At 39.5% G+C, this 144,179-nt stretch overlaps 3 protein-coding genes, 1 long non-coding RNA gene and 1 pseudogene across 18 annotated transcripts in view; 2 read left to right on the forward strand and 3 right to left on the reverse strand.

Annotated features, from left to right (window-relative positions):
* Positions 1-35,154: 35,154 nt before the first annotated feature.
* GPR63 (G protein-coupled receptor 63) lies at positions 35,155-64,915 on the reverse strand. 4 transcript variants are annotated; one of them, XM_064508804.1, is made up of 4 exons: positions 64,494-64,915; positions 46,455-46,543; positions 42,247-42,326; positions 35,155-40,064 (listed from the first exon to the last, which is right to left on the reverse strand). In XM_064508804.1, the coding sequence occupies exon 4, from the start codon at positions 39,918-39,920 to the stop codon at positions 38,661-38,663; it is 1,260 nt and encodes a 419-aa protein (XP_064364874.1). In that variant the 5' UTR covers positions 39,921-40,064; positions 42,247-42,326; positions 46,455-46,543; positions 64,494-64,915; the 3' UTR covers positions 35,155-38,660. The 4 variants fall into 4 exon arrangements, with proteins under 4 accessions (XP_064364874.1, XP_064364875.1, XP_025977913.1 ...); XM_064508805.1 differs by having other exon boundaries at positions 42,191-42,326; XM_026122128.2 differs by lacking the exon at positions 64,494-64,915 and adding an exon at positions 60,826-60,958.
* LOC112996558 (uncharacterized) lies at positions 64,904-88,886 on the forward strand. 8 transcript variants are annotated; one of them, XR_010388298.1, is made up of 6 exons: positions 64,904-65,095; positions 65,179-65,869; positions 65,972-66,991; positions 67,877-67,952; positions 84,343-84,473; positions 85,828-88,886. It is a non-coding gene; the product is annotated as an uncharacterized LOC112996558 (long non-coding RNA). The 8 variants fall into 8 exon arrangements; XR_010388297.1 differs by having other exon boundaries at positions 65,972-66,878; XR_010388293.1 differs by having other exon boundaries at positions 65,179-65,416; positions 65,740-65,869; positions 65,972-67,952.
* Positions 88,887-93,329: 4,443 nt separating this feature from the next.
* NDUFAF4 (NADH:ubiquinone oxidoreductase complex assembly factor 4) lies at positions 93,330-98,759 on the reverse strand. 2 transcript variants are annotated; one of them, XM_026122121.2, is made up of 3 exons: positions 98,569-98,759; positions 97,775-97,872; positions 93,330-95,530 (listed from the first exon to the last, which is right to left on the reverse strand). In XM_026122121.2, exons 1-3 carry the CDS (start codon positions 98,693-98,695, stop codon positions 95,234-95,236), a joined length of 522 nt encoding a protein of 173 aa, XP_025977906.2. In that variant the 5' UTR covers positions 98,696-98,759; the 3' UTR covers positions 93,330-95,233. The 2 variants fall into 2 exon arrangements, with proteins under 2 accessions (XP_025977906.2, XP_064364877.1); XM_064508807.1 differs by lacking the exon at positions 98,569-98,759 and adding an exon at positions 98,170-98,264.
* Positions 98,760-114,896: 16,137 nt separating this feature from the next.
* LOC112996570 (kinesin-like protein KIF11) lies at positions 114,897-116,421 on the reverse strand (annotated as a pseudogene).
* Positions 116,422-118,350: 1,929 nt separating this feature from the next.
* Positions 118,351-144,179, forward strand: part of KLHL32 (kelch like family member 32) — a 127,061-nt gene continuing 101,232 nt past the window's right edge. For all 4 annotated transcript variants that reach the window (XM_064508799.1, XM_064508801.1, XM_064508800.1 and 1 more), the window contains exon 1: positions 118,351-118,488. The gene's annotated coding sequence lies outside the window, so the exon portion shown is untranslated. The remainder of the gene's footprint in view (positions 118,489-144,179) is intronic.

Below are 144,179 nucleotides of genomic sequence, written 5' to 3' on the forward strand. Positions count from 1 at the left end.
AGCAGAGAAACAGAAGAGTTCTGGAAACATGAATTTGTCTCTCATCCTTGTCCAGCTTCTCACTAGCAGTAACCCCAGCTTGTCCATATGCATCTCTAATACACCCACTGGGAAAAAGAAATTAGTGACTATGACTCATCTGAAGCTGGGTCCATGTGGATAGGCCAACTTGTTATGTGGATGGCTTATAAACCAGGAGGTTGCTATGAAAGAGAACATATAATGACTGAGCTATGCCTGCCTCAGAGGGGTCATAAATTTCTCCTTTATCCTGCTACTTATTTCTATGAAATCAGTAGGAACATAAATATCCTTGAGTACTCTACCCCTTTTTCAAATCTCGTTAAAATTAGCCAGCATCAAAAATAACTGGGGGAAGGAACTTGGCAGAGGCATCAATGGGAAAATTATGTAACCATCTTTTTTTTTAGGAATCCAGGCCTAAATGAATTATACATTGAAGCATCCATATTCCTTTTCACTATTAAATGTTTTTTTATCCCATCCCAAATTTCGCAACATGAAACGTTCAGTAATTTCCAAAATGAACACACATTTCACAGCTCATAACTCGAGCCCTGCTCTTGCAAGGAGCTCTGAGTTTGCTGCAAGCCCCGTGGGATTCAGTGGGGCTGAAACTTCCTGTACAGGGATGTGGAGCTGCCTATCTAGGCTGTTTTAATGCCAACATTTCCTTAGCCAATATTACCCTGGTAGCTCAGCACCTCATAAACAGTAAGTTATTTATTCTCATCTCTCTGTGAAGTATGGAGGCCCCTAGTTTACACATAAGGTAACTCTTAAAGCTGCCTCCACCAAGGGAGGCAATTAAAAAAACATTCAGCACTGTGGCAGTAAATCTTCAGATGCCAGACTCCTAAGCAGAATACTTCTTTAGGTCCTTGACTTCCTTTATTATGCATAGAAGAGCAATTTAGGCACCCAAACATAGGCACCCTGTGCCATTTTAGATGCATTAAGGTACCTTATCTTGCCTCCTGCTGCTGCTCCAGGAGGACTCAGGTCTCCAAAGATACGGAGTCATATCTGCCTACCTGCTCCACGCTGACGACTTGGTAACCAAGGACCTCTCTAGTGGCACTGGATGCCGGTGCTTAGGTATCTAAATCCCACTGCAGATGACTTAGAAGGGGATTCACATTAACTGGCATTCTCAAGACTGCATGGGTGAAATTTATTTACCAAATGCAGATATCTCCATCTCAGGTAATGGAGAGAGATAGGTATTTTGAAGATATTATTTATCCTTGACATCTAAAAATAGGTCACAGAGGAATGTTGCCCTAAAAATTCCTTTTCTCTGTTGACTGTAAGGAGAATCTTGAACAACAGCTCTGATAAAAAATTGCAGACTAGACAATGAAAGTCAGATTAGACAAACCGGGATTTGTCTCTCCTCATATGGCTTAGATTTCACCTCTCATCAGGACCTACGGATATGATGTTGGTGGCGCTTCTGTCTACTTCGGATTCAGAAAGCCAGAGCCCTTTCCTTCACCCATGTGGAAGGAAAAGAGTGACTCTTTTCTAAAGACATGTCCATGCTCTTTTATTTTAGTTAACAACAAAGAGGTTGGTACACTTGACCAGAACCTTAAAGCTTTGTGTTCACATACCCCCAGACCAACAAGGGAGTTCAAGTCCAACTCTCCCAATACCCACTGAATGCTCTGACTATGTTACAGTGGAAAAAGGAGGAGAGAGGAAAAGAAATGCTTGTCAACCAATGCTTTGGAAGTTTTATGTATAATAATGCAGAATTTTGAAGTGGGTGAGACAGCACAACTCTGTAGAAACTGGAAGAAGTACAATGGTGAAGATGATCAGACAAGCTGGAGCCTATCATATCAAAAAATCACTGCACAACCTTGTCTTGAAAGTCTAGCAAAATTACTACTGAGAAAAGAGATGAGCATGATCCAAGAACAGAATGGGGTAAACACACAGGGACAAAAGCTAAATGTTCATAGAAGAGCATATATAAAAAATATAATTTGGGATAAATTTAGACTGGAAATGGGAGGGAAGTTTCCAGCCCCTAGAAAGTAAGTTTCTGATATCCTCTGACCCAAGGAGCAGATGGGGAGGAATTCACCTTTATCTAGGACCAGAAATGAAGGTGATCCCGGCCAGTCTTCTATTCTTAAGTTTTCTTAACTTAAGATTTAGAGCATTTAATAGATTACATTTGTTTATATATATTTAAACACATATATTAAAGCACCATCAGAGAAAAAAAGCTGAACAAGTCCAGAATAGGCAGGAGCATTGGACAAAATACTGAAGGTCCCTAAATTTGTAAAAATTTTGAGGGTTTAAGTATGAACTCATTGTGTTCTACTCAGCATTTACAAGCAAGATACTGCCAGCGCTGAGAGCTGTAGACATGTGAAAAGTTGTATAACATTTTACAGTCACTGCCAGGCATCTGATCTTCTAGATCTAAAGTTTGGAGCTGGCTGCTTAAATCCCAGATCTATAAGATATTTTAGGCACTAACTCCCTTTCCATACTTGGCCTGAAATGGTTTGAGAGAGCTGAAATGAAGGATAGGGAGAAATCGAACCCTTCTCCCATTACATAAAGCATTGGCCCATCCACCCTTACAACACATTGCCTTGCAAAGCAGTAACATAACAATTCCAACTCAGTCCCTATTACTTGATTCTTTATTTTATTTACATATTTAAAACAGGACTCATCTCTTCAATTGCAAGGTACCCCTAAAGAAAGGTCTTGTCTCCTTTAGTTCTGGTACCAGGACTGATGAGTGTTAAATGTACTGGCACTGCAGGATGGTTAGTGAAAAATTCGAAAAGCAAAGTAAAGGGCAGTCTTTACTCTCTCCAGTTAAAACAGATTAGTTACAGCAATTTACTGTCAGGATTAATGCAACATCATCCAGGCAGATGTGATCTATTCAAATAGGTCTGCTTTTGCCAAAAGAAATTCATTCAATACAACTGGATTTCATAAAATCTTCATTGCATCTAAACATCTGCATCTAAATATCTACATCTTTATGGCATTTTTTACATTCCCTTTTCTAAATGTTTTATTACTAGTGGGTATTATAGAATTTATCAGATCTATAAATATGCATTTATCTTTGTCCTCTACTGAGAACACAGACACAATATAAAGCTTTATATAGATTGCTGTGGCAATTTCAACTTCACTAACATGAAGAACCAGCAATGCTACCGTTTTCATGGCACTGGACCTCCATCTAGTGAGAAGACGAATAGTGCATGCTTCTGGAGCAAAAAATCTGGACAGTTCTTGTTTCCATGTTAAAAAACATTTTCATAAGAGTAATTGTGCATAGCTGCCACAGATGTGGATATATTTATGTAAAATAAATACAATTTTTTATATCTATATATTTTACGTTGTGAAGAACTTCATAATCTCAGTTCCAATTAAATGTCAGTGACTGTTCTGACCTCAGCAAAGGAAACAGACCTTGAGTCGATCCTGCAGTACTCAGGCAGGTCACAGATGATATTGTATTTCAACATCGTGCCCCATTGCTCATTTAGCTTAAAGCCTGAAAAGGCTTTGGGTCCTCTTCTGAGGTAGGGACATGTTATTATCCCTGTCACACACACAGGGAATGGAAATACACAGATCAAGTGCTGGATGTCAAAGGCTGAAAGATTTCCAAAGGTGCAGGAATAGGCACCTAGGCTTTTCAGATGCTCCTAAATCTTTTTTAAAGTCAAGAGCTGTTAATGCCTCAGTCCTCCTAACCATCACAACACATGCCCATCTGCAGCTATTGTCACCTGAATACATATAAAACTTGGTTTGGCATGCCAGGCTGACAGCTTATTGTTCTTCTCATCCTGACAGTCACGGACCTGCAGTGTTAGTGTTTGCTGCATTGGTACACTTGCAATAATGACAGTTTAGTATTCCCTCCAGGGCTTGTATCAAGGAAACCCTCAGAGCACATTTCATAAGATCACTGTAAACATTTCTGACCCCTTTTTGCATAGGGGCAAAGCCACCTTGGGCATCTGAATAACTAGTTTTCCCTGATGCCTTAACTTTAAAAAAATCAGGTTGAAATTTTTTTCAGTTGCAGCTTCCAGATCCAGGCATCTGAATTATTGCTGTGAGATGCTGTACTATAGATACACATTTTTCAAGGTAGAGAAATTCTTTGTAAAAGCCTTCCTCCTTGTTTGCTGCTCATAGAACACCAACACAAAAAGATTTGATATTTTTTAAGAGACATAGGTACTACCTATAAATATTAAGAGAGATAATGTCTTCAAAAAGCAATTTGCTTTAAAAGTAATTAATAAAACCATATGACATTTCGCAGAATCACAGAATGGTCAAGGTTGGAAGGGACCTCTGGAGATCATCTAGTCCAACCCCTCTGACCAAGCAGGATCATATAGAACACATTACAGAGGATCGCGTCCAGGTGGGTTTTGAATATCTCCAAGGATGGAGACTCCACAACCTCTCTGGGCAACCTGTTCCAGTGCTCTGTCACCCTCACAATAAAGAAGTTTTTCCTCATCTTCAGATGGAACTGCCTGTGTTTCTGTTTGTGCCCGTTGCCTCTCATCCTGTCGCTGGGCACCACTGAGAAGAGTCTGGATCCATCCTCTTTACACCCTCCCTTCAGATACTTAGACACATTGATCAGATCCCCCCTCAGTCTTCTCTTCTCCAGGCTGAACAGTCCCAGCTCTCTCAGCCTTTCCTCCATATGAGAGATGCTCCGGTCCCTTCATCATCTTAGTGACCCTCTGCTGGGCTCTCTCCAATAGCTTCGTATCTCTCTCACACTGGAGAGCCCAGAACTGGACACAGTACTCCAGATGTGGCCTCACCAGGGCTGAGTAGAGGGGGAGGATCACCTCCCTCGACCTGCTGGCAATGCTCTTCCTAATGCACCCCAGCATACCATTGGCCTTCTTGGCTACAAGGGCACATTGCTGCCTCATGGTCAACTTGTTGTCCACCAGGACTCCCAGGTCCTTCTTTGCAGAGCTGCTTTCCAGCAGGTCAGCCCCCAGCCTGTCGTGGTGCTTGGGGTCATTCCTCCCCGGGTGCAGGACTCTGCACTTGCCTTTGTTGAACTTCATGAATATCCTCTCTGCCCATCTCTGCAGCCTGTCGAGGTCCCTCTGAATGGCAGCACAGCCCTCATTTTCAAAGGAGATTTGCAAAGAGCATTAAAGCATTTGTGTTGAGATAAATCCACTCCTACTTTTCCAAGCCAAAATATGCACATATATGGTTTTGGTCACTTCGTCTTGAAAATAACTGGAAATGGTGCAGAAAACATCAAAGATGGTGGAAGATGGCAAATGGTTGCCTAACAGCTTTGGAAGAGATTCCTTACAAAGAAATACTAACTATACCAGGAGACTTCCATTAAAAAAGACACAACTGAGAAAGGATACAAAAGCGTATCCTTTAAAAGAGAGTGAGTGAATCAGAAACAATTATTCACCATATCCCATAATTCAGGACATGTGTGGTGCTCAGTGAAACTATTTAGCAAACCTTCTGAAAGAAGTGCTTGTTCACAAAGTGTATATATATATGTTTATATACATATATACATACACGCATGTATATATATATGTGTGTATATATATAGTACCATTGAGGACAGTGATTCAAATGTAGCCTCCAGTGTGGGCGGTCTTTAAATTGCCGGCACCAACAGCTAGGAGTCTATAAACATGAAGGATTACTTTATGGTTGCTCTTTGTTTTATACTTTTTCCTGAAGAAATGCTGCTTTACCACACGGGTGCTCAGGCTCTTAGTTTCAGCGGGGTCCCAGAGGAAGTGCACAGGCAATCTGAATGCAGCATTGCTGCATATGCAGAGCGACCTGCGTGCATGGAGACCACACTCTCCACCACCTGCGCTGTGCTTCTGGTCTCACTGCCTGCGCAAGAGTGAGCTGCACTATGTACATGAGCACAAGAGCTCCCTTACCTGTGAGACAATCTCATTTCTAAAAATCCTGTACTGTTGTGAAAGGATCGGGAATGTTCTGCTGTTCCCTTTACATCTTTTTAATATTCAGAAAAGACAGTTATAGCCACAAGGTTTTCCTGTCCATAGCTTTTTTTTTCCATGAACAGCTCTGCACTAGTAGCTACCCAGCTGAGATATGCAGGCCTAAAGGAGGAAAGCTGAGCAATCTGTACAAAGATATTTAAAACAGTTGCTTTGACAGACCAGAGGCTCAGTCCTCTGAGATTTCTGCAAGAGACAGTGGCCTCTGTTACCATGTGATACTGCTCCTGCTTGAGGAACTGAATGATTCCCACACACTGGTCTCTGGCACATCAGATGTTCTTTACCACAAATGGGAAACTGACCTGGAAGATCAGTCTAGTTGTAATTCAACATTAATAGCATTTCCCCATTTTTCAGACAGAGGAACTAATCCAGAGTTGGTGAATATCCTGTCAGTTTGGGGTTAGAGACATCTCATCTACTCTCTCACAACTTCAGAAAGGCTATTCATGCTTACAAGTTCAGTGATGTTTAACAGAGAGTTAGTTATCACCTCAACTTTCAAGTGAAGAAAATTCCTCCAAAAGGCATTACTTTAAAAATCAGTATGTACTGAGGTACTGAAAGTTCGCAGAGCAATATTTGCTTCTCTGAAAAAAGTTTCAGAGCTGTAACCTGAGGAGTGAGATAGCTCTGTGAACAATGCTCGTGGCTCTTTCCTCCAGCATTCTCTAAAACACTTCCCTCTGTGGATCATATACACCTATTGTATACTCCCTCTATGACTAAAAATAATACAATGAATAAAATTGCTGAAGTTGCATAAGATTCATCAAAACATTCTGTTTTCTCTCTCATTTTCCATGTGACATAGCTTACTTAAGCACTTTTCTCCGAGCTTAACAATCCTGTTGCTTTCCATTTTCAGATTAGAGATCCAGGCCTCCCTGTGCCTTTTCTTAGTAAGAACACTGCCCTTAAGAACTTCTGTTTTAGGTTCTAACTGAAAAGTCTTAAAATAAATCAGCTATACAATCTTCCATTTCTGAAGGAGACAGATATGGTTATCTGGGCTAGTGGAGAACTGGACTCAGTGACTCAGGAGATGTTTCCCAGTTTTGTGTTACCAATTTCTGTTCTAGTCATCCTGAAACAATTTGAGCCTAAAAGCATTAGCTCACACCATACACTTCTCCCCTTATGTTCCTGTTAGCAGCCAGGGTTGGCTTCTGTTGTGTGACATTTGGCCTTGCAGCAATGGCAGCTATGCTGTCCTTTAACCCCTAGCTTTACAGGGTAAAAGAGCTTTGTAGAGCAGATTGTTTAAAGTAAAAATGGGTGACAGAAGATTAAACTTTGGGGTCAGTGATATCTTTATTCTTGAACTGAGTGGGACTTCATTAACTGCTGGGTATCTTCTTGGCTCGGGATGAAGGAGGTGATCCCTCATGGTGGCTGGTAGGCAAGAGGATTGCAAAAACTGGTTCCTGTGTGAGGCACTGAGAACGAAAGAAAGCCCAGAGGCCTTCAAGATCAATATTATTGAATTTAGAACCGGGATCTGAAGACAGGCGCAAGCCCAACATAGCATCTACAGAAAATAGAAACTTCTTCAGGATCATCAAAGCTTGGCCCAGGCTTGACTCCTTCCTTTTCTTGTGCATTGTTGGAGCAGGTGAAATGGCTTCATGTGTCTACAGAGTCACACGTGCCTGGGAAGAGAACCCACCGAGTGGTTTTCCCTGTAAAGATCAATAGCAATACCTGTGACAAAAGTCTGCGCCCTTCACAGGAGGGATATTCAGCAAGAGCAAAATGCCAGGCTGTGCATCTTTGGGCAGGGCAGGATGGCCAAGCTTGCCAGCTCTCCCAAATGTAGCCAGATCTCTCCCACTATGCTCTCACCAAATCCTCATCTGGTTTATTCATTTTATAATCTCTGAAAGAGCTTTTTTAGGAGAATGGTATTCTGTCTGCCTTGCCCCTGTCTTCCCGATGTAGAAATAAAGTCCAGATGTAGATCCTTAGCTGCTCATTAGTGTCAATTTATGTTTTCACAGCCAGTACACAAAGAAAAACTATAAAAACTTAGTTTTGGGGAAAAGCAACCTGACATTCTTCTTTCTGACCCTCTAAGGTCTGTTCAATTATCCTGGGATTCAAGGGGTTTTTGCATCCTGTTGCAGCTCAGGTGCAAGACACACAGCATAAATAAAATGGTTCCATCTAGGTTTTTTGAATTTATTCAATAAAACATTTAAGAGAAATGTATAGGCTTTCTATATGTAAAATAAAAGTGTATGAGATGTATATTACATATATCATATTAAAATTGTCTCTTTAAGTAAATAGCGAAGACAAAGACAAATGAGTATTGAGCTTAGCTACATGCAGACTGTACAGAGGGATGCATAAACAAATGTCAAGTTTGTTATTAACGTCACAGTAAATTTTTCTCCTTCTCTGTTAACTCCCTGCATGCTATGAAGTCCACATAAGTGTTAAGAAACTTCCTATGTCGTTATCATTCACAGACTTGACAGTCTCACCCAAAATAAAAACTGCTATGCTTTTCTTAGTTGAAAAAGAAAAAGGATTCTCTATGGTAGCAGGACTTTCATAGTGCCAAAGTTGCACTACCAATTGTCGTTTATACCTTCCCTACTTCCCTACCTGAATTTAAAATATTACTTCTGAATGCTGCTCGGAGGTACTGGATTGACAGCAGCTTATTAATAGGCACAACACAAAAGAAATTCAAGGTTGGAAGTGGAAATCAGATGGAAATGCTGTAAGAATACAAAAATTTCATATATGAAACTCCAGTTTCCTATTGCTTTCCTGAGGCTCCTTGCACCTTGTTGTCATTCCATTATGTTCCTTGGCATGTTTGCAACCACCATCAGCACATAAAAAAACATTAGCGTAGAGTTAATGGAATAAAATCTGTTAAAGTCTGAGCACTTTACATACAAAAATGCATTCATACCTCATCCCAAATCTCAAAGGTCTGTGACTGCAAAGAACCACTTCTTATAGAAATGGTATCTGAAATACTAGCGCAAGAGTAAGAGGCTCTTCAGTCCATATGTATGATTATATCCTCCCTTCTTCTAGGTATGTTTTGCCATTCAAAGTTATCTCATAGCTTTGTTATGTTGTGTGGGAGTATGTAAAACTGTTTGTAAATTCACACAAATGTACCTACACACATACATACACTCCCATACACACTTGTCACATAAACATATATATATCCTTGTTATTCTCTGGTGATCACCCACTTCTAGTACAGCTACCAGACTTTATTACTTCTTAAATTCAAAATAAAATAAATTATTATACCCTTTCTCAGGTATGCATATTTATTTACTTATATATCTATTTTATGTGAATGTGTTATTCTGTGTTATTTATTATTATTTATTATTATATTTAAATGCATCAGTTATTATGCACTTATATATTTATCTAAAGCAGAAAAACAGGTATTTTTCTGCTGAATGTGCTGTTATCTTGTTCCCAGCGTATCCAGTAATTTCTTGTCACATGTTTCTAAACTTCTCACTAGATTTTCTTTGTTCAGTTAATAAAAGCCACTCTTACACACAGCAGACTCGGGTGTGGATAGCTCAAAACTATTTTGAGGATGCGCGTGCACTGAGATTTTTACTGTTCTCCAGAGGTAGCTCTCCTTCTACACTGATTAAATAGGCACGCTGTATGAATAAGATTCTAATTCAGGTATCTCAAGGCTGATTTTAGGCACAACAGGCAGTTCCCTAGGGTCCTGGCCATATCACCTGTATAGCTGCCTCAATTTTACAAACGCCAATTCTGTGCTTCCACCCACAGCTTGAATTCAGCTAGTAAGACTTTGTATATGTGATGAGTCTGCTCATACAGAGCCAAGACTCACTTTTAGACATTGTGAGTCAAGAGCATGTTATTGTTACCCCTGTCAGGAGATATTCTGTTTTTCTTCATTTCTTTTATCCCAGATCTTAATAGAAAAGCCATACATCATTTTTCCTGGTTTATTCCTTATATCTTTGAAATTATTGATGGATTTTCATTCTGTCTTATTTAGGTGACCGTTTAATATTGCAAAACCTTAGAACTTGGCTATGGGTGGCTAATTCTTTATTTTTTTCTGTTTCAAATATGAAAGGAAAAACACCTTGAATCTTATTGATAGATTCCTTCCACAACAGTGTACATTTAAAAAAACACAAGTTTACACTTTCAGAGGAAAAGCCTGAAATATTTTCCTTTATGTATTTTCCAGACTGTTATCTCTTCATATCACAAAAAAAGACAATAAAGTTAGCTGAAACACTGTTTTTAGTATCCCAACCACGAGGAAAACAAGGAATTCCAGAATCTTTGGTCCATAAGTGATATCTCTGTTGTGTTCTATGCTATTCAAACCATTATCCTGTACATGCTGTTGTAATATCTAAACGTCTGTCAGGGCCAATGTCTTCTCTGTTTTTCTTTTTATGGCTTGTTTGGCAGAGTCTGCAGATTCTAAGAAGAATATTGTTCTGGTCTGTAAAGCTTCTACTGAATGTATTTGAAAAAAAACATTTCCTTAGCTCTCTTTCCTTTTTAACCTATTGCTCAAGTTTCTTTTCACCTCTTTATTCACCTTCAAAAGAGCTATGTGAACAATAGTACAGCATTATAATCACTGTCTGTTACCCTGGTGTTGTTGGTCACTCATTACCTTAATGGCATGATGATCTCTTCAAACAGACAGAGGTTATCCTATATGTTGGGCAACCTGCATATTGGCTTCAAGTTCAGGTATGGGGAGGACAGTCAGAGGCAGGAAAAGGTTGGTGCTGTGGCACTCATGTACCTAAAAAAGCCTTTAGAAAATAATGAAGCTTGAGATTTTTGCCTCAGTTTGAGTGACCCAAGACATCAGTGACCTCTAGTATGAATTCAGTGGAGTTGAGTGTGTTACAACTGAAAACAAGGCAAATATTCGCTTCTGCTCTGATTCTGATCCTTAAGAGTATGAACTCATGGAGGGGGCAATATTCTCCTTCTAAGTGGCCCTCTCTCATTTCTTTGTGTTTTTTTTTTTGGAGGGGGGTGGGTGGAAGAGTTGCTATTAACTACTGCAGTGTAAGTAATCAGCAGAGATAGCTCAGATTAAAAGTCAGACCAACCTTGTCTGGTTCATTTCCATGTTAGAGGTCCACACAAATGAGAGTCTCAGGAAAAGTAAAGTAAATACGTGGATTTCTCTAATGCAAAGAACAGTTAAAAACTGTAACATATCTAACAGAAAAAAAAATGCCTTACATGGTGAATCTGAATGAATCACACATAGCACTATACGGACAGGGATCAGTGGCGCAGTCTAGTTGGAAGCCTGTAGCTAGTGGTGTCCCCCAGGGGTCAATACCGAGTCCAGTATTGTTCAACTTACTCATCAGTGACCTAGATGAAGGGACAGAGTACACCCTCGGCAAGTTTTCTGGTGACTGTGAGCCAGCAATGTGCCCTTGTGGCCAAGAAGGCCAATGGTCTCCTGGATTACATTAGGAAGAGCATTGCCAGCAGGTCGAGGGAGGTGATCCTCCCCCTCTCCTCAGCCCTGGTGAGGCCACATCTGGAGTACTGTGTCCAGTTCTGAGCTCCCCAGTACAGGAGAGACATGGAAGCACTGATATGAGCCCAGCAGAGGGTCACTAAGATGATGAAGGGACCGGAGCATCTCTCATATGGAGGAAAGGCTGAGAGAGCTGGGACTGTTCAGCCTGGAGAAGAGAAGACTGAGGGGGGATCTGATCAATGTGTCTAAGTATCTGAAGGGAGGGTGTAAAGAGGATGGATCCAGACTCTTCTCAGTGGTGCCCAGCGACAGGATGAGAGGCAACGGGCACAAACAGAAACACAGGCAGTTCCATCTGAAGATGAGGAAAAACTTCTTTCCTGTGAGGGTGACAGAACACTGGAACAGGTTGCCCAGAGAGGTTGTGGAGTCTCCTGCCTTGGGGATACTCAAAACCCGCCTGGACGCGATCCTGTGCAGCGTGCTCTGTGTGATCCTGCTTGAGCAGAGGGGACTAGATGATCTCCAGAGGTCCCTTCCAACTTCAACCATTTTGTGATTCTGCGACAGCATGTTCACAGCCATAAAAGGTATTTTTCTGAATACGGCCCCTTGCTGACTCCTTTAGACACTGTTATTATTTCTGCAACTCAAAACTACAAAAAAAAAAATAGTGCACTAGATATTGAAAACTGTGTATTTCCACCCAGAGCTTTCAGTTACCTACATTTGGATTATCTTTATGTTTACACTATGTTAGATTACACTATATTTTGAAAACTAAAACCTTAGGAGAAAACCAATGGCTGTGAAGGCTAAAAACCTTCAAATAATAAACCTAGCTCCTGCTGGAATACAGAGTTTCAGCACTGCAACTGTATGAAAGCAAGTCAAATAATCAATCTGTGCTGCCAGCAGACCAGGGCTTCCCAGTGACTGCCTTTTCAGTTTCTCAGTGGAGGCCGACAGATGGAAAAAGACTGAAGAGAAGAGGTTTGCTTTCTCTGCCTGCTGAATAATTTCCTTCACATGCCTTTTTGTCTGTCTGTAGCTTATAGCTCTATTTACCCTGAATGATCCTGTGAAACAGAAGCTCAGAAGAACAGCAGAAGGTCATGTATATTCTTGCTGATACAGCCAAGACAGTTGTCTTGCTACATATCCCTTTTATTTACTACTGACCCGCTCAGCCTCTCTCTCCAAGCCCAGGGAAGTCAAATGGGACCTAGATTCTTCTTTTCAATTTTATTGTAACAGATCAACAAAATGATGAAAGCTATCTGTCCAATCTTGTAACCTTTCTGGAGTTAAATCTGTCCTATTTTAAACGTTTCTAGGAGAAACCAAAAGACAAAACTTTGGTCTTAGTCTCTCCCATGCTGAATGTTTCCTTCCCTGACACCCAGGCAGAGTGTAATTCAGTCCACCTAATACACTCGTGTCAAGCCCCTGAGGTATTTTCATCCAGGGCTGCTCGGATAGGGGTGATGGGATAGGGGACACAGTTCTGGCCAGCTGTGCTGCTCTCAGGGCTGCCACAGTAGCAGTGCTCTGCACTCGCTCCCCAAGAGTCAAAAAACAGCAAGAAATTCCCAAGCAGCTTTTGCAGAAATGTCTGGGGCTTTGCTCAAACTCCAAGCAAAATGTTTTCACAATATGAATCCACCACTTAAGTAACCCTGAGGAAACAGTACATGTGTGGGGGCACAGCATGAAGCTGCAGAAGCAAAACAGGGAATCAGGGCTCATGAATCAGCTTTCCTCACTGTCCCACTACTTAGAAGACGCACCATATAGCATACCTATAGCTTACTAAACGTGGAAGATCATAGCACAGTACTTTTACCCTGGTTGTTCACGGGTTTGTCAGGCCTTGCCAAGCTGTGTGTGGCTGCAGCAAGCCTGCAACTTGTATCCCAAACAGATACTTCAAGTGAGGTCAGCTCTGTTACACTTCACTCTCAAAGTATGTTCCTATCAGCCCACAGCAGTCAACGAGTTGATCACATTTTCCTGTCTCAATCCATTCCTCTTTCACAGCTTCCCTCTCTCTGCTGCTGATCGTGTTTCCATTCCTATCTCGTACAGTCTCTAATATTTTCCCTTTCCTTCTCTATTTCTCTTCCTTTATTTTCCTCTCTAGTCTCTGCATACTGGCACTGTTTTCTTTCCTTCTGTACCTCTTTCTCTCCTTATCTCTTTGACTCAGCAGAGAATGCCCAGTGGCACCATTTTCCCAAGGAGACAGATGAGGTGCTGAATTTAATTTTAAATTTAAGCACCAAATTTAAATTTGCTTAAGTATTAGGAAACAGGTGGTACCATTTTCTCCAGATGGCAATCCTGGCTTAGTCATTAAAGCAACAACAAGGCACTGAAGCAGAGTGAACGAAGAAGGAATGATCCCCTTGGTCTGGCCTCCCACCACCCACCCACACTGTATAGGAGGCATGATGACAACATGGGTTTCCAAAGCAGGAAATCAGTTGGAGTCAGGTGCACAGACAGAAGGGTACAAGAGAGGGAGCAAGGCAGGTTATTTATGTTTGCTGAAGATGCTTCACCATGGCAAACCATTTAAGTCCCTGGTTTATTTTCTGAAGCAACTTGACTAGGCTAGAGATTCATTTTCTCTACAGGACTTTTGGCAAAGTTGTTAAAGCCTGCTGAGACACTGAGGCATCTGGACTCCAAGATTCACACTAGCAAGTATCTCCAATATACTGACATTTCTAGGTCAAGCTGATTCTGAGATAAAATTTTTCAGAAAATATCACAAGGTATTTCAAAAAATGAAACAGCTAGGTTTTTTTTTTTTTTTTTAAGAGTCCCTTGTCTGCAAAATAGACATTGTCCAATTAAGTTGAAACTTTTCCAGAAAAATGTACCTCTGGCTACAGCTCTGCTGTACCTGACAATTTCAGATGGAAAAGACTTTAGAAAAGAAGAAAAACAAGCAATCATTCATTGAGTGAATGGGGATGAAGCAGCCAGAATTAGACTTGCAACAGAAAGTGATTCACATTTTACCTTGGAGTTACTGTAGAGAATCGATAATTTCACTTACTCTCATTATGCAGGAAGGTCAGGAGTAGGAAAAAGAAGTTTGAAAGACAGGTTTAGAGTTAAGTTGAAGGTGGCCATGGGCATATGTCTTGCTTTCAGCAGAGCACAGATGAAGTGTAAATAACTAATTCTTGGCTTATATATGCCTTTTGCCACCATCACTGTCTCCTATTTTTCAGAGAGGTCAGATGAATTGAGACATGTATTCAAAGGATTTTTCCAATTGTTTTCAAACTCTAATTGTCTAGGTTTCTGGAAAGTTCATCTCTCTAGTGGACTTTCTAAGAAGAAACCATGTTTATTTTCATTTCCAATCACAAAAATGTTGTTTTAGTGTTTTCAAATGTTTCTGGCAAGATACAGTCTTTAAGTTATCAATCTTCCTTTGTTACTGCTATCTTTTGGTTTCTGCTTAAACCAGAGCCGGCAGGAAAGTATTATTTGCTTGGGGAAAACATTATTAATAGTATTTGCACTGGGAAAGATTAGGCTGGTTTTAGTCAGCTTTAGCCGGTTTCTTTCTGAAAGTCTGTTACATGGTCTGTCAAGTTATATTAATTATTTGAAGCTTTTCTAGAACTCTACATGCAAATAAGACACAAACATTACAAAGCATTGTGATATACTAGATTTATAGCTAGTACTATAAATCCAGAATATGATTAGAGCCAATGTGGTTGCAGAAAGAATGTAGCTTATTGCACATGCGATGAATGTGAGGGACATTGTACGCTATTGCTTTGTCCGTTGTTACAGACATGCTTCATCTACAGGATTACAGAATTAGAAGCCAGGAATGCTAGCTGAAATGTTCATTTCAACATATTCCCTCCCAGGGACAATAGCTGAGACTGTGAAGTGATCAAAGATGTAAAGGGATAGGTGGCCAAACAACAGGGCTGTATCATAGAGGCCTGCTCTACCACAGCTTGAGTTGGTATGAAGAACCAGTGCGAGACAATAATCCTGCTAATAAAAAACTACTGAGGTAGACAAGGACTGAGCTCAAGTTTGTTTAGAAAGAAAACAAAATCTACCTGATAGCGAGGCTATATAGACAATGGGAAAGATTCTCTGAAAAGAAACAGAGGCCTGACTAGGTCTCAAAAGCTCTTAAAAGAATGAAAATTGAGTCTGTTCTCTTCCTGTGAGATAAGCCCATGTAACCAACCTTTCTCAAATTTGAAAGAGAAGCAGGAGTCTCAAAAACAATGAAATGAATTTTTGAAATCTGCAGCTAGGGAGAGGAGAGAAACTCAGAATGAAACTCCACTGGAAAGAGGGCAGGGAGAGCTGAAATGTGGTACGTTTTACGTATTGGTAGATGCCAGCTGCCCAGTCAGCATATGCACGGCTCTAGATTAGCCAGGGTACACTCTGGCTGGCATTTAGACCCAACACTACAAATAAAGGGGGAGCTTTGGCTCTCAAATGCCTTGAGCTGGCTCCAGCAGGCTTCACGGTTTCACACACTTAGTTTCATGTTCATTCCACCATACTGACAAGCTACCCTACTCTTAGGTCTCTCTACTTGAGGAAAGCCACAGAGCAACACACATTTCCTTTCCAGCACTGTGCCAGTTGCCAACAGGGAACCCATCAAGAACACATTTTTTCTGCTCATAAAGTCTCTGAACAGTAACTAGTATGAGCTCAGGTCTGGGATAAGACCAGACATGGCACATGAGGACTGAGCAGAAAAGGGCATTTAAATTAAAAAAAGAAATGAATCCCTCATATCTCAAGGCCAAAGATTACATTTACCATTCTGAGGTTACACACCATATCTATTCTTATGAAATCCCTGCAAGAAATCTCAGACAGGTGATCTGCTTTTCCCAGTTATGTGATCCCTTTAAACCAGAGCACTCTTTCTAGAGCACCAAGTTTCAGTCACTGCTGCCACTCTGGACACCAGCCTGATCCCTCCTCCCAGTCAGACCTGAAATTTGTATAAGACATCCATCTAGGATACGATATATAGGAGCTTGATTCCATTAGCCCTCTTGCACAGACTTCTGCTGTGGTCCAGGACTACAGGTCCTGAAAGGACTTTGCTATTGCCATAGGAAAGCAGGGAACGAAAAATTAGAGACACTAGCTATGCCTAGGGGTACAGCTGTCTCTAATAACAGCCAGTCTTAACTCTCGCAGCAAGAGAGTAACTTAGCCTTTGAGTGATACAGACATATAGGATAACCATAGGATACCGGCCCTATAGGTGGCCTTTTGCCAGCGGGCTGGCGCTGTGGTAGTGAGAGCTCTGAATGCCCTGTTCCATTCATCCCGAGATGACCAGCCTCACAAAGGCAGTGTGCATGACATTCAAGACACTGGCATCCAGTGAAAATTCATGAAACTGCAGGTGAGTATCCAAATGCATCTCCCACACCTAGCCGCTGAGACCCAGCTGGACAGCCTGTGGAGGCTCTTTCCTATTCAAATAGGAAACAAGGAAAAAAGTACATGGGAAGTATGCAGCACTTGCCACATCACAAGCTGATAGCCCGGCGTTATCAGTGTTCCTTGTGGTGGTAGGAAGAGGTTGTTAGGCTGGCACTGAATTTGTGAAGATGTGGCTCATATGCTTGCCTAGGGAATATTAGTGCTCATATGCTAACCGACCCTGGTAATCCAGCACCTCCTGTGACAGCACTGTCACAGTAGCTCTTCCTGCTTGCCATCTGGGAAGGCAACAGATTGGTCTATAAATGGTATCTCTAGCCTCTGCTCAGCTACAGAAGCTTTGTTCAACAAAGCTATTACTGTTTCTGAGAATACCTATTTTGCTTACCATTGGGGGATAGATGCTCTGCTCCAGATCATGATGAAAGCTGAAATGGAAGTCCCAAAGCTGGTGACAGCTGCTTTGCCCTGTAGTGTGGGTACCAGCCCCTGACTGGTGTGCCAAAGGCAAGAGGATTTTGCAGCCCTTGCAGGTAAGAGTGGGCAGAGCTGATATAAAAGGTATTGGAAAGGTAATACAGACAAGCTGGGGAAGAAGTGTGGGTAGAAAGACCTACGTTGGTGAGATATGAAAAGCAAGTAAAACAGTTCACAAGGTGGAATTTACTTCTGCCAGGTTGTGCACAAAACCAGAGCAAGCTGGAGATGAATGATCGTGTCTAAAAAGAGTTCAGACAGGAGTGAAATCAGGCAACCCATAGTGCACCCTTCAATGAAAGAAGGCTTTTTAAGGTTTATATCTAATCCCACTGCTGAAATAGCAGAGCACTCAAGCTTCTCAGAAGCAAAGAAAAGGAAATTGAAGAATTCAAGCTCCAGTGTAATGAAATGCACTTTCCACCCACTTAGATTTAAGACTGTGATTCAGTTATGCAGTTTCTGGGATGGAAGGACATTGCAGTGCATCTAAATCAGATATCTGAGCCTCTGATAGCAGACAGACCTCAACAGAAAAAAAAAAAAAAAAAAAACGCAATCAGATAGCTAAAATAAGCAGTATGTTTCACTGCCTCTGTTTCAGTGATGGTGTCACCCTCTGCCAGTGCCAATTATAACAAGACCAGTAGCCTGTTTAAAAAACGTGGCACAGGGAAGATAAAAATATCAAGAGGAGAGGTTTGCTAATTGTGTAACTTCACAGTAATTTGCATCGTTTGTATCATCTATTGGATATTTTGATACACAGCATATACCCAGACTGTGCTGATAATCCAGGAAATCAACCATTAAAGGCTAGCTCATGAATGTAATCATAAAAGATTACATTAATAGAATTCCATTAAAAATTGATGGCAGCCATACTTAATGATTAATTCAATTTTTACAAAAATTATAACAGACTGAGAATTTGCATAGCTTTATTTTGTCAATCATTTCCTCTATTAAAGGCCAACTCTATAATAAAATAAGCAAATAAGGCATTGGAAAATCTTTCATGCATCACAGTCTTAAAAGAGAACAGTATCATCTGCTTTAAAAGTGGCTCAGCCTTCCTACAAATTTTGCTTCATGTTTCCCTAGCAAAGCAGCATTTGCTTTTCTCATGCCTGGTTTGGGAAGTTCTGCACTTTCACCTTCTATTAAAAAAAAAAAAAAAAAACCTTTCAGGACCATGTGACTGCTTCTTGGTTGACTGGGATGCTGGTGACAAATTAGTCTTCACCTAAAGTATGCAATTTAATCTAAGAGAAATAAATCACTCCAGTATAATGCCAAACACTTCTTGTGGTTTCAAGCAGAGGAATCATAAGCCCTTTCCAAATCTAGCCTAGGTACTAGCAACAAGTAAATTTAGAGTTGCATGTAAAGCAGGAAAGTTCAGTAACCAAGAGGCAAAGCAGTATAGCCGATATGTTCAGAAGAGACATGCACTGATTTAACCTTTTTGGTTTCACAGACTTCTAGTTACAGAAGTTGTCAGTCAGATACATCATTAACATTTTAGTCCATGCTTAAGATAAAATGTGGCGAAAAGGGTCCATCTGTTCATCCCTAACAACCACCCAGTCGGTAGCTACAGTGCCAATTTCTGCTCAGAATTACACCAAGGTAAACCAGTAATAACTATTTTGACAGTAAGGTATTGATTCCAGATTTAATATAGAACAAAATTTGTTTCCTAATGGGCAGTTCTCAGAAAGACTAGAAAATCTCCCTAGAGCCCTGCCTAATATTTCTTCTGAAAAAATAGTACCCACTATCTATAGTGGTGTTTAAGTCATTGTTTGGCACATAAGTGCCAAACTATTTAACTGCTGGGCAAAGTGCTTTAAGGAATCATGATTAAGAAAAGCATCATATAACAACACAGCCTATTGAACACTTAGAAAAAAATTTTAGGGACTTTCCTGAATATCTCAGTCTCTAATTAGAAATCACAGCATCTGTGGGATATTATGGGCAACTTTGATTTTTTTTCTCCAAACACCCAGCTTCATCTTGCATGAAGCAAAGCAATGCAGAGTCAAGGTTAAAAGTTAAGGTCTGTGGACTTACTTACTACCTGTGTCCTAAAGGACCTAGCTGATTGCATATTTTCTCTGAAGTGCAAACCCTGTAGATGTTCTAAAAGCCCTTCTTCTTCATTTGAAATTAATCCATCTTGTCTCTCAACCAGCTTCATAAGCACACAAAATCCCACATCAGACTTGCACTGCACAGCAGATTTTATCAAGAAGAAATGCTTAAAAAGCTTGTTCTCACTCATCTTCCAAGAAAATCTTGATCCTTCTCTTACATCCCTCCATACTGGCATGTAGTGCTTTGATTTGTACAGTTGCCAACAAGTGTTGACATTGGGATAAATTTCCTGGACATTAGAGGCCCAATAGAACATTTTGAAAGAACAGAGATCTTTTCCTGCACAAAGATTAAGGCCAAAATTTCACCTGCTCACATCCACTCTGTTTCAAAATTCTGTAAAGCCTCTTTACTCCCACCTCAAAGATGACCCAGCACATTCCTAGTAAGTTAACATAGATCATGCAGTTCTGTTCTTGATCGGAATAGATAATGTTAACTAAATAAAAGGAAACATATTACAATATAATTTAAGATAAATATTTTAGTCCAAATTCTTCCCTCTCATTTACATTTTTCCATATGTATCCTAAAAGGTAAGATGTTAAATGATGATGCGCTGCTTAAGCAGAAGTGTATAGAAACGTCTGCACTTCTTTTGATCAATGGAGACTGCAAATGCAGTCCCAGAATAATGTTGAGAGACATTAAAGTATAGTTAGAGAATCTGCGATCATCTGCATTCACCAGCCAAGACCTTTGATAAGTATGTTGTTTTAGTAGCAACATATTTAGGTGTGATCACAGCATGAGATGATTCTGTTACCCACATCGTGTTCTAAGAAGAACCCTAGTGGAACTCCACTTCTGGATTTTTCTGCTGAAGGAGTAGCCAGATCTTATGATGCAATTTCTGAGAACATTAGGGGTTACTGAGAGTCTTCGGAGTCTTGGATTTTTAGATCTCTAATTCAAATTACCAGTTTGGATTCACACGTGTAATTCAAATTAGTGCTTTGATTCAATTCTATAACTTTCAGGATTTTTCTCTACTCAAAATATTTTAAATATTAAAGACAAAACTACTCTATTTGTAGTAAATGAGTGTGTCTCCAGTAACTACTGTATTTTCTACTTAGAACCAAGTGAATTTCTGGAATGGATTAATGTTAGTGTTTGAAGAACCACCTGTTATTTGATAACTTCAAAAATCTACTTTGAAACCATGACAAATTTCCACTTCACTTCACTTAAAAAATAAATCCTTAAGTCTCAGTATTAGAAGCACACTAAATCACAGTCACCATTTTACTGATGAAACTATAATCAAGGAGAAATGTATGCTGTGATCCAGGTGATAAATGAGGTTAAAGTGGAAGTGGAATTGGAATTGGCTAACAGTGTTTTGGTTCCTCACACCTAGAAGCAAAATGAATGACCAGGTAAAATATTTCTTGGTGCCAGTTATTTAGATTAGCTAGAATAATGAGAGAAGTTTGCAAATAAGCTATTGGCACTACCTTAAGAAAAATAGGAGGATGAACATAAAAAGAAGTGGAATACATGGAAAGCGAGCTGAGATAGCTCAGGAAAGCTTTCTTTTGCTTTCTGTTTTGCTGCTTCTGGAGTGAGTTACCTGCCCAGATCATACTGCAGCAGCCAGCTTGGCTTCCAGGGCCTGCGATAGGCAACGACTGTTTTGGTCTCTCAGACGATCTGATGCCTCACTGCAGATTCCCTTTTTCTCCCTCTCTCTTTCTGTAGCACCATCCTGGATGAGGTAGGTTTTATTCAGATATATCACCTGAGGAATACAGCGAAACTTTCCTCTCTGCTTTACTGAAATGGGGGTAAGGATTTAGCTGTGTGACTTTGTTGGCTTTATTGAGAATTGTTCAGCAATATCCAAACACAATTGAGTTTAATTACATATTCCCATAGCTGACAGTCATTAATAGGATTGTGTCCACAGAAATCGAGTAACCCTTTCAATTGTGATTCTCCCATCTAATAGGATAACACAAAATGTGTTTGTACTTCTGTCCACTTTCATTTTTACCTTTTCTGAAACAGTGAAACTACTTCTTTGACAAATCAGAAACTGCCTCGTTCTCTATATGGGGTTTTCAAAAAAATCAGCTTTCTGCAACTTCAACAGTTTTCAAACAAATTTACGAGTTGTTGCAAAGCACTATTACAGGTTGAGTCCTTCAGCCTCCATGGCAAGGAAGTTTGCACATCCTTACTCCTGCCTAGTTAGAAAGCCTCGTTTTGCCTTGTATTCAAGGGACAAAGAAACGAGTTGGTGTCCCGGCCAGACCTTGCAGACACTCATTCTGATTACAGAAAAATGAGTGCCGATTAGTGCCAGGTATGATGCCAGCTTGTTAAAGCCTGGAAGGAGCTCTTAGAAATTCATCTCTCCTAGCCCACAGTAGGAACAGACTTGCTGGGAATATCACCATATGCTAAGACATTCAACAATTTCTTCTGCCTATTTAGCAGAGCACTAGGTAACCTGGACCATGTACCATTATCCCACAGTACGTTACAGTAACCATTGCAGTAACCATGTACCATAGTACATTATGAGTTGTGTTGTTCCTATATTTGGGTCCCAGACAGCGTCTAACTACAGAAGTCACAATCCTTTTTGGCTAGAAGGTGAGGACACTTCTCTGTGGGAGGAATTGAAAGGTTCATTTGCTGAAGATATTAAAAGCATCCTCAGAGAGGATGGATGAAAGAGAAATTCTGCTGGAGCTAATAGAAAAACCTACATACCAGCCTTTCTCTGTGCTGTCTTTTATATTATTATTTTAAAAATTAGCTAAAATATTGTCATATTCCAGTTACATAACAGAGCTGTATCAAACAGTCTGATAGTAACTAAACTGCACTAACAGCACAAACATTAGATTCACAATTTGATGGTCGTAGCATTAGTAATATTCACACCAGAATATCTGCCTTAACAAAACCTTTGACAATGATTTATTTTTAAAAAATTGAAAGTCAAAATCTCATGGTAAAGATGCAAACATTCAATAAGCTGGCTACTGGCAAAATTAATAGAGGAAATTGCTGGAAAAAAAGTAAAATGTGACAGTTCATGGAAAAACAGGGAGAGTCAGTACCTACAAACATTTTCATAACAATCATGATGGTAAATCTGAGAAGCGTTACCTAAAAAACTTAGATGTCATCTGTGAGCATTTAGTAACGTCATACAAGAAAGGAGCAAGATGCTCATTGATTCTATTGCTCATCCACTTAACCAGAGGCAAGAAAGAAGCAAAACGAGACAACATTGGCCAGGCGAAATTTGAACTAAAGCAGTATTCTGCCTCTTTATACTTCCAGGTAAACAGGTAAGTTGCAGATATTCAATACACGGGGGGAGTGCTATATGAGATACCTAATTTCCCTGCTCACATAGGATTTGATTCAGTACAGCTACATAGTAAGTGCCATGGAATAATCATGGTGTAAATCTGTGCTGCTCTCTTTTTAAAACAAATGTGACCATGGTAATAAATAAGTCACAGGGGAAAGGGAAGAAAAGAACTGAGCTTTATCTTACCAAACTTTAAGGAAACAAAAGTTAGGCCTCCAGTCTAGAGTCACTGGAAGGAGGTGGGCATTTCTGGAGAATGACTCAACCTCCTAAAATAAGTTTCTTGGATAGAAGGGATGATTCACCACCTGCAGGTACCTAGAGAGCATACGGGAGTAGCTTAGATTAGATGTCGAACTTATTGGTGCTGAAAGTTAGGTAAAATGAATCTCGTAACTGGCTGGTATTTCTCAGAATCTAGAAGACATTACAGCAGAAGATGTATGGTAGAAAAAACAGAAGTGGATTTGGCTCACTCTGCCAGAGTTACATTGCTTTTTAAAAGGTGACAATAGTTATGGTTTGTTCTTGATAGAATTCAAAGCAAATGCCATTAAAAGACACGTACCAAGCAGGTAAGCGCAGAAACAAAGTACCATTTTACCGTTGCTTTTGTTTCTCACATTACTGTTACAGCAAGGAAACACAAACTGATTTTGAAGTGTAGTTATGTTCAAGAGACTATAATGGGTCCTATTATTACATTTCAAATACAAATCCGTTAAAGCAATGTGCATTTCAGTATAAGACATAAGAAAACCCACACACAATCACGCTGATCCATGACAGTAACACTAAGAGCATTAAGAAACATCCAGCCTGTTGCCTTTATAACCTGCCAGCCTGTATTGACTGGAGACAAAGAGAACAAGCTCAGTTCACTGCCTTGTTAAATTAATGTTTCAGCATGGCAGACATGGAAATATCTCTCGAGGATTGCCACAACTGCGGGTGATGTTCCTCTGTTCCTAATACATACTGGAGCTAGAATGCCTTTTTTCTAAAATGTATCAGGGTTTAATATAAAGAAATTGGAAGAGATAGACCATTATTTTAAAAATGAAGCACCGTCTGTATTACCGTATTACTTATCCTGTGAGGATATTTCATAGCAATATATGTCTCCAGTTATTTCTTCAGCTGGAAGAGGCTTCAGTCTACATAGCTGTATAATGCTTTTGATAGGACAGGAATAAATGAACAGCCACTGAGTGACTACCACAGTCCTTGTACTATGCCAGTCCTGTTGCTAAGGGAAGAAAAGACAGGTAAAAAACCCCACACATTTGTTATTTCCAGTATTCCTCTGCATGAATGGAATGGGAATAATCCCAAATTCTGACAAATCCATTTAAACTAACTCCTCAAACACAGTTAGGGAACAGCATGACACTCTCAGTAACCACATGTTCTGCCAGGCATGTTTAGAAAATAGTTGCTTTTTTCAAAGGTTTAAGCATATTACTGCCTGAGCCCTAATAGCACTTCCTCTGCACTTGCAGTGATTGTGTTACCAGTATTTAATTAAAGGGTCAGAAAGGCAATGTAAAACCAGATTTTGTTATACACACACACACACACTAGTTTTAAATCAAGTAAAACAGTGTCTTCCATTGCACTATGAGCTCAGTAGGGTACCTTGCTGTTTGAGGCATGTATCATATGGAAGGTTATGATTAAATATTCTTGACTGGGAACAAGTCAAATTAAAATACCACTTGCTTGTCTTACTTCACTGGAAAAAAAATGTTGAAATTTCATTTCTCAGGACTAGCTCACTAAGCAGTATTACTCAAATCTAGAGAAGAAAAATGACACATAAGTCATCAATGCATTATAAATACAAGGACATGGGACTTGTTCATGTTGTAAGCATGCATGGCTTTCCTCAGTCTTATAAAATAATTTGGTAGGTCAGTCAAATATCAGCAGACTTTGGCTGTAGAGGCTCAATGAACAGCACCTGTAAAGTGATTAATATCAGGTATGATACAATATGATATGGTAATGGTTGATATGACATAATGATTAGGAGTGCTTCACCTTCCACTTCAGAATAACTCTGGCATGTTGCAAACCAGGTCATGCGAAAATGGTACCACCTTGTTTGGGACAACAACTCAAATGACAGCTTTCTTATTTGCCAAGAAGAACCATTCTGAAAGGCAGGAGGGGCCAGTACAAGAGGCTAATTCCATCCCATTAGCATTATTTTTACACATGCTAAATGCAGTAAAAAAATGTGTAGCACCACAGCCTTCCCTTTTCCACTCCGGCTGCATAAATTTTTGCAGACTATTACCAAATGATACCATTTGTTATATGGAGATATGTGGAGATAGGTCTATAAGTATTCACGGACAACAACGATGATGATCTAGATGTGCACATATATACCACATAAATCCCTCCAAAAGGTACACTCATCCAAATGGATCATTTAATTCTAGACCAGGGGAGAGTTTTGTATCTTAAATATCAGGGTCTCCAAAAGCCCAAACAAAATCTAAGCAGATTTTCAATAGAATATACAGTTTGTTTCTACAGCAGATTTTGAAACTAGAGCACTTAGAACAATGGGCAGAAACCATGTAATTTTAATTTGAAATAGCACTTTAATTTAATCTTTTTCTCCTTTAGAGATCTGTTCTGTACTGGTCTGATAGAGCCAAATAATGTAGGATTATATTGCAAAGTCTCTTGAGAGCAACGATATTGGAATGAATGGATTTGTTTCACGTTTACAATTGCTATAATAAGAGCAAAAATTGGTCCACTATAATGAAGATGGTCCAGCCTTTGAAGTCAAGATGTGTGAAAGGGAGTCTAATACATTTTAAATATCTAAAACATTTCTAAAATTTTTTTCATGTAACATCTGTAGCACACACAGATTGACTGAGGTACTATGGAATGACCTGGAATGGATACTTTGAATATATAAACATGTTGAGCATCTTTTCTAATCATACCCCTAAATCCCTAAATATATATAGTTCTGTATTTAAATACATGATCTTAGAGAAAAATTAGCTTTCAAATTCACTAGGATTTCTTATGGGAAATAAAAAATATTACACTATGTACATATTAAAAAAAACTTTTATATCATTCCATCAAATTTCAATGGGTAAGCTGCAAAAAGATCAATGAATAGAGTGGATGAAAAATTTCCCAGTGAAAATACTTCATCAAAAAGCATCAAAACTGTCATGTTTCCCTCTGTTTCAAGGGCTGGCAGGTAAGAACTCACCCTAGTCAGTGAGAACTGCTAGAAATTCCAAAATTTTTCATTACATCAGTACTAGCAAATGAAACAAGCCAGGGATTTATCTCCGAGACCAAATGGCATAGCTCAGCGCCTATTCATCCAGTGAAGCTCTCCTCTTAAAATACAATGCCTATATTTAAACTGCTAAACAGCATGGACCCTCTGAACCATGTCTGGGAGAATGCTAACTGACATGGGCAAAATTAACCATGTTAAGAATTTAACAGCAAGAATGGCACACCAGCATTCAACCCAGCTGTCTCAACCATGCCCTGGACCATTTGGCAGCACAGACACAATCTCAAAGTCTGCAGCTCCACAGCTGCTCCACCATACCCAGGACTCAACCTACAGGTCTGCAGCTCTCAGCTGGCCCTGATGTAAGCTGCTGTGAGGGCGAGGATGCCAGGTCTTTCAGGGTCCCTTATATAAAGGTAAATGCCTTCATATCTTTGGAGCCCCATCTTAACTTGGACTTGACTGCTTTGGCAGAAAAGCCTCTAAAAGCGTTAAGGGATTTTGAGGGTCAAGACTTTAAGCCTCCTAATTCCTCTTTTCAGAAGGAGAAGTGTCCCCAGTCTAGTCTGATTCTCTGGAGGTTGTCTGGGATCCTGGATAGTGCAGGAGTGGCTGCAACCGAGATACACAGGACCATTTTGCTGAAGAAATATCAAAACAGTAACCTTCTACTTTTCTAAAGGAATTGTCTCTTTGTCTTCTGTGGGGATTTTGAAACTCTTAACTTTCCTTCTGAATCAAAATTAACACATTCTCAAAATGTTGGAATTTCCCACAGAAAGGAAATCCAGGTTTTGACAAGCTCTGCCTCTCAACAGTTTCTGTCTAGCTCAACCCAACACAAGTTCCACATCTGCGCTCCCAGCTTTGCAACTCAGATTTTTCTTTAGACTTTTCCATCATCTTCACTCTGTCACACATTATTGTGGACTTCTGCCTGCTCAGACTTATTGCAGAAATATAACCTGAAATTTTCTATGCCAAATTGTACTTGAGAATAATAAGAATTATTCCACTAGTAGCAGAACTAAAGAATACTAGTTTCCCACAGTTTATGGACAATACATATTTACACACCTTCCACCCACAATAACCACACAATTGTCTCCTTAATGCATCTTGGCTCCTCATAGCCTGGGATGTAACAAAGTGGATTAAAGACAGATTATAACATATAGCAGTTATCATTTGTACTAACACAAAATGTTAAAGGAGCATTGGATACTAGATGTTACTTTGAAGACAAGAGACAACCAATAAATTAAGCGTAAAGAGTATAATTCTTAAAAACAGTGATTTCCTAGAAGTTTTTGACTCAAATCTCTGAAATAAAAGCATTTATATATATATAATTGACCTATGAAAATATCTTAAAATCTTAGCTGTTACAAGACAGAAAGTAGTAATTTTTGTAATCTAGTAAGAAGACTTCCTGCAATTTATTTATTCCAAATTCCAGTTTAAAAGGATCCAGAGCTTGCAACATAAAATGATGATACGATTTAAGAAGATAACTCCTGTTTCTAAATAGCATATTAATTTTTAAAAGCTGTGATAAACATAATACAAGCAGATCCAATAGAGACAGCAGGTGATGTTTAAACAGAGCTGCGAAGTTCACATACAGCTCTCGATGGGAGAGTTATGAGGAGTTCAGATTCCAAGGCATATTTTTCACTATTTTTACTCCATTTACCCCAGTTGGGAAGTCATAGGGGAGCTGATTCTAAAAAAAACCTGTGTCTTTGGCCTTTCTAAAAGTTAGATCCATTTAAATTGGCCAAGGTTGAACATTCAGAATCAGTTATCTGGCAAAAAAAAATCAAAAATACAAAATTCGTGTTCAAGATTCAGTGTGGATTGTAAGATGTCTGAGTCATCTCAGGTCTGAACTCAGTTTGGACCTGAAGTGTGAATATCATTTCTAACTGAGACTCCAGGTCAGTTCAATTCTACATTCAAGTTATTTAGTTTTTTGAGAGGAGACTTCAGAAGAAAATAGTTTTTCTATCTCACATGAAAGGAACATTTATACCTCTATGAGTAGTGAGGAGCTGCCTAAAGCCAGAACTTATGCTTTACCCAGTGTTCTGTGCATCAGTCTTACGATCTCAACTTTATATTTCAGGAGCAAAAGACAAGATACCTCTCCATGGTGGTATCATGTCTCACACAATCACGCACATCTCTCATATGGATTTCCCAACCACAAGCTGCAGAGTATTCCTGGAGCAGCACAAGACTCTAGTTCATTATATAGCGCTATGATACTCATTAGCCCGAAGACAAGTGTTTCACCACCAGGTGTGACGGCCTACTTGTAGGGGCATTTGTCTAGAAGAGGAGAGAGGTGGATTTCAGTCCTGATTTAATACATACATGTTTCATTAAGTTCATTGAGTTAACTCTGCAGGCAAAAGAGTTACACTAAACACCTGGACACTGACAGGGCTTAGGTGTGACTGTGACATCTACCAGCTCAGCAGTGTGAGGACACATCTGCTTCTGGACATGTCCAGAAATAGACATTGTGTGGCTTGGGAAATGCAGACATCTCATGATTCTCGGTATCTCCAGAGACAGATAAACATCTAACTGGAGATTCTATTTACTAATGTTCTTTAACTTAGATGACAATTCGCCATCTAATCCTATTTTTGTATTAATTTCTCTTGTGCCTTGTTTATCTCTTTACAAAAACTTGAATAATAGTACAACTTTTCTATGCAGTGCCAAAAGACATATGTATTTGAAAAAAATCTGTTAAGAAGAGAAAGCAGCTGTGACTGGCATGATCAGAGCAGCTCAAAACATTTTGAGTAGGGTGGGGAGAAATTTCTGTGCCAAGAATGATTTTGGACATTTTATCCTTACCTTTGGGAGTGCGTTTCTAATGTACTAAACAAAAATCTGATATAAGTATATCTGACCACATATCCTTATTATTTAACTCACATATTTAGAACATTTTACTTATTTCCAAATTGTACGTATGCTACAGACACCACGATTAGTGAGTTAATATGATATTGGTATTTTTACTACATTAAAGGAGTTTATAAAAACTATTGAACAAAAATTGAAATTTACTTCATGTAAGATTTATGTCAGAAAACTGGATCTCTTGAACACTTACTCAGATTGAACACAAAAAGGAAAGGGACAAGATCAAAGCAGCTTACTCACTCATACAAAAGATTATTGAAAGTAATTGTTTTTATTTTTTTTTCCTTCCTCCTTTATCATTTGCACATTGTATTTAGTAAAACCAGTGGATAAGGTCAAAGTAAGAATATAGATAGAATGAAATCTCTATCTTCAAAAAACTGAATATTCTTTTTACCCAGTTTTTTACCCAAGCAAGCTGTGAATAAAAATTTCTCCTCTCACACAAACCTGCATAGAATAGAACTAATACTGAAATATTACCTCATCTTTTGTGACATAAGAAAGCAGTCCTGTATTTCATTTCACTCTATCCTCACAACTAGAACAATCATTCTTCTTTTAATGACTAATGTGTATTATTTCTGATTGCTTTCCTCAGAAGAACTGAGTATGCTGAATTAATTTGGGGACTTTCTTTTTCTTTTGAATGGTCATAATGTTGTGTATTTACATTTAAAGAGAGGTTGAATATTGCCCTGCATTCAGAGTGGAAGGTTTATGCTGATCTTTAGCTCCTACGGGAGTTTTTCCATTAGTCAAACAACAGCTTTCAAGGAAGGAGACTCCTGAAAACAGGCCCTGTATGTGGTACTAGTCGTGGCCGCCCTATTTGGGATACTATTTCATCATTTTTTCACTGTGTTTTGTTTTATTTTTACAGACACTGTAGCATCAGCCTCTCAAGAGGCATTCTGTAGAGTTTGTTGCTTAGTAATAGTAACCTTCATGGAAATTAGCTTGAACTTCAAAAGAACAAAACATCTTTCATTAGTCACAGGTTTTAAGATAATGAATTCCCCTGAGAAAGTTGATTAGAAGAGCCAGTCTTCCAGAATCAAGTACCACCAGCATTGGCCTAAGCTGAATTTAAAAGGTTAGTAACACTTTTGAAAGGGCTATTTCTTTGTATCCCTAAATTATGTTTGAGAATCTTTCTACTGACACCCAGGCTCACCTTGACAAAGGCACTAATAAAAACAAGTTTTATGTAAGTGGAATTGGCCTCTCATATAGAATAAGGCCAGAAGAAATTACTGTGATCATTTAGTCTGATCTCCAGTATAATACTGGTCACAGGGATTAATTATCATCTTAACAAAAGCATCTCTTAAAAAATCCTATCTCAAATTTAAAATGCTTTTTGTATTTTCTTTTCCTGTAGTGACCTGCTTTAGTTAAAAGAATTCTTGTCATGAGTTAAGGAAGAGGAGGTTAAGATCCAGACAGCCACCAAAAGCACTTCAGTTTATAAATGAGTCATTTGTGGACTTTCATTCAAAGGGTCAGAGAGGGGTAGCTACATTCTCTGCACTGAGCAGAGAAAGTCAGATACATCTGAAGGCTGCTTCAGTTCATCCATGTGATAACTAAGAAGCTGCCTAGAACTGTCAGTAGATATGTTTGGCAGGAGGTTGTCCAAACTGCCACCTTCCTTGCTGAAGTTCAGAAGTCTACCCCTTATTGCACACTGGATGCCTTTACCCATCTGAAATCCTAAATCTCAGTTCCTTTTTGGAGGATGATAGGTATCTACTTGAAAATAACTCACCTCTTTTAAACCATAATCATATAGAAAAGGACTAACCTCTTGGCCTCATGGTTAGTGCATGCTGCTGGGAAAATCCAAAGCAAGGTCTGGTTGCCTTTGCCACCACTTAACTGGAAGCACCAAGCAACTTCAGATACAGCACAATGCAAGAAGTAGTGAAAGCTTTCTGGGGTCAGAAGAGAAAAAAGGAATGAGTGAGATTCTAGAGTTTAGAAATTAGGACACTGAAGCCTAAGGTCTCATATCCGTGAACTGGACTGCTTATGCATTTCACATTAGGTAATCACTGAGTGAAAACAGAAATCAGCCAGGCAGTTAGGACCCTCACCCAAGCTTCTAACTTGTCCAGATCACTAGACTGCAAAGTCAGGCTCCCTCAAGTGAGCCCCTCAGCTCCCTTACTTTCTTACTTTCCATTTAGCCTTATAAATCTTGCATTGCTTCCTCTACCTAGTCTAACAAAAGATTCAGACACTTCAGAAATTCAAAGTCAAAAGGTAGAACTTTAAAGCCCTATTCATCTGCATTTAACCCTAAAGTTCATACGTGCCTTAAGTTTCCCACATTAAATTCCTTAAGTGCTTAGGGGTGAGATTAATGTGACCAGCTGTGAATGTGTATCTCAGCTCTCATCACTCCAGGTTCCTTTTATAATCTCCACTTTATAATAGTGGAGAGACGCACAACTTTTCTAGGCTCAATTTCTTTTACCCTAAGGTAAAATTCCAAAATAGCTCATATAAATCAAACCTAAAACCACTCATTTCCACTGCCTGCAAAGGAGCCTCAAGCAATTAGATCTGGAGGAGCTGTGTACACTACAGATAGCTAAATTAAGGCAGAAGAATCCCATCTTTTAAGTCTGCTTCTGCACATGTCTAGAAGTGGTGGAGCACTGACAGTGGTGAAAAGTGCAGTGTCTATCTCAAACTGGCATTTACAAAATATTTACATTATCGACATCACATGAGAAAGTCCATCCAGTAGGCATTTTCAGAGCTCTTCTAAGAGATGAGGCTGCCAAAAACATAAGCTAAACTAGAATTCCTGGTATCCTACTCCCTTACCTATTAATTCTGTGGTTAAAACACTCAGGAGGGAGACATGATTTCACTTTCACTCAGGATCCAAGAGGATTTTAAAGCACAGCTTCCGTCTCTCCTGAAGGCTTTAACCAGCAGATTATTACCTAACCTGAGGTGAGAAGAGGGGGCATTCTCATTCCCTCCTGTAAAAGCTGTTCCACTTTGAATGAAATAACTAAGTATCCCCTGGAAGAGACAGAGACCTGGGCTGGGCAGCTAGTGCATGTACCGGCAACAGGGCAAACCTGACTTCCACCACTCTTCTGAAAACAGAGCAGTGAAATTCCACACCATCTTGTATTAGATGGTGGCTGGAACACAGTCTCCCACTTTCTTGCAAAGAAACTACCTTATTCTCTGTGGCCCAAGCAATGTTAAGCTATTCAATGTGAAGGAGTCCTCAGGAGGGACTGACAGTGTCTCACATCTCCTCCAGAATATACTACAGTATATAACCTGAGACATGGGTTCAAGTCTCCTTTAGTAAGCAAGGGAAGGAAACCCAAGTCCAGGGAACCAAATTCTAAATGACTCATCTCACAGTTAAAGTATCAAAAAAGAAGCAAGAAATGGTGGAAGAGATGGCACTTCATCCCTCCTTGAGAGGACTTCTTCCAGAGTAAAGCAACCCTGACACCCCAGAAAACAAGTTACACACTTGTCTTGAGCTTTTCCTGTCAGCAAGCTACAGCGGCTCCCTCTTGTCACACTGGCTTTTTTGAGACTAATCTCAGCCACCAAAATCTCCCACGTTTTTGACACAGAGCCTTAAGTCAGAGGTACCAGAGGTACCTTAAGTCAGAAGGAAACACTATGATATTTAATACAGCAGTTATTACAGCCCCCTTGGAGATCAGATTAATTTACTCTTGGAGGAATTACTGTCATTTATTTGACTAGACCTCTCCTTTGAATGGAAGGGGAGGTGTCTGTGGATTCCTACTCGTGTTGGTGAACAAGCTTCATTTTATTCCAGGTCAACCACAGAGGTTTGCACTGCAGTGATCTATTTAAGGCAGAACACCAATTAAGCAAGGAGTATGTCTCATTATAGCTGTTCTGCACCCACACACCAGGAAAGCTGGTTATCTAGGCACAGGCAACTAAAACAGGAACAAATTCTACTCTGAAATGTAAGGAATACTGTGTCACTATTTCATGCAGTATTTTCCATTTCTGAAGATATTAGTGATTTGATATCAAGTTGCATTCACAGTTGCCCAAGTAAAATAAAACAACACAACTCTAATATTCTGTGCATAAAGTATCCATAATTTCCATTTTAAAAACAAAACCCTGATTTGTAAGGGCTTAAGAATTAAAATATCACCCAGTACAACTCACATTTTCCTCCATCACAGTGCAATCACTGACTCATGGCTCTTCTGCCCCTCATATCAGAGCTCTGATTTTCTTAATGACACTTTCTTTTGAGAGCAAACAGTAGGAACTTCAGGTCTGTTGGACACTGACCAGCAGCTTCTGTGCCCTGGGTACTCATGCAAACAGAGACAAATCAACTGAGGGATTCTTATTTAGCAATGAAGTAGCTATAGACTGTTGCAGCTCAGCTGCAAAAAGACAGATGGAAGAAGCTGTTTAAAATCTGTAACACTCTTGGGGATAAAAGACCCCGAATCCTGCACAAACACTAGAGGCAGAGAATGTACATGCTCCCATAACACCTTGTCCCTGGCAACCTCAATCTTATAATCAAAGGTGGTAAAACTCGCTCTCAGCCTTTCACAGCTGCTCCAACCTGTACCCAGGCTGGGAGGGAGCGGGACTTGCTGCCCCGATTCCTCCTCCTCTTTCCACAGAGGCAGCACCAGCATCTCCTGCTGTCACCATACCTACCCTTGGCATGACACATCAAAAGGCACCACCTCAGGTGAGGTAGAGGGGAAGAGGAAAGGAGAGGAAGATGTGTTTTTTGCAGAAGTACAGGGAAGGAGTTCCAAAATTAGGTGTGCAGGAAGCTGCCTAAATTGGATTATCCTGACTGAGCAAGGCCATTCCCCAGCAACTGTAAATACCCATCGCCTTTCAGCAACTCTTCAGGAACATGCCTTGACTCCTTATAACTTAAAGAAAATATTCTAGCAGAACTTCTGCTATATCATTAGTAAACTGAAAAATTCCCCCAAACAGCCTGGATGCTGATCATTTTTAGTTTTACTAACATGGGCAATAATTCATCACATACAAACATGCAGCACTTGAATCATAAAGGTCACTGTCCTGTGCTGAAATGAATCATACTATGCCGTACCGCTGCCTGTTTTATTTATTGCACAATAAGATGACTTTAATTACTCAGTCCTAGCTAAAAGGTACACCTACTTCAGATGGTATTTTTAGGAGGGTTATTTTCTCTTTAGGCTTTCTCTCTCTTCTTTTCTGATATTATTTAATTTATTCTAGATATGTTGACATATCTCTACCCAATTTCTGGTAAAAGAACATTTTGTAAATTCATTACACAAAAACATTTTGACTTAAACAAAAGCCATCTAAAATACAGTAAAGTAGGCTAATATCAATCTTTGTTATTTGACTTACAAACAAAAAAGTGTTTGAAAATTGGGCATTAAATTCAAGAGGCCTTTTGCTTAGGTTGTGAACGTACATAGGTACAGCAATGCAATAGACTTTTGCCACATTTTTGGAGAATGCTCACGTTTATTTTTTTTCCTTTATGTTTCTGAAGTATTTTCACAGGTGTAATATGTACAGAAAAGACAACACCGTTCTACTTAACAGCTTGTTTTAAAACAGTAATTCAAGGTTTCTGCACATCAGAAGATGACTACTTCTCAAAAAAAGAATCAAACCAGTTCATAATGGCAAAGTAGTGGCTCCTGGAAAACTGGACTTAAGAAATTCTTCACCCTTCCAACCACAACAAACTTGTGCTCTGAATTTTTATTTTTCACATAAAAATAAATCAGAATATCTTTCAAGGAGGGCAATATTGAATGACTTGAGAATTAAAAATCTCAAATGATTACAGAGAGACCACTGAAGTCTGGCAGTTGTTTATGCATATGCCCAAATAAGAGAAAATACAAAAGCATCAGGCATACAAGTGAAAAAATAATCAACATAAAGCAGTAAGAAGCAAAACAATTCTCTTCCCTATATACATAAATATTTTTACATAAGTAACAAAAAATGTCAAAAATACACAACCTTGAGTACAAAAGAACTATTTTAACAATAGGTTTGTACAAATGAAAGTTGTGAAAGCAGCATGCTTTGACAGAACAAGTTAAACTGCAAAATAATGGAAAAATACATTCATTTCAATACTCCATACCAAAAACTTCTGATGATCTAATGCAAGGGAATACAGGTTAGTAACATATATCATTTCTGGAGAGGAAGATTATAATTCCCCAGTAGAATCAAGAAGAATCAAGTCAATCTCCATTTTTTAAATCCTGACTTGTCAAGACCGTTAAAATGCCATTATAGCCCTAATCCTGCAAACACATATGTCTTGTAACATTACAGATGTAGGCAAGCTTATGCTTATCTTGGCAGGATCACAGAGAGCAAGACGAAGCAGTTTAATGGTCTTTTATTTGATCCTAGGACTTCAGCTGTAATTATAAAGGCACTGCTCTCAAGACAGTATACTAGACACGATAGGCCAGATAGTTCTGTATACACATAACTAACCTGGATTACTTCTATGCTACCTTTTTTCCTTTTCTGAACACTCTTTTATTCACTGTATGCTCTGATCATCTGTAAAACCTGGTAAGTGTGAATACTGTACCATCGTTTAAGTTGCTTTTGGATTTGGGCCATACAGGGTATCTTTTGTCTGAGCCTCAACTGACCCAGCTCTGAGCAGAAACCCTGCTACAGTAGGGGTAAACACTAAGTTATCCAGACAAATCAACCTTGACACTTGCAATTTCTACTTAACAGCAAGTCCAAACCAGAGATTATGAAATCCCCCCAAAACATTTCCCCTTGCTATTCAAGAAAGTCATTTCACTAACTTTACTACATTACTCATCATGTTTCCTTCTTGAATCACTACATTTTATGACGTTGATTCAAACCTCTAATATTATAGCTCTGGAAGACAGCAAGAATACCTGCTCCTGCCAGCATAGACCGTGTATACTCCCATTGTATTACATTAGTTTAAAGCACAATTTTGCTGCTTTAAATAATAAAGATAAATAAAAGAGAATGACAGCTCTGAAACCGAAAATCCGTATCACCCACGTCATAAACTTCTGCTATCCATGTAAATGTAATTGAAAAATAAAAGCTCCATTGCAAAGACACGTTCAAACACTCTTTTACAGCAGAACTCCTTTACCGCCTGTCATTCTGATCAAAAAACCCATACTGTCACCAGTGGAGTTGACAAGGAATGTAAAGCACAGACATCAATATCATCATAGCCTCCTGGGTACCTTTACAGTGAATCCACAACCTTGACTAGCAGTGTATTAACAAGCTTTTTCTTTTTTTAATGAAGCAAATCAAAAAATTTTCCTTTTATATTCCTGGAATTTAAATATAACCAGCATTTTTACCAAAAACTGTCAAAACGAGGAACAGAGACTACTGTTAAATTAGTTCTTCGCGACCTAAATAAAATCTGTGCTGTAAATGCTTAGTTGACCCCAGAAAGCAAGCAGCCCCTGGACATCCACACAGTACAGACCATTTCCTTCATACACTCAGTTCAACCCTTATGCAGCTTGTTGTAGACATTTGCTCCTCAGGGACAAGAACAAAGAAGAGGTCCCTGTGCTTTGGAGTGCTGAAAAGAGCCGGAGCCAAGAGAAGCCTGAACCCTCGCCCTGGATAAACCGGATGTACATTATTCTTCCTCGTCTCAATTACACACCTCCCTGAAAGGCCCACTGCAAAGATGCACGAGTTCTGCAGGCATCCTTCCCTAGCCTCAGAGCAACTAAGGATCTCACTTCAAAGCCTGAACCCAAAGTTTTAATTTTACTCACTTTTCATTATATATTTATTTAGGAATCTGGATTGCTATCATCAAGGGAAACCTTTGACTTTCGAGGCAGGTACCAAGACAGCCTGACATTAGTCAGAGAGGTGGTTCAGGAAGAGCTGCTGATCTTTAATACATGACAACAGCAGAGCAAACCCTTGAGGCAGCAGGCACTACAAGGGGAAAGGAGTAATGAAAAAAAAAAAAGATTAAAAAAAATCAGTGTAAAGTAATTACCAGAGGGAAAAAGGGAGTTTAACTTAACTCCATCCGTAGCAAACTGCTGGCCAGCTGTTATTCATTATTGCCAGTTTATGGTTTCAGTTGGACAGTTAAACTGGAAAATAACTAAAGTCGGGGGCGGGGGGGTTCTTTCTTTCTTTCTTTTTTTTTTTTTTTTTTTTTTCAGTCCTTGCATGCAGACTAGGACCTAAGACTCAATTATGGTCCATGTTCTGTTTGTTTGCTGGTTTGCCCTACTATCCCTAAATCTATTCTGACAAATATCTGATAGCACAATTTCAACAGTATAGAGCAACCTCACCTAATGTGAGCTCCAAGTAGAAACAGCATTATACCAACATAATGTAAATTGTAGGCCCAAAGTCACAATTTCCAATACACTTTCAGGAATATCACTAGATATGGATAGTTTTTTTACAACCAAAAATAACATTTATATCCACCCTTTCCTCCTATGCCAATTTTCATGTGAACTCTCTTTTTCTAGAATTTGTGTTAGCCTAACCCTCGAGACATGGTAAATTCATTCCCTTTCATTCCTCCATATTCTCTTTCCAACTCCCCTAATAATTAAGCAGTTAAAGTTATTGTTGATCAGAAAAAACAGCAAGTCTGTGGCTGTAAGTGTAAATATACCAAAATAAATTGCCCTCCTAGAGCTTAAATGGATTTTTTATTAAAACTTGCCAATATAATGAACAATGATCATAATACCCCTTTGATACAGAAGAAAATATTCCAATGAACAAATTCTGTAGCAAATTTTGTAAAGTGCACAAAAATATTAATGGAAATATTAAAAAAGAAAAGTTTTCTAGTGTCACCATCAAAACTTCTGAAACATTGTTAAAATTAAGTAGAGGTTATCTAACGAGACTTTTTGGCTCTAATACATTGCCAAACAGCAGCAACATTTTTCAGAAAAATTACATCAACTACATACACTGTATCTTAGCAGCATAAAAAAACCCCACAATTAGATGCAATTGCAGGCCTAGTAAGCATAAACCTGACAAAGTGTTACAAATGTAATTTTTGTTTAAAAGAATGGATTTCCATGGAATCCTAGAGGTAACTTTTGTTATTTTGTTTACATTGTAATCTGGTAGTAAAACCAACTATAATCAATCACTTCCCCTCTGTCTCTCTCTCCTCCCCAAATTGCACAGAGCATTGGAAAATTTAATCAAGTTGTATGGCCACACTCAAGCCATATTAAAGAAAACAAAAAAATCAACCAAAGCTTAAAAACAAATAATCCCAGAAAATAATCATCATGTCAAACAACTGCAGCTTTACACTACCGACCGATGCTCCCCACACACATAGATGGCACTGGGTCGAATGCGCCTCCTTGTATGGCCAGGTAGCTGTGGCAAAAATTTGAAGTATTTGGGCATTAAGTCTAAGCATGCATCATGAAACTTCTTAATCCTCCAGTAGTAAATCAGTGGGTTCAGTGCAGACTTGAGGTAGCAGAGCCAAAGGAGCCAAGTGCTTATCTCAAAAAAGTTGTGCTTGTAGTAGAAGTGGCTGTTGAATGTGGCAATAAGGCTGTAAGTGGTGAAGGGTGCCCAACAGACTATGAAGACAAGGAACAAAATCAAGATGGTTGTGAAGGCACGAGTTTTAAAGCTCATATCAATATTCATCTGAAAAGGTCTCTGTAAGCTCATGAGACCAAGTTTGCTGGCCTGGCTGAGGCATATGCTATCAGGGTGGCTATGGATACGAACTGCGTTGTGGCGGACGGTGTTGAGTATGCCCATAAAAGAATACAGCATTACCAGGAATGGAATAAAAAAAGAAATTAGCAAGATAAGTATCACATAGGCCCTGTAGCCTGGGCTTGTAGAGTAGCCAAAAACACACTGAGGTGCTCTCGAGGGTATCTGCAGATTAGGATTCCCTACTGAAAGCGGAAAAGCAACAAGAAAGGACGCTGCCCAGGAAATCACAATAAGAAACTTTGCACGGTAAGGGTTCAGTTTATCTTGCCTCTGAACTATGATAAGAAATCGGTCAATGCTAATAATAAGAAGAATTGCTACCCCTTCTATGACGAAAAGCCAGAAAAACATGGCAGACACTCTGCAGAATATATCCCCGAAAATCCACTGAGTGGTAATGATTGTTATCAGAGCAAAAGGCATGTTCAGCACTGCCAGCAGCATGTCTGCAAAAGCCAGGCTTGCTAAGAGAATGTTAATTGCAGATCGCATAGCAGCCTTCTGGTAGACCATGAGGCAGACAACAAAGTTTCCAAGGAAAGAAACCAATAGGATAAATATCATAGCAGCAGAAAGAATGATCTGGAGTGGCAAACTCAAGCTCCTGAAAACTTCTTGTGATGGCAGGATAGCTGTAGTGTTTACCAGAAAAGTACTTCTCTCAGTGGTGAGCACAGCACCTGAACTGTATCTCAATGGCTGTGTTGTGCCACTACGAAGCAAAAACTGGGGAGTGGTAAAATTCGTATAGGCATTTTCATAAACAATAAAAGTAGCATTTGAGGTCCCAGAATGGGCCAGTGTCAACATTGCTGAGAAAACCATTGCTTCAGAAGGAATGAATGCAGAACCAAAGGTCTTCAAGTCATTTCAGCTTGTTCGGGCAGTATCTTATTTGCGGTCATTTACCAAATCAAAATTCAGTGTCTGAAAGCATCAAAGCTCCTAAATTCATGTCAGTATTTCCATCTGAAAAAGAAGAAAGAAACCAAGTAAGATTCTCAAAAATCTATGGGAACTAGAAGATCTTTCTGCTTTCCTTAATGCGAAAACAATCCTACTACACCTTTACTAATATTTTAGGTCAGTGCATTTTTCCTAAGCACTGGTCACAGCAGTCTCGCAATATTTGGTCTTTTTCTTAAAGCTCCTACTCCTGTAGTCTTGCTGATGCTGTACGGTACTCTCACCCATCAAAAGCTTTTCTCTACTACTACCAGGACTGGAAAACTTTTAATCAGTAAAGTTCACGTTTTCAAACGCTAAAGTGAATAGCTCAAATCAGTATCTCTATTTAAATCTCATAATTCTTAAGCTAACCTCATGATTTGCTTTGAAATCACCTACAGCTAGAAACATGAGTAGCATTTCCAAATAACTAGCATGACCATCACCTGTCTGTCTGTTTGGTAGGCACTGACACAGAGCATCCAAGCTACACTACATGTTATGGAATCCCTTGTTCCATCTCAGTGGACAGCATCAGATGCCTCAGGAAAGACATGCAAACCGTACAACCTTTTATTAATTACTAAATAACTTGTCCACAGGATTAAAGTATTCCTTAGTTTGTTTCATTTAGTGACTGACTCACACCAAGTTGCAGGAAATTAACTCTCCTTCAGTCTCCACAACCCTTCCCTCCCTGCAGCAAGCTTTCCTGTTGTCACTGGTCTAGACATGGCTTTGTTAGTCCACATAATGTATATTCCACATAATTTAACTGTGCATGTCTTCTTTTTCCTTGTAAAACTAATCCTTAGACATTTTGCTGAACTCCTTCCCTCAATATTATATTGATGGAATACAGCATTTCCTTTTATTGGTTTACGTACAGTCTTACATATTTCACCAAATATACACGTATATATATTCTTATATATAAATGACATGTAATAAAGCTGAGAGCTGTCTCCAACTTCCAGTGGGAACTTTTCCAAAAAACTCCTCCTCTCTATCCTGGACTACTAATTGAAACACTCCCAGAGAGCTCTGGCATCCGATCAAGCTGGAAACCAAAAGGATTCTATGCCTTTCTTAAGAAAGATCATCATAGCCAGAAACAAAGTGGGATTCATTTCACCCAATCTGGATTATCTGCAGTAGTCATTTTTGGCTCTGTTTTTCATCAGAGCAGAGACAGATTGTCCTCTGAAGGTATCTATATCTCATCCATCTCAACACACAGCAACAAGCTTGTGCTACTAACTTGGGATGCCTATGTTTGGTAAGACAAACCCAACCCACACTATCTACACAGGTTCTGTTTGGTATCAACATTTGGCACAAGTGAAGTGAGAAGGGAATGTATACAATAAACTAAATAAGCACCACAGGCTTAGCAGAGGATCGAAAGCTTACTCTTCCCAAGGCAGCATTTTGCTAACAGAGAAATGAACGGTAAAACAACACAGTCTAAGCTCGGTCCCCAGGTTGAATTTCTAGTGATACAAATGTAAACCCAAGGCTTCCAAGGTTTCTGTGTTACAGTCACAGTAAAATCATCAAGGAACATCAGTCCTATGATCTGCTCCTCTTACTCCATCGCAAAGCTGCTATCTTCCTATCTTCAAGCTCAATATCACTAGATGTTTTCCAGGGCCACATCACCTTCAGCACTTTTTCTTAAGACAAATGATTAACCTCTTTGCCTCTCTCATCTTCAAAAACACAACAGAGAGACATTATTATAAACACACTTATCTCACCAAGTCATATAAATTCCATTTTTAGACATTTTCCTCTCAAATTGGAAGGACTGATGTAATTTTTTTTCTATTTTAGCTTACATTTTGAAGGTTAAACTCAGCAAGTGCATACTAAGCTATGTACACTGGCATTTTGTAAAAAAAAGCCAGTTATCTTCATTCTAGCTTTTCCCTTTTTCTCCTTACTCTCCCTTTCATTTTTATTTTGTCATAACTCTTATGGAGAAAGCCTCAATGTTAATCACAGGCTGAAGCATAAATAGCAACCACACAGCATATACTTTTTTTTCCTCCTTTTTTTGTTGTTGTCTTTATAAACCTTCCTTTATAAGTCTGTTTTAACAAATTTGTTAGAACAAAATCTGTGACCAACAGCAGAAAGGTTACCAGAGCCTTCCAGGATAGATGAGCGGGAACTTTACCAATGAACATCAAAATCTCACCCAAAGTTCCACACAGAGGCTTTTGACTCCACAAGCCAGGAACACTGAAGAGTGAAAGCAGCTGCAGCATTCTGCAGGCACTGCAAGAGAGCATAAATTTAACAAATAATTTTGGATTTAAAAACATGGAGTACACAAGAGGAGGTCCCCAGGGCAGTATCTTTCAGAACTCTATAAGCAACAAGCCAGTAAATGTAAGCTTTGGATTTCTACGAAGAAAATCTATACTAGGGTTCAGGCTGTTCAACAAATGGGGAAGAAGGGGGAAAAGCTAAAACCATCATATTTTCTGATGATGAACATTTTTTCAGAGCAATCTAATAAAAATAAACATCAATTATAAAGAGGTATAGAGGGATTTCATGACAGCGACAACGTAATAAACTGCCAGATAAAGTCAGGGTTGGTAGAGGTAAAGCTATTCACTATAGAAAAATAAGGTTATAAGCACTGTGGCAGATGCTAAACCAACTATTACCACTCAGGGAAAAACAAACAAACAAACATCACGCATCTTGTAATTATGATAGTCTACTGTATGAAAACATCAGCTAAGTGTTTGGAATTATTAGCAGAAGAAAAGCAGGAGCTATATGTATATGCACTCTATATCTCTATACACTACCTGCTACAATATACATCCATGGCAGCTTGCATCTTCAGTAATATGTGTAGTCCCACTCCACCCCATCTCCATTCAAAATTGACTGAAAAAAGGTATCATAGAGGTCTATAGAATTATTAGTGGCACGGGGAAAGTGAACAACTGCTGACTCTCATAATACAAGAACTAGGGAGTGCCAAAGGAAATGATTATTTAGCAATTAATTGTGAAAAACATTTGCCACGGGATGTTGGGGATGCCAAGGAACTTATGGGGGTTTAGAAAGCAGTTTAGGACATGTTTCATGTGATTATAGCTATCTCTGTCAGGAAGAGATGAATCACTCACAGGAACCACGTATCTCTCTGTGGACTGCAAAGGGTGCATGGTCATCTGGTTTGAATACAGGCATTTAGAGCACATACATTCAGTTACTCAACTAACTTTAAACATACACAAAAGAATTTGCTTCACCTAAGCTTTCAGCTCTTTAAACATGTTTACGCCATGCAACTTTACACTGGAATATGATATTAGCCTTAGATAAAGATATGATACCTTAGACAAAAGGTATCATAAAAGCCCTAAAGAGATTAAACAATAGATGTTCATGTTCAAAGCTAAAGAATCAAAGTTTTAGAATACACTGTTTCATCATGAATTGTCCTTTTAAACAGAAGGAACCAAACAGGGGAAGGGGAGCAGGAACATAAGTTTTTGCACCCTTAATTTAGTCAAAAACATTGTACTATCCTGAATTTCTCAAGCCAGCGGTGCCTAGTCAGTGGCCATGGACTCACAGGTGTGCATAGACTATTTCTAACGAACCCACAAAAAGTGACTAAGAAAAATAATCTCACATATGCTCTCTCACCATTCCAGCTCTCTAAGCAAAGAGCCATCTTCTTTTTTGCACTTTCTCTCCTTAGTATGAAGCTTGTATGCTTTTCTGTACAGTTTTAAGAGAAGTGGTGGAGAATGTCCTCATGCAAGCTAGTGCCTGGAGCTAGCTGAGTGCTTAATGTTGGAAGGGGGCTTTAGCCATTTGGCTGTTACATAAGTCACCAGATCTGTCTTCTTTTCAAGAAGGATGAAAGAGTAAACTAATTTGTTCTTGCAAAGAACATACCTAACCTAAAAGGAGGACTGCAGGCTTTCAATCTGAGGTAGAACTAGAAACTCCAACCCTCAGCGTTGTTCCCGGGCTCACTGTTTCCTGATGGTTTCTACGTAGCACCTTTCTCAGAACTCAGTTCATCACTCTGAGGTGTGTAACCTCTCCACGTACAGTGAATCTACATGCTTAAATGTGTTTGAGTTATACCTATCCCACTTGCAGACAAGTTAGTTATGCTTTTTCTTGGCTATCATCCTTCATAAAGGAAGTGATTAGCACTTCAGCCAACAAATTCAAGAACCCTCCTGTAAATCTTTTTTTTTCTTTTTTCTTTTCTTTTCTTTTTTTTTTTTTTTTAAACTTAGAGGAGTTCTACCACCAGCATCCACATGGTTATTAAACATGCATCTTGCATTTTCTCCCCCTCCCCAATCGTTCCTCCTATCCCTCCCACCTCCCATAAATTATACAAGGATAGAAATTCAAAGTTGAAAGAAAAGAGCTTATAAAATAGTTTTATTGCAGTTTTATTTCAGTCACTAGCTCTTTGAGAAAGAGATCCTGTAATTTCAAAGCCAGAGTCATTGCTGAATTGTAATTGCATAGCTTATAAAAAACAATCATGCTTTGATAGCTTAAATAGGTAAGTTTATTGATGGTCAAAGTGCTCAAGCAAGAAACAGACACCTTTTTGTCACAGTATTTTCACTTTTGGAACATGTACTCTCACTGTTTCTTTTCAGATGCAAAAAAGCCCCACACAATCACTTTTTTTTCCATTTCAATGCAGGAAATTACTGGGTATGCACATTTTCTCTCAAGCAAGGTTCTCACTCATATGCAACTTTCTTTTTATGGAACATAATAGACAATTATTTCAACGAAGTACACACTTAAAGCTAAATATCACACAAAATTCATTCATCAAATATAATTATTGCTAGAACTATGGTGTCTGTTTTTAACAGCTTTTTAAGCTAAAAGGTAAGTACATTTACATTCAGAATTCAGATAGCATGCTCAACTAGAAATAAAAGATTACATCTTATATGCAAAGCCAACATCAGTCAAAACCAGTAACTCTGACACAGCCAAACAGGGAACTTTTTCCCTGTGAAAACAGTACAATAATAATACTTTTGCTTGATGCAGAGCAGAACAAGCTATGAACAGCTGCCAAAATGCTCAATCAGTTATGAAATTTATCTGCTAAAAGTAAGCATATTTTCTGAACTGGCCAGTACCAAGATTTGGCCACCCAGGAGCAATCTTCCTTCAGAAACTTGAAGCTGGAAGTGTCTTATACATTGAACCTATTTCTTGGGAATGTTTTTAAGTGCTTATAAATGGGAAGCCTTTGGGGGTTTTACAATTACCATTTTGAAGGTAAACTTGGCAAAAACAATTAATGCATCTCTGTATATAAAAACCATAAAAAAAATTAGGAAGAAAAGGGATAAAGTCAAAAAACAAACATGAGAGCCATAGGCTTATGTAAAGTGTGTGTGTGTGTGTTTGTGTGTGCGCATGCTTGTAGGAAACTCAAATGTGTGTTCTCTGACCCCTCATTATTGTACAAAGCAGACCAGGAGATGCTCCCCTCTCCCTAAGAGATGAACATTGTTTCCTATGCCACTAAGCAGAGCCACCAATGTACTGCAATAGAATCCTTTCTGCTAAAGCCAAAGCAAAGGAAGTTAGAGAACAAATCAGCGAGGGACAATGTTCTTACTCATCTAACTGTTCCTCCTGAAAGGAACTAGCAGTTTTCAGTTTTAATACCTATTTACATATCTTAAATTGAAACTAATCAGCTACACCGCATGAGTAGATGACCCACAAAACTATTCATGAGAGGCATTAGTTTAATTTGGGAAATTTTCCTCTTTTCCACTCTATAAACATTACCATGGCAATTTTCAGAGGGAAGCATGGTGGGGAAACAGCCACCCCTGCATTGGGTCATTATGTACAACTAATTGCCCTCTTAAGGAAATTTCTTTCTGCTTTTAATCCACAGAGCCATTAACTGTTAAGAAATGCCAACTATGCGAGTCATTATTACTATTCTAAATCACAAATATGCAAAATGTAATGAATAATTCTATTTTCTTCTTACGAAAAAATATGGTCTCATTTTTCGATCACATGAAAAGACACATGAAGTTCTATTTTCATTTCAAGCATCGTCACACTATTCTCCCACCTCCTAACTTTCTCACTAGTTAGGTCTTATCAATCATATGTACGTTGCAAGAGCTAGCTGAATAGTTTAGTGTCAAGAAGAACGTTAAACATTTAAAATATTGAAAACATACTCTGTTGATCCACAGTCTCTGCCTAGCTATTAACATACAACTAACAAGATGGAAGTTCTGCCTTTGCTTCCTAAATTTTAAGTGGAACTTTTGATTACACATGCAATCTTACACATCAGTATGACCAAAAAAATGCAAAACTCAAAACAACAAAAAACACCACACATACCAATCCAGGCAGGCTCCCATGAAAAGAATAAGGACTCGCAAGTCATCTTGTGCTGCTTTGTTCAGCAAACTACTTCCTTTCCAAATACTCTGTTTAAAAAAAAAAAAATAATAAAAATAAAGTTATTCAGTGACATATGTAAGCACAAGGCAGGACAAGATCAGAATGACAGCAAGTTTTCCTTTAATAAAACTTTAGTTTTTATTAGAAGAGGCACAAAAGGCCATGTCTCCTGACAAGATACAGGTCATGTATATATACCCTGCAGAAGGTATGGACCTTAGGCAGGACTAAAGGCATCCAAATTTCACTAAGCCCAGGGATCCTCAGCTATCTCACCTGTGGAGCATAACTATCTTACTATTTAACACTAAATTTTTCAGGTCCAGTGTGGCATCCTGTCTGGAATCTCATTCAAAGGCACTTCATTAATTTGGGGACAAGCAAACAGAAGTTAGCTACTGCAAGTCTTTTATGGGATCTGTTAAAAGACGTGCTTAGTTTGGAAACATCGGGAACCTGATCCAAAGCCTCTCAGAAGAAGTGTTACTTAAAACCACAGGGTGCTACTGAACATCATAAAGATGCTGAATGAGTTTTCCTCCAAATTACAAAGATATCAACATAATGGCGTCAGAAAAGTAAAAACAAGAAGCAAGGAAACAGGTTTGAATAGCTACCTTAAGAAGAACAAACATTATGGGTTTCAATGCAAGATCTCAGTATTTCCCTTTTATGCTCTTGTGCTACTCAATCATCAGTGGGATACTACTGTGCCTCAAGTAGTTAAAATGATTTCTGTCAAGTGGGCGTAGAATAGCTAAAAGGCTGTTTATTTCATCAGGATATACCTCTGGTTAACAGGCCTTTGATTTTCAAAGCAGCTCTTCCATACATGCTCAGAGGGAAGTTAGAAAATTTCAGTGAGCCTTGAAAACTGAGTTAATATAACACTGAAAGAGCCCAATGACCCAATTTATTTATAATTATGGCTTATATCTAAAAATCAAAGAGCAAAGATGTGGGACAGACACTTTCACACTCTTCTTTTAAAAGGCTACACAACTGTTAACCTCTTTCAGAAGTTTTCAGAACATGTATCTAGAAGTCAACTCCATATTGGAGCAAAAGGTGTCAAGCTCCTTCAGGAATAAGTGTCTAAATAAATGCTGTACACAGGGGCTGAAGGACAAACCAGCCAATGAGTCGGCAACAACTTCCTACAAAAGAAGTAGGAATAACAAATTGTAGTTTAAGCTTGTTGAGTAATCTACCTTCTACAGAACAAACGCATTATCTAGCCACGATGGAAAACCAGGTCTGAAAGATTTTCTGACAAGGTATTAATGCAAATTATTTTCCATTAGCAGAAAATTTGACTGCATTTATTCCACAGAACAGAGTAGAAAGGAAAAGTATGGGTCTCAGATTTAGTAACGTATAAAAGAGATATACCAATCTAATGGCTACATTTTAAGATTTCACCCTTAATCTCTTCCCTGTTTAATAAGATAAGTATCATTAACTGTTAATCTTCCCTCTTAGCCTTTCTGAACTGTCAAAGAAGTGAATACATTTGCCAACAGGCAGAAGAATGTGCCAGAAATCTGGAACGATCAGAGAGAGCAACAGCCTGTCAAATCTTCCCACCAGACAAGCACGTTCTCTGACACGAGAACTATTTCTTCTTGCATACTTACAGAAGGTAATTCTAACTCTCCTTAAAGGTACCTTTAAAGCCAGTTAAAAAAAGAAAAATCCAGAATATCACCTATATTATATCCAGAAACTAGAGAAGTCTTTAATTTCAAGCCTCCAAGCATGGTAAAAGTAAGAGGACTTTTCCAAAGTGAATCTGGAAAATTTTCCTAAATTTGAGTAGCTTGAAGAGATTGCTCTTAACTGGGTAAGATGATTTGGGTTGTTTTCTGCTGGCAGTCAGGGGTTAATACTGTTTCCAGATGATATTCACTGTTTTCTGTTATAAAATACAGGCCAGTCTTTTTTATAAAAACAGAGGGGGAAGAGATCTGTAATCCTTCAATATCCTGCAATGAAATCTGAATACAGGGATTCCTGTACCTGCAAAGAGCTATACTTCTGCGATTACAATCTCACTGACACCAGCACTTAGAGCTGGCAGTGACACTGAAAGGCTTGTCCTGGCTTCATCCTCATTCACTCATCCCTGTGCACAGTTCCTCATTCACACCCTCATGCTGCCCCCTGCTCCTGCCCAGGCACAGCCAAACGTAAACCAGAAGGGTTGATCTGAGCTAAAATGGACCCTGGCAAACAAATGGCAACTTTGCATCTCTGACCTTAAGCTGTGAAATGCTAGGATATATAGATCAAGGCATAAGGCATAAGACCATGACCTAGCTTTAACTTCTCTATAGTAAGACATACTTATTACAGATTATATTCAAGACAGAGAACTACAAACCTTGTAGTTACTGATGATCTTAGAGTAACTTGCATCTAACCAGATATAATTCAAATCTCCAAGCCAAAAACCGTCATTTCCAGATGACTGAAATAGCAGAACCAAAAATCAGAGACCTTAACTACCATTATACCAAAAAGTACTTCCCACAGGCATTTAGATTACATTAGAGACTTAGCAAAAGCTAGAGAAGGCCTCAAAAGTATTATGAAGTCTTTTAAGTGTACATCACTTATCAACTTGCCAAACAGTTTAATGACAGCTCATTACATTCAGTTTTACCTGGTCCACAGTCATTTCTTAACGAATTTTCTTAAAATTTTCTTTGGGTATTAAGTCAAACTATAGGTCAAAATAAATGTAAATACTGAAAGTTCCAACCCCCCCCCCCCCCCAGAAAGTGGTTTTATCTTTAATCAGAAGTAATCAAAACAAACAAACAAAAAAAACAAAACCAAGAAAACTCAGCCTGCTTCAAGTCAAAAAGGTTTAACAGAGTTGTCCTAAGTAAGGCTATTTTGACTTTTCAACTATAGCAGCTTCTCTAGTGTACTCTTTAATTTAATGGAAGATCAAGTTCTATGAAGACATTTTGGCTTCAGTGTTTCGTCTGAGGACTCCTTGTATTAAATTGTTTGCACCTCCTTTGTATTGCCCCACTACATACCTCTTTATATACACTATTACATCAGTCTACTAAAAAATAGGGGAAGCTGGATTTTCTTTTAGTCAGTAGTTTTGACAACAGCTGTTAGCACATGTAATTTTATTTTTTAATCAAAAGCAAAGGGCTTACAAAACTAATCTCAAAAAACAGTAACCCCCTCACCATCATCATCTTTATACTGAATTTTGTAAGTTGTCTCTCCCACAAAAACAGGCTTGCTTGCCAAATAAAATCAGATGTAATGAAAATTCATTCTTTTATAGAAGTATGAAGAGATGCTAATGGAAAGTTGATTAGAATGACTAGAAAAAGGTTACTGAATTAGTACTCTCTTCATACCGTGCACTGCCCACACTAGGTTCATGGGATTTGTTTTGGTTCCCAGAGTAAAGAGGTCCTCCCCACCCCAGCTATGTTCTTCCCATACAGATTCAGCTCATGCTGCAGCCAAGTTCTGCTGCTGCAAAGCAGATGTTACAGATCTTGCTTTTTAGGAACACAGGAGCCATTGGCATTTGGCTCACAGAGAAGAGGCGTTGCTGGCAAGTTAAATGAGGTGACTGTATTTCAGTAACAGAAGAATGCTCCCTTGCAGCACTGTGCTCTGAGAGTACTCAAAGTCTGTTAGGATAAGATTGAGCTGAGAACTAAAATATAGATTAAGCTTGCGTGTGTGTGCGTGCATCTTCATATTTTCCATATTTATTGGTACCTCTGTTTAACTGAAAACTAAAACAATTATGCTTAATGCAACAAAATACTCTAATAGTTGTTTGTGTTCCCTTGAATTTTATCCAGATTTGTCCTATAATTTGCTGTGATAGTCTAAATTAGTCTATTAAATCAGCTGCATATTATAATATTAACTTATTTATCATAATATAGAAACAGAGACTAAATAATTCATTGTTTAATTGTTTAAGGCATGCCATCTAATTGCTATAACAGCTTCAGAACAATTTTGGTCTCACGTCAGTCAATTGGAGTAACACTTTCAAGACAGCAAATTTACCTCTGAGCAATAATCCTAGTTAGAAATCAATCAGCTCTGTTCATACTACAGATATAAAAAATTTAAATTGAGAGTTTCCATTTGGACAACACTCAAGGTAAGATGGCATACTACAGACATACAGACCCTATGCAATACAGGCACAAACAATTTCTGTATAGACATGACTGGCAGAGTCTGGAAATGTTCCATGCATCATGAACAGATAAAATATTAGATGAAATTAACAAGCCAAAAATATTCAAATCAAATGATCTTGTGATTTCAAAATACACTGTTTTGTTGTAATGGAACACAGGAGACCTCATTGCTTTCATTTTTTCTAAGAAATTTACTTATAACTTCATTTTAAGCAAACATATCTGTTTATCGATTGAAGGAATCCTCCATTCACTTTTCAGTCCAAAAATCTAATATCACAATATGCTGCACATCGATGTGTCTTACTTATGTTTACAGAAGTGGAATATACTCAAGATTCCACTGGATAACATTTGTGGTAACATTACTTGTCAGTACCTTATGATTCCCCCTTACAGTTATCTTTGTAGTTGGCCGAAGTGATTTTGCAGCACTCAGTGGTTTCATGTTCCCTAGGAATTGTTAAGCAAACAGTAATCCTAAACTGACTTTTCACATGGTTAGAGTTATAGCAGTTCTCAGTTCACAAACCTCACATTTAAGAAAGGCTCGTTTCCACTGGAAAGCTCTTTCAGTAATAAAATTGCAAGATTTTTCACACTACTTTTTTAAATAACTAATCAAAAGAACTAGAAAAAGATGCACTACATCAGCATGAAGGAGTTGCACATTAATTCACATTGTCTTCCACTTTGGTAGCTCAAGATCGTATTTCCCTACTCAACTGAAAATTTTTCAAGTATGCTCAATTAATTCATTTTGCAAATAATACTAAAGTGTCTCTTCAATTACAGAGAAGTTTATTTGGGTTTAAGTTCAATATGAATCTGAACCTGAGAAAATACTGTATAGAACTTATCTTGCAGCCAGGACAATTCTAAGTAGAATAATAAATATAACACAGAATTTCTAATTTAATTGTGACTACTCAGCAAATGCTAAAAAATTCAGGCTAAGAGATTTGTACTGATTTTTTAAAACACTGAAACACACAGTCATATAAAAGTCAGATACAACTTTGTTATGGACAAAATCTTTAAAAGAACAAGGGTAACAACATCATAAGAGACTAGTGAATGAAAGCCCCTGTCTCTGTGCTCTCTACAAATCTCTTTATAACCCCTAAAATATTGTTAATCAACATTAGTCAGTAAAAGACATCAAAAAGGATACATACATCTGATACAAAATCAGCAGTGATATTATTCCTATATTTCAGGAAAAAAAAGAAAAAGATTTTAAACTGCTGAGGAAGGTCTGCAGGTTATTTTAAAGGATTCTGTACCAGGATGCTATAGGAGGTATCATGACTATTTAATAAAAATGTCTATTTTCTGCCTCTCTCTGGGACTAATTTAAAGTAAGTATTTCTGTCTAATCTTTGTCAGCTGGTTTATCTTCTAATTATTTTCTCTATTTCTATCAAAAACACTTTCCCACTCTAAATGTGAACAGCTCCTCAGTACTCACAGAGCTAGTTGAAAATAACATCTATAGAAGTTGTTGCCTATCAAATAAGTGTTATTTTTTTCCACTTAAATTTTTATTTGATTTGCCATATTTCTACAAAAATCTCTCCAATCAGCACCAAAAATGTTGTTTATACATCATTTCATTGACACAGAAAAGTTTCACTTTAACATGGCTTGCTCCAGCATAACTTGCTACAGTACATAGTACATTTGTTAGGAGTTCCCTCAAAATATTTCTCATCCAGGTTCAAACAACAGTCCAAGAGCCACAATTTACTCTCCGGAACAGTTTTGTCTGGCTTGCTGTCTTCTTCCTACTGTCCCCGACATTTCCTAAGGGCATTTTGGAACAAGAGTTCACCTGGTCCACTGCCTGCTCTTTTTTGCTAGCTTTCTCATGGATGCTACAGCTCCTTCTACCACACAACGGGCGCACAGTTCATCAGCAGATGGGAAAAAAGCTTTCAGGAAATACGGCAGCAAGCAGCCACCAGAACCATTCATCTGGCTCACTCCAAAAGTCCCTCAGGAAAGGGGCAATTAAGAGGAAAAGTCACGATTTATATGCTTTGACAGCTGTAGTCTGCTCCTGGCTACCCTTTCAAGTGGTAAGACGGTGGCAGGTCCTGATCCAGATATGCTCCTGACAGTGCAATAAATCCAGTCATATGACAAGCATGGAGGGAAAGGTTACAGTGCACTAAAGCCATCTCCACAATGACCTCTGTGGCCTACCTGGCTGAAAAGACTGGAGACTGCATGCCCCACTGCACTCTGAATAACAGTTTAAACACTGCATTTTGAAGAGGTTTACAACTGCTGGTACACTGACTCATTTTCCAGAATGTGTTTTACCGGAAACAATTTCATTTCAATTCAGAAAACACAGGATGGGAATTCTACCAATCACCTGTACATACTTTAAATCCTTCCTCAGCCTTCTGTTTCCTATTTAGCTCACACTAGCTGTGCTAGGCAAGTTCTCAGGTTTTTTGAGTCTTATAAGGACCTTTTCAGGTCTCCTCTTTGTGGCAGAAGTAGCTAATACAAGTTCCTGAAGCTCTACAGATTCAATCATTACCTGTTCTCCTCTCAGCCATTCTTTATTTCTTTTCTTCATAGGCAACCATAGCTTGTTAAGCACTTGCATATTTGGTGTATGGCAGTCTCATTTTGAGTAGATACACCCCATGAACAACATGTCTGAATAAAGTTATAACCACTTGCTCAGGTGCTGAAATTTACACCCATGTATGCACAGGATATAACCTCAATATGGCAGAGCTGGCTCTTCTTTTAAGCTTTCATACTGCCTTTCTCTGGATTAAGAGTTTTTTTGCAAGTGGGTGCAATTCTAAATATATTGTATCCAGGTAGTCTAGTCACTACTTTTATCTTAAACCGTAATCTCACAAAGCTGAGAAAGTGGATACCATTAAGCTTCTCCAGTATTTCAGAGTTTCTAAGCCCATCAAGCTTGCAAAGATGGGATTTGGGCTAGCTGCAGGAACACGAGCCACTCAGGAGTAAAGCAAGCAGTGTGAAATAAGCACAAGGTTGTTAAATTGCTGCACCTTTTAAGCTGGAGATCTTGGGGGAAGGGACCCACGTCCTATCTATCTCCCTTCTAAAAGCCTCAAATTTGTGGCTATTTCGGGCTATTGCTCCTGTCTTCTCCTTGTGTAGTCAGTCTGCCTTATTGATGGCAGTGGTTTCTGCCCCTCCTCTGGACTCAGCTTACTTAAGTAAAGATTTTACCTCTGTAGTAATGTGCTTAGCTGGAATGGATCAGTTATGCTTGCTCCACTTTTGTGGGAAGAAAAAAATATATCATTGTATCAATCAGTGACCCTGATTTGGAGACTTAATGAATTTTCAACAAAACCCTTAGAAAAAGATGCCAAGGTCTCTTTTTGGGGCAGGCCAGCTATAAAAAATGCAATTCAGTTGGCTTGCTCTGAGCCACTTAATATTTACATTAAACAGCTTATGCGTGAATTTCAAAATGTACTACTTCATCAGGTCAATAGTAGCTCTACACTTTCCCACAGATTCAGAATAATCTGTTTACTTCCTAGTCCCAGATGTTTTTCATAGGACCATATTACTGCCAGATCTTTACTACACCATTATCTATTCACTGATCAGTAGTTTTAAAGATTATTTTAGGATCTGTTTTACTGTACTGTTTTTTTCCATTTTATAATTTTAATAATAAATTTTTGTTCAGTGACCCACACACCAGGTAAATACTAATACAGCAATGAAAATTAAAGTGTAAAATACAGGAAATTAATTTCTCATCACATCATCAATTTATCTACCCACCTAAATGAGTTTAAAATACCAGCTTCAAGCAGTCTGATGTTCTAGGGACACTCAGCTGCCACTTCATTTATAGTCTGGTTCCTTAGCAACAATATAATCCATCTGGCTGCAGAAAGCTAAATTCCTAAACCATATCCTCCTGCATACCGGAAATAGGCTCAAAAACATTTATATTTTAAACAGTGTACAGTCATCACGATTAGTGAGCATATTAATGAATCTTAAAAGGCAATGACATTCTTAAAGCACACACGCACACAAATTCTCCATGCTCTCGTTTGACTAAGTAGTTCACACAGTCTTTAAACTTCTAGGTGTTACAATAGCATCTCTTTCTTGTCATTACAGTCCTAATCCAAGCTTTTGAAGTCCCTTGTTCTGAGAGGGAGAGATCTTGCTTATCTTCCAAAACAAGTTTCAGAAATAAAAATATTTCTCTCATTTTTGTTCCACCATGCTCAAGTAAAAGAGCCCTCAGAATTGCACAAGGTCAACTTGTTCTCTTAATACTATTCTTAGAGAAGTAATTTGAAATGTTTGGGATGCAATGGTACTAAGGGCAAGCAATAAAACCCTATACAAGTTAATCACACTACAAAGTACAGCCATCTGTCTTAAAATACTTACCCTTCGGGCTTTTGCACCTAGAACTATAAATATCATCCACATGCATTAAAAAAAAATCCAGTCCCCAGTAGCAGCATTTAAACATTGTTAAGACCCTATGCAGAACAATAAGTGTACACTTCCCACCACTTTCATAGTGTGCTCAGCAGTGCAACTGATGTCACCCACCCCTTAATGCTCTTTGCTGTGGGAAAAGCATATTTAGTAGAGCACCCCATTTCAACTAGACTCTTTTGGGAGCAGAGTTAGTTCTGTTTTCCTTTGTTGTCCATAGGTTTGCTTTGATATAAGTTATACATTTGTAGCATTTATGTCAGAGAGGACTATGTCAAAGTCTGTGTATCTTATATTAGAAGCAGAAAATGCTGCTCAGTTTTGTGATGTTCCTTAGACAGTTCATTCCACAGTCTCATACTAGCCCACAAAATACTTTTTATCCTGTACAGATGCAGCTCATCCCCAGCCAGACTCAATGCAACAGTCTATCACAGTATTCCTTCCACAACTTTATGAAGGAATTTGTTACATGCAGGCACCCCAAAAGCTTTCAATATGAGATCCAAGACATGATCCAAAAATTGTCCAATTCAGAGACTAGAGAACAAGTATGAAAAGCTTGGAACACTAAGGAGACACACTGCAGTATATACCTGGGCACCATGAGGTTCATAACCAGCAGTTCTGCAATGCTGCATTAAGAAAAAATGAGACTGTGAATAACACCCGGCCATCTTCTACCAAGAAACTTAAAACAGCAGAATCCACCTCACACACATACTGTTTTGCAAGAGTTTGGCAGCACCAAGCAATCCAAAGGAAATCCAGTTCTAACCTAACAGGTAAGTTAATCAGTTAAGTACACAGAGGGAAACTTCACTGACTCCATCTCATAAAGACCCATCAACAGTGAACCGATGAAGAGATTTTGCCAATGCAGTGAACCGTTTCAGGGATAAGGTTGTGTAGCTTTACCTGCATATCCGGCAAAGCAGCATGCAAGCCCACAGTGCCTGATTTACTGACAGCAACTGAAGGGAGATCTGACCTTTCATAAATCAGGAGTCTCCTCAGGTGAGGAGTCCAGTGTCGGACAAGCAGTTTCTCACTGCTATTCATTGGCTAGCGTTCCCCAAGAAAGTAATTAATACAGTAGTACTTATTCTAGACCCTGATGCCTCTCTCAAACAAGACAGCAGTATTACAGATGAGGCAAGTCAGATGGGCTCTTCTTATGAGGAATCTAACTGGCTGGAAGAGTTTTCTCAAAAATATAAGTGTGATCCTACATGACTGTTGACTACAGCAAACATTTCCTAGATGTTTCAGTGTTGGTTGGTTCCAAGAAAGAAGGAACCAGGCTGACTATGTCAGACAGAAGCAACATCAGTTCATGTCTTTTTTCCCAGTTGAGGGAAGGAAAGGGTCAAATTCACAAATATTGTTTTAAAATCATTTATATGTTCAAAAATTCCTGAGTGACCTAAGTTCTCAGAAGACAGGCTCTTTGCAGTGCTTAGGACCCAGTCCTGTCACAGTCCACAGACTCACTGAACAGTACACTAGGTAGGCCTTTGGGCAACGTCTTGCAACTTCAGTAAATACCGATCTATATGCAGCCCCAACTTCAGATCTTAAGGAACTCTGTCTCCATATTAGCTTTTGCTTTTTTCTTTCACCACACTTCTTTCCTGTGACAATACTAGGGCTGAGACTGATCTTACCTAACTTCAGCACAACCCTGAGGTAATCATCTAAGCTTGGTCAGCAGTCGGACAGAAACAGTCATTTCTGGAAAGCGAATTCATCTAAACCATTTCAAATACCTGTTTTAGTTATCTTTGCTTCTCAGCAATACTGTATATGAACTCCACATCTCGATATATCTGTAGCTGTCTGTATCTATATTGTCTTGAGCAGCTAGTTCAGACAATACAGTAGTTCAGTATGTTTCTATATAACAGATGTGTAACGCTGAACAGAAGCATTTCACCAGTAGTTTCAGACAACTTCAGAAATTGGGCTGTCACCAGCTGACACTGGCATACACCAGCAGTGATTCAGCAGGCCCCCTGCCCTGGAGTCAGGATGCTGTCATCCTCACTGTGCGAAACACCAGAGCAGAACTGAGATCACTCTTCTTTCTCATTTTAGAAGCGAGAAATCGTGGACCACTACCTAAGCAAATGATCCTCCCTGAGCCAAAGCCTAATTTGTGATTCATTCATTGATATCAAGAAAGGAAGAATCTGGTCCTTTATTCAAACAGATATATGCCCAGGAACAGGGATGGATAGTGAAAACTGTAGGGAAATCAGAGCAAATATAACGGGCTATTACATTTTCCACCTTGCTGATAATGTCAGTATATATCAGAGTATATATCGATATACTTATCAGACCATACCACTGTACTGACAGTCTACTGAGGAGCTGCTTTATCAAGTCTGCTATTTGTGGTGGCCTTGAAAACAGTCACGTAATTTCATTTCATTCGGATCTGGTAGTCTAGCAGCATAAGTGCAGTTACCTGAGATTTCATGCTCTGATTTGGTATTTCCAGAAAAGATGAATGCAGTCTGAACTTGCCTTTTTGTCTTATCAGAATGCAGGGAAGGGGGAGGGAAAAGGCTCTTAACTTCAGTCAGCGAATGCACAGTCCCATCCCTAGCCTCATAATCAGTGCAATGGGAATTTCTTATGGCAGACAGATTTCCCAATACTGGTAAGGCACAGTATAAGCTCTCCCTATCATAAATACTTTAAACATGCCTTTGTGGCCTGTCCTAAATACTGCCAGATGTCTTTCAGATATCACCTCCTTATCATGAACGACACACTCTGAGCCTGAGCAGACATGCTGAAGATCCAGTAGCAAGAAGGATCACATGAATTTCTTAGCTCTAACAACACATGAACCCTTCAAATCAGAGATAAGGCAAGAGGTGGGAGGCCCCATTACTACTCTGTTGACTTTACTCCAAAAATAAAGAGGAAGTTCCTCTCCAGTACACACAAACTTTACCAGAGTATGCAACACAAGCATACAAAGGTCTGAGGTACCAGCATGCTACGTGCACTTTTTTGACAGTGGGGAACTGCAAACATAACACATATGTTAACATAACACATAAACTACTCCTTCAGTGTTTCACAACACATTCTGGCTAGATCTTGTGCAGTGTGGATTTTGGTTTGGGGACTTTTACTTTGCTTCTAAAGTGACCTTGGTTGTAAGGAGAAGCATTACAAAATCAGATACAATTTAAAATAATTATCTGCATTTATGTATATGTAAGGGCATGCGCATATGCTGAGTGATACAGGAAACTAAATATTATGAATACATTATATGCATGCATCTCTAAACACATCCACAAAAAGCATGTGAGACTCCAGAAAAAGTACCTAGAGAAAACTTCAAAAGTGACAACTGGCAGAAGATTCTAAATCAAAATGATAAAATAATAAAAGGCTTGCTAGAATAAGCATTATCTACTAAAGAAAAGAATTTAATCAACATATAATATCATGTGTTTTCAAATTACTTTTCAAGTCTTTGACAAAAAAAGGCTCTATTTTTGTTAGATATCGTTCCTGTAAATCTGTATCTATCGCAGTATTTTTTTAAAATGGGGAGATAGCTTCCACAAGACAGTGAGGTAATGAAGATAATTTAATGCCCCTGAAGAACTGAGACATTATAGGGATGAACGTCACCATAGAAAAAAAGCATACATTAAAGTTAATATTTAGGCATTCAGAATGGGTTGCAAATAAGGCATGTGACCATCGAATACATTGAATAATGACAATAAAAGACTGCAAAGCTGCTCACTAGGATTAACCTTGTCTAACTCTAGCTGTCCCTAAAAGGTGGATAGAAGGGCTAAACAAGCCATCAAGACTCTCTCCATATCCAGCAGACAGACATCGAGCAGGTAATTTGGCCACAGGTGGGATAAACCACTTTCTGGACAAGCTTATTTTTCTCTATTCAATGTACAAGATCCTGAATGACTAGCTGAGGCTACCTCAGTGCTACCACAGTCCACAGATTACTTCTAATAGATCCTTGAAAGGTAGCCAGCAAGCAAGTCTATTGTCAGTGGGTTTAAATTTGCTATGCAGGGGTTCATACATCTAATGAAGTTGAAAAATCACAGGACAAGATAGCTAGCTTTTAGAAGCTGAGGTTGGAGAGTTGCATTCACCTCCCAAACCACCAGCATCCATTCAGTGCACACAATGACACAGGTGCCTGCTGGAAAAGATAACGCATCACCATGTGGGAGAAAGAGGAGAAACTTCAAATAGCTCATCTGATTCAAAGAATAAGGCTAGCAAAAGATTCTTATTTTAGCCATATACAAAAGTCAACCAACTCCAGCATGCTTTGGAATAAGAACTGCATGACTGGCTAGAAGAGGATTGTTTTTTCATGTCTTGGCACAAGTTTCCCATATTCCTAACAGAAAGTGTATTTTTTAGCATCTGCAAACATTTTGTTCTGTTTTTTAATGAATACAAGAACCAGATTCTTCTTGGAGATGCAGCAAAGGATGAGGAGCCACAGACGCAAACTGCAATATGGGAAATTCGAACTAGGTGTTAGGAAGAAATTTCATAGCAAGAGTGGTCAAATACTAGAATAGGTTGCTCACAGAGGCTGCAGAATCCCATCCTCGGAGATACTCAAAACTCAGGCAGATATGAGCCTGAGCAACCCCATCTAACTTTGAAGATGGCTCTGCACTGAGCACAACATTGGACTAAATGACCTCCTGAGGTCCCTTCTAATCTAAATTATTCTGTATTTCCATGCTCCAGCCTCAGTCTAGATAGGGCTTATGCTTTAACAGCAATCCTTCCTGCTTCAGGGCCTGTTAAATCTGAGCACTGGATCTGAAAGCCTGTTCCTTCTTTTCTTTCTTAACCTGATCTGCTTGGCCAGGTGACATGGACAGACCTGCCCTATGCAATCAAAGGGCTGCAGAGTAGATTAGGATAAAAAAATATTGTAACTGGCCAACTAAAATGACTAGAAACTGGATGTTATATATGAAATCAGCTAGGAAAAGGATCTGGCAGAAACACATGAATAGCACCTGGACAGCAAGACAGTCTGAAAGTGTCTGGATGGCAGACCTCTTGTCTCTAAGGCAAGATGACCACGACCAAGATAAGGAGAGGGAGAACAGGTCAGAAAAAGTTTGTGAGACAAAAAGAAACACAGCAGTAGGGGTAAAACATAGTGGGGAAATGAACAGTAAAGTCATCAGACAGCACTACCCTGCAAACAACAGAATGGAAATCTGATACCAGAGTTTCACCTTCCTGCTAAAGTCAGTTATATATTACATAAAACTTATGAGATAATATAGGTCATCTTTATAATTCAAGTATAAAGCATCCTATTCTCCTTCACTGTCAATCCACTTATGAATCATGATCTACTGCTACTAGCTCAGGTGTTTATGGCTTGAACTGACATCTAGAGGTTCTAACTCTGCTGAGGACATAAAAAGTGACCATAGATATCTCAGATAAAATATTGCCTTCAAAAACCCCAAAACTACGTTAAAAAAGCCGTATTAAGTGTTTGAAAGTCAAGCTCTCAAGACTTGAGAAGTACCAGTTATGGAACCTTAATTAAATGTTCTGATGCAGTCTTTAATTACCTGAATAAATAGTAATTATCCACACGGCATCCAGCTTCCTTTAGAAGGGCCAGTGCTCACTAAGATGAACAACTGTTCAAGATCTTGTTTCAACACAATTCAAAATCAAGGGGGAAATCAAGGAACAGATGCAATAATTATAACCATCAACTAATTTTGGATGCCCAATCTGAGATGCTAATTGCCCTGGGAAGAAAGAAAAAAAAAAATCAGATCCTAGATAATATAAAGCATAACTCCCAAAGGCTGCATCACCACTACTTCAAAGGTTTACATTTCCAAACACTTCTGTGCTTATGTGGTTTTAACAGTTTTCTTTTAAACACAGCTTGTGTATAATATACATCTAGATTGAGGTAAATTAGTTTACAGTTGAGCAAGAGATTTCTCTAATTGCCATTCAAGCCAGTGGGAATCTTCATACTCTTTTATGTGCAAGTGTAAATACTTTACTGAATCAGTGCTTTTACATAAAGGATAGCTCAACTTTCTCCTAAAGTACATGTTGCAATGTTTCAATGTTAAGATTTGTATATTATGAGGTTTCATTCAAATGAAGCCGAACAGAACTTCGCTCAGACCTCAGCTCATACTGCCTGTTCGGGAAAGTACTTCCAAGCATTTATCAAGTCCCATCGTATAGATATGGTCTAGTTAAGTACTTACGCATAATCTTCAACTGAAAATTAGGTAACTAAAGTTTTCCTACTTCAGTTCCAGCTACACTACTAGCAATACAATAATGGCTACAATAATGGCTGCCAGCAAATACAGAGAAAAACTACGCCACTCTATTAAACTATTTTTTATGTAAGAGGCAGCATGACCTGACAGACCAATTTTCAGCCTAAGATTCTGCTTCTGAATCCTACCAATGGGATTCCTTGGATAAACAGTTATACATCCTCCTGCCTCAGTTTCTTCATTTGTAACAATTAAAACAACTCTCATATCCTTTAGAATTGCTTTGAAATATATTTGTAAGAATATTGTGTGAGATAACCTAGAAGTATCAATATACAAAAAGCAAGCAAAGCATAAAACATCTGCAGATGCGCTGTTTCGTTATTGAACCAAAATGTGAAATATTCCAAAAATGTGAGCCAAAACACATATTTACAGAATGGTATCAAGTACACAGGCTTTGTTTATAATTTCTGTGAAAAAAGACTCCGCTAGCATGGCCAGGGCCCAAGCCAATTTATTTTAAACATCTAATCTAGTAACTGTTACAGTCTAGTGATCTCTCCAGACATCTAGAGGTAAATAATCTTCTTCAGAGCATTTAAAAAAAAAAAAAAGTATTTGCCCAACTTGCTTCTTATAGCAAAATAATTAGCAAAACAGCTTTAGAACAGAGGCCGAGGATGTGTTCACATTTCAGATCTTTACTTCCACTGAGTATCAACTCGCTAGCCACTGGGACTACTTACAGACCTGTACTGCTCTGGAAGTGCATTCCCACATGAGCAGAAATACGTTGTGTAAGACTTTCCCTGATACCACCTACTCCTCCCTTATGGACCAGTGGGGAAGCCACCAAACCTTCACCTAGCCCGTTTACTCATCCGTACACACAGAAAAATAGCAGCCCTGACAGTTCTTTGCAGCTGACTATGAAAAGCAGCATTTTATAGTGTCCGAGATCCTCAATGCAGGCAAATAAGATCACTACGATTGAGCACAGAGTTGCAAGAGACTACTCACAGTGTTACTTACAGACCATGTTTCTGCTAACAAATCAGGCAATGCCAGAACTATTCCTGGGCCATGCAGCTTGCTCAGTCATGCAAACTGCTAAACTGTTACAGACCGGCACAGCACGCTCCTAACCCAGGCAGCTACTGCTCTCCCAAACAGCGCTTGGCCATGAGTCTGGTACCAGCACAGGCTGGGAACCAGTCCCAACTGGTAGTCTGTATTCAGCTACCTGTTCTGCAGGGCAGAGGAGTTTAACAGCATTGACAAGGGCTAATCCATGCCAGCTGGCTTCAGCACCAGAGAACAGTCTCGGGTACATTTAATTAACTAGTAGAGAAGCAGACCCAGTGTCTCCAGGCTTCATCTGCTATTATTCTTGGAGGAAGATTTTGAGAGTAGCACAGGCAATGAAGTATATGAGCAGAGCCTTGATCAGGCACCACTCCACAACAGTTATCCATACCTTGTAATACATCAGAAGAAAATTAGAAATGAGTAGAGCTCATCTTGGCTTTTTCCTGTTTCATCTGAGCGGACAGACCTTGCATATGATCTACTAATATCGACATTCTCATTTTATTTGCTCAGTTAAAAAAAAAATCTATGGATTTGATGTGCACTCTGACAATAAGGCCACTGCCTAATAAATGAATCATGTAAAATAGCATAATAAGCTGTTTCTGATACACGATCATTCAACAGTAAACATTTCAAGTGAGAGTTATTCGGAAATTACAATTCTTCTAATTACTACTCACTACCAAATCTGCTCCTGTAGAGTAATAATAATTTTAAAAATTATAAACAAATCTGTTCTCTTATCCTGGAAACTTAGCTATAGCAACGTTGGCAAATAAATTTTCACAACAGATAACTAAGAACAAGTTACAGTAAAAATACATTTGAGACACAATAGTACTTGGCTATTATGTTTAAGGAACGCCCTTTGAAAGCTCTTTAGTTGGCTACAGATATCTAGAAATGCTTTATTTCATCTGCCAGAAACTGTCCCTTCTTATAATCTGATGCCTCTTTCTTTGATCTAATATCAGAACGTATGAAGTGTCCCACAGCAAACGCATCATACAAAATTCATTTGCCACCGTTTAACGCTTCATTTTTCTCAATAACGACGAACAATTTTGTTTAACAATCCTCTCGGGCATGAATATAAGTTGCTAGCTATACCTAGCTCTGCCCATTTAAAAGGTGTATGTTACTACCTGCATCCTTACGCGCATCCTCTGCTTACTTGGCAAACAGCGTTTTTACTGATTAACGAGGAAATCTTTATAAGGCGCTTTCTTAAATATTTTGTAGCCTGCGTTATCTTTTAAAAATCAAGGATAAAGTTATATGAAGAAAAAAAAAAATCACGCTGAACATGCAAGGCGAAGGCAGCGGGGCATTTCTGCTCTGCCCAGCAGCGAGTCCCGCAGCGGCCGCGCAGCCGGGGCTCCCCCGGGCAGGAGCCGGGCACAACCAGGGGCCCGGGCGCGGCAGGCACAGAGCAGCCACCCCGCGTGTCCCCAGCAGGCAGCACCGCCCCACGGCCGCTCTCAGACCGCGGTAATGCACGAGGCAACAGTCTCCGCTTAGCCGAAAGACTAAAAAAAGAGAAAAAGGGGGGAAAAACCCGAGCACGGGGCCAGCTCCCGGGCAGGGGAACAAAGCAGGAAGCGGCCCCCCCCCCCCCCCCGCGGCGCCACAACTCCGGCCCTGCCGCCGGGCACCGCCGCCGACCGTTGCCCGCTAACGGCTCCCGCGCCGCCTCCGCGGGGCGCGGATCCCCGGCACGGCCTAGCCCAAGGGCACCGCCGGCCCGGGACGAGGCGGGAGCGCTCCCAGCCGCCACCACCCCGCGAAGCGGGGGCCGGGGCAGGCGCAGCCCAGCCCGCGGGCGCGCAGCCCCGCGGAAGCGGCGCCGGCGGATCCGCCGGCGGCCGCGGCGCAGCGCCGCGCCTCACCTCAGCGCGCGGCCGGTGCCCCGCGGAGCCCAGCGCAGCACGAGCCCGGCCGGAGCCCATCCCTCCGGGAAGTTTCCTGCCATCGCAGCGGCCGGGGAAAACAAAAGCTTCAAAGCCGGGAGCAGGAGGAGGAGAAAGGAGGGCAGCGCGGTCAGAGGAGTGCGGGGCATCGCCTGCCCGCGGCGCCGCTGCCCCCGGCCGCCGACACCGCCGCGGAGGGGCGGCCCGCTCAGCGCCACCTCCCCATCGCCTTCGGCGGCGGCTCGGCTGCGCCCGCAGCGCGCTGAGCCCGCGGCCGGCGGAGCGAGCGAGAGGCGGGTGAGCCGGCGCCTGCCTCCCTCCCCTTCTCCCCCGACTCCCCGCCGCCGCCCGTCCCGCTCGCTGCGGCGCCGCCGCCCGGCCGCGGCGGAGGCTCCGCCTTCCGGGGGCGCGCGCACGCTCCGGCCGAGCAGCCCCCGCGGCTCCTGGGGCGGCGGCGGCGGCCCGCGCTCAGCGGCCGGGCGGCACCTGCGCAGGGCCCGGCCCGGCCCGGTGAGGCCCTGCCCCGAGCTGCCAACCCCGCACCGGGCACCTGGGCAGCTACGACCGGCCTCAGCGGCGCCGTAAGGCCTGCTGCTATTTTATTTTTCCCCTAAGCGCTTGGTAGATCGTTTCTAAGTTGGAAACGTCTCTTTTAAAATTCTAGGTAAGAGGTGCTGGAAGCGGAGTCAGCGAAGGCGCAGGAACTCCGACCCTCCCGCCCGTAACGTAAATGCGATACGCGCTCTGAGGGGTTGTTGTTGCAGTCGTCACGTACATAAACAGGCAGAAGTTAATCTAAAATATCCCCAGGAATCACTGTGTCTACACGCTGCGTCGTGCCAGCTGATTGTGGTGACTAAGATAAGCCTTTTTGTCTGCTGGCTGCCCACATAACCAGCTCGGTGAAGAGGGAGGTTTGCCAGCTGGATTCTGCCCGCAGCCCTGCGCTGCGTGGTTCGTGGCGGTAGCTGCCGTGGCGAGGCGCAGGGTTGCTACTGGCGTTCGGGAGCGAAGGTGCAAGCTGGTGATTTCAGGCCAAAGTATAACTTTAGGTGGGAGGGGGTGGCATAGTGTGGTTTCAGGCAGTAGTTTTATTTTCATAATTAAAATAGGTATCATTTGGCAAGGCATGCTATATCCTGATAAATGGGCCTAGAAGGATGTAGTTTGATATGAGAACTCTCATTTTCTGTTATGTTACATAACTACTTGATCTCTGAATCAGGAACAATCTCTCAGCATCCCTTCTCCTGTTCAAACTGCACTCAGCTAGTATTTATCTGCTTGCTGTAGCCGGCTAACAGGTCCCAGCATCAGCTCACCACTGCTTATGGTGATCTCGAAACATAGAAGAAGTAAGCTTCTTGTTCTCCTAAACTAGTCTCTTAAACATGACGCTGATGTGATACCAGCAGATTGTAGCAGCTGCATGCCCTGATCTTGCTTTGATTTTTCAGAAGTACAGCTCTCAACTGAGTTCAGCTGCCCTGCACCGACGTATCTGCGGCTGAGAACGGCGGTGCAGATTCAAAAAGGAAGCGTTCCAGCTCTTGACGAAGTGAAATTATTTACTTATTCTTACATCTTCTTTAACAAGTGGCTATGAGCACATTTGTTTTTGGAGTTCACTGTCAGAGGATAATTGCAGCTAAGTTCTAATGTTTGCTTTGGACAGAGAAATCTGTGGGCTCCACTTGCTTTTTGGGATGCATTCTGGGCTCCTCCCATCCTCCCATGAAATGAGCATAACTAAACAGTGAGAAACTGCCCCGCTGGGGCTTCTGATTTGTTTTGCTGTAGTTGGCTACAGTCTTGAAAGCCTTTTTCTAGGGGAGTCATGATATATTATATCAGATATTATCACTGCACTCCATCTTGTGGAAGAGGCGATGATACAGACTTTGAAATGATCCTATAGAGCTGTTTTGAGTAATTAAACCCAACAATACTTGGTTCTTACAGCCAAAGCAAGGAACTACAAAGAGCAGTGGATGCAAAAAGGATCTAGGAGAAATGATTTGCCGTCAACATGTAATTAAGTTCCTAGATATTCTTAAAACATCTCTTCAGAGCTGATTATTTCTTTGACATCTTTTTATATCTTTATTGTTCAAGATGATACTATTGCTAGCTGCTGAGGACATGGACATTCTCACAGCACTCTGCATATTGTAGAATCAGCTGGCACATGCACTTTGTGTGCGCTGTTTAATTAAAAAAAAAGAAGACTAACAACTTTTCAAACCATGTGGATAGTGGAATTTCATCCCTGACAAAGAACCTAAATCTTGGGCACTGGGCACTTTAATCCTCAGTCGACCTAGCTGTACCCAATGGATTCGTGTACATGTCGCTTGGATTTAGGTAGGCACTTCACATCTCCTTCTTCTTTGTTTTGGGAAGGAGTTTTAGGAAACTGTTCAAAAAGTGCAGTCTGAATAGAGGAACTAAGAAGCAGAAAGGAACTTGTTTCTCAGGTGAGCTTGCCAAGGAGCGCCAGAGGTTGGGAGAGTCAGTGGGCTGAAAAGGCCTACCAAAAACAACAGCCACCTGCAGCAGTGACAGTGGTCTGGGGGTGTATGAGGCAGAGGGACAGGCTCCACTAAGTGGGATTGATCTGTAGGCCACTGCCTGTTTTTTACCCTCATAATAAGTAAATAATAATCTGATTGTATATCATATCCAGGAGATGATATTGAGGGTTGCCATCTGTTTTACGAAAAACGAACAAACAAAAAAGAAGTGTTCTTCGCTCTTCCCATACTGCCTTTTGACCTTTTCTCCCTTGATGTTCAGCACTGCTTTGGGAAATCGGACTTGGTATTGAGGCAACAACTGTGAACTATAGCAGGGGGTTTATTTGTACGTATTTGTACCTGGCTGGGTGCACAAAAAAATGAGGAACTTATCTGGATTCCCAATTATAGAACGGTTAACCTTGTAATAGTTGCCCTAGGACAAGCTTGAAGCCATTGAAATGGCTTGAAAGCCATGTAACTTTAATGGATAGCTGAAAATACAAAGAGGGATAGTTACTCCAAACGTTCCTTGAGTGGAATAAAAAAGATTTTCTTGAGAGAGGACTGCAGAATAGCTTAGTCATACAGGCCCAAAAAATAGGGTTCTGTGTGGGAAGAAGTTAGGAGAAAATTCTGTTGTACAAATGAGAATTCTCTGAATTACCTCCCCCAGAAGCAAGTTCCAGAAAGAGGCTAAATTTCATTAGCAAAAGTGAACTGTATTTTTTTTACAAAACTTTTTCCTCTCTTGCACTAGCAGTAATATAAAGGCCTCTCTCCATGATGCAGTGTGGAACAGCAATGATAAACTGAGCGCTGGCATTTTTTTGTTTCTTTTTGCAGGGAGAGGCTTAGACAACGCAGTGGTCAGTTTGCTGATTGCCAGTTCACTTTACTGCTCCAAACTTTGCTAACTCTGGTAAGGTAGAACTGTATGTTTTAAGTAATGCTTCAAGTGCAAACAGGGCTTTGAAGGTAGAATGTCACTTTCTGACTACTATTATAATAGGGAAGACAGGCGTCATTAATTCCAGAGAGAATCCTAAGGGCAAGGAATCTTTGTTGGTTAAAGTATTTATTAGCCTTTTCCAGGCACATTGGTCCTTTTCCTAGAGCAGTGTCTCATCACTTCATCACTGTGCTGATTACATTACATGGTTATTATTATTATAAAATAAGTAATATGATGCTTCTGTTAATTCACTTTGTCTGCAACTGTCAGAATTCTTGAAACAGTTGTCATCTGAAAGCACCTTACATGAAAATTTGAACACTATTTAGACTCTTCCAATTATTTTATTTATATTTATGATACTTAACTCTGTTCAGTAGTGATTTTTTTATCTAGTATGTAAAAACTATCAGAGACAATGGCCATACCTTTTTTTGGAACCAGTACTATTCTTTGAAGGGAAATCAGAATGTAACATGATAGTTCTTCATTTTTTATTAAAATTCAACCTTACAGATTTTTTTTCTTAAATAACAGACCAAAGATTAATGGTTTTCGGAAGAAGGGGGGAAGACTTCTCCAAAAGAAAAACTCTCTTTTTTTTTTTTTTGGAAACACAAAATGTGGATGAACACAAAATACAGATTTTTTTTTCTAACAGTAGCAAAAAATTATAAAGACAAATAGAAAAGATTCAAGTGTGCAGAGATTTTATATTGGCATCTTTTTTATTAAGCAGTTAGATATAGGTAATGTACATCCCCTAAAGAGTCTTGAGTTTCAAGGCTTGCTCTAAAGGCTGTACCCTAAAGAAAAGGAAGGCTTCAAAATGTGGGGGTTTTATACCCAAAATAAAAACCTTACAATCCTAGGCCACTTTTTTTGACTGATTTTTCACACTAATTGTAGAATGAATTTGAAGATATGAAAAAACAGCACAGTGGAACAATGAGGGCACAGTACTGCAGTCTGACCTAGGTGGGGTTATTCATGTGCTTGAAATTACACAAATATTTTGTTCTATCTAGACTTAGAGTATATGCAAGCACACCATGTTAACTGGAGTGAGTGAAGAAAGACTGGATGAGTAAGGATTACGGTGAAAAAATACACTGCTATTTTGAGATGAAAATTTATGACTTTTATCTGTGAATTGATGCAGAAGGCTTGTGAATTGGAGTTGAGTTTGAAATGTAGCATGAAAACACTTTCACACCTTTCTGTAGATGTGACGTACTCTAAAGCTGCTTTTGCTGTGGAGCAAATAGCAATTCCTAGTCATTTCCTCACAGTTTCAATACTTTGTTTTCTACCCTATTTTTATTCTTAGAGAGAGTGAAAGAGAGAGAAAGCATTTCAGCAAAATTTGTGTCATTGCCAAGCAAATATAAGATCTATTACGATGTAATTTCAGGTATCCCAGTGCATTCAGTGTCTCCTGTCTTCTGTTTTGTCTATCTGACAGTATTTGTCTATCTATTGAAGGCATTTTTCTTTCATTTCTCATGGCAAAAAGGAAAAGGTGATGAACAAATCCTATAAATTCACCTTCCTCTCAAAGGGCATTTGCTGCTTCAGTTGTTACTGTTTGTCTTTGAAGCAAGGTAGACCAAAACTCTACTGCATCAGTGCTCCATGCTCATGCCTACAAAAAAAATGTTGTGGCAAAATTCAGCATTCTACAGCCCTGAAGCATCTGGGCTGTAACTATATCCTGCCTTTGACAATTGCGATCATTAGATCAAATTATGTTCTGAAGCCCATGGAAGTTAAGTACATGGCATAGAATGGTCTCTTAAGTGATATTTTGCCCTGGAAACTCAACCCAAAAAAAGTGTATCTTCCTCCCATTCACCAAGTTTAAGAAGGGAGTCAGATTCACAATACTTCATTCAGACTCTCCGGTAGGAGAACAAACAGTCCTCCCCTTGTACTTAGTATGCTAGACACTTTCTGTTATGTCAGATCTTGGCAAGGAGGTTAGGTCCAGTATTACAAAAGTCAATGTATTCTTTTTAATAGGATATTTGTTTTTTTTTCTGTTGTGTAATCCAGGAATGAGGGGGAGAAGTATTGATGCATTGACTTCCTAGAGAGGATCTAAGAAGGCTATAAACTTCTTTCCCTAGTCTCTGCCTGCTTCCCTGCTACAATTTAGTGTTTTGTGTGCTCCCATACAGAGCATAAAAGCAGTGTAGCCTTTCCCCCCATCCAGATCCCAGCTGCATCTGTTTTTGTGTCAGACGTGTTTTAAGTATGATTCTGGACCTTTTTTTGGAGAGGATAAGGAAAAGGGAGGAAAAAGGCATTTATGACGTCCTCTTCCAAGCCTTATGATGCCGAGTGGAAAAAGGGAATGCGATATAAATTCTACCCATTTTCAGTATTTCAGCAGTACCTGCCCAGACTGATGCCTGTGTTCAACCATGTTTTCAGGGACTCCATTCTTCCTAATGCTTTGAATAGTTATATAATGACCTACTAAGACCTAACATATAGTTTTGGACCCCATTCAGAGCAAGAAAACAGAAAATGCCTACAAGTCATAATTAACCTTTACAACAGCTTGGTGGAGGGAGACTGTCTCAGTGCACAGGGATACTGTTCCCCTATAAACAGGAGGCATCACAACTTGCTTATCTGTTCTTTCACTCTTCATTGTACAAGCACTCTTTTATTCTGTTTTTTTTTTCTTTTAAACTCTAGACTACAGTCTCTCATTTGCCTTTTCTTGATTTACTTGCCCTTAGCTGTGCAGCTACTGGTTTTCCTGGGCAGCAGTTTGGCATGGGAGTTGGGCAGAAGCAATAATGGGTTTCCTCAGCAGCTTGTTCAGCTTCTCACTGCAGATGGTGAGCTTTTGGCAGTGGGGGATGATCAAGGGAAGTCATATTCCCAGTCAGTTTATTAATCTTAGCCATCAAGTACTCCAATCTGAGGGCCAGGCATCCCAGAACACAAGTTCTGTTCAGATTGGTTGCTCCTGAGGGACAGATGTGAACCTGAAACGCAGACGACTTGAGCCAGACTCAGGAAGAGTGAGACTTGGCCTTGCCATTGCTTTACCACCCTGCTTTGCATGGCCTAACTCTCTGATCTGCCTTCTGTCTTCTCATGCAAAGAAAAAACAGAGACTGGGCAGCTGAATTTCTGGTCTAACCTAGAATGGACATTCTTATCTTTGCCCTGAGCCCAGAAGACATTTTAAGATTGGGTGGTTCAAGTCCTTTTTTGGAGTTCTGTCCTGATATGGCACAGGACAGAAATGGGAAGTATAAGGATAAGACAGAAGATGAGAACTGAAGAAGGACTTTCACCCTCTAAGCATTAGCTTATGCTTCCCTGATGCAATGTGTAATCTATTGTACTAAGGCCCTCATTAAATTCTAGTCTTACCTTTTGAGTAAAATGATGTCTCTTGGTGCTTGCAAGCATAGGATAATTTTAGAGAAGCTTCTACCACATCTGGTAGTTCAAACGTGGAAAGTAGAACAGTAGAATAGTACCTAACACTGAAATAAGTAAGTAGGAGCCAGGGAGAGGGTCTTATTATATATTCTGACAGGTTTACATTCTGCTCAGACTATTCACACAAGTTTTGGCTTCATTTGGACTTCACACATGCTTAAGAGCTGAATTTGGCAGATAGTTTGAAAAAGAACAGGAAAGGGTGCAACATTCTTTTTCAACTTGAAAAAAATAGTATTTTCTTGATTTCAATTTGAAGATGTGATTTCTTACATCATCAGTTAGGAATTAGAGGATGCTGGGTGGCAATGTGCTGTCCATTGCAAATTTGCTAACATCTATGCCTTTTCTGTTGGCAGCAGTTGTACTGCTTGGTTAAAAATAAATAAGTACAGTTCTCCATCATGAATTGTTTTTTGTCAAGATTATTTTGTCATCTATTTAAAGTCATTTTCGCAATTGCTAATTTCCAGTACTGGCAGTGAACTCGAAACATTCTAGAGAAGAGGAAAAGAAGCTTCTTGTTCCCTCAGATGAATCTCTGAAACACGTGGCCAGCGTGATACCAGCAGATCACTAGCAGTGATCTTGGTTTGAAGTTTTGGAGGTGCAGAGCACCCATCATTCTCGACAGAGTGTGGCTGCCCTGCACTCCAAAATCCACAGCTGAGAAGGGCAGTGCAGATCCAAAGGGGAAGCATTCCTTCTCACTGGCTGCTTTGAAAGGTCTTGACCAAGTGATTCTCTTGGAGACTGCTCCGCAAACTGAAGGACCCAGAGGAACCCTGTGTTTTCTGTATTGAAGATGACTTTGATCACTTAAAGGCATTTCAATTACTTTGTGGGTCAATCCCCACAAACATTTTGTCTGTGATTTTAAATAACTTGTGTGAGCTCCAATTGAAAAGCAAGGCACATCTGTGGATACATGATGACACTGTGATTGGACACCTACTAAGCTACTGCTGAATGCAGTATTCTGCCCTTGCCTCTGAGTGCCCACTTCAGCCTCATAGCTTGTGCCAGTGCTAACACCCATGCTGTCTCACCATGAGTTGGATCTATCTGATAGTTAATCATTGAGGCAGCAAGGGGGGGAAACAAAGAAAGAGGAAGCAGGTTAGTTTTCCACTGAGAGAGATTACTGGCTATCTCCCTACTCTGGGCAAAACAGGAGGGATTGGGCATGCATGCTCTGGGCTGGATGAAGGGCAAGACCATGTCCTTGCAGGAGCAGCTTATGCTTAGATTGTAAGTGTAGCAATTGCATGCAAGCAGTTGTATCTAATATTTGCTGTTACAGCAGGAATAACAAGTTAGGGGGGTTAAATCCCTTACATTCCTAGCTGTACGTTCACACACCTCAGCCAAAGCATTCGTTCAGGCACACAGCACCCTGGCTCAAGGAGCTGGTCTTCCAGGAAAATCGTCTCTCTTTGCAGTTCATTGCCTGCCAGCTTAGCTCCCTGAGCTATTTCATTGTTCAGTGGTCCAAGTGTCAATCACAAGGGAGAAGCTGGACCACAGAAGTCCCAAATCAAATTGCTATGGAATTGCACCCTTTAAGAGATTCCCCAGAAACCAGCGACCAGCCTTACAGTCAGATTGACTGCTGACTGCCGCTGCCCAGGACAGAGAAAGTGGTGATTACTACACATTTCCTTCTTCATCCCCATCCCACCCCTCACTCGCTCCTCTCCACCACCCAGCCCCAGCAATGTTGGACCTAGCAGTGGTGGACTGCTGGATGAATGGCACAGCTAGCTGGTCTAGCAGAAAGTTTTTTCCTCACCCCCAAGGAAAGACTTTTCTACTGGATTAACCAGCTGAATCAAAACACACCCTACACCCACATCATCACTAGGTCTATGTAACACAAAAGAAGTTGGAGGGGAGAATAAGGAGCAGAGGAGGACTGTTCCTTTCCACTGTTAAATGGCTTAGCCTTAAAATGAAATGACACTCCGATTCTGCCTTGTCTTGCAGTGTGTAAAGTGAATGCAAAGTGGGTGTAAAATGCTGCCATTTAGGCTTTCACAGGTATTGAGGCAATGATTGAATGGATCATTTTTCCAGAGCAGCACTGGCTGAAACCATCCTGGTCCTGCTCCAGCTTTGCTGCTGAGTGTAGGTGTTTGTGATGCTGTGTACAGAACTGAACTCCAGGGGACTGACCCACTCAAAAATATTTTAAATTTTGACAAATTATTCTCTAGCTGGACCAGCTTCCCAACACAGGTAACTCTCTGCTACAGCATTTGTGAGCTGTGGGAACTGCTTACAACAACGTAAATGGTGCTGCTGTCAAACATGTAACCACAGTCTGACTGTACGTGTTTCAGTGAGTCTTGGACTCTTACATTTCTTTGCAGCAGAATAAATCTAAAGAGGCAATCTGATATCGTAGCAAGGTTGTTAGCAAGTGGAAAATGGTGGCTGGTGGTATGTCAAAGGCATGATGGAAATGATTCTCAGAACTATCACCTTCTTGTATTTGCGTGGTACCAATAATTCTGCATTCCATAACTGGAGAAAATAAACAGAAGATAGCAATGGAAGTACAGGATTCCCTTGACACTGCAATCTTACGGTAGAGCACAATGAGTTAATACGTATGTGGCAAAAGGATTTCATAGATTTAGAAAATAATATTAGAATATATTTTCCATGTGAAATGGCACAGAGGAGGGAAGAGAGACCATTTCAAGTCAGGACAATACACTACCTTGAATATGACATCAATATATAGTATCCTCATTTCATTCCAAACTTCCATCTTTAGCTTCAGTGCGGCACTGATCAACTTACTTCCCTTTATTACTTCAGTGAAAGCCAGTTCAAAGAAAGTTTAATTTCTCAGCAGGTGTCCTCAGCTGCAGTAGAGGAGTACATAGGTACTGGTATTTTTGTGAAAATTTCCAGCTGTAAATATCACATAACCTTTAAATACTGCACTATATCAAGTAGGAAAATCATTAAAATTACTCAGAAGAATGTAACAGTTTGCACAAATCAGAAATGTAAGAACAGGATGTTCATATGAGAAGTTGAAATAATTTTGTGATTACATGCAGCAAAGGCACCTTTCGTTTTTGATGTGACTGGTGTAGTATTATAAAATCTAATCCTGTGCATCATGTTAACAATTTGGTCATTTATTCGCCAGAAAATTTTATTTTTAACAAAGGCTATAAATCAAGATGGACAACATAGATGTAATACATTAAAAAAATCTAAATTCTTGTTATGTAGAGTCAAAGGCAATACTCCATGTACCCATTGTTAGGAAGAAATGACCTTTATAATAAAATGGAGTGACAAACACTTCACCGTATCCTCAAATTAAATAAAAAGAACAGCTAAAAACTCACTTATCATTGAAAGAGAGCGTTGGAGTAAGAAAGACAAACAGTTTACCACTGGGAAACATCTGTGTTGGAACCCCTTGCTATAAATTGTGAAGTAACTGGCAAAGAAGGATCATGAAATAGTAAATTTAAAACAAGGTTTTGTGTTCAATGGATTTAATAAGAATGTAAAAATCTTACTATGGTATTTTACATAATTTGTCTCTTAAAAAAGATACTATCCTACTTAGGAATGGGGAACGATACCTGGGAAATTACACCAACCCCCTTTTTTTTTATTCCTTTTAGGTTGCCTTTGTCCTAAATATGCCTTACTTTTTTAGAGTAGCACTAGTAGTTTAATAGTGACTTTCACCCATGGAAGCTTTTACAGCTTATACTCCTCAGGCAGAAAGAAGATGTCTGAGAATATATATGAACATAGTAAACATCCTAGTGGGGGGGAGCAATGGTCCTTCCAGCCCAGCATTCTTTCAGCAACAGTGGCAAAAGACCTTGGAGCACATCAAGTACTTTGAGTGTACATCAAATGAGCCAGCCTGTGGTCTCTCTTCCAGCTCCTCCAGAACCTCTTACTGAAGTTCTGGATGCACTTTTCCCTTCACCTATTTATTTATACCCTCCCTATCCAAGGCCTTTCCAAGTTGCAAGAGTTACTTGTCAACCTCTTCCAGTCCCTGTCCAAGTTGGTTATTCATGTCACCAGGAGCAGGAAGCTTGATGGGGGGACCCTAGTGGTTTTGTCCCTAGTGGGACAGGTTTTGATTTTGCTGTCTTCCCACATCTCCAGACAGAGCACCACTGGGCAGCGTCCAGCAGCTCCTTGGTTACATTCAGGTAGTGGTGGGTGATGTCAGGTTTTCTCTGCTTGGTGTTCTCCTCCAGTTGCCTATTACTCTTCCCTTTATTTCATTTGTTGTCTGTCATAAATGGTTCTTCCTCCTTATTTTCCTTTAGCCCTTTCCCTCCCTGGAAGAGCTTCAAGGTTTTGCTGATATGTACCTAGACAGAAAAGACTAGGAACAGCAGCAGTAGGAGAAACTATTTATGGAGGGCACACAAGCTTGGCCATGTTCTGCAGGCCTTTTTCCGTTTACTCCCAGCTTCCATGGTTTTTAGGAAGGTAAATCTTTGCCTAGTCCTTTTAGTATCCATTTTTGGACCGGTTGTACGTGAACTTGTCTAATTCCATTTTGAACCTGCTGTTGGTATCTGCATCCACAACCTCCTTTGACAGCGAGTCCAGAAATTCACTAGCTACTGTGTAAAATAATGCTTGCTTTTTTTTCAGTTTTAAACTAATTTCACCAAGTGAACCTAGCCATGAAAGTCAATGAAAAAGTTCCATACTTTTCACCCACCTGAATGATTTTGTAAACCTTGAACACATCCACCTCAGCTCTCTCCTTTCCCAGGTGAAGAGTCTTATCCTTTTAATCTGATGCAGCTGCTCCATCCCTTTAATCTTTTCAGTGGTCTTCTCTATGTCTTCCCTAACTCTACCATGTCTTTTCTCAGATGCCAAGACCAGAACTGTAGACAACATTCAGCGTGTGGGTATACTAGAGTTGTATGCAGTGGCAAAATGATGCCGTCTCACTACCCTTTTTGATGATGCCCAGCACCTTTCTTTTTCCTAAGTTGTATCTGGTGGTTAGATCTGGTAGTGCTGTGTGACAACCTGAGTGCTTCAGAGAAAGCCAAGTAATTTAGCCAGCTGAATGGTGTTAATTTTTAGAGGTGATATTAACCTGTACAGGAGCTTCCTCTTAATCCCGTGTAAGAGTATTTTTGCAATTTGTCCCAATGAATTGTGTCTCAATGTTCCAAATGAACAGCTCTATTTTGAGTGAAGTGGAATTCTTATTTAGATAAGTTCAAATAAACTATCTTTGATACGGGGTAGAGGAGGTAAAAATGGAGTAGATGCAGATCGTAGGAATGAAGACAACAGAGAGAAGGTAAATTAGGGTTACCTTTGCAGCAGCACTGGAGTCCACTCTTTCCTTGTGGCTGGTATTCTCCACTCAGAGTAATACAGAAGGAGGGGAATGGTGCTCCTAAAACATCATTGTCATCTTCACAGATTTTTAATTCTTTTTTTAATTTCATCTCTAACTTCTTTAGATGCATGCATGCCATTAGTGAGCAGTTGATTTGTTTTTTTTTTTTTTTGTTGTAGTTATCAGAGGCTTCACAAGAGCATTGAGACAAATGAGAGTGTGCTTTTTGTGCCTGTATGTGTGCACACACCCCTTGTATGTTGCATCTCCTGACTTGAAGACCTTGCAGTAGAGCTTGAACAAACAGATGCAGGCTGGAGAAATAAATATTCCCTACTCATTTTACCTAGGCAGGAGCTAGGTAGGAGCAAAGGGAGGATAAAATGGCTTTCAGGAGATGAGACAGGAAGTCTGTAGAAGAAGTGAAAGATTAGCCTAGACCTTTGAATCTTCTGTCACCAAGCCACCTTTCGTCTTTATCTGTGAACAAGCATATGGGATTGCCAAATATTTAAAAAGCTCTTTCACTTTTCTTGTCTTCATCTGTGTTAATACTTCAGGAGAAGGGAGAATCCCTGTGGACTGTATTCAAGTGTATCTGTTACATTTTGCTTGGCAGGTTAGTTCTTGTCTAATTAGTATCCACATGAAACAATAATGTTTTTTAGGAGGGCACCTGTATAGGCAATCATACAAACAGACAATGAGCTGTTCTTCTGTAACACTCTTCACTGCTTTATCTCTCATACTTTAAAAATGCAGGCATTTTAAATCAGCCTTCCAAGCAAATAAAAGAGGATGCTACTTGGTCTTTTGGGGGGAGTGGGGTTTTTTTTGCGAAGGGGTTGTTTTGTTTTGTAAAATATCCAAGGAATAAGTAAAACATCCGTTTAAAAATAAATAATTTGAACACTGTTCTACTCTTATGAACGCTGACTACTGGAGGGAAAAAAGTTTCTTAGTTTGCAAGCTCTATGTCCTTTTAAAGTACCTCTGTGTTACTGAGTGTAAACGCAATAGAAGAATCAGCCTTTGCTGTTGATCAGTATATTCCTTTCCCTTATCGTCTTCAAATAGACACAGCTGCTGCTAGCTCTGTATTTTTTATGCGGGGAGGAGGAGGTTGCAGCAAAGATGTATCATGAAAGTGTTTTAACCCACAAACTTGCAAAAAATATAACCATCCTTTTTGCAGTTTCGTATCATGTTTACTGAAACATAATTCTCCTGATTGCTCTATATAAAGTCCTTTCTAATATTATGATTGATGCCTATAAATACACAGGGAGTGAAGTGGTAATCACCCAGGAGGGGGAAGAGCTATGAATAAATTTAGACTTGAAATTTAGAACATTTCTAATCAGTAGAAGAATCAGATTCTGGAACAGCTTTTCAGCAGAAGTCACAGTGGGATGAAGTCTTTACAGTACAAAGGTGAGATCTGTGATTTCCAGCTCTGCCAATTTAATCAGAGGGCTGTAACACAGCCTGCATGCTTTCTTCCTTGCATGAACTGCCAGGAAGAAGGAATTCTGCAGTCTGAGCAACCTACTGCCTATGTGGGGACATAGCGACAGCTGTATCTTAGCGATTAAAGGGAGAAAATCCACATGCTGGTCTGCTATGCCTTGCCTATGCAGGGAGTGAGTTCTTACTGAGATGCGGAGTTGTGTTAAATAACTTTTGTGAAAGCCTCTGCAGAAGTTTTAGATGACTGCTCTTATGCTGGAGGGTACTATTATCAGAGCTGACCTGGCAGAAAGGCTTCTACATGCATTTCTGAGTTGCTTCTGCAAAAAGTCAGCGAAGATTAGCTCAAAATATATTGAGCAACAGGTTATAGTAAGCCAGCTTACTTTACACAGAAGTAGATTAGAAGTGCACACAGAGTCCGTTCCACAAGCTGAGCTACAGAGGCAAATAACCTCTGAAAGAAAGGACAGTAACATCTCCAGCCATTTCTGCTGTTTCTATGGTGATTATCTGACACAGCCCAGGAGCTGTATCTATGCAACCAGTTATTTCTACTGCAATCTGAATCGTTGTCTCCATGCAGTGAGGACCTTTGAGATATTAAGCTTGCAATATTTCTAGGCAGGCTGAAGATATTTTGGTTCCAGATTTATGTACTCTGGGATGTTTTCCTATGGCACACTGAGAGATGCCTGGCCCATGACAAGAAAAATCAACAGAAATTATGAACTTGAGGGTCTAGCTCAAAAACTACTATACTTTCATGCTGTCCTGTGGCCCATTTCTTCTCGGCACATTTAGTCAGCTCTGTACACAGTCCCAGCCCTTGCATGTACTGAAGTGTTGGTGAAGGGATATTTGACATCTTGAAAATGAATGTCTCCAGGCTCGTGAGTCAGCTGCAAAGCTAGCGAGCACCTTTAGTAGCAGCAGTGCCAACAGTTACCCTGCCTGCAGCTGTGGGAAGAGGAGGAGGAGGACACTCATGTTGGCATGCCACCATACGGATCAAACCATATGGCTGTCACCATCATAAGCTTCATTGGAACATAAAAGCAGCCATACCAGCTTAGGCCAGAAGTCCTTCTAGCGCAGTGTACTCTTCTTAACAGTGATCAACAGCAGATGCTTAGAGGAATGGTGTAAGAAACAGGACAGGTACCAGACAATTCTATCCAGTTTCCAGCAGTCAGTGACTGTTTAAGGACTTCCTAAATCAGATGTTCTTCCTAGAAGATGTTACATCCAGATCATTGGGTATAACAGTTACAGATGGACTTTCACTTCATCATTTTTTTTTACTTTTTTAATCCACTTACACTTTTGACCTCCATAACATCTCATGGCAATGAGTTCCACAATTTAATTATACATTAAAAAAAAGGAATGGCTCACAATACTGACAGTGCACCGTAACTATGTGTTCCTCAGAGCTTTTTAGCACACTCAGTTCAAAGTTTCAGCCTACAGGGACACATGCAGAAGCTAGAAATGGAAAAGATCCATTATATCATAGTGTTAGTTCCAACCTTAATAGAAAGTGTTTCAGTCACAGCTTGACATGATAATATCAGTGCACTTCAGAGATACAGCAGGTCTCAGAACAGTCTGCAGGGTACAAAAAACAAAACAACTTCTACAGCCCCCAGGGTGTTTATCCTCAAAAGAATGAATAGGGTAGGATTCTTGTTAGAGCTATTCTGAACATCTCATTTGGAATATTTTATATTTTGACTAGGCCTGTTATTTTCCTGGCAATTGTTGTTCTAGATGTATTTTCTATCCTTTTTCACAGTGACAGTTCTTAGACTAATATTACGTGAGTTATAGGGAGTTAAGCAGCAACTCAGTGCAAGAAGCCAACAAAGATCTGAACAGTGTTTAACTGTAAGAAGAAAAGCTATATGAAATCTTTTGGGATCAATAATGTAACACAGTCTTCTGTTTTATGGTATTACTAGATTACAGTTTGTGAGTATCTACATGGGGAATGTAATTGGTCTTCAGTCCAATAAACAGTGGTGTAAGAAGAGGCAATGAATGGTGAAAGCTTACCATAAATAAAGTCATTCTAGAAGAAGAGCTCAGACTTGAATGCTGAAGATAACCACTGTGATAATTTTCAAAAGATTGTAAAGGATTGTCTCTCACTTGAAATTGTTTGATCAATAGTGAAAAAATGGGTGTGGGGTTTTTTTTCCCCTAAAGGCTGTTTTCTGTTTCAAGGAAGTAGGAATTTAGAGAAGTATTACATTACCTGTATTTTAGGTCAGATTAGATGAGAACAGTGGTCATGTCTAAGATTATAGAGTATAAAAATAAGAACAAAGGAAGAACTCAGAATACCACTGAAAGACAACAAACCACTGAAAGACATTTATTTTGGAATAATTCAGAAGAAGTAAAGATCAGTTGGCTTATACAATAAAAAGTTTTAGTTCCTTCAGTGCTGCTACTAGGTGAAAGCTTTATTTCCTTCTTTCTTAATGAAAGTTTCTGACCCTTATGATTGTAGAGAAAAGATTAAAAGTCTGTGGCAAAGGCTCAACAATTGTACACCAAATAAAACAAACCCTGTGAACCCCCTATTTCTTTTTAGATTCCCTAATCTTAGGGCAGTACTGTGGAACTCCAGACTGTTGTATGCTTGGGACTGATAATCTTGTAATTCCTACCTCTTTTTAGCCATTTGTTGTAGACGAGAAATAACTTAGATTGTGTTAGAGCCTCAATTCTACATTCTAAGAAAACTGCAGCAAATCTCATATAAATTGGATGACGCCAGAGTAATGTTGTTGTTTTTTTCAGATGCATTCCCTTTGTTCCAAAGAAACCTTGATTAGTGGGACCTTCAGTGTCATGATGAACAAGGGAACCAAGCTTTATTGTAAAACTCAATACTTTGTCATATCACCTGCCTGGATTTATTTTACTTAGACAGACTTGAACTATAGTATATATCCTCATTAGAACACTATACTATTGCTAGGTTTTAAACCAGGTACAGGATTATAGTATCTGAGAAATAGTACTCATTGAACAGAAGAACAATTTGTCAATTTGTAGGTACCTACCTGAACACAAAACTGGCAACATTCTATACAAGGCAGTAACCTAAACAGTTCGGTTATATCAGTCCCAATCTCAAAGTTTGTCTTAGCTTTTTCATACAACTTTTCATCATTATAAGTGGCTCTGATTTATATATAATTCTAACTAAAGCAGACCTTCTGGACCACACACTTGCATTTCATTCACCTACCATGCCTATGGGGGCTGCAGAGAAAATAGATGCAAGTAGCTCCACAATTATTCCTTGGCCTTGGGGATAGATGGATGCTTCGTGAACCATCAGCATCACCTCAAAACATTTTGGAAGTCTGTTCAAATACTGCCCTTCTTCAACCTTGCTGAGAATGTAAATTCTCATAAGATCATAGCTCAAAATGGTATCACTATTTTATTCAATATTCATATTTTGTATTTATTGGATACTCAACATTAATTTTCAGCATAATTGTGTTCCAGGTGTTTGTGCACTACAAAAGATTTTTTGTTTCTAAGTAGGTGTTCTGCTATGGTAATTATCCTCCTGCACTGTAATTCAGCTCCTCAAGCCTGAAAGTCGATTTATTCTCCATGTGTTCTTTGTAGAATTAAATGTGTAGCTGTTGCAACAGACGTAGTTCTGACAAAGCTGATCTAAACAGTTGCAGAAATGTCTCATTGCCTTCACAGTTATGAGCCCAATTAACCTGTCAACATTTTTCAATAGGTATTTACTACAGATTTACAACAGCTATAATCTATTATAGAGGCAGGATAGAAAAGGGACATTTCGTGTAGGGAAATGGTGACAAGTGAAACTAGATCCTTGTCTCGTAAGTATTTTAGGAGATATTAAAACAAATAAATCTACCTGTGTAACACCTGTAGGACTCTTCTGGCTTTGATGGAAGAATTTTAGAATTTTCTTTTATGCTTAAAGCTATAGGGAAAAAAAGCAATGTATTTTGGCTATTTAGGATGTGCTCCTTTCCACAGAATTACACTTCATTATACAAGTTCTTACAACCTATTGTTGCAAAGTCTCATCCAAATGAATTGTGTATACTGGTTGAGTGCTGGCTCTGAAAAGCTGCAGGAAGTCTGAAATGGTGATGGGTCTGAAAATTATGGACAGGCTTGTTTAGTAATTGTGAGCTGACTCTGAAGCCTACTGAAATTAGCTTTTCTACTACTAATTAGTTCATTCTTGGTTGTCTCAGTAGACAAATTCAAAAAAAGGGGATTATCCCATCAGTCTTAGCTGGGGACTGATGATCAGTCATAGGTCATTCCACATATAATTTGCTGTCCAAGGACCAGCTTATGCTATCTTTGTTCGTCATATTCTGAGAACTCTTGTGCTGCAAGAAAAAGGTGAACATTTAGAAAAAATTGAGTGTACTATTGTTCTGATAGCATTAATCTCTTTCACATTTTGTTCTTCATATGTGTTTTGTTTCCCTCAAACTAAATTGCTGTAGATTTTTCTAGGAAAGCATCACACTGAACTTCGTGCAATTTAAATACAGCTAGAGTTCACAAGGGCCTTGTTAGAAAGCAGGTCACTGTGCATTTCACTTAGTGCAGGTGTTCAGAGGTGCAAAAAAATCAGAAGATGTTGATCTAGCCTGATGCCTTCAGAATAAACACTGTGGTCAAAAGGACTTAGATTTTCTTTTAGGACTTTAAGGTCTCTTTTTTAAGTCTCTAAGGACTGAAAGAGCAGTATGACTACTCTTTTAGAAGGGGACTTCCTCCACACTTCAGATCTTTTTCACCTCCTGGAGTGTCATCATGCAGACGCCGCTCCTCTTCGCAGTTTGCCAAATTCCCCTTGTGGCTGCTGCCAGCTCCAGGCCGTCCCTTCTGCCCCTGAGTGCATTTAAGCCCACTGGCAATTGCATATTACTGTCTTCCATCAAGCTGGAAATGCGCAAGCTGTTAACTTTCATGGTGTGTCATAAGCTGCCCTTTTCAAAAGACTCATCCCATACCACTGAACTCTCTCAGACAAAAGGAATCTCTGTGACAGTGTTTATTTTCAAATTTCTTTGGAGTGAGAGAAGTTTCTAGGCCTGGGAAAGTATGTATCTCATTCAAGCAACAGAATCATTATGCTCTGTCCATAAATATTCAATTTGCAATTCTGTTTTTAAGATATCTAAAGTAATGAATATAAAACTAAACTTGTTTCTTTTCTGAGAGGGCACCGTGACTGAATGGAAACCATGGTAACTAGGATGGCATATGCTGGTACCTTATTCCTGAGTGATAAAAATGCATACAGAGTAGACTTTGTGCTTAGCAACAAAACCTAATTTACCAAGTTTTCAAAGAGCCCTCCCCACAGCCTTTCATTGAAGCTACTTTCCTTGCCACATGCAGTATGTATGCCCAGGGTTGGTACTTTCATGTTTACTACGGAATAAACAGCACAAAATATATTTCACATGAAAGAAAACAATTTATTTTCATGGCCATTACTTCAAATGAATACACAACCCAAATCTCCTTCCCTGTAGAGCTGTGGTGAAGTATGACTCATCCTTAGCCAACATGTTGGATGTTCACTTTTATTAGAACATACGTGTCTAAAGATTGTTGTAAACATTTGCTATTAATAGCAAATTACTACCTGGTATACAATGGGAAGTACAAGCAGTTTTAATACATTAAGCTGCACATTTTAAGTCATGTTAGGGCAACACATTGACAAAAAATTAATTAGGGAAATTCTCTAACTGGCATACATTGGCTGCCATACAAATCATGTTGGCATGAGAAACGGGAGTAATGAAAATTGTACTGTATAGTGACATTAAATATTTTCTAAACAATGAATAATATTATATAAATCTTTGATATCTACCCTGTGTGGCAATCTGGATAACAGTCCAATTTGTTTATAATAATAAGAGTGAAAAAAGATAAAGTATTGTTGCTTTCTAGCTGTTGATGATACGCATGAAAAAAACCTGACTTTCATCTTGCATGCAGATGTTTTCAACTGTACAGCCAGGTGAAATGCCTGTCTACTTACCTGGGATCTAACCAACCCACACAATAGAACCAGCATCTGGCACAGCAGCCGAGGAAGCAATAATCTTGGGAAACTGGAAAAAAGAAAGGTAAAAGGAATATCTGTAGGTAGCTTAGGAGCCTGGAGCAAGTCCCACAATCTAAGCTGTTACATGAGAATGATAACAGGTTGCTTGTGTTTGTGTGTGTGTGTGCGCATGTGCGTACACCTTTTCCCTTTTGCAGAAATAAATCACATTTAGCTATGAGCAACATACCTTTTTTCTCTTTTTAAAGTTCACTTATTTACTGACTTATGATGTGCCATGTCAGAGATTTTGTAATGTAGCATAATACTAAAAGTCAGTGTGTGTTAAAAGGAAGTCTCTAAGGTGTTAGACTAATTGAATTTAAGATCATCTCTACTTTTAAAGCATTTTCATGTGGTCAGATCAACAACACGTTTACAGCATTATCATGACATTTACTACTCAGATCTTCAGAGGGGCCATTTCACACTTTCATAGAAGAGTATTTCAGTGTTTTTCAGAAAAGTGAACATCAGAATCTTAAATAAACTTTTCTTTTGAGAAATTCACAAAAGCCAGGACCTAAAGGTCTACCTTGTTCCATTCCATTCTTGTTCCTTGTGCCATCCGTATTGATGACAGTAATAATGCCAGCCTGCACCAGCACAGAACCAGAGCACAAGTTTTCTCGCTACGTCCCACAGCCATTCTGCAGTCCTCATGTGGCACATCAGAATTTTTCAGCTTTCTTTTACTGCTAACCTAAACTTAAGATGAACTCCTACCATAAAGACAAATATATAGGTGCCATTGTTGTTCCACAGAATGATCAGAGACTTTTCCTGAGTGATTTAACTGATATAGTTAGTTAAAAACAATTTGCTGCACATCGCTAAGGCATTGATCAAAACAAAGATGTCAGTTACTGTGCTCAGACTTCTTCATACACCTGATGCAGACCTGAGGCATTAAGAAATTGTGTGCGATTTTGTGTAGCACCTTTGTGAAAATGTGAGACGTTGAATATCAACTTACTTGTGCGTATGTATCAATTGCGTCAAAAAGAATCAAAGCATCATAAATTAAAGCTAATCTAAGACAGACTTGTTGCCAACTACTTCATGAAGTTTTGGGCCTTATAAAACAACTAACAGTTACAAATCATTCAAATGTGCAATAAATGGAAACACTTCCTTTCATGAAGTGGTCTGACTGCAGTGTAAGTCCTGTAACCTTATTACTAGAAAATGTAACTACAGAGAAATTGCTAGGGGGTGAGGAGCAGTTGTGAGTTTACATACAATTTTTCTACATTACTGTTCATTAAATAAAATAAGGCAACATTATTTCCAATGGTAAAACTGCAGAGGAAAAAACACAGGGAAGTTTAGTTGTGGTTTTCACTCTTCATTTGTTTTCCTGTTCACATGTCCAGAACCATGGCTGGTGCCTTCGAGAGACAAATACATTTCCTTGTATAAAGGATATACAGAGAAAACAAGCAAGGTGGGAGGAAGAAGAACGATGGCATTACAACTGTGGGATTAATCCTTAAATTGCATGTTTGTGTGCTGTTGTTGAACAATTCTTTTGTCTTTTAAGCTATATTTTAGTACATTTTCTCTCCACTTCTCATAGATGAAATGACAGAGTTAGCTCTGAGTAGGAACAAGAACAGAATGAATGACATTCTAAGCAAAGCGGTAAAGCACAGATGAATAGAGTTAAGCTTCTTTCCCCATGATTTTTAATGTTCTGGTCATGCTGAGACAAATTTGGGTGGTTATAGAAAAGACTCAGTCACTCTTCCCAGAGGCATACAGCAAAAGGACAAGGGACAATGGTCACAACTTGCAACACCTGAAATTTTGCCTGAACATAAGGATACAGTTTTTCCCATGAGGATGGCTGATGATGTTCTAATAAATCTTTGGGGCACTTACAAGCTTTGCTAGACACCAACAAAAAATACAAAAGAGGCCAACTGCAGTATAGTTTTGGCAATACAGGATATGAACTTGGCAGGGTTTTTCTGGTTTTGTTTTATTTGGGGAGGGGGGGTATTTGCAAGGATTCAACACCAGAAAACCTGCTTGTATTTCCTGCATAGCCTGGAGCTCCATTTTTCTCTAGCAGATCAGATGAAAGAATGCAACAGATAGGCTGTTTTCTCATCTTTCAACCACATTTTCAGCTGAATCTTTAGATACCACTCTGCAACCATAGAAACAGTTTGGCCAGCTGGAATGCATATTGGATTTCTATCTCTTAAGTAATCACTTTTCCTTATCATGGAAATAATGTGAAACCAGCATAGAGTGAAGTTAGTCCAGGTTCAAATTATCTTCCACTTCTGATCAGGACTGTACAAATGCAATGCATCTCTCTCTTGTGTCTTGTGTAGTAAGGACATTGTGTTTGAAAATTCTTCATGAAACGTTCTTCAAACTGCCATTTCTATCCATTTGTCTACTGTTTTCCTTCCTACTTCTGGAACCCAAGATGATCTGTGCAGGGGAAGGCAGGAAGGCGCTAAGCTACTGTTTGATTAAGAATAAAAGATTTTTGTAACAAAAGCCCTTCATATTCTGTTAAAACCTATAAAAATGAGGGAAATTGCTGCAGAGGTCTGAACTGAATTCAAGACAGAAAGGAAAAATAGCACATCAGAAGCCCTACGTAATCAATTATACTAATAACATATTCTGCCTTTTAAATAAATTTAAATTTTCATTTTTGCTTTTCATAACTAACTTGTAGTTAAGACGAAGGGAGCAGTCCATATTTCTCAGAGCTATTCTTTTAGGTTGCAGTAGGCTCAAGAGGATTTGAGTAGCATGGTTCACACACAGTTCGTATTTCCAAGCTTTTGTTTTCAGCTGAGAACTAATTGCACATTTTGGCAAAATTAAATGTTAGATGCTAGAGCAAAGTTGTAGCAAGGGGAGAATTCTACAAGTTCCACAGCAACAGAATTACAGAAAACACAAATTTTTGAATATAAGAACCCAACAAGGGTTTCCTAGAGTGCTCTGTCAGTAGAACTAAGTTTTTTCCTTACAGTCCTTCAGAAACGTGGTTTCATTACCCTTTGAAGGCTAGAGAATTATGCATATCATGAAACATGTACCTTGCAAATAGATATGTTATTTGTTGAAAAAAAAGACTTACTCTCAGTAGTATCTCTTCAGCTTTTAATCACAGCTAGAGCCTACAATATAATTCAAACAATTTTCCTTCCAAGATCTACAAAATAATAGATTTATTTCAAAAGAGATAGGAAACTATGATAAAGTGTCGATCAACCTATTAAAAGTCACAAGAAAAATGGCTCCATTTCTCAAATTCCTACATTAATGAGAAAGAATTTTACAATATAAAAGTTATATCCTGAGAGTTAAATCCTGAAGTATTGCATCTGCTGAAGTGAGCTGATAGAATTTATCTTTGTTATGTGATGACTACTGTGAATTTGCTCCCACACAGGAAATCTTTAACTGGTGACAGCTAATTGAGAGAGGCAGAATGCAATATGAAATTTATTCCCACTTTCTTCCTCCGTAGAGAAGCAAAGCCAAGAGAGTGGCATTATTTCTTCCTAAAGATGTCTTCAATAACGTACTTTGCTTTGATTCATTGCTATTCAATGCACTTACTTTCTATTTATCCCAGTTTCACTGTAGCTTTAGGTACATAGTAAATCAGTCTCACCCATTGTACACAGTTAATTGCATATCTATAAGACTGGACCAGAAAGCTGACAGATGGCACTCAGCAACAAGCTAGCAGAGGAAGTGGAAGGACTGGATTTAAGTAAGGATGGGAATGGTATTAACTAGGATGAGATGGAAAAAAAGTCCTTTTGTTTGTGAAAAGCCTTAACATTTCATTTTGAGATAGATCAAAGCAAAAAAAAAAAAAAAGAAAAAGAAAGAAAAAGATTTCTCCATTATTTGACAAGTCATGGAGTCAGAAAAGGCATCTTTGGTGTTTGAACAAAATATTTTGCATTCAGTTTTCACCAGTCTTGGAAGTAAATGTCATTACCACACCACCAAAATGTCATCACCACACAAAGTATTTCATTAGAGCATTAAAAAAATAGGTTTTAGAAGGCATTTTTTCCTATCCCAAATCAAAGAATTTGGGAAGAGTGCATTTGGGAAAAATTAAATGGCGTTTTGATACCTCTGTATCTTCATTTTCTTCTGCTAAACTGTGTACACAAACATATACCCAGTTTTAATACCAGCCACATCCAAAATGGAAAAAAAGTTAATAGAATTAAGAATATATGTTGGATCCAAACAAAGAATAGAAACTGATGCTGATGAAGTTAAAGATTGTTTCACTTTCTCACTTCTATCATATTAGTGAATTAAAGCAGTTCAGGAAGAGGTCTGGCAATTGCCTGAGCTAGCAAAAAGAGAGAGGAGATGGACCGAAGTGCTCGGAATAGGAGAGGGGCAGCAGTGGTTAAGGCAGAAGCAAGCTTCACCCCTTGAGCAGCAGTAAGCCATGACTGTGCTTGCCATGCCGCAGCCTCTACCACTTTCGCACCTCAGCCTCACCAAGAGGGACTCAGGCTGGTGCTGGTGAAGGAAATTCACGGTGCTGAGTGAGGCATCCAAATTTCCATTGTGCTCAACAGGAAGAATTTTGCAACTAAAAGTAACACCCATGGTTTCCAGGTTTTGTGGGTATAGAGACAGTTCAGCTAGACTCCTGCCTAACAGTCAGTTTCCTCCTCAGCTTGAGGCGATTCAAGGCCCCACTTTAATGGGAAAGACCTAATCATCAAGCCTGCAGGATCCTTTAGGCTACAGTGCTGTACTGCGAACACAAGAGAATAAGGCAGAAGCCAGTTGAGTGCTTTATGAACCGCAGCTCAGCTCTGGAGCACAGTTCTGGTCATCAAGGCTTACAGAGATCAGCCATTAATTAATACCCAATATTAATACCCAATATCTGGCCTGGGCAGAGTCAAAACTGCTTGAATGACAAACCACAATGTGTTTATTTTCCTGAGAACAAAACCATATGCAATTAATACCAGGACATGCTTTAGTTCAGAGAAAATGCTCTGAAGCTCCCACCTTCACCTCTTCCACTCTCTGCCAGCCCAGACAATTATAATCAGCTTTGCATTCCCAGCTGCATACAAGTTGCCAGTGCTGTTTTCCTTTCTCCAGAGTCCAGACCTCTCTCACATACGCATAGCTGCCAGCTGCTGCCATTGCTGCTTTAAGTCCATGCTTCCAATTATAGCAGCCTCTCACAGGAACAAGTCTAGCTTTCACCAGCACCATTTGCAGCTCATCAGTACTGCTGGATACCTCATGCTCTAGGTCACAGCCAGCCCGGCCACAGGTGTGGCTGTCACTACACAGTTACTTCAAAGGTATGAATTCCTCTAGCCACAAAATTACCTCCCTCATCTTCTAAGAAGTAGCCTGAGGGCCCCAGTCCTACAAGCCTCTATGTATTTTCTACTTCTGTGCAAGAAAGGAGATGCCTGAGGATCTAATCTTCCCCTTCTCCCTTTGGTTTTGTCTCTCCTGTGTAATACAGTGGTATTACTCTTGTCAGAAAGCCAAAACACAGAGATGAGCCTAGTGACACAAGAGAGACGATGTTTTACTTAAAGACAGAGCTTTAGCAATTAAAGTAACCCATGGCTAAAGTGACCTTGCAAAACAGTAATAGAATAGGCTTTGTGGATTTATTTTTTAAGTTCTCTTACTGGCAGCAGACACATTAAACCTCATTGCACGATGCAGAAGCACATGGCTCCCTCAACACCCCCTCCTCCATTATGTTACAGGATATATGCTGCTGTTACCTGCTGCTGTCATCTGTAAATCTAAGTCTTCATTTCATAGTTTGTCTAGGAGAAACTAATGAAGTAATGTTAATTTTCTAGGAGAAATTAACACACATTTTTCCAAATCTGTCCAAGACAGCTTTTGGATATTAGTCCTCAGAAGATAATCAATTAGACAAGATTTAATGCCTTGGGAATTCTTCCCCATCTTTGGTTAACTAGAAGGCATGTTTCTTGGACCCAAATGGCACTTGCAATCTCTTAAATCAGTTTCCTCCTGTGCCTCCCAGTCCTAATAGAGTCTATATTGACATGGGCTGAAAAGCTTATTCACCCTTGGGGAGTTGGGAGGATGGCTCTCTACTGCAAAAGGTTTCTCTGGAAGCCTTCAGTAGAAAACACTTTGCACTGATAACAACATAATGGTATCTAAACCATTAAAGGTTACAGTATTCATTAGATTCATAGATTGCTGACAACATATTTAATAACATCAGGCACTTACATAGTGTTTTGATCATTGATAACATGTCAGTCTGTGTAGAACTTTCCCACTCTTGACTTCCAGTCTCAAATGCCTAAATCCATTTGCACCTGAAATTCACCCACACTGAACAACTGGACCTCTTGTGCTGTGAATTCAACACTGGTGCCACATATGAACAACCAGAAAACTCCCATTTAAAAAGAGACTCCACAACAGAGTCACAAAACATTTAGTTTCATGAAACTTCAAACATGAAAGTATGATGCTTATATGGAAAAAGCCTATACCACTGCCTCTTTAAACTTTTAAGTTTTAATCCTATTTTGTGACTGCTTGGGGTTTGACTCCATTTTTTTCAACACACATAAGACATTCCCTTTGTGAGTGTAGTGCATCCCTCTAATACATAAACATCATTTTCCCTCCTCCTTGCATAACAAGAGGCAACTTAAAAGATGAGTTCTCCATGTCAGAAGACTACAGAAAGATTGCTTTTTGTACAGCAGTTCTCTCTGACTATACTGCTCAGAAAACAGAGCTAAACCTCCTTCCTGCCTTACAGATCTGATCCTGCTATCCTGGCATCAGACAGCTACTATTAATATATGATAAGGCAGCACAAGATTACTTAACCATATTCAAAAAGACCAACTTTTGAAAATGTATGAAAAACTACATCTTCTTTGAAAGTCTCTCCTATTCGTAAGTTCTACGGAACAAAACCCAGTCCCTTCATCTTTATCTCAGCAGAGGTGCTATTCCTTCTAGAATTCAAGATATAGCTCTGTAGAAATAAAACAGGTCATTGATACTGTAAGGCCAGAATATAACTAGCCTTTCCATGTGGGCTAGTAAAGAGCCAGGAGAACAGCTGCATCAAGTTTTCATAGAAACAGCAAAGATGAATGGTTGGAGAAGACTGTGAATATAGAATACTCCACTACTTGTAGAAACAATACAAGAGCACACTCCTCTTCATTATAGAATGAGGCTAAAGGAACAGACATAGTGAAGTGACTGTCTCAGAAAATGCAGATGATGAAAAAGACAATGTATTTTTAAAAAGTTCTATCCCAGAAATAGAATACTTACTGGAACTTCCTTGTGGATATTCAACTCTATGCCTCACTGAAAACATAACCCTCATTTCCAAATGATACTACAGCCCATACGGTCTACCCATATCAATTCCCATATCAGGCCCTAGCTTCATTCAGTGACAGACCTTACCAAATACTTTGGAAAATTCGTGCAATAATCCTATATATTAATAAGTTTGTTAACTCTGTGTCATTCAGACAAGAAATGAAACAACTTCCTCACAGGCTCACAAAAACAAATAGCTACTACACCTTCTACATTATTTCAGTAAGAACAATGCAGTTTGAATGGTGCAAGTTGTCCAGTACCAAATGTAACAATTCCATACAGTGGCAAAAAATATCTGAACCAAATCTGACATACTACATAACAAGGAAACATGAAAAATTCTCCATACAAGATTCCCAGAGGCCTGTATTGCAGTCTCCCGCAAATTTCCCATAATTACCTCTTCAAAATGTTTACTTGAAGAGCAACTTTTTCTTCAGCTGACAGTCTAACAGCCATGGGAAAGAGACATGGACAGAACAAAATTAAAATTGCAGAGGAAAATACAATTTATAAATAGAAGAATACCAGTATCAAACCCGAAAACTGGTAAGCAGGAAAGACAATTGATGGGGAAAGAGTCCCTTAAGTAAGAAGAAAAAGGAATGAAGTAAACAGTTCCAGGAAAGAAATGAATAGCAGTAAGAACAGTCTTGTTCCAAACATCAGCCTTAAAGACACTGTTATTTTAAAGATGCACAGTTGTTATAAATACACACAGGTACCCATTTGCACATGGACTAAGTCCACACCTGCCAAGGACCTTCTGGATGGCTATGGCTGGTAGCCTACATAAGACAAGATGGTAGTGGCAGTTGAGAGCACTTGATCAGGAACAGGCTTTCCTGCCAGAGGAAGGAGAAAAGATTCATGTTTGTGGATGTTCTGTGAGCTTTGGGCAAACGAAATATTCCATGTCTGAAAATAAACTGAAAGCCAAACATCCAGACTATGAGATAACTTGGACATATACCCGATACCATCAGCAATGCCTTCCTAATGCTGGCTTGACATTTCCCAGCAAGTGAGGCAGGTGACCAGCACTGCCTGACAGCACACTTGGTTTTGTCTCATTTTCCTGTCTTGAACACATTGTGCTGAAGAAGCTCCCTTATTCCCGAGGAACCTTCTGGGCCCCTGGGAATTCACATGCTTCCAGGGAGATGGATCTCTGCACCATCTCTGTACTGTGGGATCTGCTTGCTTCCCCACCATAGACAACATATCCTGAAGATGAGATCCTGCCTCAAGAAACAGGGGTAGCTTTGCAATAATCTCATTCATGGCAAGGATTTTGTCCTGAAGGTATGCTGCTGAGCATCAAGTGTCCAAACGTACGTGCCTATCAAAGAGTATGTGACATACTATTTTTTTTCTCAATGTCTCCAGGGATTTTCTGCATGAAACGGGGTAGTGCAATGGTTTAGGCACACTGCCATAGTTCACAAAGACAGACAAAAAGAGCCAAAATACGTACTGAGTGAGCCAGGAGAAATGGTAAGTTGTTTACTGCTGACGGATTGTGAAGCAAGGTTTTAATTAACTCTACCAAATATCCAGGCAAAAAATCATTTTTAAAGAAGGTAATCATAGAGCTTCCAAAAATAAACACGTATCTATCAAATGCATTCCACAGTTGTTCTTTCTGAACTTTACCTTAAATACCACAGTTGAACAGTAGTCAAACATAAAAGTACTTGTTGCAATGTTCTATAAAACAGAATGCTTTCTGGAAAAATCTTTATGTGATACACAGCCCTGAGGTAATATGCATTAGTTTCAGAGTACAGCTCTGTCCCCAGCAAGACTTACAAGAACAGTGACAAGCCTATCACCTGTCACCCATCCACACATCTGCAGAAAAAATTAGAATTTTTACACAGTGCACTTAGGTGGCTATGTCATCTTTCACTAATGTATAGTCAAAAATAAATCAAGCAAAACCACACTGTGGTACACTATACCATAAATACCTTGTTTCATCTCAGTCAGACAGAGGAACTTGCTCTGAAATAGCAAAGTTGGTGTTCTTCTTCATAGCACATTTACCAGAGTCAGGAATCTAAGGGCTGTCAGAAAAGTTCTTAAAAGAAAGTTACACTGTAGGCCTGGTACTGACTTCTACCCTTTTAATATATTTAGCTTCTTAAGTGAAGTGTATTAGAAATGTCAGCATCTCACAAAATTAAGTTTTTGGAAAAAAAAGGGAAAAAAAGGGAATCATAACACATTTCTAAATATAAATTGACATGGTTTTCTCTCCCCTTTATGTATTTTAGCTAGAAAACATGAATCAGTTTTCACCACAGTGAGTATTTTTTTAATCATCAGTGCAAAACTCCTTCCCTATTTACACATACCTGAATAGTTTAAGTATCCACCTGAATAGTTTAAGCATCCAAAAGGTTATAAACCACTTCACAGCTTGTAACATCCTTTACTAAAAATTGAAAAGGACAGTGTTCAATTTCAGGATTGTAGCATATTGACAATTTACCCTCACTGAACATGAGTTGATCTAAGCTCACATTTGGGTATAGCAGACAAGACCTCCATGAGGAAAACAGGGCTGTTAAAACAAGACAGGTAGCAGTTTACAGATCTATCAGTGGATCCAACTATTAGATCCTGTTAATTATGATATAAGCCTGTACTGCAGGTGACAGATACAGCTACAAGAGACTCAGATGCTACAAGATCCCTTCACTCTTTACAAATTCACGGACTGACAGACAGTATCTGGGAAAGTACAGATGTTAAAGCTAAATCAGAACACAGTGGAGGAAGAGGAGCTACCATCAGCCATTCCTGTTCCAGCATCACAAAGAGGTCTTCGTGCGTTCATCTTCATTCTAAGTTTTTTATACAGCTGAATTTTTCAAGTCCTTCCATCATTATCCTTCTTTGCAAATTATAAATACTATTCCATTTTTATACATAAGAAATATAATAATATTGTTATATATACATCTTGACAGCAAGTCCTTGAATATGGACCATAACACGAAACTACAAAGCTAGTACACACAGAGCATTGATTTAGCTGAAGGCCAGGAATTCTCTCCATTAAGAGAGGCTACCCATTTTAATGAAAGTTCTAACTAGAACTTACATATTTTAAGTGAACCTGTGCATATGACAGCTTGTCACATGATTCTCTGATTATCTCATTAATACAACTTAACAGTTATATTCTGGTTTACAAACTGCCTCCAATAGCTGCATTTAGCTGAAGCCAGAATAGAATTGCCCGAAAACATCTTATTTGTATAAGAAGGCAGCCTTGTTGGATGACATGTTAGTAATTCTTTTCAGACAACAAATATATTCAGAGTAAAATTAAGACACCAGTGAGATCACACAAGCTTTTGGTAATTATTTTTATGTCGGTTTTATAGCTTTTCTGCCTTCAGTAGGAAATTCCTGCACAGCAAAAGGAATGAAGAATTCCAGAAGAGAGGTGACCTCCTTCAGTTCCAGACTGTATTCCTCTGCTATTTTCTCTGCAGTCCACATATGAGGATGAAGTTTGTGATTATTGAGAAGCGTCAGAGCCTCCACAATGGAAATTTTGCCTTTGGGAACCTTCTTAACATCTAGAGCCTCCAAATGACCTAGTTTTGTAAGTCTCTTTTCCTCCTGTTTGCATGGAAGATGTTCACCACCTTGATCTTTTACCTAATTGTGGGAAGGAAAACAAAAGGAGCTTAACAGCAGTTCTGTTTACTATGCAAACTGTAACAGCTAAGTTGTTTTCCTAAATATGTCTTTTCCCAATTTTCACAGGATTAAAAAAAGGATGCTTTGGCTGCTGCACTTCCTGATACCACTAAAATTATAGTCAGTTATTGCACAGTCATTCTACATATGGGGCCAAATCTTCACCGAGACTCAGAAAAGCCAAACATCCATTAAACACTAGATAGTGTACATACTAAACAGCCCTACATATGTCACACTGCGGATTTTGGTAGTCAAACATAAATATAGGTGATATAATAATTGGTACTGATTCATGGTGGGGGCATCATATTACAAATTGGTATTCTTCTTCCAGTACCATTGGAGCCCCTTTCATATATTCTCTCTCTCCTTCCCTTTCTTTCACATTTACATCTTAGTTTTGCAACTAAAAGACATCGCTTCTTTTGCTCTGCTTAGAGCACAAGCTTTGTTGGACAAAAAAAAGCTATTTTGTAGCTCCATATGCAGTTTGATTCCCATGATTACTGCAGTGCTCAGACATCCAAAGTCTCTTGTCCCAAGTCCTTTCACATTTCCTTTTCCAAGTAATTTTCAAACCAGCTCTGCCTTCCCTGTATTGCTTTTTACTAGGACTTTACCAGTGAATGACACTGCAGAAAAGATACAGTGAAAAACTTTAAGCTCAAGGAACACTACTTTTAAAGTTATCATAGTCCACAGACACTGATTAGCCCAGAAACTCCATATTAACCCATAAGCTAAGAAGATTCTACAGCATCCATGCTGTTTCTAAATTACAGAAAACATTTGATAATATGTTACTAACTTTCCCTTCCCTAAGCTATCCTAAAATAATGTTGAGGTGACAAACAATTCTTAACGTCTTAATAAAATGAGCCAGCTCTAGATATCTGCTACTTCAAGATTGAGAGTATGTTTTTCTCCTTAATACAGACAGACATTCAGAATATAATATGTATGTATACATACACATGCAAGGCATTCAGAGTAGTATCAGGAAAGGAAGGAATAAGCTGTTGGATGAAGTTTTGCCAATAAGCCTCAGTGCTAACACATTTATCATCCTAACAATTTTAAGCAGACACATTAGAGGAGCAGGTCTTGCAAGCATATCAGCAACCTCAGACTACGCTCTCAAACTTAGTCGAACACTAAGAGATCTATTCTGCTTTTGGCTTTTCTTCAAATCTCTCTTAACAGCCTGACAAATGGAAGCATTTAAAGGTACCAAAATTTGACCAAAGACACTGAAATCTTTAGGACTTCAAGGTTAGAGTCTTAATATCTTTTATGAAAATAATGGATAGAGATTACTTGGATTCTTCAGGGAGAAACTGCAGAAATCCATTTGTATTTAAAGATGATTTTAGCCTTGAATGGAAGGCACTATAGAAGCGGTAAATCAGACAGACTTAAGAATTTTATGGCTGGATGATCATGTAACTTTTATTACCACATGAAGAAGCTGAAATAAAATGGTCCAGTAATGCAACAAGTAAAAAGCACAAGACATAGCATGACAAAGTGGAAGAGAGGAGACTGAACCCCAGCCTATGTATTACTGGAAGGGGTATGCCTTGCCTTCCAGGTGAAAGACTGCAGCCATTAGTGATGAGAAAATTGATCAAAGTACAATCCCAAAGGTTATACGGAAAAACTTAACTACAGCACGACCTCAGTCACATAAGGAAAAGGCTCTGCGTAGTATGACATGAACATTTTAGTGGAGTTTTTTAACTACTGATGCTAATACCTTTGCCTCTACCACATTCATGCTTTTATATTAGTCCCAGTCTCCTTCCTTCTAGCAAGTCTATGAGAGATCTCTGGCAAAATCTTGTGCATTTTTCCAAAAGACTGGCCAATTACCCTTCTGCTTCTGAGGAAGCAGAAGTGCTAACTTAGGTGAAAAAAAAAAGTCACTGTGAGGTTAAAAAGAAAGACTATGTGTAAGCATTTAAAAGGTTACATTACCAGAATCTGTCACATGTTCAAGACCACCCAGGGTCAAACACAGTCAGTGCTGCTAACATATGGAAGAGCAATGAAAATATGTTTTATCTATAAAAAAGCAGCAGTTTTTAGGCACTAATAGAGCATTTTTCTTGAAAAATCTGCCCATGAGGTAGAATTTGTACTGAGTTTGAAAACCACAAAGCTAATGCTCGTATGCCTCCTACAGCGAGACATACTCACCTGCACAGGTGGATCTCTAGACTCAACATAAACATCTTTCAAGAAAGTGAGGAGCCTATCATCCTTTCTGTAAATTTCTTCTTGTATTTCTGGACAATCTAAAGGCAGAGAAGAGAATTTAAAATTAAAAAAAAGAAAGAAGATCCGAGTCACAAAATCGCTTCATTTTCGTTACTTCTATCAGCCTAATCCCTTCCCCAGAGCCATCACACAACCCTCAATCTACTCAGTGTTTCCCAGGAAGACTTCAGTTCTGCATTAGTTCTAACATTAACAGCACGGTTTTACACTGAGAAACAGGGGTGCTGCCATACCCGCTAACGCTAAACAACGCAACAAAACCCCACTTATTTGTAACCCGTGCGACAGCGTCCCTTCGCTCCAGACACACGCACTAGTCGCTAGTGGCCTGCGAAGCAGACACGCCATTAACGCCAGTCGCGAAACGAGCGCGCAGGGCAGCCGGGTAACGGCCAACACCGGCCGTTGGCCGCGCGGCACCGCCCCGCCCCGGCCGCCCCTAGCAACCGCCCCAGCAACCGCCCCGCCCAGCCGCCGCCGCCAGCAGCGGCTCCCAGCGTGCCCCGCGCGCGGCCGCCTCACTTTCAATGTCACCCACCGGCGGGCCCGGCTCCCACTGCCGCCGGCGAGCCGCGCGCTGCCTGCCCGCCATCGCCGCGCGCGCCCCCAGCGCCTCGCCAACGTGGTCCCCCTCCCCGAAGCCGCAGCACGGCTCTGCCCCGCGGGTCGCTGCCCTCCCGCTCCCCCGCGCTGCCCTGCCGGCGGGGACTCACCAGCCAGCGCGTCCAGCCGCGCGGTGGGGTGGCGCGGCGCGGGCTTGGGCTTCTCCTTGCTGATCTCGCGGCGGGCGCGGCTCTCCACGTTGAAGGTGCGGAACACGCGACTCACCCGCGCCCCCATCGCTGCTGCCGCCGCCCGCGCCGCGCCTGCGCAGCCCAGCCGCAGCGGCCGGGGGCGGGGTGAAGCGATGTGCGCCGGCCGCGCGTGCGCACAGGGGTCGGCTCGGCGCCGCGGCACGGCAGCCGCGGAACTTGTTAGTGGTGGCTCGTGGCCCGTTGCAGAAGGTGTGCTTTTCCTTGGGTGCTTGGCGTGTGCGTTGTTGTACTCGTGTTCTCAAAATCTCCACTGCTCTTCTGAAAGAAAGATGTTCTCCCGTTGCTGCAAGAATGGAGATACGTTACTGTTGTTTTGAAGAGAATTTTTTTTCTCAAAAACTCCTATTTGTGGATGAAAGTGCCGTTTTAAGGGCCTCATGCAACAGTAACATGTATCTTACAGACCTCTTCCAGCTGTTTGGGAGAACATTTTCCTGTTTTAAGCATTCACGGACATGTCTGGTGTAATTCAGTGGGCTTTATTGTGCAGCTTATATTCCTGGTGTACATAAGAGTTTGGGCTTTTTTTTTTTTTTTTTTTTTTTTTTTAAATACCTTGATTACCAAAACTTAAAGCGAATATTCAGCGTAAGGAGAACCAATGCCGTGTGATTGCTGTTGGGGTAAAGTTGGGAATAGCCTCAAGGTGGCAGGCTAGTCTAGGGTTTCCATACTCAGCGTTTTATTCATTGATGCAGCTTTGTCAGCGTTTTGATACAAGACATACGAATTGGTGTTTTATAGATGATTTTTAGATATGCTGCTTCGTGATTATATTCACTTAATTTATAAGCAGGGTTACAACCAGTGCACATCACAAACCTCAAGAGAACTGTTAGGAAAGCGTAGTGTAAGCCAGACAGTGAAAATCGTGATCAGGCAAATACATCTGCACCAACAAGCTGTAGTTTATGATCTAAAGGCTTATGAAAGGACTGAGTGGCCCTGATAGCAAGACTAAGAGGGCCATTCAATGTATAAAACATTATCTGCATCTTCTCTTGTTTTTCACATTTTAGCCTGCAAATATACAGTTCATCATGTGACACCACATATACTGCTGGACGATGAATCCTCTTGTAGGAAGGATGTTATCTCAACTTTCTTTTCCAACAGTTATCAACTAGTATGCCAGTTTAAAATATCTTACCATGTTTTTTCTCTTTGCAGCCTTTTTACTTTAATAATGATAACATGGAAGGATGTTGTTTAAGGATGTTGTTCGTCTTACTATTATTCTGTCATTAATATGAAGAGCATTTCCTTGTAGACACGTAATTGCTTTATTCGGTGACAGAAAATTAATTTTCTGGACCGATATAATCTAGAATGTATACCCTACATGGCAATTCAGAGAACAATTCCTTTGTATCGTTCGGGGTTTGTGGGCTATGCTATGTTATTCAGCTATAGCCTTGATTAGGGTGTAACCTTTCAGCTGTCTCTGATCAGAGGCCCTGATTTCTAAGAAAATTGCTAAACTGTGAAAAGACCTGTGAGAAAGTACTTAATCTTGAGCCATGTAAGATAAGAAAGGTAAAATTGCAGACAGAGAGGCAGAGCCAGCAGCTTAAAGATTCAAGAGGAAGAATATAAGAATGAAAAAATATAAAATTCCGAGAGAGAAAAGAGGAGTCAGAAACAGTAAGAGTACGGATTAGTGTTCCAAGAAGCAACGGAGGCTGACCCTTCGCCATCTGACTGATGACTGCCTGGTCAACACAGACTGACAGGGTAGCTTACCAAAGGGGGTAAGCATATTACTGGCTTGTTAATCCTAGCTGTTGTGTGATTTGGCCAATACATAATTGCTTTATACTTTTAAGTCATGTATATCCTGTTTGCAGACTCTCTTCGTGCATGGTAATAGTTGCCCGAATCAAGTGACTAACAGAGTGAGTGTTATGGAGGATAGTGAAGAGATCCAGTGTCTCTCTATGCTCTTTTCTAGGAGGAAAAGGCCTATTTTCTGGCCTTGCATTCATCTAGCTTTGTTATTGCTGTGTGCAGGCAAAACTTGGATGTCTGTTAGTGTTAGTAGTAGCGTTATTAGTAATAACAGTGATGATGTGGTAGCTAGTAAGACTACAGTGTGCTTGAATACTGCATAATGAATGACAGTTTTTGCTTAAAGGAAATTCAAAAGACAAAGCAGGTGGATGAGGAAAACAAACAGATCCACAAACGTAAGGAGAGCAAGGCAGCATAAGCATGATCTGTGCCTTCTTAGAGAGTCCTGAAGGGGCAATTTTTTCACTTCCGTGCTTGGAAGACTCTCGCTGTCTGTAGGAGAAGGATGGAAACATCTCTTTAAATTCTGCTCTCTGTTTATAAACTCGCCTTATAACCAGCCTGATTGTATTTTAGGCATTGTATATGTGCTAATAATAGGAACGTGGAAGCTGCTGTAAGATTTTATATCTCGAATCAGGCTGGTGGCATGTCTAATTAAATATCAGTAGTCAATTAGTGGCTGACTTTACCTATGTTCTGAAGCAAGGGGTTTGATATTTTTGTAATGGTTAGCCTATCCAGTATTGTTGTGGTAAATGTAATGGTAAAATTCACATGGATGCCTTTTCTTGGTGGTCGTAAATCTTTGATGTGTACTTTAGCGTTTCTCTAAGACACATTCTTGCTCTTCTGTATGTGGATGCGTGCCCCCTTCAAAAGCTAAGAATTGCTGGCTTCTAGGATCAAACTCAGCACAGAGATTCTGTCTCCGTAAAGCCTGAATGTGACTAACACTGCTGTAATATTTACTGACAGCAAAATAAATTCACCAGAAGGCAGTCAGTTAAAAATAAAGAGTGATGTCATTCTCTGCCTGTCTCTTCCTATCACTGAGGATGGCACAAAGCTGTTCTTTTTTTGTATAAGGAAGGATCAGAAGTGCAAGATTTTATTCTGAAGTTAAAATCTTTCATCTTTCATTTAGACTGTAGCAGGCAGAAGAACTGAGATTTTAAAAAATTGTTTGATCATTCAGCATTTTGTCAATGTAACCGTATTGATATTAAGTAGCAGTAACCAGGATCCAGGGATCTTTTTCTCTGTCACATATCTGCAAGTGTATTTTTTTAAAAACTGAATGTATAGTTCCTCAAAGCATAAAAATTGTGTGTATTCAGCTTCTACACTGTTATAAATGCATTTTTCTTGAACCAGGAACCTAATTTTTTCCAGGGAATTTAAAAACAAAACAAAACACAGGAACAACACAGAATATCCAACTTGGTTCATTTATACCAGCAACCTGTTGTCAACAGTGGAAAGTGTCAAACATTTCAGAAAAAAATACTGGAAGTGGCATCATATATATGTGCCATAGGCTGCCATGTTGGATCTCCTCTTAATCCTCTTCCACCTCCATGGGAGAAATTTCTAAAACTGTTGTGCACCTGGAGAATAAGAATACATTTGCAAACATTCTTTAAGCCTTTCTTTCAGTTTTTCTTGCCAGTTCTGATTTTGTGTTGTGGGACTTTTTGTGTTTGTTTTTCATTCTTGACTAATTCCATAGCTGAATGGAAGATGGGTCCAAAATTAATTTTGGTGATTAAGTAGCATCAAAAAAGGCTGACTGATCTATTGCAAATTCCCTTTATGTAAGGGAGCAGTGGAATGTCTGGCTTTTAACTTGTTTTATTGTGAGATGTTGCCAAGGTCTTTCTGCTTTCTTTACTGCTCAGAAAAGCAGGAATCGGAGTATTAGTCCAGATGAGCAGGTAATCTCAGTGAAATAAGAATCTTTTTTAGTAATGCATGCTGAATTTGACAGTTTTTGAGAAGAGGCAGGTGAGGTTTACTACATGATTTATAGTCTTGAAAAGTTCCAGAGGTTAAGGCAGAGGAAAATTTGAAACACTTATACTGTAGTGGCATAGTTTAATATTTGATTCTCTCCATGCTTTCTACCACTGACACTATTTTTCTCTTCTCATATTTATTTTCCCGATTGTTCATAAATTATGGGAATCTGTGGGGATACTGTGTAGCAAATTCATGTATAATTAGGGTTAAGGGAATTCAGCTGTCTTTCCTGATTACTGGTTTTCCATTAAATACAATGAGAGCATTGATCCATTTGCTCCCTATCTCATCAGCAGTAAGAAGAGCCAGAGAGCATAGCATTAGCAAGAATTAATTATGACCCAAGCAATGACGACTGTCTTGTGACTTTGCAAAGATGCACTCAAGAAAGAGGGATTTGAGGTCGCTGTTACCTTTAAGTGATTTCTGGTTGTTCTGTTGTTTGTTACTGAGCTTCACCTGCTCCATCTTTCACTGGCTCCAGAAGTATCTACAAATATACAGAAGACTTTTGCCTGATTCCAGGCTATGACCAGAGTGTAAACACTTGCATCTTTTTAAGGCTAGGCGTCTGCAGTGCTTTATTTAAAAGCATGAGTTTCTGTCAGTCCTTCACTGGGATGAAGTTTATGAAGGGTGCAAGCCCACATTTACAGGCCCACATCAGTAATGTCTGGACACCTTACTAGTTCCTTGTAACACTGATTTCAAGATGTTACATATGCATTCTCCTGGTTGACTGTGGCCTGGTATAACTGACATCATCTTTCGTAATTTTCCTAGCTGATTGTTGTAATCTCAATTAGCAGGTTACTTGGAAATGCACAGTAGGAGCCAGCATATTTGATAATGAGACAGCCTGGTACTGGAATTAATTACTTACAGCAATTAGAGATGTGCATTTTGCTATGCTTTTCAGGGAGAGATAACATGATCTTCACAGGGTTCAGTTCCACATACTCTGTTCTCAGTGGCAGTATCGCTTTAGAGTACTGCTGCCCTTTTTCTTTCCTTTAGCCCTTGCATCATGTCATCACTCATGCCGGAGCAAGGATGCAGGAACCGTTCAGGGTGAACAACATCAGGTAGTTGATCTGATTTAATAAAAACAAAAGTCCTGTAATTTTTCTAAGGCGTATCAGGTATTGGTGGTTTGACTGCTCCCACAAAAAACTACGAGCAAAACAGGAGGAGAAACAAGGGAGAGAAGAGGTGTATAAATACCTTAAACTGCTATTGCTGCCAGGTTTTGTTTGTTTTTGTGAAATAGACCACCTAGATCATATCATTTCATTTCAGCAGTCACCCCAGCCCAAATGAGGAGGAATTGAACCAGAGGTCAAAAAAACCCAGTGTAGGCTGGGAGGTGGGCTGGCTTTGCTGACACACTGGAATTCCCAAGACAAATATCATCCCTTCGGGTCTGTCAAAAATGGGAGTGAATGTGCATCCACTTGAAAGATAAGAATTGTGTTAGCTATAGGAGAGTTTTTGTATTATGATGACAAATTGTTGCAGAGACCATTGTACACATACAAACTGCATATTGTTAAGTACAGTAACCACAACCATCTTGCTGGATTAAATACGTATAAATTGATGTATCTTTAGACTTTCAAGTTCTGTTCTTTGGGGTTCTTGTTATTCAGCTTGCTGAGCAAGCCCAGATAATTCCCCATTCTCCAGTAAAATTTCCTATACCAAGGCAAGATTTCTGTCAAAGAGAACGGCAATTTCTTTTAGATGCTTTGATATCGTAAAACATAGTCTACCTAGTTTTCGCTTGACACATCCCTTCCACATGGTGGGCTGGTTTAGCTTTATAGTGTATCAAATAATACTGTCTTCTCTTTATGTTCTGTGGCTGTTGTAAGTTAGTACCCATGCAACAATTTCCATAAATACCAATTCTGGTTTTAGGAAGTGTTTTAATCGAGTTTAAAGGATCAGTTTACTTTTACAAATATAATAAAATACATCCGAAGACCAGTGTTCCTTTGTAAACAGCAGGTTTAGTACAACTTCCACCAATTCCATGGAGTTTGCTCTGTATTGTACTATCACCTGGAGAGGGGACTAAAGTGACTAGTGTTGGGACTGAGGTAAATTATGTGACTGAATGACCAGTAAGCTGAAGGGACTGAGGCGACTGAAGTGCATTGGGTGACCTACATATCCAATATAACTGAGACCTCTTCTTTGAAGTGTAGCAAAAAAAAGATGCGCATAGAAGTCCTTACTTTCTACCCCCTGGTCAGTCAGTCAGCAGAGCTGCTGGTCAGTCAGGCATGTAAGTAGGCTATTTACACAGCAATCTGACTACTGAACTATATATGTATCAATGAATTAAATTAGGCATTTTGAATATGCCAATAACAAAAATGTCTGAGCTGTGATAATGACAGTGATTAGGAATGTTGGGTCCTGCAGGGATTTAGTGATTACCTCTTTAGGAGTGCCTTTATACGCAAAAGCATTGAGAACACTGATCTCCCAAAACACTAGTCCTTTTGGAAGATTTATGTCTTCAATCTAACATTGCTGAATAGGGAGAAAAGGAAGAGGGGAATGAAGAAGATTTGACTTTATCCACAGAGAACTGTGAGCAATGGGAAGAGGCAATTCCTTCCTTCTTGTGAAAAATACAGTCTTTTCTCCAGAACTTCTCCTAGCTTCTGAGGAATGGAAGAAGCTCCATTTGCTTCCTTTCGTGCTTTCCATTCGGCTTCTCCACTCAAGAGACTGAGAGCCCAGGCAGAAGGAGCTCTCTTCTTGCCAGGCTGAAAATCAGGAGGTTGTTGCAGCACTGAGCCTCAGAGAAGGATTGTATACAGTATGCACTGTGCAGGCTTTCTAATAGTTTAATGATTTAAAGGAAAAATACATGCTTTTTAGGATTTGTTCAAATCGTCTTTCTATTTTTCTGAATGTTTCTTTTACACACAGTTGTAGTAACTTAGCAAAGAGGCATTAAATAGGTTCATGTCCTAAAAGCGGATCTTTGGCAGAATCTTCTTCAAAGATATACCCTTTATCCTTCAGAGAAAGCAAACTTTTTTTGAGAAAAAAGTACTGCAGAGACTACCGTAGAACTGTTACCCTGAGTCACTGTTTACTTTTAAGTATATGACATTACTCTGTCCGAAACACTGAGATGAAACCTAAATACCAGTGCCGATCTGTATGTATCTAATTCCTTTCTTTCATAAAGACTGAACATGCTCTTCCAACAACTCTAGAAAAAAGTCCACATATCCTTGATATCATCCAGTTTGTGCTGAAAATAGCCCAGTTTCCAGCACATGCCTTATGTGGTATAACTCTTTATTCAACAAGAGAAGAGGTTCAGACTTCCAGTATAGGTATAGGCTATAAAAACAAAGAGGACTAAAAATATTATGTTAGGCAATATGCTCTACTGCAAAGAATGGCCATGGGAGCATGGCTGCAATTTACCTAGGGCTGACTCTATGCAGTAACAGTAGTTATGATTTTACTGCATTGTTGCTGCAGTAACAACATTATGGCACAAAAACAGCTGGTATACTGAACCTATTCACCATCTGTCCCTTGGAATAATAAATAAGTTTCTTTCATGAAATATAACAGGTAAACATAGATATTTCTTGGAAAATGCTATTCTATTATAATAGCAATATAATAGCATTATAATAGTATAATTCTATTATAATATAGTATTTTTCCTTCCTAAACGGATATTCTTATTTTCTCAACATGCTTTTAATTTGAGATCATGCATATATGTTTATACATGTGTGATACATTTTGTGTACAGAACTTTCCAACTTAGTCCTATTAACTCTGGGGTGATGTATCCTGGGATTGCCTTTGCAAGCTTTTGTAAATGGCTGCAGAACCATTTTTATTTATTTATTTCATTTACACTTTAATTGCGGCATCTGCAAATTCTATATTTGGAAGCACAGTTTTTATGAAAGTTGAAGTCTGTTTTATCTGCCTATTTGAAGGCATTTTTTTTTTTTTTGCAAAGCAGGAAAACCAAGATAATACTAGTGAACACTTCTAAAACTATTTACATGAGGTTACCTATTATTTACATATGCATACATCTTGCATCAACCTCTGTTTTCTACACAGTCATTCAGTTTGCTTTCTTCAGAGTGTTTGTGCATCTTCACTACAAATGGTTGAGGATATCATAAATCATCATATTTGGTGATTCATTTGAGTAAAAAAGACAGAAGGAAAGCATCACAGGCTAGAATCTGCCACTGTTACTGGGTGCTGAAGAAGTCTGCTTTTCAGTCCCTCAGTTCTGCTGTTTTTGGCAGTTAAGGAGTGGAGGAGTACTGAATAGCAGATATGCCTTCCATCAATGCATAGATTATAAGTGGGGAATGGTATAAACTGTTGCTGCTTCCAGGTGTAGATTGACCAACTCCACCTATCCAGTGAAGTAGCTCCATAGGAGTTAGTTCTAGTTAGTTAAGAAACTGGAGAGGTTATGGCACAGTTTAGTAGGTCAGAATACAACACCGGCTTGATCGGTGTTACTCTGGGTAATAAGCAGTGTTTGAGTCCATGTCCCATACCCATTTTTTCAAGATCTCCAGTAGCTAAAATCTACCTGGCACTTGGGAAGGATGTTTTGCAAAGTTTCAGGGAGTACTCTACTGAAATTGTGCACCCTTCTGTACTGCTCTCCTAAGCCATTTCTACTAATTTCTAGTCTTCTTTCTGAGAAGCAGATGAGTCTATATGAATGATAGAAGAGGCTTTTGTTAAGGAATGCTGCAGGACTGCAGAGCAAAGGAAATGTGACCATAAGGTTACAACCTTTAAAAGCCTTGAAGTAAAGCAGAAGGTGTAACATTGTATTACCAGAAGATAAGTTATATTAATAAGTATATTAAGTATATATTAATTTAGCCTTTAGTCCAAAAAACAAATGACAAACCTCATCTAACTTTTCTAAGATACACAGCCTCCAGTAAGATTACAATGTTCAAGCCTAGCTGATTCAAGCGTAAATTTTTTTGGTTTTATAATTATATTCATTTTTCTCTGTATTTTAAGTAATAACTGTTTAGGGGCTGACCATAAACTAGTAAAAGCTAATATTAAAAAATCCTATTGACTTCAGTAACGGTTATACAGGACAGGATAAATAGGAATGAAGCATAATGGCAGAAAGAATCTAAGGCTATAGACAAAAGTCTACATTTGAAATGGAACAAAAATTCTCAACTTGAGGTTTGGTCCAATGAGAGTCAGAAAGAACACTCCCCAGAAGGATACTCTCATAGCTATCTACTGCTCTCTGCTATAGGGGTTTTTTGTTTGTTTCTTTTACATCTTACTCTAAACATCTTGTGCAAGCCATTATTAGAAGCACTGTTCAAGACTACCCAGACAGCTAGTCTGATTCATATCGCTGATTCATGGGAAAGTAGACTTACTCTTCATTTGCTTCATTTGCCGTGCTTGCTTCATCTGCCATAAAAGGTGATGCTGTATTTGACTTAGGAATAAAACAATATTGATTACTGCAACAAATTGAAGATTAAGATTTAAACCTCCAGCTCTAACTTACTTTATGAAAGCAGACTTACTGAGACTCCTTGAAGGCAGAGAGTTCCTTCTTTATGTAAGATATTTTTAAGGTCAAGCCTTTAAGCTACCAAACTTCCCTATATATAGTAATATAATGCAGAACCAGTGTTCTCGAGCATCAGAGCAAGAATTCTATAGAAATTAACATACTTTCAGGCTAGAAAATTAATGCTAAAAATGGTGGGAATTTCTTAGTTGATCAATGATTTGTCATTGTGACTCATGTAGTTCAACTATGGGATCAAGGAATTTAATTATCTGCAGAAGGCTATAACAATGAGTGATAACAAACGATACATTTCACATAAGCAAGACTCCTAGAACCTGTTTCCAATAGGTCACTGGCAAAAAATCCCTCTGAGTGCTTTTGTATGGGAGGAGGCCCCAGCATCTAATCGCTGCCTTGAGATGAGATTCCCTACTGTACCTCTAAGTAGCAGAGCCCAGGACTCGGCCCGTGGGCTGCAGAGACTTTAAATAACTCAATAAACTGAGTTAGTCCAGGAGGACTGTCTTTTGATGGGCTGCCTGAATGACAGCAGCCTTACTTCTTCTTTCCAGAACTACTGCCAGGGTCTCTTCAACAGTTTGTGACATGAGCCAGCTTCACCCTGGTATAAAATCTCGTCCAAGACTCTGGAGGGCAGTTAGTGGCAGTTTCCTCTCTTTGCAGCATAGGGAAATCCCACCTCACACACCACCAATAACTTTCAGATTTCTGCAAGTTGTTACTGCACTCTTTTACCCTTTGTTCAGACATCAGAGAGAGCATGAGAAATTGTTACTTGTTTTTACTCTCTTAATCAGTGTGGAAAATATGAGTGATCTTATAATGGTTAATTGCCATGGTGATACAGTGCTTTCTTCTTTTTCCTGCCCCATCCAGTGGTGTTACACCTTGGGCAGGGGAGGAAGAAGCAGTCTGTTCACACTGGAAAAAAAAGAATGGTCATCTCACAGAATGGATTCTCCCTCTCCCTCTGCCTCTTCCCGTTTCCCCCTCTCTCCCTCCCTTCCAGTGCTGAAATTTGGAGTATCAGTGATCTCCACAGGCAGATTACAGAGTACTCTGCATGGATATTCTCCCAAAATTACCTTTCTGTAGTCCAGATTACAGCAGATACTAGTAAGAAAGCAAGATTTTTTTCTTTTATGAGGAATAGATGATGTTGAGCATTTCCATTTTTTCCTGTTGTTTCATAGGTATTTTAAGGTCTTCCATTATTTCCTAGGGCTGGTTAGAGAATGGAGTGAAAAGTAACATTGCAATTTTTAAAACAGTTGCTGTACATTTTACTAAAATTCAGTCATTTTTCACATGTATTCTTTCTTTCTGAGGCATAATTTTTTTTTTGTAGTGCAGTGTATGTGTTGAAAATACAGAGATTAAAAACTAAGTTACCACGTTTACAGCTATCTGAAAAATAGGGAAAAATGTGAAAGTGGATTCCCTGTTTCCTAATAATGGTTAAATTCTGAAAAGCTTAAACCAGCCATATATTCTTTCCAATTTAGCATTTTATTAATAAAATACCTGCCAGAGATGATCATGCTTATGTTTTCTTTATTTATCCCGTAGACTGGGAATTGAATGGCAACAATATTTATTTTAATGCTAGAGCTTTAGCTAGTATTTCAGATTTTACAGGTTGTTCCCACTGGCAGAACAGCCTGATGATGGCTTCAGCTACTTTTTTGAAAAAGTTTTGCTCATTTGTGTCTTGTTCCTTTCAAGAAATATAGGCACAGCCCAATTTTTCTGAACACAGCAGGGAATAGGAAATAGTTTCCATTCTCACAGATTCAGGTCCCCAACAGACAGCATTCACACACACACCATCATATGCTTTTGTTGCTTTTAGAGAGAGGAGGGCCTCCTGTCACAAGCCAAATGTTTCATATAACAACTTCCATAAACTGTCTCCCTCCCTGCTGCTTTTCGTCTGTGTCTCTCAGAAGTACGGAGTTACCCCTCAGACAAATCCCCACCCTGCCGGCTTCAGACCACATTGTTTGGTTTCCACTCCAGCCTTGTCATTCTCGTCAATGATTTGAGCGATTACTTCCATTGCTTCGGGGGGAGGGGAGAGTACTTCATTGCAGCTGGAATGGAAGTAGGATATCACTCCTACTAACCTGAAATAGGATTTAGACTTTCTAGATCAGAGACACATCTCTTAGATGCATTCTACCTTTTATCATCTCTTGTGTTGTTACAACTTGCTATTTATTTGAGCAGAAAATATGCACAAGGTGCCTGGCTCCCAGAGTGGAATCCACCACCCTGAAATCACGTTCATGCATCTTTCGGTGTGCTTAACAGGAACAATTTCGGGCTGTGATCTAATCGTGCACTGTCTCTAAAGGAGAGTCCCTCTTCTGCTACTAGCCACCCCTCAATCCCCTTGCAGTAGGGCCTATCAGGCTGCATGGTAAGCCAACTCAACTCCCTGCCCCTGCAGAAAACCATTCACTGTTTTTTTGTTTTTTTTTTTAATCAACGTTTTCTGCCTGAAAACCTGAGTCAGCTTGTAATGGGGTTATTTATCCTACCAAATCAAATAGGTCAAGGAGCTTTCTGTGGCCCTCAGGCCAGTTAGCACACAGAACCTGCATCCATACAGATAAACCTCTGTTACTACCTCTGTTCATAGTGTTACATATTGTCCCACAGCTGTTACTGCAGTCACATTCAGATGCTGTTAGTAACTGTGTGAGCATGCCTCTGCTTCAGTACAAGTTCAGTCAGATTAGCCTAAAAATTTAAGATTTAACAGCACCGCCGTATACTATGATGCTACCCATGCCATTTACCAGTTGTAAGCAAAACTTTTTGCCTTTGGTATAATGCAATTACAGTACCATTTTTTGGAACAGTCATTGTAAATTATTATGATTATTTTTCTGCAATCCTAGTAAAACATTTTAAGTTGGAATCAGGACTCAAGACTTGTCTGTATCCTAGTCAGGTCGTATTTTCAATTCTTTCATAATAATATAAAAGCCAAAACATTAACAAGCAGAATCATGAGAGTACAAGCTATGTTTTCCACTTCAGGTTACTCTGATAAAAAACATACAGCCTTTCTATTTCTAAGATACTTATGTTACTCTTCTTCTGTAGTCCTTGCAATTTCTGTATGTCCAATTTTACAAAACCCTAGAGTTAGGAAAGTATTTTTACATGGTTTTTATATGGTGACAAATACAGGCACAGTTGTGAAAGACCAAGAATCAACTATAAAAAAGGGTTTAGGGTCCTAAATGGGTAGTACAGTGGAATGTATGTAGGTCTGGAATGGTGACCCTGAAAGCCAGTATTCAACTGCTGCTTAATCCCCTAGACATCTATTTCACTCTATTATTTCTCAGATACCCCAGAGTTTAAGAGGGTGAGTAAGCAGCTTAGCATGCATATCAAGTCCAATCATGATCCAGAAAGTAGCTGAGGAGTTTCAAGACTTTGGTGGCAAACTTAGGGATGTTTTCTATTTTGTCAATGAAGAGAGGTGTGCTGATGTACTAAGGGTCTTCCTCTTATCATTGACTATATGACGAGTCTACATGGAACAGATTGAACAATCTCTCGTATTCTAGCCTAGGGGACAAAGACTGCCTTCCTCTGTAGTGTGCACTGTGCACTAGAAATGCAGGATTCCTTGTAAAATGCAGCTTTTATTTTTTTCTAGATGATTGTTCTTCATCATGCCACTGTCACTCATCTTTTATCTCCCAATCTAATGGGACTTGCATATCCTCTGATCACTCTAGAATGAGCCCTGTTTAGCTTTTTCGTATGTATTCCTAGAGGGCACATCCAGAGTCTGTGAAGTGCCTGAATCCTAGAGATTTAATTAACACCTCTCCTTAAGAGGCAGTCCTGAACTGGGGATCACAAGTAAAGGAAATTTGTTAGCACCAGAAGAGGGAAGCATTTCATATAAACTCTGGTAGTCAGTGTTTTCTATGAGGAGAGCTCTAGGCTGATTTTATGCAACCTAGATGGATAGTGGAAGGACTGTGTCTCCAAAAGTTTGTCCACTTTTCTTGACTGTATTAGACTAGCTGATAATAGTTGATGCCTCTTGTTCTCTTTTCTTGTCTGTACGGATAGGGAGAGGATTGTTTATCTTATCGTTCCAGAATTAAGAATGCTTCAAAACATTCAGTCATTCTTTCAGATCTTCACTGTCTCCATGCTACTTTCCACTGTAGGAAGAAACTGAATGTTAGAAGATGCTAAAGGATCAGTAATCTGAAAAGGCTCTGGTTCCTGAGGTACGCTGGCTTTGAAAACAAAATGCCTGCAAAGTGCTGAGACCTAGACTTTTATTAGCCACAGTGATGGTGCCAAGGCTTGCAGCAAACTCAGTAAAGCGTTATATGTACTGGCTCATCTACCACAGTGGGGAAAGCATTCCAGGAGTTTCTGGTCTCTCTTGCTCTTCATGACCATTTTGCCGCAGTGTCTACCCCTGCTCTTCCTTTGCCAGTCGCTCTGTGGTCCTTTTCCTTTCGCTGTGGAACTCCTGCAGGACAGTCTCTGGCTGCTCTTGCAGCAGCCACATGCTAAATGGAACAACTACAGCTTCCGAGTACTAGCAGTATGATATGCTTGTTTGATGTTGGAAATACACCTCCTACTTCGCAGGAATAAAAGCTGTGGATTGTCACATTTAGCATGCCAGACTATTTGATTTCAACAGTTCAGAAGCTGAGAATGATTTTTTTAAAGCAGCATCCAATTGAGCCTGCTATATTTTTCTTTGGGAGTAGGGAGAAATTGAAAAAGGGAGAAAGAAGGAATAAAAGAATTTTTAACCTTCAGTAGCCAGCAATTTACCCATCAACAGTGCTACATGGGTTGCTGCGCAAACTGTTTTTATAGTTCCCTGACTCTCACTTTTTTCTCCCTTGATGTAAATGTTAAGTGCTGCATCTAGAACTGTATTCAGAATACCATGCATAGCAGAGAGAGCATTGCGAAGTTCAAAACAGGACCTTATCCACCCTGCTACCCATCTGGAGGCTTACTTTTTCCTATGAGGAATGTCATCTCATCTGGCTAAATCTGTTCTAAATGAAAGAACCAGGTCAAAGCAGCAATCTAGATAACTCTGATATTATAGTTAACACTGCTATGTATGTATCTACTACAGAGAAGATAAGTTTCTCCCTTTTTTACTTTTGGCCACTGAGCTCCTTTTCAGCAGGTACTGTCATGCAATTGGTGTTTGTCCACTCCACCCAGTAAGCAGAACTGAGGTGCCTGTTTTAGTGCACCCAAGTGCTTATGGGTTTTCTTCTAGCTCTGGTTATGAGTTTGGAGAACAAGTATTGGAGACAGTAATTTTTCTTTTTTTTTTTTATGCTGGACTGTTTTTCTATTTAGTTGCTTTATATGCTTGTGGTACTACAGTGTAATATGGGAAATGCTCAGCTGAGCAAACTGCTCAGAACTTAGTTTAGTGTTCAATATTTTTATGATTTTACTCAAGATAGTGGCAGTAACCAAATGTAACTAGGATTTCTCTGGCTACTGCAGAGGTTGCAGTAACTTGTGGTTATGTGGGAAATTTACCATAAATCACCATAAGATTCAGAATCTTGCAAATCCGTGCTGGGATCTGAACGGAAAAGTTTTCAGTATGGACAGCTGAGTGATGTATGTCCTGAGATAGTGACTGTTTAGCATTTTAGATGTTATCAAAAAGCTTCAACTAGCACCTCTGGATAAAACTCTTCTTTTTCTACTGTCAATAACCAGGCACTGCAGTGTTTGTAGAGCTTCCAGTAAGAGCATAGAGATGGAATTATGAATTTACTTTTCCATTATGATGTCAGAAGAGGAAAAATAAAATTCTGTATCTATGTTTGAAAACAGTCTTGGTTTTTAAGTTCAACTCATCTGTACCCTGCGGCTGAAACATGGCCATGTTTTGGCAGCAGGGAAGACTGCCATGTGTTGTAGTGATAGAGAAATGACACTGATGCCAATCTCTGAAGTCAGACTTATAAAAGATATCTAAGGGAGTATATGTAGCAATATAAGCTTTAATATATATATATAATATAAAAGAGCCTGACAAGTTAAAGTGCATGACCATTGAAGACAGAAAAATTATTCTTAAATCTATATCTAAATATAGATTAAATATAAACATTTATATATATATATTTATAGATAGATTAAACCTGTATCTAAATATAGATTTAAGGATAATTTTTCTGTCTTCAGCGGTCACACACTTTGTAAATGCCACAGACTGCAATTCACTGTTGTTCTTGAGAGAAGTTCTAATAAATAAATCCATTCTATTTCCCTGTTGTTATACAGAACTGCTTGTTGTCTACCTACCAGCTTCCAATAGCTATAGCACAATTCCACTCTTTGAATAAGTTCTTACTTATTGATTGGCTTTTAGTCAGCACATACTGGAAATGGATAAGCAGATTTTTTTTTAGCATGGCCATTCATGTAAGGCCTCTAAATGAGAGCATGGATGTGGAGAGTCTGAACATGGCTGGCAGAAACATGACATTTTCTTTCTTTCTTTGAGGTCAGTATAGGCTGTTGGTTCATAGCTCTCATGAGTGACTTCCAAAGCTTTTAAAACCATCAGTTAGCTCATTTCTGTGCTGGAAATATGTTAAGTATCTTTGAACACAAAAGAGTATTTGTATTATTGATAGACAGTAGTCTAAAGTACAATCTACTCATAGGCTGTGGTAGTGCCAAACCACATCTATGCAACTTAATGTAGAACAAGATACACAATACAAAATATCCACCTCAACTATAAACCTTCTATTTCCTTTCATAAAAACTGAAGTTGTTTGTCATTGCTGAAGGAGGACAGCTGCTGATCAGTAAACCTGATTATCTCGGCAGTTATAAATTCACTCCATTTATGAGTATCCTGAGACACATTTGTGAGATTGCTGAGAATTTGCTGACAGTGGCCAGTGGATTCCTTTAGCATCTTCTTGTTTTCACCATTTATGTCCCTAGGCTCTGGAGAGAAATTATCTAGAGATGCAATAAATTCGTTGTGGTTAGAAGTTGTACTATTGATTAGGTCTGTAGTTTTCCAGTTAACATCTTCTTGCACAGCAGTGATGGTGGTCTTCAAACTTTGATTTTTTTGCTGGTAGACCAGCTAAGTTCTGAGTTTCCTGAGCCGTCAGGTCCAGCTGGCTTTGCAGTGAAGACATTAATTCAGTTGCCCCCTTGTATGCGCAAGCCTTGTCACTTCCACTTTTTTTAAATTCGTGTAATCATTCTAAAGCAGAGTAAAAACACTGGCTGTTTCTTCTTGTAATTTTTTAAGAGTGAGACAGAGATCTCCAAAGGAATTATTCATTTCCTTTTTATGGCTCTCCACCTCATCAGCCACAGCAGAATATTTCCCCATGTTAGTCTGAAACTGACAGTTTAGCCTGAGGACAAATTTCCACCACTGGTGTAAAGCTATTTAATGCTCTTCCTAATCCAGATGTATGGTCCTCAAGCAACCTCAAAAGCTCAGCTTTACTATGAAATGACAGTCTCGTGTTGCAGTATTTTTTAAGACACATTGAAACTTCAGGTTCCAATTCTTTAACGGAGGTAAAAGATGCTGATGCAAAGATATTACCTGCCAAAGAACTGGTGGATAGGAGGTCACCTATAAAATTTGTGTAAGATGACCACAACTGTTCTTGCTTCAAATTGTTCTCACTAACTGAATCTTGTATTTTGTTGAACAGGACATTTGTTTCTCCTGCAGATGTATTTGGACGATAGCATTGTGTTAACAGCCTTCTTACGAGCCAGTTTTGCACAGAGACCAGATATATCTTTTGTATCAATAGTACTAAGCAACTTGCTAGCTATGCTGTGAAGCTTTTCTTCAGTGTTTTCCAAAACTGAAAGTGTATGTGAACCTCAGCCAGATGACTCTTGTCTTCTTGCAGATCTGTGTTTCTTCCATTTCTTTCTCCTTGATTTACAGATCTGTTTTACATTGTTCAGGTTCTTTTTTATTAATTGTGAGTGGTTTAGTGATTCTTTTCACCTCTTCCTCTGTGGCACTGATTATGTCAATATACTCTGCAATTTGTTCTTCCTCAGCTGTCAGCTTAAGGGCTTCATTAATTTTCAAGGGAAATACAGAGTCCATTTGCTTCTCATGCAGCAGTCAGGTCTCGGTTCAGATGCTCAGTCTCTTCAACATATTCCCTAATAAGAGTTCTTTTTATCAGCTTCTGGTTAACTTCAGATTTCTTCATTATGTTCCCCTTCCATTGTGAAGGTCTGTCCAGTACCAGTTTGACCATAAACACTGTACAATTGTAACCCATAATAACTTCATTTAAAGTGGGACACACAGCACTCCTGTATACATCAGTCTGCTTTGCCTGAGCTCCAGAAACCACATCAAATGTATAAGTCTTTCTTGATGTCTTGTCTATAAGTCCTCCATTGCTTTATGTTCTGAGGTGTTAAAACCATCACCTGGATGTTCTTGCCCTTCTCCTCCTTAGCGCTGCTGCCACCCTGGAAGTTCAGGGAAGCTATGTGGGCCTCAACGTGTCTGCTGGGGGAGAGGTGAAGCGCTGAGTGTCCTGCATTGCTCTCGCAGCCCTTCAGATTCCTGCCAACTGCCTGCTCCTTGCACCACTCACCTCAGCTACTGGTGCTGTGACTCCTGCAGCTCCATGCTCCAGTTCCTGCTAGGTTTCTGGTTACAGTGGCTCAAAACTGAGCATAGTGAGATTCTGCTCATCACTTCCCTTGTCATGTCCATACTGTGTAGTGCAGCAAGATGTGGGCATGCCTAAGCTCACACTGATCGAAATATTCCTTCAAGAAAAAGTAATATAGCCACAACAGTGTTGTCTTGCATGAGTTAACTGGTCCCTATAGAAGCAGTGGTAATTAACTTGAGCATGGCTGTATCTTCATGCCTCTGTTTTGAAACACAATTTGGTATCTCTGCCTAGTATTGCACTGCATCAGTACCAATCTGCTTGAGGCTTGACTTGGAGAAGCTTTGCATTACTACAGAAAATGCATTATATACAGCATCTTGGGTTGTACACCCTCTGAACTGACTGTCTAGTTTCCAATATCCACTCTGCAGATGAGGAACTGAGGCATTTTTCAATGGCTTTCATGGACACCTTAAAGTAAAACAACTCATCTGTCAGTAGGCTTAACTAAAGGCCCCCACTCTCTGGAAAAATGTTTTGGGCTTTGTCAGCTGAAAAAGGCTTGAACTGCTCTAATGCAACATGTATTTAAAAAATAATATAAAAATATATTGGAGATGAAGGCAGTTTTTGTATTAACTATACAGATCAGAAGATGGGAACTGGCTCCTGAAAGAGTCTGTTCAAAAGTCCAGTAAGAGAACATGGACTCTGTTGAAACTAGAGCTGCTCCAAACAATTCTCAAAATAGTATTTCCTCTTATATTTTAAAACAATGTCCAGTGTTGCTCAGTTATGTGATTGGCTTAATAATCACTGAATTTCTTTTTTAATTCTCTTTCAGTTTTTGAACTTATAGTGTGAACTGAATGTTCTTCACAGCTGTGAGATCTGGTGAGCTGGGGGGAAAAAGAAGAGCTCATACCACCCTTATGGTTTGGGGAGGCCAGGTTGAGAGAAAAGCCCTGGGTGTTACTTCATTGCAAAGGCTGGTAATCCTGTGTCTTCCCAAAGACAGCATCTAGAAAATTCAGTGTTGCAGCATGTCATTATGCAGCAGTTTTCATCTCAGAGAGGTCTCCTCACTCTTGCTGTGAGGTTTTTAAAAAGCCACATCAAAGCCCTTAACAGCCCTTAAAGCAGACAGATGCTTTAAAATCCTAAACAGCCCCCAGGGCCCTCACCCTGCCGTGGGCCTGCCCTTCTGGAGAACTCCCCCTTCTCCCTTCCGCCTCATTTCTTGTTCCCCAAATCCTCCTCCCCAGCCTCTGCCGGGCTGACGGCCCTCTTGCCCCTGCCCTCCCGGCGGCCACAGGAGCCCCTCAGGCGCTCCGCCTACGGCCTTGCCGCCCTCTCCAGCGCTGCCGCAGCCTCCGGCCCGAGACCCCGCGGGGCTCCTCGCCGGAGGGCAGCGACCGCGGGAGCGGAGCGGAGGGGCCGGGCCGGGTCTGCCCCACCTCGCGGCTCCTCCTCCGGCAGGTGCAGCGCGTCCGCGCCGGGCTTTGCGGGGGCTCCCGGGCCGCCGCTGCGCACTGGGCGGAGCGGGGCGGGGAGGGGCTGGGACGCTCCGCCCGGGCAGCCGGAGCTGCACAGCCGGGCGGGCGCGTCTGTGGCGCGCGGGTCCCTTCGCCGCGGCTTGTCGCCTCCCCGCCGCCGCGGGAGCGGGCTGGAGGGCGCCGCCGCGGCGCGCACGGGCGGCCCCGCGCCCGCCGTGAGGTGAGCGAGGCGCCCGCCGCCGCGCCGCTTACCTAGCCGGGACGAGGCGGCCCGGCGGCTGGGCGAGCCGGGGGCAGCGCGGGGGCGGGTGGCGGCCAGGTGCCGGCCCTTGCCTCGGCCCTCGGCGCGGCCGCCCGGCTGCCTCGGCGGAGTCCTCGGCAAAGCCGCCTTCGGGCCGGCGGGGGGAGGAAAGGGGGCCGCGGTCCCGCGTTGCCACGGAGACGATTCAAACAGCAGCGCCGACCCTCTCGGGCCGCCCCGGGGTAACGGCCCGCGTAACGGTCGCCGGCGGCGCCCGCCTCAGCGGGAGGGAGGCGGCCGCCCGCCGCGTCCCGCTGTCGGCTTAGTTTGACTTCAGGGCAGGACGCGGGCAGGCGAGGAGGGTGCCCCGGAGCCGGGGGCAGCTCTGGGGGTGTTCCGGGGTACCGAGGGCGTCCTGAGCCCGGCGGCGTCGCTGCGCGGAAATCGCGCTCTCGCCTCGACGGGGGCGCTGCGTGTTTGCGGGTGGCTGGTTTGTTGCTGTTTCTTAAAACATGGCTCTGCTGTTTCTACGCGGCACGAAAATGCGTCTCTAGTCCGTGGAGCGGTTCTTTTCTTGTAGCCAGACTTACAGCTCCCCTGTTGAGCGACAAAAACAAGCTTTTGCTCCTTTCTGGGTATTTTAGTATGCCAGATCCCCTATCTCGAAAAGGGAGCTAGGCTGCCTTGCAGCTCTTAAATTACTGGAAGATTAAATTTGCAATCCGAGGGATTTCCAAGGTGCTACTCAGGTAGTTAAATACATAGGTCAGAGCAAGGGAAGATTTGGTTCTCAGCTGCACCAGTAAATTTCCTGTTTGTTGAATCTGCAACACTTCTGTTAAAATTCACGAGTTCCTCCGATGCTGCAGGTCGCAGACTGCTCGTTGCTGCAAATCTGCCTGGACGTTGCTGGAGGGTGAATGCAGCCTGCAGACTGCGCTGCATTGGCTCCATAGTCTCCAGTGGGACTCTGCTGACGATTGACATGCGTAGCCTACACATGCCAACACTGAGAAGCAGTATGCTTGGTGCTGTACAATACAATAAAATGTAGAAGAAATAGAGCTACAGTTTAAAATAAGCACAGAGGGTTAAAGTACAGGTGTTGATCTTAGCAAGTGGTGTTAATACATTTTTAGCTTGCTATGAATTAATCTGTTTCTGTGGGGCGAGGGAAGAGGATGTCTTAGAAATGTTTCAGAAGGACATTGGGGTTAGTCTTACTTGCGTAAATGCTAATGACAACTTTCCTTTAGTCATCAAAAGATCAGGATTAGACCCAGACACCAGAATCCTGCTAACTGTAGCACATGAGGGATCTACTGTAACCTTGCCAATTCCCATTCGTTCTGGTATCTGCTTACATGAAGCAGTTGCTGAGGGCAAGGCCTCCAAAGGATGTTCAGCAATTGGTTAGAGGTTTGTATCTGAAACCCAAGTTTATTATTTAACTAAACCTTAAATAAATGCAGTGATGCACTGAACAAAGAATATGGTTACCACAAATACTTAAATATCTAGCAGTATATAGCTACTCAGTAAGATCTTTGTTTTATTCAAATTTACGAATGATTAAAGAGAGACATTCTTATTTAACATTCAAAATGTTCCAGGAGAACTGCTTTCATCTTTTGTGTGCTTTTCAGATTCTGAATAATTTGACAGCGTTCATAAAGCACTTTGCAGTTATGTATGAAGTACTAAAGTAAGTATGGATAGTCTGAGCAACTGTATGGAATAAAAAGATCTTGTTGTACTAGGACACTGAAAATAACGCAGTTGTACCAGCTAATCTTTCTCAAGCATAAGATCTTTGTGTTCACAGTATTTATTAAAGTATCATTAGGATTGTGGTCTGTTGTGCATGTGAACAACTAAAGGTCCCCTGTTTTTTCCTGTTTTGGCATATGTGGAGCAAATTTGCCTTTGGACAGCTATTGAGTTGGTAGATGTGGGCAAAGTGGTACACTCATTGTTCAAAACAAAACAAAAAAAATGGGGAGAAAGAAGTGGCATCTGTGTTGCTTCAAAAATGATCCAGTTAGATTTGCAGGTATGTTACGCATTTAGTTCTGAGAGAGAGCAAAGTGCTTATAAGGAAGGGAATTTTAGTATGGAAATAGGAGTGTTATCTATTTAACACTTTATAGATCAGCATGTTATATTAATCTGATATTCTCTGTGGTTAAGCATTGTCTTGACTGTCATAAAATCATGCGATATCCTAAAAGTAAAGGTGACTATCCAAAATTGAAATATCTGGACCTTTTTTTGAAAACAAGCTTGGAAGCAATTGAATTTAAATTGGCACTGAACAGAAAGTGTGCAATCTTGCCTCAGATTACCAGCCCAGGATTGCATGACATTGTCTAACTGAGCTCTAATCTTACTTGAGTTTGTCTTCTCTGTTAGAAGAGCATGAACAGCTGCGTTCACGATGGCAATTCCTATTTAAAAAGTCGGTGTATTGCTGCATGTTATAGATTAATTTGGCTCAGGATTTGAATTTGAACACACAAAGAAATTAGAATAACATCAAGAAAGTTTTTTTTCCTGTTTCGGATCATTTTCTTAGTATTAAGAGGAGCAATAAATTTGCAGTTTATGGTAAGAAAAAAATATAGTGTAAGCATTTGCAGCAAATAAAAATCTAGGCTTGCGTGGTTCACTGGGTGTTTGCAAAGTAAAGTGAGCTGGAGTCGACCTGAGAAAATTCAGCGTTCACTTAAAAAAGTGGGTATTATCCCCATCACTTTTTTTAAAATTCAGAATGTGTTGCTCGTGCCTAAAAAAATTCAGATAGTGGTATAATGTAGCTTCTGACACTGATGACGTGGTGATTGGTGGTTAATGTCAGTGTGAAATGAGCTTCTACAACACAGTGAAAAGGAACCTCTTCAGTATGAAATCTGTGGCACTGCTGTGGTGCTTTTGATTGACTCTGCTGACTAGACTATGATTAAGTTAATGGCCAAGAATGGCAGTAATTTATTGCCACACTGGTACAGGGAAATGATGATTACAAGTTGGACTAGAAATGGGAATTGGATGAAGTGAAAAATGAAATTAATTTAAACAGGCGAGAACAGTTGACAGTGTTATCAGAAGCAACTGAGCAAGCATATATGTTATATGCTATAATTATGCTCCCCTATAGTAAACATGCAGTTGTCTCACTTCAGTTCTTGTTAGTATAGGGATTTATCCTCAGATTACTCATCTGTCTAGACTTTCATATGGCACTTCTCAGTGTGTTCTGTACTCTGAGGACTCTAGATTACTCCAGAACCGATTGGGAAAGACCAACCCCCCCCCCCCCCCCCCCCGAACTTGTTTCCTTTTTTTTTTTTTTTTGTTGTATTTTTTTAATCTGTTTAAATCCACCATGTTTCTGAAATTGTGTTCCTTGCTCCTTTGGAGATAGTCAGAGGAACAGTATCCAGAGGGTGAAAATTACAGGGTTATCCTAGCAAATTATTCCGTTTTTAGGAGCCTGAGGGCACACGCATGTGTGCACACGCATGCATGCACACACACAGACACTGCTGACTGGTCTTGGTAGTGTCTCCCTGGTTTCTTGAATCATCTCAGAATTCTACTGAATAGGGAAAGACCCATGGGATTCTTGATGTAGCAGTTTCTCTAAGTTTTCACCTTTTTGCTTTCTGATTTTTGTTGACATTTTGACCACTTAAGAGACCAAATGAGGTTGGACGCTGTTTCTGTTGCTGTATATGCTTACGTACTTGAAAGAGTGCTTGCTTGTAGATGAGTACACACAATTACTTCTTTTGTTCTACAGGCTTCTGCTAACTTGATTTCTGTTGGATTTTTGAAGTTTTCATTATCAAATTGTGATATCTTAAGGAGACTAAAGAACAGATGCTTTTCATTCCCCCCCACACACTTTTTTTTTTTCTTTCTGTGTCGACTCCTGGGTTGGTCTTTGCCTCTGACTGAATTTTAGGCCTTAAGCAATCATTATCTTCAAGTTAAAATGAAACTTGCTTAGGAGGTTGTCTGCTGAGGGACATTCCTGCTGAATCCATGAAGAAATTCCAAGGACAACAAACAGCTCTAGGAGGTAGTTTCAAGAGGAGAAAGTGAAGTGGTGCTGAAGTTTGGTGGTGGAAGTTTTGAAGATGGTGATAGAGTTTGGCAGTTTAAGCTGGGAGACCATGAGTGCTTTGAAACTCTTTGTTCTGAGTGTTCCCATCTGCACTGGCCACCCTGAATCTGCCTGGCAGTTGTAGGATGGAAACATCTTTTGCAGGCCAGAAGGGAGCTGCAGCCTGTTGAGGGCAGGTGCTACTCCGTAGTCTTGGCCACAGCCTTTCTAGTTTCCAGCACTTGGGGAGGAACTCTGTGCTGTTGTCTGCTGAGCAATCTGGCCAAGAGTAGAACCGGAAAATTGTTTTTTGCCAAGATTTTATCAGTGGGGGAAGATTTGTGTTTTAATTGCCCTTTTGACTATGGAATGCTTGGACATAGCTAAGCTTTGATGTTGAGGTCTTTCAGCAGACTCTCTGTGGATTGTTAATATTTGGCTTTCTTTCTCAGGAGCAGAGGTTTTGCGTGTATGAGCTGAACTAGAATATCTTTTGGGCTCCATACTGTCAGTGGAGAATTAAATCACTCAAAGGGAAAACTCTCTGTGGAAGTTGGGTAGTAACTGATATCTCTTTATACACATACGTACAAATCTAACTCTTGAAAATATCTCTCCATTGGTTTGAGAAATGAAAGGTGTTATTCCATAAAATGTCTTGGTTACGAGTGCCATTCAGACTGTATTTATGTACATGCCGTTTTGAAGCTATTGACTTGGTCTCATCAGTCTTGCCCATAGAACTGAAGTGTGTAATGAGAAAACAATAGAATATTTCAATTTATGAGTAAAATAAATCAGAGGCTTTCAGAATATCAGTAATACTTGAAAATATGTATAACTTTTCTTTACATTTATGAGTACTCTGAACAATTATGTAAATGGAGAATCTGTTCTGTGCCAAAATTTCTATAGCAATAAGCTGTACTAATGTGGAAGAAAACCTTTAATTGTAGAGAACAAGCTTTATGTGGGGAAAAATACTGTAAATGTAATTTGATCTATCAATATGTTCTGAAGGCTGTCCTGTTTTGCAACTACTTGTCTTTATTTTTCTCCACAGGAATGATTTTATATGTATAGTGGTGGTGCTAAAGGTATAGAGGAGGTGATGTTATAGCCTAATTTACTGTTGTGTTTCTCCTAAGAGCTGTGATGACTTAGGACATTTCTTTAAAGTGTAAGTGTGCATGTGTGTGCTTTCCCTGGTAGTCTAAACACTTTAATCTTCAATTTTTCTAATCCCTTTATACCTCTGGAATCACCTTTGATTGCACTGTTCAGTAAGGATACACTTGAAATAAATTACTGACATCACTACTTTGGACAATGGAGGGCTTTTGCTGTGCAGGTATCACAGCTAGGAATGTTGAGGTCCATTTCTGCTGAGTTGATAAAATTAGATTTCTGTCCTGTATGATTTAAAAAAAAAAATGGTTCAAGGAAAAACAGTATTGCTTAGATTAATAAAGAATTGTGAAGTGGACGTGAGCAAGCTTCTGGCCTTATTATGTCTGAAACATTTTTCGTCAGGGTTCACTTCAGGTGAAATAAAGTTAAAAGGGCTGTTGCTCTTAGTCAGCTAGACCGGAACTCTACCTGGCTTATCAAGACAAATCAGATAAAACCTGTAAAGGTAATGTCAGGATATTTAGCATGCATTCTTTTCAGATTTCTTTTTGAAAGTCAGTACCAAAATTGGTACTAAACGTGTTTTCCAAACAGCTAAAATTTTAAGCGGTGATAGGCTTTGAATACATTCCCCCCCCCCCCAAACTGCCCAATCTAATACAAACTTGAAAATAATGGTGTCTTTATAGCAATAATAGCAAATAAAAGGATTCTCTTTTTGAAGGGGTGCATCATTTGCATGTTTCTTGTATCTTCTCTATGATACTTAGTTTTGAAAACCTCCTTTCAATCAAAGTGGCCTTTATTTTAGGTGTGTACAGGAGGAAAAGAACTGAGGTGAAGTTTCCAGAAAAGAACTGTGACTTTGATCTAAGTAGAGATATCAAGAGCTATAGGTTGAACTGAAGCATGGAACCTCTTTAGTGGGGTAACAGGATCTGTGCTGTGGGTCAGGTATATTCCTTAGTTCAGCTTCCACTTTTTTCCTCCTTCAGAAGAAAACACAAGCAAACAAACAGGAAGGAAAGAGAATGGCTTTTTGGCAGGGTCTTAGTGGAGCAGGAGTACAGAGTGCATTGGAGAGTGCTGTACCCCTAGTGCTCATGCTCAGTGCGGTTACATTAAAATACTGTTGCAGTCTGAGTTTTGCAGACTGGCTGATGAATTTGCTCACTGGGAAAGTGCTTAGGAAATTGGAATGATGAGATGCCACTGTGTAATTTCATACTTTTCATGTATATGCCTCATCCCCAAACAGGGTCACTGTTAGAAGTGCAAAGGCATAGGAGCTACAGAAATATAAATAATAAAGGACTGGATATGCTTTGTGTACTTACGGAAGAGGAGGAGAATTATGAAAGGAAGTGGAACAGAAATGGGAGCTTTATAGCAAGCAAGTCAAAATCCACAATGTTTGTGTAGCCAGGGCTGGTCTTCTAATGTGTGAAGCTCTCTTGTGATTGGGTCCTCAAGCATATGTTCAGTTTGAAGCATGCTGTTTTATTTTTTATTAGGATTGCCCATTTTCTTTAAGACTTTTTGAACAGATCTTTTATATTAGGTGCTTTATGGGGTCTCATTCCATGCTGCGGATTTCTGGACAGGACAGAAGAGCATTATCAAAGACAAGAACAAGTGATGCACAAAACCAGTACAGCTTATGTTTCTTGTGGCTGTTGACGTTTCTTGTGGCTGTTGACGTTTCTTGTGGCATTCCAAATCTGGCGTAGTGCAACTCTAAGGAATCTTAAAGGGAGGAAAACTTCTAAATGGGCTGTATGAATTCATGGTCCCTGCTCATTATAAGCAATTCTTTGCACTGTTGAACTTGAATTGATTTAGTGGTGTTGCTGGATAAATGAAGAGAATTAGGTCTCTAATATCCTTGCCTTATCAGCTGTGGTTTATGGTGGTTTAAAACATAAACGCCTCCAGCTTTCTGCCTCCCAGCTCTGTTCATGTAGTAGAGCTGGTAGAATAGGGTATGTACCTGCATCTCAGCTGGTTATAGGCACTGTCATGGGGTGTCTGTAGGAGTTTCAGCTGCCAGTGTTTGTGCTCTAATCCCAATGGTACCATGGAGGCAAAAGCAGTGTCTGCACTCTAGGGCGATAACCTGTGGTAGAGCACGGGGCACACGGGAGAAGGGGAGTGGAAGTGTTTTCAATGGCACAGTTTGCTTCTGTGAATTATACATTGTTTCTACAATTTACCCATTGCTGTCATCTCTCTTAATTGGTCTGTGTTTGGTGAGTATTTAAAATTGTTGTTAGAAACCCAATGGAGTGAATTTTCATAGGTTGTACCTCTAGTTCCTGGCCTACTTGTTCTTTAGGCTAGGTAGTGGGAGGTATTACTATGTGATTACCAAGTAACCCATAGGAAACCAGACCATCCCTTGAACAGGCAAGAAAAAAATTGTGTTTAAGAAAGTGGTAGGGTAGCTGTGGTGATCTAAACCTGCAAGACAGTTGAAGCTTGGAGTGGGAGAGAAGGGTGTTTGGTTTGGTTTTGTTTGGTGTTTCTGGGGGGGAGGCGGTCAAGAGGTTAAGCCAGTTGGTATAGTATGTGGGAGGGAGAAACAAGGACAAGGCTTCCGCAAGTGCTGCTTCTATTTAGACCTGAAGAAGGCATGTACATCTAAAAACTTCTCTTTCATTTGCTTTCTAATTATACTTTTTGATCCTAATTAAAGTTCAGAGATTAAGAAAGGTTAAAGTTGGAAGATCTTTTCAGGGGTTTGCCTTTGAAGCAGAGGTTTGTGCCCAAATAAAAGCAAAGATGGGCCTCAGACTAAGGGAAAAAAAATGAAGAAAATCTCGACAATTGTAAATTCAGAGCCATTTATCAAAAAAAAAATACCCCCCCAAATAAAAACCCCAAAGCCCCCTGTGTCATGTCTCAGTTACGTTTATTTTCTGTCTGTCTGTATCTGTATGGCATGCACATTTTTTAACTGTCACAAGAAACACTATTTCTCCCTACATGAAGTGTATGTGATCTAATGGATTATGATCCGTCATGCTCCTCCTCTGGATAGACAGGTGATGACTGAATAAAAGCTGTGATGCAGTTTTTCCTTGTGTTTGTGATACTTCTGATCCACCTGCTCTCCTGCAGCAGCATATTGCCCTTCTGTTGTGCTGGCACCACTGCTGGCGGAGGTGTACTGTGAACTAGATCCCAACATTGACTAACTTTAAGAAAAAAATAAAAAATAAAAATAAAAAGCAGCCCCACAGAAATCTGTATATATTCTAAGCCAGATCTGGAAATCAAAGAAATACTGTAAGGCAATATCGCTGCTGAACTTCTTGTACTCCTTTCAGAAACGACAGCAGCTGATTGCTTTGCCTCTTGTGCTTAGTGTTTTTTTTATTAGGGAGCAATAAAAGGTATTAAATCAGTGTTTTTATTTACCAGTTTCTTTCACTGAAATGGAGCAAGCAAATGTTTTCACTGCAGCTTACCATAAATAAACAGAAGGGTGTTTGGAAATCCTGACCAGCTTTTGTGTAGGAGAGAGCAGTCATAACAAACTGTGGTTCTATGACAAACTGAAAACAAATAAAAGATGAGCTGTTACTGATGTTTTACAAAAGTAGAAATAGACTGTGCCCAAAAAGGAGCAAGTTATTTCTGAATCTTGAAAACCTGGTTTGCAAACCTGGGAAAAAGTTCAGTAAGTTTTCGTGTTCTTCTGTTTGCAGTCTTCAGAAGATCTCAGGAAACCAAATGCAATGATTCTAACCAACTCTGGCCTCAGAGAAAGGTGAAAAACTTCTCCAACTGCAGCGTTTAACTCTGCAAGAAGTCTTCTGAATCACCCCTCAGTATTTCCAAGATCTTCTCTTATGTGTTCTGAGTGTGTTACTAATTATTTATAATATTGCAGTTTGCTAAAGCACTTCTTACAAATGATTTCATACAAGGAAATCTTTTATTTTAGTATTTAAAATCAGTTGGGTTATTTTTTTACTCTGGGAAATTATTTTCCGTATTATTTTGTATTCTTGGCATATTTCAGACTTTTATGATTTTCAGTCTAATATTACTGCACAAAATTATATTGGTAGCCAGTATTCAGATGAGCAAAGTGTTTTTCCAGTGGTGCAGCTGAAGGATAGATTTGTGTATCTGAGAAGGTTTTTTTTAGTAGTAGTAAATTAGTTTGTTAAATGACACCAAATCCCAACTTCTGGACATTTATTCAATTTTTATATTGATGTTTAATTTTTGTGACTGAGTTGTGTCAGAGTACACCCCTAGCTTGATAACTCGGATTGACTGTTTTCATACAACTGTACATGTGACACCCTCCCCCCCCCCTTTCTTTTTCTTACTCATGCTCTCCATGGAGCAGAAATCTATCTCAAGCCATTTTGGGATCTTCACAAATGGAGAATCTTTTGGATTCTCTAGAATATCTGGAAGATTGGAGCCATAGATTAGATGATTTTGTGACCGTGATGGTAGGAAAAAGAAATACAACCTGTATTGCAGGAGGGATGAAGCCTTCCATATAAACATACCCTTAGCAGGCACAAGGCTGTGCTGCACAGAAATACCAACTTAGCTGTGAACAAAGTAGCAAGTGCTATGGGGAACAGTACTGTTAGTGGTGTTCTCTGTGGTTTGCATGTTCAGAAACTACCTGCATGTCTCAGCAAGGCTCTGTGTTGGGCTATGTTGAATGTAGATGAGATGACAAAGTTCTAGGAATTGCGGAGTGGTAAATTCTATTCCAGATCCAGGAATTTTATTCTGTCTGTGAGAAATGGATTCCAAATACTTACATAACACTTATATAATGGAAAATTGAGGAAATATTCAATTCCCAGCACTATTATTGAGTCTGGCTTCAGGTTATCTTGCAGAAGGCTGGCCTTGCTGGTTGAGCTTTATTCATGGAATTTCATTAATATGTTAAGATAAGATTGCTTTTAGTTTTAGTTAATCTGTAGTTTGTACTCTTCTTTTATTGAAAGTGGGTGGGAAGAGCCTTTGTTTGGCTATCTCAGGATAAATACAGAGGTAAAAACTGGGGTCTGTTGTTTGAGCATAACGTGAGAGTTGTACGACCAAATGAGTATGCAGCAAGGCTGGTCACGGTGGGGATGCAACAGCTTCTGCCTGCTTCCAGACTAGCAGTGCTGCCATGTCAAAGAGGAAAGTGCTGAAAAGCAGAGAAGTATCTTTCAAACCTATATTTGCATCCTTTATTATTATTATTTATTAAATATAAGTGAATAGCTGAATAACAAGAAGTATGTGGAACAAACACGACTAACAACAAAAAATAATCCAGTATCATCTCTTTAAAAAGTAAATAAATAAATAAAAATTGGGGGGTTGACATCTGTGGACTTCAAAATTAAAGTCAAATGTTAGGTATTTGTCATGTCATGTACGGAACACATAGAAAAGGTTATCGTAGGGACTTGGAAGCTGTTTATCTAAACTTGTAAACTTGTACCAAGTTAATCTAATTAAAAGTTTGCTTTAAAACCTGGTTAAAAAATTACTTTGAGAAAAATATTTACTGCTGTTTTATACAGGGATTTTGGAATGACTAAACCTGGCATAGTTAAAGTAAATATTTTTAGAATTTTTGTCTTTTTAAATAAAGCTTAGGAAATGTCTTGCAAATCAAAACTACTATGTAAAATAGTTTTGTTTTGGGGACTGTATATGCAGTTTAATTTGGTTCTCATTCCCTTCAGAAGTGGATTCTCTCTTTTATGTCAGCAAAAGTTGCTTTTGCTTGTGTAAAAGTTCATAGCAGCTGGAATCAAATGCTTTACAGTCGAACAAGAATGATTATTAGGAAGGTAATCTGTGATCATGCTGATACCAGCAATATTTAATGTGTTTTAAATAATTAAAAATGCTAATGTGAGATCTTTGTGTATAGAATAAAATGCACTGTTAAGACAATTAACAGCATAAGATCTAGTCAATTGAGACTTGCAGTATAAATTCCTTTCTGCTTAAAAAAAAAAAAAAAAGGCCTAATAGCTATATGAGAAAAGACTATATAATGTAAGAGTACTAACTGTATGCTCTGCACTGTTCAGAAGATCATGGGTCTTTCAGATTTAGATTCCTTAAATGTTTCCATGGGGAAAAGATCATAGGGAAGAAACCTTTACAGGCTCTCTTGCAGACTTTTGGTTTTGCCATATCCAGGAAAATTTTCAGTGTCTTCTGGGATATGAATAGACCGAAGGCTACTGTTCACCCGTCTAAAATTCATGATTTCCTTTCTTTTGAATTCCTTCTCTGTCTGGTAGTGTGGCTTTGGTAGAGGTGTCTGCCAAGCCCAGCGGGAACCCTATCTTGAAGCCTGCCCATAGGAAGGTGCAACGTCTGGCCAAGCTGGCTGTGTGTTAAACACCATTGATTTGGTGCTGGGTGAAGTATATCTTCTCCAGTGACTTTGTCCAGCTGTGGCTTGCTTGCTGCCTGCCTTTTCCAGTTCTTCCTATGTAGATCCAAACGTGAAGGCCTGTTGCATGCTGAAATCCTAGGCATAAGAGAGAAGTTGAGCAACTTCTCCCACTGCATAAGGAGCTCCACTGCTTTTACTGCAAGATCATTAGAATATAAGTGATTAATCAAGATTTAATTTCCTCTTCTTTTCATCACTAGTGGGAATGCTTTATACTTGTGTACTCTTGGAGATCTGCTTGCCATTGGCTAGGCATATGCCTAGCTGCATATGGAGGAGTGATCTACCATAAATATTTCATTAGTTTTTACAAATTATACAGCAGCGTTTCTACTAGTGTGCTATGAAATTTTACTATAAAATGATTGAAAGAAATACAAACTGTTAAACTGTGAATTCAGTGTGGTTCTTATGAATGACCTTGTTCAAACTGTTGATGAATTTGATGATGGCGAGGTTTGACCTGAAGTAAATGGTAGGATGTACTTTGTGTAAGTTAATGGATACTCACAATTTTGGGGACTAATTTGGAATAGTCAGTATTTGCAGCAGCTTTCCCTTCCATCAGAGGTTAGCAAAATTCTCTTTCAAGAAGGCCCCTCAGTATAGCTCAATTCTGAAATACTCTAAATTGTTTCCTGTCCTTTTGACTTGGCAGCATTGTTATTTAAAAGGGAAAGTCTTTGTGATTCTTGAGCTAGTGTGCAAAATGCTTTTATTGTTTAGCAGTTTTTGTTCTTGAGTGATGAAATTCTATCCAAACTATAGAAAAAGTACTCTCTAAAACTTAAGTTATATAAAATAAATGCTTCTGCCTTTTCAGGGGCTCAATTCAGTTGCTTAAACATGGATGTCTAGTGCCATTTGAGATACTGTGTTAGCCTGCCAAGCATCTAGCTGCTGATCTATAGTAACTGAATTAAGCTCTTGAGCTTAATTTAAGGAAAAAAGTTAGTACCACACATGTATGGCTTACAAAGCATTACTATTATGAAGTGAAATTGAAATAATCATCAAATCTCATGCGAATTGTGATTGCAACAAAATTTGAGTTTTCCTGTCCAAAAATGCCCCAGAACCCCAACTTGTTCTTGCAAACGCCAAAATCATTTTTTAGCATTATAGTACACTTGCTTTGGATCAATATTAGTTCTAGCCTGGAGTTCAGAGGATTCTTAGGCTGGTGTAGCAAATAGAAAGGCTACAACTCATGTGTGTGCTCCAGGAGAAGCTGGTAGGATCCTGTTTCGAGATGCTTGCATGCACATACATGCTTTATAGTTTTGATAGAATTTGCCATTTTTGCTCTCTTCTGCTCTTTTAAAGAGATAGAACTGTCCCAGAAGATTGAAATATGCGATAAATAGGACATATGGGGCTAATGTTCTAGCATACATACCATATATTCATAATCTTCTCTACCACAGAGTGTCACACAAACCAAGTGGGGTTCTGCAGTAGTAAGGCAGTAGTCATGCCTATCTTAATGTATGTTCATAGTTTTGGAGCTGGAGAGAATACTTCCTAGCCAGCTCAGATCTCAGTTCACAGGTAGGGCATTTAGGATCTGAGCTGGGAAGCTGGATTTAGTAATTCATACTAACTTGCAGTTTTCTAAAGTTACCATGAATGGCTAAACTTCAACTTGAGTTTTCACTGATTGAAGTTCAAATGAAGTAGGTAGTTTTTTTGACCTGCTACCTTAAAATTATGCTTATTTGAATAAATGGAAAAGATACTGCTTTGCTGTTAAACGTATATGAGTATTACCTGTTAATGAGTCTATGGTCTCAATGTGAACATTTCTACCCTCATACAATACTTACTAGACTTCTGTCTTTCTTTTTATTTAATTGTAGTAGAATTAGTTTTGGAGGTTACCAGCTAACATTGGTAGCTGTTTGATATTTGACCCAAGAAACTCAAGACTTCAGGTTTTGGTGAGGGTTACTATGCAGTGTTTAAGTGTGTATAGAGGAAAAAAAAAAAGAAAGAAAAGCTAAATTTCATTCAAAGTTATAGAAGAGGCAGGGTTTTAATTTGAGTTATAAGTGGCTATTTCTAGCATTCAGTGATTTTTAACAAATAATGGAAACATTGTCCTTGTAATCAAAAAAAAAAAAAAAAGGAATAAATGCTGCTAAAGTCTTTTAAATTTTATTTTCCACAATGTCAGGTATGTAGGTGTTGCCTCTGCAAAATCTTAGCTCCAGAGGTTTGCAAGGAATTATGCTTGGCATTCTTTAGCTTCCCCAGGCCTAATAGGCTTCTAGGGCTTGGAATGCAATTCAGAAACTTCAGTTAGGCATTTAGGACCACCTCCACAAAGCATTTTAGGTTTGGTACCAGGAGTGGTATTCACAAACCCTGCAGAAACGCTGAGGTTTCCAGTTCAGTTCCTGGGTATTGATAGATGCTTAAGAACAAGCATTCTCAACAAGTGAAAAGTTGTTTGCATGTGTATGAAGAGAAGAACAGAACGTCTAAGACAGCTGATACAAAAAAGAAATCAAGATGATGTGTGTTTCTAAAATGCTTCCCTCTTCTGGAAGTAAGCATGTAACTGTGGCTTTACTAAGTCTTTCATGGGTGCTTAGATTCACAATCTGTTTACAAATGTAGGCATCAAGTTGTTTCACAAAAGAAGAAAGTCCTTTACGTCTTTCTCTTAGAATACATCTTCTCCTGGCTTTATTAAATAATCCCAGAGTTGTTCATGTAGCACTCACCTAATAATAGATCTGAGTTCAATTGTCCTTAGTGCAATGGGGGATTCAAACCCATATCTTTCATCTCGTAGGATGAGTATAAAATAACTACCAGGCTAGAGACAGTATAGAGACAAGTGGGAGAATTCTCCATTCCTTCCTGCTGATGTGGCTCATTGTCCCATTAAGTATGTAAAATTTGGGTCAGAAGGAGAGTGAGCAAGAACAGGAACTTGTAATCCACTGATGAGGGTGTTGTCCTGGAATAGGGAGACCTGACTGCCCTGGGAGTTGGGCCCACAGTGTTGAATTGGCATTTTGAAAACAGGGCTATAGTACAAGGGTTTTTTTCTACAGTCTTGGTTTACAGGTATTAAGGAATAGCAGACTTGAGTGTACCTTTTCTTGTTTGTTCAGTCTAAAAGCAGAGCTGATGCAACTGGAGAACCCTAAATAGATGTATTTTGTAACTTCTCTACGTACACTGGGAGATTGCATCCATTTCCATTATTCAGATGAGGCTATTGCTGAGATGTGGCAGAAGGTGATGCCATTTTTAGACCTGTCATTATAACTGGCTTTTCTTTTGGCTGCCAAATGTGTCAACAGCTAATACCAGTCAACTTATGATTTGTGAATTTATGCAGGTTTTGCAAAAAATCCGTTGAACCATGCAGTCTGTCTTGAAATCTGTATGTATCCAAAGGATTTTAGGTATGAATTGTGTAATTGTCTCTGCGAAAGATTAGAGTACATTGATATTTGATGTCTCAAACAAGAACTGGAATGTCTCTCTAAAAGCCTAATTGATGGAGCTTAATTGGAGTGATCTTACACAGTAGTGCAAGGTATTACCTTAAAGTGAGTTTCTTAAAGCATGTTGTCGAAGATATGACTCACACTATAAAATGCATCATACACATCTTCAAAATGAATCTTCTAAGATTTTATTACCTGTTACCTCCCATCTCTCCCTTATATATTCTTTCTGCTCTGAGAGGGGGACTTCTGTTTGCTGGATTGATACTGGGTATTAATGACAGTGGCCAGTATGGGACACTTTCTAGGTAGCTTGACTGGAACACAGTCTAGCTGTCTTGTGCAAAGCCAGGTAAAGGGTCCAGATGAATTCCTAGCGGAGAAGACAATGCCGACTCTACCATCAACTTGGGCAGGGTATCCGTCTCTTTTTCTTGATGAGAGGTTTGGTGCCCTGATATTTTCCTTTGTGTTCCCAGTAGATCTGTGAACCACAGCTTCCCCTGGCATGGTATGGATACCATACCATTCCCAACTGTCTTAATGCTTCAGAAGCTTACATATGATAGCAGTCTGTACTCTTAGAGAGTAGGGAAAAGGTACAGTTAGTTCCTCCAGTAAATCTACACCTTGATACCTCTCCTGAGTTAAAAGAAAGATTTTCTCTTCTCTATCATGGTTTGGAGACCTCTTTCTTCTTTGATTGGTATAGTAAGTTTTCTGTCTTGGTCCAGTCTGTTGTCTTCTGTTTTCTTTGCCCAGTTTTAACTCTACAGCTCTGTTTGTGGTGAAGCTCCTGCATATTTTTGGCTTGGAGGTGCAAAAAATCCTCCAGATCTCTTCCGTGCTAATTTCACACTCCCAGATCACGCTTTTCTGTGTTCTTTTCTAGCTTAGCCAGTTAATGTTTTAGAGGTAATAACTGTGTAAATATATTATAGGCAGTGAATAAAAAAGAAAGGGCTACAGCAAAAGATTAGTGAAGATGATGGAAATTCAATTTTCTTCTAAACAATAAAAGCTTTTTTTGATCTGCAGAAGGCAGTATAAAATGGAGTGAAGGGCTGGGAGAGGCCAGCAGTCAGAGGGATAACAAGTGAGGGATTGTAGCTAGGGTAACCAATGTCCTTCCAGAATGGCATAGGCTTAGTGCTTTGTTAGTCTGTAACCATGGTGCTTACAGCACTTCTGAATGAAACTTTTGGATGGTTTAATGAAAGCTTGGAATAAAAAGAGTACAGTTCAGGTAGACTGTGAGCCCTAAAAAAGGGAGCTGAGGGAAGAGTTGCTGCTGCAGATTTAGCTGTACAAGTTCTAAAATTCAGATTTTGCGTGACCCACATCACAATTTTGTGGGACAGCACTGCTATGCAGCCAGCAGTATTAAAGATGCAGTGTACATCTCTGCTATATCATCTTCCCTCCAATAAACTCTTACGGCCTTTTTCTTAAGGATAAGCATGGTATTTCATGGTAGAGGAAGCATCTTTACAGTTACCACTGCATGTTTAACTATGACAGTGTCACTGTGTTCATCTTCATGCGTGTGTGTAACTGATGTTCAGAGAATCCTTTGCAAATTCTCAAAATGGCCTCTTTCTCGTGGAAAAAAATAAAGTCAAGTGTCAATCTGTCCTGTAGGTCCTGTCAGATTATGTCTGTGAAATAGATCATATCATATTAAATAGTAATAATTGGGACAGAACCTGCCACAAATTGGAGGAAAAAAACTCCTGGAGAGAAGCTTTCTGCCCCTTACTGTGGATGGTAAGTAAATAACTTTCCATCATGGAAGAGATGGTACCTAATTAATATGTGGGACAAATGGAAGACGGCAGAGGAGATCATTCCTTCCTAGGAGCAAATGAGCATGCTGGAGGGAGAACTTCCACCTAGAAGATGGGGCTGGCAGGAAAAGAGAATGGCAGCAAGAAGCTGTGAACTCTCAGTGCTGGAGAGAGACTGTGAGACACTGCTGAGAGGAACAGGGAGCAGATGCCTGTTAGGCTCTACATGACTGAAAGAGAAACTTCTTAAAAAGCAGAGATGACTGCAGAATTTACTGCAATCAAGAAAGCCGCAAGCAGTTTGCAACAAAGCTTGGAGGTGGGCAACCTTCTCCTTTCTCCCCATTGCCAAACACAGTGGGCAGAATTTGTATTTGTTTATACTTTTTTTTTTCGTTTGTTCTAAATATCTAATTTGGATTTTCTCTTTCAAACTGGAATTTTTCTTGAATATTGTAATCAGATATGGCTTTTCAGTTTAAAAGTGTTCTGGTCACTCTGGGAAGTTCATTATAAGGAAAAAGTTTGGATGGATCCCCCTCAAAACTCCAGTGAACTTGGGTCCTGTCACACTTTCTTAAGATTATAAATCACTTAATGAATGGCACTAAGAGCTATGTGTGAAAATTCTTTTTGTACTTAAAGGAGCTTGTAGCTCAATAGTAAGTGGCATCACTGTAATACAAGAGTTTGTTGGAATGGTACTAACCAGGTTTATAGAAGCTTGGGTATGTTTTAAGTATGGAAAAAAGGTCCTGGGGGAGTGGGTTTTTCTTTCCTTTTTTTGCCAATATCTTTTTACCCTGTTGGTTTTATTTTTCACAAAAATAAAAGGCATATTAAAAGAATTCCTGTGAGATTAAAAAAAGAATCCCAGTGTTCAGAAGTGCTGGAATTAGAAATACCTGTGTCTTTTCCTGTAATAAGAACATCATAGGCAACTTCTTAATTTGATCACTGTGTTTAGCTTTTTGACTCTTTTAGTATCCTTTACTTCCTGGGCATATAACTTTTAAGACTTTAACAGATTAAAAAAAGAGGACAACAATCTGGAAGATTTATACTGATCACATGGGGTAGCAGTATAGTTGGAACCATTAACACTGAGCTGTGATGCCTAAGTGAACATACTACTGTCAGGTATTATCCATCGTAATACATTATAGTCAGCAAAAAGCAAAGGCAGGTGTTCTGGAGATGCTTCTCGACAAAGAAGAGGTGAAACCTGGTGATCTTGATATCTATTCCAAAATCTAGGGAGAGTGGGCTTCAACGGACGTTGATTCTTTTGGTTGCTTTTTTCTGAATCTGATGTTTTTGTCACACACTGGTTTGAGTCTAGGATCTTCCCTGCCCTTGGATCTCTTGTCTGTCTTCTCTGTGCCGCCTTAGTCTTCACTGCTGAACCGAACATTCAGTCTCCTTGCCTGGCATCTGGCCTCTATTCCTGGGATTTTGCCATGCACAAATCCATCCCTTTTCCTCTATTTTGTGCAGATAATTCTCTGATTCTAGTATTGTGCACTATTCCACCAGCTTCCCCTCCTCCTCTGGAAAAGAGGAAAAAGGAAACAAAACCACAGCCATCTCACCCTGTCTTCATCACCACTTCCAGTGGTTGTGATCCTTTCCTTCCCATTCTGTCCCACTCTTCATCTTCCAGCTGCCTTGGCCTGGTCCGGGTCTGTTTCATCAAGATGCATGTCCAAGTTACTGAAAGCTGTCAAAATCTTTTGATGCCCTCTTCTCTCTCCAGAAAGATATTTCCAAATAAATTTGTTTTCTTATATTAAAGACCTGCAAAATAGTTGGTAAGCCAGTTAAATCACAACAGATTGGAAGGCAACTTTCCTTCTTCCAAAGCAGAATTTTGAACCTTAATATTAAACTGGCAAATTATTTGTCCTGTTGAAATAATAAATAAACCCAAAAGCTCTGCAATAAAGCAAGATTGAGTGCCCTGTTCTGTTCTTAACTCAACTGAAAATTTTAACTTTGTACAAAGCGTATTTTAAGTTAGGAGTGCTTACACTAACAAAACATTTCCAGTGACATATTTAAAACACTTATTTTTATATTAGTAACTGATGCACTTCCCCCCACTGGAAGCATGTATTTTACGGAAGACAAAATAGACAAACAGAGATAAACCCACTTATAAAATTGCTCAAGATGATTCATATGTTAAGAGCTTGCTAGAACTTTTAATGTTCTTGCAAGAAGTTGTGTTGTGTTTCGTGAAGGGGATTCAAAAGCTGTGTCTGTGCTAGTAAATTTGACAGTGCCCTTTCCAGGCCAGAGTTTGAAACTCAGGCTGTTTAAAACAATCCCTGGCAAAGTCTTGGTCTAAACTACCTAGCACTCTCCCCCAAAATTTCCGTGCGTGGTTTGGGAGTTAGTGATCTTTCCCAATTGTCAGTTTAGATACAGTCACGTTATTTTGGAGACTGCAAGAGACCAGATGTGGGCTAGCTGACCTTAGGGACAAGGTAGCCTGCCCTTGTACTGTTAAATTCACTAATATTGATAAAGCTTTCCTCCCTACCGAAGATGGATATGGTGGAATTATCTACAATTTCCACTTTCAATGAAGAAGTTACTAGGGTTTCCTTTGACTTGGTAATGTATATGAAAGATTTCATGCTGGTTGAATGGATATAAAGTAAAATTGATAGCAGCTAGTGTGTGACTGGTTACTGTATTACATGAATAGTGGTCAGAATGGAACCATGGAAGCCTGTCTCTGTGCTGTTGCAATATTTGTTTGATGTTCTGAGAGATGCTAATAGGTCATACCCTTACGTACCCAGTTCATTTCAAGCACTGGATAAAAACAGGCTTTTCTTGATTCCTAGTGTTGAAAGCCCACACTGAACATATGGCAAATATTTTATGCTGTTGTAATTATGTTTGGGGGCAGGAGGGAGGGCTCCTTGAAGTATTCTGAAGTGACTCCTGAATGTATAAATTATCTTGAAGTATAGTTCTGCCACCCTGTGGCTAGTGAAGGTCATTCTAAGAAGGTGCATGTTTACTTAGTAACATCTGCTAGTACTTACAGTCTTCTTTTAAACTTAATGAACGCTCTTTTGTGAAAAAGTTGAAGGAGTATTGTAAGCCCCATAGAAAAGTCTCAGCTCTCTATGCATTTATTGAAATACATAAATATATTCACTGGAAATGCTGTAGGTTAATAAATCTTCTCATGATGACATATTATTTCAGATGACCACTTACGTATCTGCATACTTGGTTACACAAGGTTGACTGCTAACCAACAATCATTTATTCTTTACTTAGCACGTTAATCTGGTTTCAAGCGGAAAGTGTAATTATTTTTACTTTAGGTATAAAACGTAAAAGTTCACGTAAACTAATTGCCAAGAGTCTGGACAATCTACAATACTGTATACCCCTGTCTGATGTAAATATATGAAAATTTAAATAGTTTCAAAAGCCTACTCATATTTTTGACTCTTACTACTCTAAGAAAGAATGATTGCTGTACTCAAAACATCTTGATGTTATGGTTAAAAATCAAGGTTCGTTTGTGGCACTGAAGAAGTTGACAGCATGTCAGAACACATCTCATTCTTGTGTGTCTAATTCTGTGTTGGTTTCTCTAGTTATTAGGAGAAATAATTATGCTCTCTACAGTTAAGTTTCAGTTACTCTGTTATAAATCATTCTGACCTCCATTTGGAGAAATCTTCCACATTTTGCAAAAAGTTATCAAATATCCCAGAAGGAAAGCGCTTGATTTGGAGAAGAGGATTTTTTGTGTCCAATGAAACTTACTACAAATGAAAAATGAATTACAAACTACTTAAAAGTCCTCCTGTCTTTTCTTGAGCTTTATGGGAAAGATACTGAAAGCATACTTGGCAAAGTAGCTGAAGGGTTAGGATTGTGCCAGCAGCAGTGTGCATTAAAACTAAAAATGCCAGAAAGCTTGCATCCTGACCTTTTGTAATGACTGTGGACACGATGTCTGGTTTAGATATTTCACTTTGAAAGTGCTTTGCATATTTGTTGCCTGGCCTTCAGAAGGGTGAGAAATTAAATTATAGTATTGTTCTCCCAACCATGACACGTGGGCCAGCTGTATGTAAGGAATGGCTTTCTCCTTTTGCCAGGTGACATAATTGGTACTGTAGTTTAAATGATAGCAGCAATAGCGAATGGCTCTGAAAAATTAAGTTGATAGTGCACAAAAGTGTGGTTATTACAGTTGTATACAATAGATCTTTTATTTTTAAAAATAAAAATGTTTCAAAGAGGCGTGTATATTGTTTAACAAGTGAGTTCTTGAAAGTCAGCAAATTCTGAGTGTGTGGTTTCCAGTGGAACTGCAGTTCTCTTTCCTTGTTCATGTGCAATAAGATGCTGTGTTAAGTCACACGATTGCATACGGTTTTATCAACAGAACACCACAACCTCCTGCTTAAATGGTAGAGCATATGAAATATGCCTCAAGTTGACCCAGATGACCAACAACTTTGCACTCCTTTGTATCTTCAGGAAAAAGAAAATATTCTGAATATTGATGTATGTAGGGAAAATACATGTACGAATATAGATATAAAATTATGGTTCTGCTCATACATCCTTTACCCTTGTAGTTTATCTTAATGGTTTTTAAAGTCAGGTGGTACTTTGGTAGTGATGGACAATAAACGTCACGTTTCTAATTGACTGTAGTTGATAATCTGCAGGTAAGCGATGACCTGTCCAGTCTGACAAGAGAATAGTTTGTAACTAATCAGATGTGTAACACGTCGATTTTATTTTATTTTATTTTATTACTGTGTTTTTATTTTAGTATTGCTTTTTCTGAATGTTTTCTTGCTTGTTTTATGCCTGGCTCCTGTTTTTCCAAGCAAATTGTTGCTGCCCCCCCTTCTCCTTTGGCATACAGTTTTCTTTAAATCTTGAAGATTTTTTTTTTCTTTTTTTCCAATATTATGAATGCTTTTTCTTGGAAATCACCATATGTAGACACTAAATTATAGGTGAAGGTTCTTGAGAAACTTGTAGCTGAGCTTGAGTTTCCCTGTCAACTTCAGGCAGTTGCAGAGTTTTCATCACAGTCATGACATTCTTGGAAATTTCTTTATGCAATTAAAGACTAATCTTTAGAGTCTCAAAGACATTAGAGGAAAAAGGGGCAAAGCCCAGGTGTCACCTGGGAAAGGGGGGAAAGTACGTTAACATACCGAGAAGAGTGAGTCTGCAATCAAACTTTTTTTTAACTTGTCAATATTATTCTTTCCACAAAGTAATTTAGCAGGGCTCTGATAAGGATTAGAAAATAGTGCTGTGCTGCCTTGCCTGTGAACAGTAAGCATAGATAGTTTTGTTTCTGAAGAGACTCAACAGTTTTTATTGTGGGAGACAGTTAAGTTTGGCTTGAAAGACTGGTTTATTCCAACTTATCGAAAGCCAGAATACTTTAAAGACAAAACCAGCAACTCAATGAATGAGGATCTAAACTAGGACAGAAAATTGCTATGGATATATTTTAAATTTCTTATTCTGAGCCCATGGCAGGCTCTTTCAGGACATGCTGTGAACTCATTCTGTGAGGAACTGTGTGTAGTGTATTTCTGATGGCTTTTTAAATGCTTCATTTTCTTTTTAAATAAAGGCTTTAAGACCACATGAAGGCCAAATTTAAATAATCTATTTGAAGTTAGTAAGGGGAAAATAGCATTTCATGGAGTCTGAATGCTTTATCTTCATGATACACCTAGTTCAAAATTTTGCTGTTCTACAGGAAAGAGCTTCTGCTCCCTGTGGTTCATTTCATACCTAGTGTATATTATTATTATTTTACTGTTTTCTAACTTAAAGTAAAAAGCGTGCTTTGAGTGGAATTGTTTTTTAAAACTTAAAAAGCACATTTTAAAAAGGAATGACTCCAAGGGAAGAAAGATAACTAATTTTTCTTGCATTTTTTTCCCCCAGCTCATTTTTAGTTTCCCACATGAGAGTTAGAGGATGAGACTTACTGTTTTTAAAATTGTGACAGTCTGGTGTTTAGAAAAAATGATTTTGATTTATAAAACAGAGACGCCACTTCGTTAATAGAAGATGCAAAATCTATTTTGAATTCTTTGTTTATTCAGCATCTACAGTCTTGATAACTAAATTATGTGTATGTGAATTTTAATAAGTTTCTATCTAATTTAGTTTGAAGTATTGCAAATTTAAGAAAAGTAATGTTCATTCACCATTTTCTAACATAATTTAAGAGGCAGAATTAAGAATCTTCATAAATATATCTAAATGAAATACTTGCAAACTGGAAAGATGGATTATCTGTACTCATTTAAGAAAAAAAATCACATTTAGTGGGAAGCTTTACAAATTGGTATTTTTGTTATTGGGCATTGACAAGTGAGCCTCAACTCCTGTTTAGGGAGATAATCACATTTCATATGTCTATTTTTAGTTAAAACCTTGGCTTAAATCTTTGGGTTTTTGCTAACTAGTTTGAATGATTTTAAAACTGATCATTGAAAGGCAGTGTTCTTTTAGATAATGTGGAAATTTAAAAATGCCTTGCTTTCTCAATCCAAAGTAAAAATTGAAGGAGGAAAAATTAGAGGGCTTTTTGCACACTGGAGGAGTTTATAGCAAGAATAATACTTTGCTGCAATAGCTTTCAGCCAAATTTAATGGTAAATATAAGATCAGCAACCTTATTTGTGATTAACTGGATGGAAGTCTCCTTAATTGGCACTTGTGCAAAGGCCTCCAGCTTCACAGTTCTCAAACTTTCTTGCCTTGTCCTTTTATTAGGAGATGAAGAACCTGTATTTTTCCAGAAAGGGAAGCAGATCTTCCTGTCACTATGTGAGCTGGCCAGAAGCAGTAGGGGCTGCCTCGGGGGAGCGAAGCAATAGCTGCTTCATTCCTCTCTGAGGTGCTCCAAAGGGTTCTCAGCAGTTTGCTCCGCTACCTTCCTCCTAGTGCGGATTGTTAAAGCGCAGGTGTGCAGCATCTGCTCCCAGTGAAGACTTGTGTATGATCCCTGGGGATCTCAGCAACCACAAGGATATTTTGCTCAAATTTTATGTTGTGTCCTCTTACTGTTATTTCTTTAGGGAAAACAAACATCAGTTCCTGTGCAGGTTTCAAACCTGCCTTTGAAAGGACCTCTGACACCGGCCTTGTTTGCAGAAGAAAATCCATTCTGGCTTCAAAAGTGCCCTTTTTTGTACATCCTGAAAATTGTATTAGGCTGAACTCTGAAAAGTTGTCATATTTTTGATTTCCTCAAAATGCTGTTTGTCAGTTTTTCGAAGTTTTGGGAATGTGCAGATTGCTTTAATGACAGATTCCCAGCTTGCCCACAGCAGTGTAGTACCTTGTACAGAACTGCCAAGACAGCTTAGAGGGCAATAAAGAGCTTGGAGGAAGGAGCAGCCCAGTGCAGGTGGGAGAGAGTCCTTCCCTGTAAATGCTGAAGCCCACAAAAGATACAGCTTCATTAAAAGGGAGTTTTCTGACTTACAGGTAGGCAGCAGTCCCCTTTCTTCAGCCACCTCTGAATGAAAAGTCCCTAAACACATACTGGCTTTTTTCTTTTTCCCTTCCTCCACCTGAGCAGGATAGCTGTCTCATTCAGAGCACATGGTGAATGCACAGTGTGTAAAACTAGTATACAGGAGTTGCACCCTTTATTTCCTAGCTTAAGTGTTTGAATGCACAACCTAAGTAGTTGTTCTTTGCTCTGTTTCATTGAACCTCCGTGCAAATGGTTTTGCTGACACAATGCAGGGAGGGCATGGAAGGAATGAGCATCTGGGGGGGGGAATAATTCAATAACTGCTGCTTAAAATGTAATTACGTTAGTAGAGAGAGAGAGAGCGCGCACTCATTTTTTTGTCAGATGCTATTTAATTTTTGTAATAACACATTTAAAATCTGGATTTTCAAATGACTTATTTTCTGTTGATAAGTGAGAAATGAGTGCTTACATCATATGCCATAAATGAGATCACATTAAAACATTGTAATTCAGTTATTTACATAAAGCAAACATGGAAAAATTACTGATGAACCTTCCCATGTTATATTTATTTCATATAAGCTTGAATTATATTGAAAAAATTTGTGTGTTTTCAGGCATTATTAGTAGACTGTGGTTTCTGTTATGGATATGTAATTTATGCTTTTGTAAGACAAATCTGAAAGGCAGAATTTACGCACAAAATTAATTATGCGGTGATCTGAACTGTGGCTTAAATGCCTCTGTAATATTGGTTATGTGATCTGAAAAAAGCTTATTATTAATTGGTGGGAAAAATAATGAATTTTGCATCATGAAAATTATTTTCAACGGTAAACCAGACTACACGAGAGTTTTGTTTTGATTTTCACCTCCTTCCCCCCCAGTGCTTTAATCCAGGCCATATTCTGTCATGTAGTTTTGAAATTTGATCAGAAGTACTTTCCTGTATTTCATTTCCCTCGTTGATTAAAAAAAAAAAAAATTATGACAGTCCCAAGTGTAACTGAAATTCTCTCATTCCAGTTGTGTTGGATGCCTTCTGTGTAAAGCTTGAACGTGCTATTGATTCCTCAAGATTAAAGTGATTTAAACAAATGGAAGTTTTTTCTGAGGCGGATGCATGTATTCCAGCAATAAACACTTGCTGGAAATAAATTGCTTTGTTTAGTATTTCTAAAAACAATTTTATAGTCAATTAAATTAAGGA

This window comes from Dromaius novaehollandiae, chromosome 3, assembly GCF_036370855.1.
Source record: "Dromaius novaehollandiae isolate bDroNov1 chromosome 3, bDroNov1.hap1, whole genome shotgun sequence".
NCBI classification, from domain to species: Eukaryota; Metazoa; Chordata; class Aves; order Casuariiformes; family Dromaiidae; genus Dromaius; species Dromaius novaehollandiae.

Excerpts from the sequence above, each read along its gene's own strand:
- GPR63 (XM_064508804.1), bottom strand. The coding sequence starts at position 39,920 with ATGGTTTTCTCAGCAATGTTGACACTGGCCCATTCTGGGACCTCAAAT.
- NDUFAF4 (XM_026122121.2), bottom strand. The coding sequence starts at position 98,695 with ATGGGGGCGCGGGTGAGTCGCGTGTTCCGCACCTTCAACGTGGAGAGC. Across the intron at positions 97,873-98,568 it reads GCGGCTGGACGCGCTGGCTG|ATTGTCCAGAAATACAAGAA; the intron begins GTGAGTCCCCGC and ends CTCTGCCTTTAG. Across the intron at positions 95,531-97,774 it reads CTAGAGATCCACCTGTGCAG|GTAAAAGATCAAGGTGGTGA; the intron begins GTGAGTATGTCT and ends TCCCACAATTAG.